Source organism: Phasianus colchicus, chromosome 1, assembly GCF_987193195.1.
Source record: "Phasianus colchicus chromosome 1, bPhaCol1.hap1.1, whole genome shotgun sequence".
NCBI classification, from domain to species: Eukaryota; Metazoa; Chordata; class Aves; order Galliformes; family Phasianidae; genus Phasianus; species Phasianus colchicus.
This window is the reverse complement of record NC_143436.1, coordinates 25598478-25716253: the sequence shown is the minus strand read 5'-3', so window position 1 is coordinate 25716253 and position 117776 is coordinate 25598478. Positions and strand designations below refer to the sequence as shown.

The following is a 117776-nucleotide window of genomic DNA, read 5'->3' as shown; positions in this document are numbered from 1 at the left end:
CCCTCAGGGGTCGGTCTTGGGACAGGTGCTCTTCAGCATCTTTATCAATAACATAGACAATGGCATTGAGTGCACCCTCAGCAAGTTGGTAGATGACACCAAGCTGAGCAGTGCTGTCAATACATTGGAAAGATGGTAAACCATCCAGAGGGACCTGGACAGGCTGGAGAAGTGGGCCCATGGAAACCTAATGAGGTTCAATAAGGCTAAGCACAGGGTGCTGCACTTGGGTCAGGGCAATCCCAGCTATTTATACAACCTGGGGGAAGATCTCCTTGAGAGCAGCCCTGCAGAGAAGGACTTGGGGGTCCTGGTGGACAAGAAGCCTGCAGTGTGCACTTGCAGCCCAGAAGGCCAACTGTGTTCAGGGCTGCATTAAAAACGGCGTGGCCAGCAGGGAGAGGGAGGTGATTGTCCCCCTCTACTCAACTCTTGTGAGGCCCCATCTGGAGTACTGCATCCAGCCCTGGTGCCCCCAAGATGTGTAGAGGAAGGATGTGGAGCTCTTGGAGTGGGTCCAGAGGAGGGCCACTAAGATGATCAGAGGGCTGGAGCACCTCTCCTATGAGGAAAGGTTGAGGGAACTGGGCTTGTTTAGCTTGGAGAAGAGGAGGTTCTGGGGAGACCTCATTGTGACCTTCCAGTACTTGAAGGGAGTTTATAAACAGAAGGGGGAATGGCTGTTTACAAAGCTGGATAGTGATAGGACAAGGGGAAATGGTTTTAAACTGAGACAGGGGAGGTTTAGGTTAGATATTAGGAGGAAGTTTTTCACTCAAAGAGTGGTGACACACTGGAACAGGTTGCCCAGGGCAGTTGTGGATGCCCCATCCCCGGAGGCATTCAAGGCCAGGCTGGATGTGGCTCTGGGCAGCCTGGCCTGGGGTTGGCAACCCTGCGCATAGAAGGGGGTTGAAACTAGATGATGATTGTGGTCCTTTTCAACCCAGCACATTCTGTGATTCTGTCATCTTCCTGTGATTTCCATGGCATTTCCACCTCTGTCATATGTTTGCTTTCTAGAGCTCACAGCCATTCTGCCTGGTAAACTACTATAGATCCAATATACACATTGTTAACAGTGACAGCAGTCAGGGAAGTGAGAGGGTATGGAGAGAAACATTCAAAATGCCACTTTACTGAGGAGGATGTTTTCTTTCTTTTAGGAGCAGCTAAGTGAGGGTGGACTTGGCCTTGGGCAGAATGTGTAAAATCAGTCCTCCTCCTGGCTTCTCCAGTAGCTGAGTCCATATGGAGACCCCTGCACAATTATGTCTTCACATCATATTTTCCAACATGATTCAGATTTGATCCAGACTCCTTTCAGATGGAAGCCAGGGAGATATTGTGTGCATCCTTACATGCCTGTTCCCAAAAAAATTCACACACCTCTTCAGAAATTCAATAGGAGCTTTGAAAGCAAACTGAGCTGCTGCAGCTTACACTGTGGTGTAAGCTCTCGGCTTATGCCCAGACAATATGTGCTGCTCAGTCAGACTTCAGAAAGTCCAAGCTGAAAATAAAAAGATCGACTATGGAAAGTGAATTTTCACCTACTTTAGCTACTTTTTGAGACTACCAAAAATGCACAGAACATGGATTCACTGCCCCACTGAGAACGAATGACATTTTCTACAGTTACCACCCCAGCTTACTTAATGAGCCCTGAAACCACTTAAAATGTGCGGGTGTGTGCATGCATGCATGTCCTGGAGGGCAGGGAGGCAGAGGGAACCAGAGACATCTTATCAGAAAACACAGTCTGTTTGGCACACACAATCTTATCTTATTATTCAGAACATTTAACATCACCTAACTCCAGATAAGAATCTCTTTCCTCCTCCACCACCCTCTCTTTGCTGAAACTTAATACGGAGAGACTAACACAGCACAAAACCATCTCACTGAACTTGGAGATGCAAGACGACAACTCATGACCTTTGCCATTGAGTGCCAGCCAAGTTACATATGTCTGGGAGTCTCAGGAGGCCAACATTTGTCACCACGCTGACAGTGAAATATGGCTGAGCCCATTGTTTCACAGAAGTGCAGCAGCAGCCTCAACCCTGGCTAGTGGCAACAAGGGGCGGCTTGCAGGCTGTCGCACAGTGTTCCCTGGGAGACCCTGATGTGCTGTGCAGTGCACCCAGGACAATTCTTTGGGCCTGGGAGAGGACACAGCCATCAGGATGATGGGAAAGCTCAGAACGTCTTTGGAGACCGGGACCTTCGTCATTGCCAGCCCTGAAAGGGTGAACAAATGTCATGCTTTGAGAAAGGCTATTACAGCTCAGAAGAAAAATGTCCTCCCTAAGCAAAGCAGTGTTTTTCTGCAATAGGCTGCTACTTGTGAATCCTGTGTTCTTCAAACTGGGGTTTGCTGACTCTCCTGTGCACATTTCATTTAGCCAAGGGAAAGAAACTCTGAATCAGACTGTTTACTTGGGTGTAGCTGCTCCTCCACTGTGATGGCCAAATTTGTCTTGTAGGCTTAGAAAAACAGCCAAAGGCCAAGCAGGCTGCCATATAGCTATTATTCATCATTTGGTGGCCACAACCGAATGGATACAACTGCAAGGACATTTTGCACTATGTGAAATAGGCATGCACAATGACCAAGTAGCAGGATGCTTAATCTGATTTCTGCTGTGTGGGAAAGCTCTGCCTCCAATAACTACCTTCACAACAAGGACTGAGTTTAACTGACTCCTGAATTAATATCCCTCAAACCATTTAAATTTGGGGATGCATTTTAAAGCAATCCTGCCTTTCCACATTTCTGCAGATGAGAATACCAGAACCACCTAGATTTTGGTAACACTCAACATTTGAGCACACATCTTTCACTTAAAGAGTAGGATTGCTCCATACCTGGTAGCAGAATGTTGTGGTCCTTGCCCATCATTGAGGACTGACAAGATAATTGAAAATGCTACAAAAACCATGCTGTGCTAAAGACTCTGGAATACACCATTAATGGGGATGCCTTATTAATTTTCATATTAAACACCTATCTGCAGCTATCTGTGATGACAGTGGTCCTTTTCTGTAAACTGAAGTAAAGCAGCAAGCCACATGCAACCAGATCAACATTCTGTTGCCAACAGTATTTTCCCAGACAATCTCTGCCCCTGCTACTCTGACAACTACATTGCTGGCTCACCTAAAGAAAGGCTCTGTTGCTTCTCCCCCATCTGAGTATACTTTCAATCACGGTGATCCACATGTTCTGCCTTCACTACCCTCCAAAAAAAAGAGAAGGAAATCTCTCTAAATTGTTCATGAGAAATGAGATGGGGTGATCCCAGCTCTTGTCATCACCAAGCTTTCCAGGCTTTCAGACATCAGACAGTACCATGAAGTTGTACTTTTCTTTCTTTTAGCAACCTAAACTGCCAGATTTATTTTGCTTCTGATTCTGTACTCAAAAATGTACCAGCAGATATTCAGTGATACAAGAATAAAAGCATTAATTCTAAGTGCAAATATTTGTATTTCTATTTCTAAGCACTGTAGTATTTGACTCTGCTAAAACTGAAGATCCAAGTGTTCATCCAAGGCTGTTGTAGTGCAGTATGAATACAAGCTTTCTTCTTTGTTTTCTCAGCAACCTTAACCATTCTCTTTCCAGAAGCAAAATTTCTTATATGATTTTCTGATCATAGATGCCTCTATGATTTCTGGCTCACTAAGGAGTATTGCTATGATAAATTCAGTAGGAACTCTCTTTTTATATGTAAAAGACTGACCATTCTTCTTTTTTGTGTTTAGCCATATGTCATTGTAGAGTAGAGAAACATGGCTGTTGTTTTCACAATCTTTTATTTTTTTTATCTTGGTCATCAGTCTTTTTTTAAAAAGACAACAAACAATTATTAATCATGCTGATTTTTTTTATTCGTGTTTTTATTTCTGAACTCTAAAAATAGCTCAGTGTATTAGTCCCCTTAAAAGAGGATTCCAATACTTTAACTGTAGAGTAGCAATCAGAAGAGTACAATAAATACTTCCCTATGCATATAGATGGGTACACCCAGTTCAATGTTCCATCTGACAGCAGAGGCCTACGAAAGGGACTAAAACAAAGTCAGTGTGCAGTAATGCCCCCACAGCCTCCAGCAATTTGAAGGTGCTTCAGTTTGTATATCATAGACCTTGGTGGGTTTTTCTTTGTTGGGTTCAGGAGGAAAAGTCATGCATAAGACTGGAAAATACACTGAGGAAATGAGACAAATATCAGAACTCTGCTAAAGTCAATAGATTTACATTTGAATAAAACTGGTAGGAGAAGAAAAGTAAAGGTGCATTTTAAAATAGACTATGAATAAGCAGAAGAATTCGTCTTGACTGAAAACAACAGGAATATGTCATGGTAATTTTTATCCATCTCTCAGCCAGTTCTTAGCTTCAGAGTGTAAACTCTTATTACTCTATGTGTTTCCTATGTAGTGTTGAGCAACTACACTATTCCATTTCATTTCACTTCGGTACATTCAGGACGTGTTCTTTGTAGGTAGAGATTAGAGCAGGAAATTCAAACCATCTCAAAGTAGGAAGTCAACTGGCTCCAGCCTACCCTACACAAGGAGATGCCTTAGTGGGGGTATCACACCCCTTACCAAGCAGGCTGGCCACTTCTGGAGGGTGGGTGTGATGGCCCTTATATCTCCACCCATTTGGTGCTGGATGTCCATGAGAAAGCAAGGAAGCAGTGAGTGCATATTGTGTGTAATGTTGTCTTGAATGTTCTGAGAAGTTCAGAGTGGCAGTCAAGAAGTCAGGGAACCAGGGATGAGACAACCTGGAAGGTAGCAATACAGGTTGGACCTGATGGTCAGATCTCTGCCAGCTCCCATGCCAGGTCCTCTCTGGAGAACCACCTGCAATCTGCTTCTTTCTGATGATATGTTTGACTACTGTCTTATCCTTTCTCTTGAGAATTATCCAAGCAAGCAGAGACATGCCAGAAAAAACAGAAGGTCTATGTAAAAACACAAAAATGTTTACTCTTGGGTGCAGCACTGAAATATCTACTATCACAGTATAAAATCAAATTGTGCTGTCCTCTTAAAACTCCTTTTATATGTATACGATCACATTAAAAATAATAATAATAATAATAATAATAATAATTCCTGAGAAAGGAGAATACACTAATTCTGAGTGTCTTGGTGATGTTAAAGCACAGGGCACATCTCCATTGTCCTCAGTGGAAGTGGTTCTAGACCCAAGGGATATTCCAAACTTATTTTAACTTAATTATGCTGAATACTGACAACAACAGAACTAAGAAGATGAGCTATACCAAGTCAAAATCTTTATGGTTCCTACTCATTTCAAAGTTCATAATGAAACTTATTACAAGAACAGCACTTCCTTATTGCTGAGAACACTAAGCAAAGAATTGTGTAAGCATGAAAAGGTTCAGTCCTGGGTATAACTATCTACCAGCTGCTGCTTTCCAAAACTATTTCAAGAGCCCAGTTCCCAGTGAGTGTGTCCATACCACAGAACCAGTCACACCTTGTACTTTCTCACATCTCCCTTGAGCACTTCCAGATGGGACACCCCTCTGCTCTAAGGCATAGTTCTGCCTGAGCACTGCAGGTCATCAGTGCAACAGTATTACAGAGAGTGTAATTATGTTCTTCAGAAAGAAAGAAAAAATCATACTTACAGTCACATTGCTTCAGGGAGTAAAATTTGAAACAACCCTTCCTTGTTTCAAAGCTATAAATAACTCAAATCTCTTACTTTTTTAATGCTATGAATGCTATAATGTGCTCCTCTCTCGCATTTCTCACAGTAACAAAAACAGTGCTTCAGTGAAGATAGGATAAACAACAGCAGACAAATCTTATCTGTGAGCATAGTTGCATCCTTACAGCTGAAAAGTAATCAGAACATTAGTTATACAAATAGCCAACAGAAAATAATTGCAGGATTTGATTATGTGCTTACATGACAACTCCTCTAGCCTTCATATTCAAACAAAACCAGATTGCATAAGCAATGATCCAGTGAAATTAATTCCATCAGAGAAACAAGTTATATGTTTATAGATTTGGAGATCAAAGCATAAAGATGATTTCAAGCAGAGGAACTCTGGCATGTAAGCACGATGAAAGTGCTACTTCTGGTCTCAAACAATGTCTTACAACATCCTTTGTGAACCTTTAAAGGAATACCTGTGTGCAGGCCTCGTTGAAACAACTTGGTGTTGTTTCAAAGAAAAAGGAAAAAAAAGTTCTTGTTAAACTGAGAAGACTTGCCTGTGGTAAACAAGCAAGATGTTGAAATCTTTTTCTAATCCACTTCCAAAATGATTTTAAACTCTGAGATTTCTCCAAAATACTGTTGTTTAAAGCCTAGTTATCTCCAACATAAAAAGAAAAAATGGTTCTCAAGCCCTGCAACAAACAAGTTATATGGTTGTCTAATCATAGAAGCCCTTACTGTTTCATCAGAAGCATTGCATTCTCTTAAAATAGTCACTTACAGTTTTAAGATTCAAATCTAATTTATTTCACTTGGTTTTCGCTTTCATTTTTGCCTGCAGGCTTGTATTTATTTTGTTAGTTTCTTTCTGTAATTTTATCCCATATAGTTTTTTTCTGGAATTTATGGTGTAAGCTTGCCTCCAAACAGACTTTTATAGCATCTTTCCAGGGCCAGAAGTAGGATGGCAGTTTCTTCAGTTTATGTGAAGCACTGCATTCACCAGCTACTTTCTGTCTAGCAGTGCTGGACACTGAGAGCAGATGTCTTGAGGCAAGGTCAGCTGTACAGAGCCCTCACAAAGCCCCAGCCTAAAGCATAGCCACACAGCTTCTGAGTATTCCAGTCCCTGCCTACTGGCTGGTAGGTAAGGCATGCCCCAGGGGAAGGTAAGGAAGGCAAAGAACTGGAGCTTTATGGGGATGCTTCTCACTGCACCTCACCTCATCCCGCCTCTGAACTTAGTGCACATGCCCAAACGTTCACACACCTTGCCTCTGGGAAGTAAGCTCTGATTCTGAAACATGCTGAGAGAAGGCTGAAGCTGCAGGACAGTAAGAGCCAAGCACTATGTTTAATATCTGCTCTCTGCGAATCGCTGCTGACTTACCATTTTAATTTACATCTTTCTTGCTTGGACCTTTTTTAAGACTGAGTTACGACTGTCCTCCCACTCCTGAATTGTGTAGATCAGCTCAGGAGCACAGTAAAGAGCTGACTCCAGATGTCTTGAGAAGAATAATGTGACTGGCAAGGTTGTCTCAGGTTTTCCCTTAGGCTTTTCTTTTGTGGAAGCAGCCCTGTCCCTTTAAAATAACATTGTTTTCTTTCTGAATATTATTCTATAATAGCACTCATGATGGAATTAAACTGGCAACATCTCTTTCTAAAATGTCAACAGTACAGCTGTCGTATGAGCTGCTGAGGGCACAAGGAAAGTGAAATCTAAAATGGACAGAGTGGGTGCTCTCAAGATGGATCCATTCATCTTTCGCTGACTACAGATAGGATTTCACTAGTTTACATTTCACACCAGGCTTTCACACTCTTAAAATTAGGTGAGGTGAATCTCATTTTCAGCAATTACAGCTGAAGCTGTAATGTTGAGCTTTATGTTTTGAATTCTGAGGTGATGAGCTCTATGAAAAACAGCTCATCAACAAAATTGGGGGTCTATGGCAGCTTAACAGCACTGGTGAGTGTCAACAGAAGGAAGACCCAAGCATTTGCTTTCTTGTGAGATCCTGTCTGTGACTGGTGATTTTGACCAGCTCTTTCTGTCTTTACTTCATGTTTTATAACAAGTGAACAAGTGTTCTCTGGACAACCTTGTTACTGTTCCCAATCTGACAAACACCAAGCACCAAATATCAAGAGTAATAACAGCAGCATTTTCAAAAACTTTGCAAAAATCTTTGCCAAAATACTCTGTGAACACACAGCAGAATAAACCAAACTCTTACCCAAATGATAGCTCTGCTATACACACAAACAAAAAGTTTTTTACCCTGCTGAGGTGGTACCGTGAGAGTAAATAAATTATCCCACTGCAGGCTACATTTAAACCCCTGTTTTCTTCACACTCGTATTTTGCAGTGAAGGTGCTGACTAATTCAAGAAAAGCTGGTAGTCTGCCAGTACTTTCCCATAATTTCCCTTGAGGGATAAACAGATTCTCCCCAAATTGACTGAGAAAGCACAGGGCAAGGAATTATGCAGCCAGATCCATGCAACAAATTGTAAAAACAATGAAGAAACAATTACGCACATGTGAGAGTGCAGTTCACACCCAGCATGCATTAATTTGTGTACTGAGACCTGAGAGACCAACTCTTTCTCTGAAACTGAAATAAAAACATCCTGTAAGGGTAACCTGTATGTCCTTGAAATCTGAAATATTGTATCATTGAGGAAAGCTTATTAGTTCTGAAAATACTTCTTGTCAAGGATTTCTGGGACTGTCACTAAAACATAGTAGAATGGCTTTGTAGAAGAGGTTTTGAATACAATGACAAGGATGATGTTCAAAAAAGAGTCTAAGTCAGCTGGGATTTACCAGCTTAGAGAAAGGACAACGAGGGCAAAATAGAAGCAGCACAAATAAGTGTAAATATATATATATATAAAAAATACGAAGAGAGTTGTTCATTATTTTTCAGAATGAAGGAATGAGAAAAGATCAAATGAAATAAAGAGGCAGAGGGATTGAAACAGGAAAATATGGGCTTTTTTCACGTAGATTCTAGTTAAATGGTAGAACTCATTGACAGAGGATACTTTGATGGCAAGAAGTGTCAAAAATACAGAGAGAGATAAGAAAAAGTCATGGAAAAAGCATCCATCAGGAACAAATGCCTGGGGAATCAACAGATGGCTCAGGAAGTCTGGGCAGGAAAACTAGGGAAAACATTCTTGCTTGTTTGCCTTGTCCGTATGCTTCTTCCCCAAACATATGCTCTGGATGATTGTCAGATTTTGACAGGTTTTCTGGATTTTTGTCCTGACCCATTACAGTCTTTTTTAACATACGTAATCAGTGTCTCTCTCTGGATCTCTCTTTCATTGCTCTGTTTATAAATACTTTCTGAGATTTTGCAGTGTAGCATTACCTTCAATGTGCATTTTTATCAAGGCTGTTTTTTTTTTTAATATTTCATACGTCCATTTTTCTCAAGTTATCTGTTGGGTCTTTGTCTCCACAAATTCACTGACTTTGTCATGTTGAGGACTCTGATCTATATTTCTTGATACAAGCTTTCAGATATAATGAGACTTCCTCTTCATGTGTGTTTTTTCTTAAACCTAATCAAAACAAAATGAATATTTTTTGTGAGCAAAATAGAAAAAAATATTTAGAGACATTCTTGCCAGTATTAAACAATCAAACTGCAGTAATGAGTAAGCATGTTATGAATACCAAGTAAGGCTACAGCAATGATTAAAATAAATAAACAGAAAACTCTTTTCAGCAATTTGAGGACCATATTTGATGCAATGAATTTTTTTAACTAGCCATCAGAAGTGTGAGCATGAGTAAGATGCAAGAGCTAAAAACAAAAACAATGAGCCAGTGTTCAGACTTACAGAAGAAGGAAGTATGAGCAACTTAAAAAGCAACAGAGAAGTGGTAAATAGGCAAAATAATAAATGCAAATAAATCACAGCTGCAGAGGGAATTACGGAAAGTTAAATGTTTGATGATGTGAAATCTAAGTAGTTTAATTCTATGTGTTAATTATTTCGAGTGCCTTTTGCAGCATGCTGAGTCTAGTGAAACAGTATGAATCACTGTCTAGTCTTAAATATGAACCACAATGGATTTTATGCCAGTGATGGAGTCTGTTTTCCCATTTTAGTACTAAACAAGTCTTAAGGAATTGTTTATTTAAGGGTTTTAAGGCCCTGTGCTTAGCTTCTGGTTCATCTTTGTGTAGATCAACAGTTCTCTTTTCACAAATGCCTCCATATCTCATTTTGGAACAGGCAAAAGGGCTATTTTTTCATTCCTCTATAGAGGTGAGCTGTCTTGATACAAATATTGATATCACTGTCTTGGTACAGCTGATTTCAGAATGGGCTCGTGCTTCACATTGCATCGCATCAGTGTTCTGTGAGAAGCACTCCTTCAAACACAGGCTCCTACAGGTACAGGATTTTGACATCCTGGTACGGTTCTCTGCAAACTCAAAACACAAGGAGGACACTGAAGTTGCTATAATATATTTTGTGGATTTTTCTTGTGCTATGGTTCATTAGTTAGTAACTGATGATGTGCGGATGAAATGGTTCAGATCCTTCAGGAAAAAGGATGTTGCTCTGGGTTTTTTTCCTTTTTCTCAATTCACTCACTCCAGTACAATAAGGAATTTCTTGGTCCGTGTTATTTGTACGTCAACAAACCAGAGCAGAAAAGATTTGAAAGATGCATATATCACAGACTTTCTTAGAGGTGAGTTATGGAATTCAGTTTAAATTACAACATACAACTACATGTGGACAAGTCCTTTAATCCTTGTATTAACAGCCTTCAATGAACTTCAGATTTATTCCCAAGCACAATTTACAAGGATCAGTACTTCTCAAGATAGCATTAGCTTTAGGGATGGTATAGTGGAACTGAGTGAGTAATGCATTTAGACTAATACTGCTTTTAAAGCACTACTAGCATGCTTTAAAGCAGAATGTGTTAAGAGCTTAACCTATGCAGGTGCTTACACAAATCATAGCAGGATTCCTATCGTTAGTTAAACTGAATGTCTTAGTTTACAAAAACTATATTTTTATATGCTATATATTCTGTGGGAAAGAAATGAGCTAATAGTTGACCACGACGTGCCATCCACATTTATGCCAATACCCAAATAATGACGGTATGATATGATGTAGATATTATCTCGGAATCCACCAGGTGGCAGTGTCATGGTTTTCTTCTTATCGTGTCCTGAAACATTCGTTTTCTTTTAAAATATCTAAATGTCACTGGGAAATTTATCACCCCAATTTTGATAAATCTGGAGAAGTTGGTGGGACATCTGCTTTATTTCCAAAAGCCAACAATGAGAAATGATTTTCTTAAGAAAAGGCAGAAGCCATTGTGTAAGGACGAGGAGTCTGTCTTCTTCTGAGGCATCTGTCGTGTTCCTGAGCACTCAGTGCTGGGTGCCTGCACAGACTTGTGCAGGATGCTGAGTTCAGGCGTGATCGTATTCTGACCAGAAATCAGAACATCACACCCTGAAAACAGGCAGTCCTCAAAACCCATTTTCATTTTCAGTTGTAACAGAAATATAAAAAAGGAATGGCAATTTCTCTCTATTTTTGTTTTATTTAGAACATCTTATCACTCCCTGGCTTTGTTGTTTAGCAAACCTACCAAATGGCAGGTCTATGTTAATTTATATCAGATTTCTCTAATAAAATGTGTCTTATTGGGAAAGTGACCATGAATATGCTCATGGAAACACTGCACTATATTTTTCAAAATGTTAAAAATGCAGAACAACTAATACCTAAAGAAAGACATAGCCTTGTCATCTTCTAGTCTTCCCAAGGCAATGCAACTTCCCTGTTGCAAATTAAGGAAAAGGTCATACAGAATTTAACAAGTGGTTTCACTTGAATCCCCTGACTCATATCACCTTTGCACTCATGCTGTGAGCAATTGCTTTCAGTGCTGGCTGTGTGCCAAGGCAAAGCAGGATGGCCCATGAAGCTTCCATCACATGGGAAAGGTTGATGCCATTGGGTAGGTCCCATTCATCAAGACCTGTCTTTTCTCCTAGGAGGATGGCTAACTAATGCAATCTTATTCAAGCACAATATATCAACTCCAAATTTTTGTACAACCAGCGTGAGCTTTCCTCCCTTATTCCAGCAAGCCCTGCAGCATCCACCAGGGATGTGAAGCCAGGAATACACAAATAGAGTTGTTTTCAGCAAATGCTGTGCTGCACTGCCGGCTGGCTCAACCATCAGCTCCTTTCCAAATGACAAGCTAATAAGCTCCAGTAATGGAGCTTAGTGACACTAAGGACATCCCCCTCCTGGAAAGTTTCTGATTGAAAAAATGGTGATCTGCTTCATATAAAGCAAATGTTAATCAGATGCTGGCACTGTTAGGATATAAACAGCAAAAAGAAACAGGATAGCTCAGGTGTCCATTTTGAAACTGTCTCCAACGCCACAGTGGCAGAAATAGATCAGTAGTCCAAAAGTATCTCATTAGCCCTGCCTTTAATGAAAACTTAATGAAGCTGTTAATTTTCACAGCTAGTATACAAATTTTGCTGCTCATTTATTCTGCAGAAGGAGAGAGGACTCTGTGGTGAGGGGTCTAATGTTACATTTCATAATGGGAAAAAGCAACAGAAGTTTTGAGACAAGAAATTCAGGAGAAAATTAGGAGCTGTGTAAGAGTTGGGGTTTTGTATTTTTATTTGTGGGTTTTGCCTGCTTTCTCTTTTGAAACAAGAATGATCTACTTCAAAATCTCTTGGACTAAACCACAAATAAAAAAAATTGCATAAGAATATTTCCACTGAGACTTGATCCAGATTAATTGGTTTGAAAGCTCCATCTCTTGCATTTACTAGGTGCTTCCTTCACGGTAGTCAGGCAAAAAAAAAAAAATGCAGGTTCTTCTTTTCTAACTACCAGTATTCAGCTGACAGATCCAGAGAAGAAGCAATTATGTCATGTATCTCATATGCAATATACAAAGAAAAAATTTTTTGTGTTTTGGATGAGCTGAATTACATTTCCCTCCGTGCTGCCATTAATTATAAAAGGACACCAGGCTGAGGATTCCAGCCTGGGCTTCTCCAAACACAGCTGAAGTGAAGTGAGCGGAGTCTTGCTCAGGTGTGGGGAGTAGAGCAAACCCAATCCTAGCACAGAGGCCACCCCCATGCAGGGGCAAGAGTCTGGAGACCTTCCTTTCCTTCCTAAAAAGGAGCAGCCTTTCCTTTTAATCTCCAGCTACACCTCCACCCTGGCCATTCCCCTGACATGTTTGTGTTGGGATTAGGCCTCTTCCCTGATTAATGCCGATAGGATGTGTGTGGTGAGACACTTTGCAGTCTTCTAAGATAAATAATGTTAACAGTTATTACATCATTACTGTCATTAAAGAGCACTAGCACATACCAGCAAAATGTTGGTAATATGTTTTAGCTCTGAGAAAAGCACCAATAACTAATTTGAGATGTGAAATTTCTACCTATCATTACACCTTCAGAAAATGGAAACACCCAACCTGTGGAGAATCTTTCTGGGGTGGCCTGGGTGCCTCCAGGTGTCCAGCTGAGCTCAAAAGCCAACTTGTCTGAGGTGACCAAGAGGACCTGGTGCATTTGGTGACCAGGTGACCAGATGATCCAAATAAATGACTTCTTCCCTGAATCGCAAGAAACACTTACAAACAGGCTATATGAGCAGCAAGCTATGCAAAAAAAAAAAGCTACTGACATACAGAGTAACAAGACAAAACAAAAGAATTGGCAAAAGGAAATGTTTTCAGAATTGGCTGTGTAACCAAATGTCCTAATTTCCAAGTTGCCCTTTTAGTAGTATTTTGACATCAGGCTTCCCTTCCTGACCCATTTAGGCAGCAAAAAGATGTTTTCTTTAGGACTGCTGGACCTTCAGAAAGAGAATTCTATGTAAGACCTACTTTCCTCTCCCTGCTTCTCTAGAGGTTGCCTACCTGTCTTGTTTTAGACAAAGAGGTGGTTTTCTCTGTTCTACAGTCCCTCCTTGGTAAAGTGAAGATAATAGTGCTTCTTATTTCAGAAGTAGGTTTTGGGGTAGATTAAGACAGCAGGATTTTGAGATGTTCTTCAGTGTATTAACATGGGAGACAGATATTGGTGAAAGAGCTTATGTAACAAAGAAGAAGAAAGAGTAAAATCTTGTCTCTTACTTGGGAGTCAAACTTTGGGAGCTAACGTGGGAGTCAATCAGAGCTGGATTTGTCCTGATGGTAATTGCAGCTTTTATGGGATCATTTAAATTGTCTGTCAAATGAAAATATTTCTGTATAATGAGCATGCTATTAAAAACATCCCTGGCAGACCGAGGGCAGACACAGCCACCATACCTATGAGGGGCTGGCACAGGCACATGGCTCCAAACAAGTTGTGTGGGACGGCTGTGCCCTGTGCCTGGGCCACTGCTATGGCCATGCCTGATCCTCCACAAGCATTTTTTGTTTGTGTTAGAGGTAAAACGAAGCCAAAAGAAGTGACCAAAATCAGAATCCTTGCTTATTTTTTCCTCAGAGTTTGCTTTGAGACCACCTGCTAGAAAGACTCCACATCATCGAGTAGAGGAAAGCAGAACACAAAGCTACCCTGATGGAGTAATCTCTTTCAGTTTGGCTTAGCATCACCTAGAAACTACTTATTTGATTTGAAAATGTTCCTAACCACAAAATGAAGCTTTAAACTCACCTGAGTGCTTGCCTTCTCTCTGGATGTCACACAGCACTGCTAGCAGCTCCCAGTGGAATACAACAGGGAAAGTTTTATCAGCAGTACAGGGACACTCTGATTTTGTGTCTATCTGTGAAGAAACATTCCCATCAGTGTAGATGTATTGTTATATGTGCAAGTATTTTCTGGCTACAGTAACATGGGTGTGCTCCTGCCTAATTTTAAATAATGGGATTTTAACGTTGACTTCATTCCCTGCAGTATTAAATTCATAATCAGCACATGAATATAATTACATTATGAAAGTTATTGAAAGGAATAATCTCATATCAAGATTCTTATGAGCTGGGCTCTATCCTAAACCAGCCTTATGAAATACAGCTCTTGGCAAATATCATATGCTTACATCATGACAGAATCAACAGTGTTATTCTAAAGCTCACTTAAAAAATGCAGATTCTTTAATGATAATGAACCAAATCTAGTCCTGACTTGCAATTGGCTTTGTCACAGAATACTTTTCTTTAACTTTAAAAAAAAAGTATTAAAGTAGGCATGTAAAATGTAACACCTTCGAAACCACATCTGGGAAATACCTCATATTTAATGACATTAAGTAAAAAGCATTTTTATAACTATGCTCTTCATGGCCAGGAGACATTTGGTACAATTTGATGGAGACGTATGCATAAAGAACCAGATTTTACAAATCAGTAAGTAATTCTGCATGTAAGACCCTAGGGATGGTAAAAAGATGATGATAAAGTGGATATAGCTCCCCAAAACAGAGCTCTCCAGGCAAATTCCTACTAAACTAAAGCAGTTGGAGGTTTTGCCAAAGATCTCCATTTTGGTCATTGTGGACAACTGAGATGCAGGCTCTCAGGACCTCAAATATTTATGGATAAGATTAATTTCATTCCTAAATGTTCTCTTACACTTCTTTTTCTTTTCACTTGAACGTTGAGCCAAGGAAACAAAAACCAATACAGCAACTATTTTTCCTGTATCCCCTGGAATTTTATGGAACTTTTATAAGGATAATTTCTGTTTTAAAAGTGTTTTCCTCTCTCTCCCATGCTGAAATAGCATAAAGAGCAAAAACCTTCCAGTTATTCTGATAATAAGCAAAGTGCTATAAGTGCAAGAAGTAAGTGTGAGGAAAACAAAATGATTTTTTTCTCAAACTTTTCTGGGTTTTACCCATCTGGGATACTTACAGCAGCATTACCTGAGGCAGCAGTATCCTGAGATGCTTTCAGATGGAGGAGATATCTGAAGGTGACGGTTCTCTTTAAACTTGCAGGAACTCATTGAAGGTTCTAGGTGTGCAAACAGTGCCCTGCGAAGCTGTGTGGTGAGCTGTGAGATTTGGCACAAGCACAGAAACCAGCCTGCAGATGCCCATGACACCATCAGACCCAGGTACAGCCTCACTTTAGGCGTATGTGAATCTCTAGTGAAGCTTACATCCTTCCTGAATTGGCTGAACGAGGCCAGCATCAGTTCACCCATGCTTACATGTTAGTACAGGCACAGCCTCCCCCTGCCCACCAGGTGCACACATTGCTGGAGGCAGGACTTGTCCCTCTGCTTTTAAACAGGCAGATTTTCTATTTCCAGCCTGGTCAATGATCTGTCTGCTGTGACCTTTGTAAACACAAACGGCAAAGCAAAGGGAAAAAAAAAATGCTGTGCTGCAGTCACAGCAGTCAGGGTGAAAGGAAGCTCATGGAAACTTTCTAGCAGTCAGTGCATAGAAAATCCTGCAATGCTGGAAATGCCGAAAGTAGTGATTTTACTACAAGTATTATGTAAGGAGTAAGGAGGGGTATTTATTAAAAATCTACTGAAAAGTATGTCCAGAAACAGTTATCAGACTCTTTTAGGACAACTGAATGTGTAATAACGCTGAAAATATGAATCTAATAGCAAATTCCTCACTGTGTAAACATCTTGCTTTTGACTATCATAGCGTTTGTTTCCAGTTAAATAAACAAATGAGCTACCAGAGTGATACATGTATGATATAGGTTTGGGATTTTTGCCTCTGTGCTTTGTAAGAAGCAGTTCACTTGCTAGAAAAATCTTGAAAAAGGCTTGAAAGCCTTCTCTCCTGCTGTTTGAGCTCCCCAAATGCACTGAGGGCTACTGCAGCTGAATCCATTTCAGGGATGTGAGCATAAAATGATAAAGGATACAGCTTTTCATCCATTAAATGATTTCTTGGTTTTGTACACTCAAAGATACTCATTCCAGGACTTAATGTGTTTCAACACAGCTTGGAAGGGAGGCACAGCCGAAGTGGGAGCGGGGCTGCAATCCACACCATCTCCTCCCAGCTCCCTGCTGCTTTCCAGAGGGCGAGGAGCCACCACGCTTTAAATGCATATAAATCTCGGTGCTGCGAGCCCACCCTCCTCCATGGTCCCTGACCCCATCCCTCTGCAAGCACTAGCACTCATGTTACTCATAGCAGATGCATGGAAGGAGCTGATCTGCCTGTAAAATAATCTTTGTTCTTTCAAGTGATTAATTTCTCCTGGATTCCTGAACTCTGTGTACCAGCTGCCCACATGCTCACCAAGCCCTGGGGCTGGCACAGAGGTGGGCAGACCCCTGGCCATGCAGTCTTCACATGCAGTGACCACAGTCATAGTTTCCTCTGTTCTCAGCTTAGCTGATGCCTGCACTGCTCAGGTTTGGAATTCACTCAGTTGTGGTGTTGAGTAGCAATGTTAAATCCAGAAGGATAAGCAAAGAGAATAAACATCACCACAAAAACAATTTTAAAAAAGTGTTTCCCTTTGCTCCATCAGTAAATGCAGAAAAGAAACCACAGGTGGAAATGTGTTCAGCTACGATCTTAATTTCAGCCTGGTGATTCCATACCAACCAGACCTGCCCAGGGTAGCTCAGTGACCAGAGATGAGGGTTTCCACCTGGGGACATCTGCAGCCCTCAACTGCAGGCTGAAATCCTCCTAGTGCCATTGTTGACCCTCTCACAGATAAACATGCAATGCTTATTAAGCTTTCATAATCCATGGGCTTAGTTAATAAATACCTAAATAATAAATAAATAAACATGAAGTGCAGTGATAATCAAATCTTTGGAAACTGTACTTCAAAGTGTCAGTTGTGACTACTTTATTTGTAGGTGTTGTTGTCCCGCTCTGAGCTGTGGTTGTGCTTCCCCCAGTGCCCAGCACACATGGAGGTTTTGAGCCCAGGAAGTACTGAAGCTAAGGATAGATTATATCAGAGTGACTTGAAGGGATGAAATAATTGGAGGAAAAGTTGCCTCAGGTGCACCTCCTCCCCAGAGCTGCCCCAGAGCTTCACCAGGCTGCCTTGAACTGAGCGAAGGGCTGCAGCTATGGCAGTCCCACATCACCCCACAGGTTGGCTACAGATCACTGCTCTGCAGGGCAGTTGGGATCAGTGCGGTCACCTAAGGCTCAGTTTTGCACCTTGAGGGGTGCTGCTGCAGGAGGCTGCCTGATACCCACCACTCAGCTTAGCTCTAGAGATCTTCTCCCATGTTCTTAAGCTTTAAATTGATTCATTCCCACTGTTGTGCTCCTGGTGAAATCATTTACCCATGAGCAAGCCCTGTTAAGTCAGAAGTCTCTGGAGTCTCACAATGACATTTGCATTTTATATTCGCTTCCAGAGGTGTGAGTGATGGCAGCAGAGGGCAAAGACTGAACATACTGATAGTGCTGTATAGATGTGGTGCCATATAGCACGATTTGGTTCTACATAAATGCATTTTTTAAATATATTATTGGTTTAAAAAGAGGGATAAGTCCAGATTCAGAGAGACAGTCAAATATCTTGTCCTTATTTAAATTAAATAAAAATTGAGTACCAAGATGAGTCTGGGTGTTATACTCCATCTTACCACCTGCACTTAAGATAACCAAATCTTAAGCTCTGAGTAAGATATTTGGTCACAATCAGACCTGCTGGACTGAATCTGTCCTCTTATTAAGTTCCTGGTGTACTACTGCTAATGCACTGAAGTATAAGTTGCACTGTTTTCTCCTTCCTCCTTGCGTCTGAGAGATCAGCTTAAGCATAGCCTTACAATTCATGCCTCTAACTGCACGTCCCTTTTGTTGGACAAGTTGTTGTATTCCTCAGCTCCCTATCTCTAATCACATGAGGGCTGCATGTGCCCAGACTCCCACGGGTGAGCTCTGGCTCTCAGCTGAACACATCATGTCGGCAGACGCTCCTTTACACTTTTGAATTGCTTTTTTCCAGTGCCATCACCTTTCTGAAATGTGCCACAAGTGCTATTTCTGCCAGCACTCTTAGTAGTGTGCAGATGACCAGTCCTTAGAGACAGGCATGAGGGAAAGTTGTGGTGAAAGCACAGTGGTGAACAGGGAGGTAGCAGAGTGGCTGCTTCACCAGAGCCTTGAAGGTGCCTCGAGCCTCCAAGAAACTACTCATGGTGCATACATATCACTGCAGGAATAGTAAAGGGAGGATTATCAGAGCCCTGCTGCAAGGTGGTTGTCTCATGCAGCTAACCTAAAATAACATGGCACAAGCATGGTCAGAGTGGAAAAATCTGTTTCTCCCTTGTACATGAGTGACAATTCATTAGCTGCATGTGAGTGACAAAAAATTCATTTAGTTGCAGAATAGCACTGGCTGTCCCACTGGCTGGTGTGTCAGTGCTGAGAGCAGAGGGGCTGTCCTTATGGGGTGGACACCAGGCTGAGAGCTGTTTCTTTACCCCATTCTTTCAAAAGCAAGACGAGGGATTCATCCAAATTTGGTGTAACAGTATGGATGCACACACTAATGACTTGATCAGGAATCAAAGCCCAGTGAGCAGTACTAAGCAGCCGTGCATTTCCCACCACGGGCTGACATTCTGCTTCTCAGCCTTCCTTCTCTGACTACTGTTGAGTATTAATGGAAGTAAAGGTCACCAAAGTATGGACAGGTTCCCAGTGCCTCCAAACAACGGGGTGGCATCACTCGGAACATTGCCTCACTGGTTACTTGTTAGTAATTTCAGCTCTCAGGGCACCGAAGAGACAGGCTTTGTTTTCTCTTGGTGGAGCTTTTCTGCGTTGCTAACTCACACTGGACAAGGAGACAGGAAGCACATCCCTCCTGAAGGCATTGCACCACTTTTATTGCCACGTGCTCTTTTTGCTATCTGTTGTCAGTAAAAGGTACTGCAGTGGAAGGATTTCATAAGTTAAACATGTAAAAGGTTACACACTGTCTCAATTACATGTTTGCCTTTGCAGAGAATTAGTTTATAGCTTCATTCCATGTCTTTATCACCACTGCCAAAAGCTCATAGGAAAAGGAGACAGACAAACTGCGAGTGCTGCTGCAGCAGATTGGCGGCAGGGTGGCTCGCTGCTGCTGAAAGCACTGTGCTGATGTACAGCTCTGTGCACACACACGTCGCACGGACAGCCTGGGCCTACAGCAAACACATGCAATGATTTATTTGATTTCCCTTTCAAAACGTTTTGAAGGAAGGGCTGACATTTTTCCCATGGTTAATCATGGAACTGGGCACCGCTTCGTGCAGTTCCTCTCACTTTACTCATCCAAAACATTCAACGGTCCAAACGGTGTGATTAAGGGAAGGAGAAACGGGGCCAAAAAAGGAAACACGAGGAGGGAAAATAGATGTCTCCAATAACTTCTATTAGAACATGAAGCCCTTTGCTAAAAATCTGCTTTAAATCAGGAGCTGCTCAAACCCATCAACCCGGGGAGACGGCTCTCGGGTGCAGGCCAGGCCACTGGCATCGCTCCATGCCTCAGTTTCTCTGTACCTGTGGGAGACACCTCGTGGGCCTGGAGGGAGAGCCCCAGCGCTGGGCTCGGAGCCTGGGGGATGACGTGAGGAGGCAGCTCGGTGCTGTGTGCCTGTGCGCAGCGAGGCCAATCACACCGAGAGGCAGCTCGACAGCCGCTCAGGCGTTGACGCCGCGACGCGGTCGGTGGGGGCTCAGTTCGTCTGCCGCCGTGCGGGGCCGGGACAGGAGCGCAGGTGCCTCGGCCTTCCTTCCCTCCCTCTCGTGTGGGATTTTGTCATCCCTCGGACGCAGTCCCCGTCCCTGCCGGGAGAGGAACGGGGAGCGCCATCCACACGTGCCGGAGCCCTCTCCCTCCTTCCCCCCGCCGACAGCCGCGCCGTGCGCCGCGGTGAGTCACCGGCAGGTCAGCTCCGCGCCTAGGGGCGGAGAGACCGAGGGGACCGCCGCCGTACCGCTGGGAGCCGCCACCAGCGCGCCGGAGGCGCCGGAGGGAAGAGCCGCCCCGCAGCTCAGGTGCCGGCTGGGAGACCCTCGCCCGCAGCACCGCACCGCAGCCCAGGTAGGGACGGCAGCACGGGGAGCGGGGCTGGAGAGGGGGCTCAGAGAGGAGCGAAGGAAGGGGGCAGTCCCGGGGCGCGTAGGTGTGTCGGGCTGCGCCCCGCCCCGCCCCACCCGGCCGGGCCGAGCGCCAGAACGGGGAGCGGGAGCGGTTGCCCGCCCGCCCGCCCGCCGTAGCGCTCGCCCCTCCGGCGGCGGTGCCGCTCCGCAGCGCTGCTCCGGCTGCCGCGGTAAGCACGGGGGGACCGGGAGTGGGGTGAGATGGGGGAGGACGGGAGCCCCGCCCGGGAACTCGGCGCCCGCTGCGCTCCCCGGGGTACGGAGCTCCGCGCCGGGCGGGGCAGGTGAGCGGGGCTGGGGCGGCTCGGCCGGTGCCCCTGGGGCGCGGGGTGTGACGGCAGCGCGGCCGGCGGGGCTCCGCGTGCGGCGAACGCGCCGGTGCGAGCCGCTGGGGATCCCCGAGTTGCGCGGTTGTACTTCGCGGTTCTTCGGCGTTTGCGGTCTTTCTCGCAGAGGAATTGCTTCGGCTTTATTTATTTATTTTGAAAAGCGGGATTTGCTGAAAACGGTCAATAACTCGAGGCGTACGATAGCGTTCTCCCCGCTGCTTCCGTGCCGGCATTGAATGAGATGGTCGCTGGCTTTAAAAGTGCCGCATGCACTCCTCTGGAGCTGCAAGTTGCACGCGTGCATCCTAAACCGGGGGACTGCTAACCGAGGAGCGGTGGTGTCGAACAAACCGCGTGTGTGTAACCTGCTGGAGGCTCCTCCGGCTGCGGCGCCTGCTCTTCCCAAAGAACCTGTGCACTGTGGTGCTTCACCCGCCTCATCCCGATAGCGCTTTCTGCGTTGTCCACCAGCGAGTTCTATCTTATTTTTTGAAACGCGAGCAGTTTGTGCTCGTAGCCGGGCATGGGAAAACGTCTCCCACGTCTCGCTAAGAGCCGGCTCGATGTTTACAGATCGCAGGCTGCGGAGCAAAAAGCTCTGCTTTTGGCAGGAGCTGCGTGTGGAAAACAAAGTAACTTGCAGAGTGACTGTATCGCTTGTTCTTTGTGTGCCCTGCTGCCTTCAGAGCTGCGTGCTTCCTTCTCTGCCTGTCTCCTAAAACAAACTGAATCACTGGGGGAAAGGAATACTTTGTAGAACACTCATCTCCCTATTTACAGCGTATAAAATCAGTGTCTTACCCTTTCTGTTGAGGAGGGAAGGGGGTTGTCTGTTATCCTGTGGGGCTCTTTTTCCTTTCCGTTTTTCCTTTCCCCAACGGATGAGCACCGTGCGGCAGCTCCTTACCTGTAAGTCAGGTTGCACGTGCTGGGCTGGAGGGAGGCTCCTGGGGCGGCTGGGGGGCAGCGGTGTTACCTGATGGATGGAGAGTGCTGATTCGGGATGGGCAGCCACAGCCCGAACTCAGCCGGGGCTCAGGGAGCAGCTCACAAACACAAAACTGAGCAGACAATGTCGTCCTGCTCGATGTGCCTTTCCCATGCTGATTTTCCTGTAGCTCTCTGGTACCTTAGCTGTTGGCCTGTAGGTTCCTCCCACTGACCCAATGCAATGAAGAGAGCAGCCCACCTTCTGTGATCCACAAGTGACTGCGCTGTACTTTCCAGCTCCGAGGGGAAATATGAAGCCTTGAACCTCCCAGAGCTGGCTTGCAGGACCCCAGTGAGCAGCTCACACGCTGGCTGTGTGCATAGCCACCATGGGCACCCATTGCTGGCCACACATGGGGCTGGGCTGGGGGAGAGTCCAAACCTCCCATGGCTGTTTATGCTCCGTGGTGCTGGTGTGTCCAGGCTTCATTCCCTGCAGACAGAAAACAAGGGGAGGGGCTGCATCTCCATGTATGCTTGTGCAATGTGTAGCAGAGGGGACATCCTGCTCGGGCTCTCCCTGCTCAGCAAAAGCACGCATCGTTTCTTGATTGGGAGAGCAGCACTGTCCTCTGAAACAACCTGGGCAGAAAGGTGATACCCAGAAGGGAACTACAAGGGAAGCGCGAGGAAGAGTGCTACTGTGTGATGCTTCAAACAAACCTTCCTGAGATTATGGTTTGCAACCACACCTTGGTGGCTGGTTCCTGTGAAACCTTTGTGCCCAGGCTTCCCACCCCCACCTCCCCACCTCTGCTTCTGAGCTGCACTCCCAGCAGCGGAGCCATCAACCTGTACATCTTGTCTGCTGTGGCCACAGCCCATGATTGCCTCCCACATGCAGGTTTGCAGCCCATTGTTAAGCCCAGACAACTCACCACTAGCGGTCACACCACAGCAGCTCCAGTGCAGCCCCATGTGGTGTGCTCTGCTTGTGAGCAGGACCATGGCACTGCAGGAGTACCACAAGTGGTGTTTCCCTGTGTGGTTTGCCTGACCCCAATGGAACCACCACACCAGGAAGGTTTCTGTTGTTCCCTCTTGTAAAATTGTGTTTTTCTTGGCAATGGTTTTAACGAATCTTTATCTCCTACATGCTGAGTGATGCCAGCATGTTACCAGAAGCCATTTTTAAATCAGTTTCCTTACCCAGGGGAAATGCAGTATAGACAGGGCCTTCAGGAAGCGAATAATTAGGTGACCTTTTCCCCCCCAGAATATCAGGTCTGTTTTATGTAGAGCTGTTTGAAGTCACACAAATTCTCATTATTCTCCAAATCTCTAACCTTGCCTTGTTTAAGGTACCTTTTAGGAAATCAAATCAGTGTTTCAATCTAATTTCTGAAGGCATTCAAACACGTGGTATGTGTGCTAACTTGTTTCCTCCAGCATTAAAAAAATCTAGCAAATTGCCAAGCTATTTGCCTTCAGGAAAGCTATGATGTTGTACAAGAAGATAAAGTACTTTGTCCTCCAATTTCAAACAGTAAAAAAACAAAGGGAAGGCAAAGTTATCAGACTACATTGGCCTAGTTCAGAACTCCTTTGAAGGAAACAGCACTACCAAGTAGATGGACACCTGGAAATGGAAGCTTTTTGATCTGTTTTGGAACTTTTTTAATTGTTCTGTAATCCCTTTCTATCACTGGATGGTGACCCCTGCCTCAATCAGACCTTCTTTGAATTGTCTGTGATTGAGGGCACTGAATATCAGAGTGGGAGATGGGAGCAGAGGGGAAGGCCGGGAGGGTTTGTAGCAGGGCTGATGTCTGTGGAAGCAGATAGTGAAGGCAGAGCCTGTGTGTGTGTGTGTAACATCAGGGCTTTTTATTTTTCAAGCAGGTGTCAGCAGTAAGAAATTTTCTCTAATGCTCTGGCATTTAATAAACTCAAAATACTTAAGCAGAATGCTTTTTTGTGCATCCCGCAGCTCTGTGCTACCCTTCTGCTTGTCCCAAGAAAATTAACACGGTGTTGCCCTTTTGTGTGGAAGCTGGTAGGAAGGGTCTTGTTGGAATACGTGATCAATTCAGTTGCAAATGGATGAGGAAGGAAAATTGCCTAATGCTTTTGGAAGATTTTCATTTTGCTCAAGTGTTCACACCATGGCCATTGCCATGGCATTTGAAAGCTATCCATTTTGTTGTGTGTGGTGCAGCTTTAACCTCTGTTTGAGGGGTCACATCAGCCTATCTTTTTTCCTGTAGTCACAGAGAAATAACAATCCCTATGTAAGTTGCTTTTCTTTACTGCAGCTCCTTCATTTTGACGTTTATCCAACCAAACAGTATTGAAATCTTTTTGACAGGCACTGGTATGATTTCTGAGAAGGATCAGTGACCTAGCTTGACAAATATAAAAAATCAGCAATGTAACTAAATAGGTGACTTTTATTGAAATTCATTCTTCATCATGGAGCTACTTTCTTTCAAAAACATTGAGAAATAGCAAGGGATTGTGGATTCAATTTGATTAAATCTACGGTTGTTACCATTTCCCTTCTGCAAATTGATTCCCCTCCACCTACCTCTCAGCCCGACATGCTTATTGATTAACAGCCCTGCCTTGGCTCAAAATGTGATGTCTGTGTGCTTGTACCTCCCATGCAAGTTGTGACAGGCTCCGAACCCTGTGAACTGACTATGCTCATGAGCTATTGGAATTGGAAGGTTACTTAGCAATTGTTCTACGCTATATGATGACACATCTTTGAACCCCATTGTATGAAGGAAAAATACCTTCTGACTGGAGAGAGATTTCCTGTTTATGTGTGTGTTTGCTGGAATTAAAGCTTCCCCTGTGTGTTGGCAGAGTATTTTTTGTAATCCAAAATGGTAACACGGCAAGTCACCTACGGAGTTTATTTTTTGGACAGGATACAGGTCTTTTATTTTACAAAATAGAGTTACGATGAAGCATAGGGGCCTCTCAGTTACAATTCAACAAACAGACTCGGTTAATTGAGGTTGCACGGTTATAAAGACAGATAGATTTAGGCAACAAGTAATTAACTTTTATTGACATTTTTATACAATGTAAATTGTTCGCTTCCCACGTGGGAAGTTTTTTTACTTCAGGCAGATGTTCTTACAGCATGAGGATATGATATTAGCCAAATATATGTTCTATGAAATGGTTAGAATCATAGCTTTGATTGTGACAAAAGGGAGTCCTTTAAGATTTTCTGGTATAGAGCAAAAAGTGACCCAGTTGCTGGTGTTCAAGCAAAGGCCAGTCTGCAGGAGGGCTGCATGCAGTACTTGAGTCTTCCAGCTGTGTGGACATGGAGCTGACCAGAAAACAAACCCTATGTGATGCTCCTGTCCCAAGTTCGTTGGCATTGCAGCAGGCCTCAACACCCTGCATGCCAAAGTCAGACCTCCTTGAGGGAGGAGAGCTGCTTCTACAAGACTCAAACCAGGCATTTTGCCTCTAACAGTAACAAGACTGGACCACCCTGAACTTCAGCAATAAAGTTATCATTATTTATTAAATAGTCTTTTAAGGTTTCTGGTTTGCTTCAACTGATGCTCATTTTAAACAACTGTCTGGGACTGGGAGAAACCTGGACTAATGTGCTGATTACGCTGAGTGTTCCTTAGGGCCAAGAGCTGTGTAGCCTCTTGTGTGGGATGTTCCGGGCCTAGCGGTGCTGCCCATGCCCTCACATGGCAGAACACCTTCCCTGGCAGAATTCCATCCCTTCCACCTCTGCCACAGGGCCTCAGACCCACAGAATGTGTAGGTCTCCAGCATCTGGATTTTTGGTGCTCCATTTCGGGTGATGCCCGTTGCATGGTTCTGTGAGCAAGGCCCCAAAGCTGTCAGTGTGTGCTGTGCTACTGACTTGTGGGTTCTGCGCTTTGCTGTGCATTGGGTGTGTTTGCACAGCATTTGAAAGCAGATTTCCTCTCCTTCAATGTAGAGGATTGAGGTATCTTTCACCATATGAAATTCCTTTAGCTAATATTTGTACAAATTGATAATTCCTGCAGGAATTATTCATTTCTATTTCCAGAAAATCTAGATTGGTATCTCTTCTGTGATGTCTAACTGAGCTGAGTTGAAAATACTTGCTAGCTACACTTAGAATTCCAAACTTATTTATTTCTCCTTTTCTTTAAGATGCATGTCCTTTTTCCTTTTTCTTGTAAATTTTTTTAAGCCTGTTTGAACTGTATGTTGAACTTTTCCTTTAGTTTATACTTTTTTCCACATTAAAAGCATTTTAACTAGCACGATTTCAACCTTACTATATATCTGTAGTACCCTGTGAATGCCTAGTTGCATACATGTTTTTTACTACTTTGTTGCTATACTTATTAAGAGATTAGGATTAGCTTCCCCCGCCACAAACGCACTTCTTGGATGATCTTATGGAGATAAAGTCAGCAAGCTTATGAGTGACTTCAGGCTTGGAGAAAATTCCCAAATCTGTGGGCTCTTCAGCAATACATGACAAGAAGACAACATGGTTTGCTCTCCGAAACTGAAGTAACTTCACAAGCTTCATCTTTTCTCTTCAGATACATGCTAGCATAACTAAGGCTTGGATTTCTACCTTTCAGATTCTTACACAGTTAAAATTGTATTAGGGAATTGTATATCCTTTCACTAGCAATCCCTATATCTGCAATAATTTTATTATATCATTTTCTTGTGTGTCTAGATGACATGTCTTCTCATCGAAAATACCAGTTTCTGTTAGCAACAGAAAAAAAGGGAGGCAGTTTTGCTGAAGAGAGTGAATGGTGTTGGTAGTTGAATTCATGTCAAAAGTAGATTAATTCCTCTTTCCTAATGTCATTGAAAATGTTAAATGAATTACTGAAGTTATATTCAGTTTTCCTGTTTACTTCTGGAAAATGGATACTAATTTTAAATATTGTATATTACTGTCTTTCAAAACGTTTGGTTAAAGTCTTTAGGTTTATTGCTTTTGTTCTTTAGATTGTAGACCAATATTTTTCTTGGAAAAAAAAATTATTCTTGTTAGTATACCATTCTTACAAATTCCCAAAGTTGCAGTAAAAAAAATAAAATAAATCACAATATTAATAAAGCTTTAAGAAGTAGGTAGAATGCAAATGGTATGGAACTCCAGTGAAGCAGTGAGCCAGTGCAGAGCTCACTGTGATTAAGCCCATCTGCATCAGAGAATATCATTCAAATTCCACCCTAAAAAATGTGCTCAGCACCCATTCAAATCAGTGGAAGATGCTGTTTGTTCGAGGCTGCAATTTAGCCCACAGCTGATAAAAATTTTTATCTTAACTGTTGTTTAACCCCTGTGATGAAGGGAAGCTTTGGCACACATGTTGCTGTTGCCTTCCTGTATGTGTTCAAGGACTGTGTTGCCTGATAAGAGTTTTATCCTTGTTTGTGTTTGTAGAGCTTCCAAATGATGAATCAGGTTGTTCCCCTCGGTTCTTACTTAAACTCAGGGTGTCGTAGAGGCCATGAAAGTACTGAGAACAGGTTAGAGGACCCACACTTGGTCTAGGACTTCACTTCTATGTGTTGCTTTGTTTTCACTGTTTCCTAGTATTTAGAGCTTATTAAGCATATGTGTTCAGATCTGAAATTGCCAAAAGTCTGGTTTTGCTGATATTGGAAACACTGCCCTTACAAATTCACCAGAGAACGTGGCACAGCAGCAACATTTCACAGGGCCCTTTTGCCTCCTCACAGGATTAAATAGTTCCTTGCCTGGGGACGTCCTCTTCTGTGACATTCTCCAGGTCCCGCCGTGTCTGCATCTTGGCTCATCAGACAGATTTCCACAATGGGAAAATCTCACTGAATCTACTCAACGTAGGAACCTTACTGCCAGTTTTTAAACCATCCTATAAAATTTAATACTGATTCTCTTCTAGCTTTAGGATTGCAAGGTGTTAAAACTCTATTACCCTTTATGTTCTTTTAAAACCCATAGAATCCAGCTACTCATTGATAAGATATTCCTTCGGATTTTGTCTGTATTGTCTTGATCTTGCGTATACAAGAGAGATGGATGGCAAGGCATATCTGTTTGCGAGAAGGGGATGTTTCCCTTCCTCTTCTGCTTAAGTTCAGAAGGACCAGCCCAACCATAGCTATTGTTTTCCTGGGTAACTCTGAAAGCCAGTGTGAGAGGAGGAGTTCTGAATGCAGAGCAGAGTAACAGAAGTTAGGAGAGCTGAAAGCCAGACAAAAGGTGTGTAAAGTGTGCTACTGCATGAAGTAAAACAAAATTAAAATTAAAAAAAAAAATCACAGGTGATGTTCTAATTGCAGAAAATGATTCCTGTTTTTCCTGAGGGCTAAAAAAAGGAGAACACTGTACATAGTCGTTATCAGTCAGAAGGACTGTTTGCCGTTTCCCTGGAGTTTTATTTCATTCCAAAAACACATTTACAAAAATAAGCACATGTTTGTTCTTCTAGATGTAAACTGCCATGATAAAATCAGCTTTCGGGTAGCTCGGAGATGTCTTTGCCGCTTCCTGAAAATTATTGCATGCTTTTTCATTTGTTTTCGCATTGAGAGGTTTTCATACAACATGCTTTGAAATAACTATTTAATGCAAATAATACCACATTTCTCTTATAAGCCAACCACAATCTGGGCCAAACTCTGCCTGCAGATAAGCATGTGTGGCTTATAAAGTTCCCCTGACTTTATTAGGAGTGCTTCTTGCTTATCTGAGAGTATTAGCCTAAAATCCCTTCGGGGCACACAAAAAAGGTAACAAACAGTGAATTGTTTTCACAGTACAAAAAGCCTTTCAGGAAGCAACACTGAGCAATACGAGATGGTAGAAAATAAGACAGCACCCGTTTCCCTGTCGGAGAGTTGGTGTATCTTCTATGGTCTTTGGAGGTGAATCTGAACATAGGTTATTTAATGAGACTTCCATTGCACGCTATTAATAGGTGTAAAAACCCACTGTTGGACTGGGCATTGTTTTTTGGGATTTTAAAGACACATGAAAAGATAATGCCCATGTCTATTAGCTAGTTCCTTGGAAATGCAGTGTAGGTCAATTCAGTATTTCTTCAAAGCGTAATGATTTTCTTCATTAACAATATATAAGATTTTTAAAGATCTACTCTTCTGCACCTATCACCCCTGTTAAGTTATGCCTTCTGCATCTCAGTGTTTATCCTGTGTCGTCTATCGCTCATTTTAAATGAGGTAATATTGAGATTCTGTCATGTCAACAGATCTTCTGCCTTTCAGGCTCCTTTAAGCACCCTGTTTTCTAGTCCTTACTCAGCTAAACCATTACAGGAATCGATGAGAATATTGTTTGCATAAAGACTATGTGGAATCCAGTCTTGGAGAAGGTGGCAGCTTCACAGTAAAGGAATGTAACATAGCCAGACAAACCTTAGGCCTGAAATGAGGCTTTTATGCAAAAATCCAGGTGCATAACAACTTAGATTTGCCCCACTACCAGCCCCAGCAGCTGTATCCTGTTCAAATTTCAACTGCTTGGGTGAGTAATTATTAATCATGAGTAGTCAGGTATTTACGTGGATCTAAATAAGCACTGTAAAGTAATTTGAATATTTTAACAGGAACAGGGATGTAAAAGTAAGTGCTTGTTACGGCAGTGGCCTTTGTTGAGTGCCTGAAGTATTGAACTTGGTGCAGCAACTGTTTAAACAAACCTCGTACTCAAGAGTGATTGCTGTATTATAAAGTCCAAAATTAAAAACATGCATTAACTGACACTTCCAATTTTACCACTGCCATTTTATTTTCCTTTTGGATAAGCAGATCAAGCTTAAAGTTATGGGAAAGATCCATGGAGGTTACTTTGGAATCTTAAATGGGATTTAGAGTGAGTTCAGGGCACAAGTCCAAGAAAGGCATCCAAAAACCTAATGCTGTGCAGCCACAAAGCTCTCAGGTGCTTAGATTAGCTGGTGTCTGCACTTGGTTCTGAATGTTCCCTGGATCTCACCTGAGCTTAAGCTTCACAGGAGCAATAACCATGTGGAGCAGTCAGATGCCCTGGGCAGGTTGCAGCTCTTGGCTGAGCTTGCATAAGGTCACAAGACAGGACTGGGTGCAGACAGGTCCTGCAGCTGGCAGCATCCAATCCCACACAGTGGTGACCCTTCTCCCCTCTTCATAGCCTGCTGGACTATGAAGCACAAGGACTGCTTTTAAACTGCATCCTCTACTAAGGAGGATTCACAGCCATATTTCCCACTGCCTACATCTTCAGGACAGGAGGAGAGGAGCAGCAATGGCTTCCCAGCCAGCACTTGGTACCAGCACTGCCTCTCATGGCAAAAGAACAGGAGAGGGAAGGCAGTGGGGGAAAGCCAGGGCCTGGTCAAGGTTTAGACCTTTGGCCAGCTTACTTGTGAGGAAATGAAGGTTGTGGCTTTAAGTCAGGCCACTTGTGGCAGGCACTGTCCTGCAGCACTATTGCCAGCTGTGTCCCAGGCCCTGTGCTGTTGTCAGTCTGCCACCAAGTCCTTCATGTTTAGGAGACATTCTGTAGGAATGAGCTCACTTATCCTTTTGTCTGCCTTGTGAGAAAAGTAAATACCTCCTGGAGATTGGAAATAGGCTCTTTGCTTATCTCGCAAGCTCCTGGACTCTGGCTTCAGCTTTCCAGAAGAGCCACTCTGGGGTCCAAGCAAGATGCCTGAGTGATTCCGAGACCTGTGAGCAGGCCCTGTGTAAATGAGAAGCCCTGGCAGCAGTGCCAGTGCATGTAAGCTCTTCAGCTGTCCCCAAGATGAGGAGAGGGAGAAGCACCAAGAAAATTCATTTAGTAAAAAAAAAAAAAAAAAAAAAAAAAAAAGCACCAAAAACAACAACAATGAAGAACCCCATTAGCTTGAAAAAAAATCAACCATCCCAGAAAACAATCTTCAAACCACTGAGCTTTTCAGCATCTTCTGAAGGTCAGCACGATATTTCAGAATGAAAGCTGGGGCAGAGAAACCCTCACTGAGGGAGATCGGCCAAAAAAGAAGCTGAGGCTGCTCCAGATCAGGCACTCTGCTGATTACAGCTGTGACACCATTGCCTCTAGTGAGAGCCAGGGTGTCAGATAGGCTGGTTCCAGGCCATTTGGGGATTTATGAATACCAATACAGTGAAGTCCTTGGAAGCAGATCATGAATCACAGGTTCACAGCAAGGCAGCAGTATAGCCAATGAGCCATCATTAACTCAGTTTCTAAACTGAGTGAAAGTAGGGCATCAGTTAAAGTGCATTGCAATAACATAATCTTGCAGTGACGAGAGCGAGGTCAGCATTAAAAAGAAAAGGTCATAACCTCCTAACCAAACACAGATGTGAAATGAACACTATCCTTGACATTGCTGTTTGATTATCAGAAAACCGCTATGAAACTAGGTAGACAATCAACTTATTAATGTGACCATCAGATAAAGGATGTATTCTGCTAGTAGTTCATTGTTTCCACTAGCTGTTTACAAACAGACAATTCAGCTTGGTTAGCACCACGTTTTTTTTTTACGTGGGGCAGAGTATGAAGCTAGTGTTAGACAGGGGCAGTTTGTGTTTGGAAGGGCTAGTTATCTCTGGTAAGTTAAATGATTGTGATTTAACTGTGGTGGGGGAGCCAGACTGGACATGGAAGGTGTGCATTCTGCTTTCTAGCACTACGCTAAATATAATACATGTGGGCAAACCACAGTATCAGCACAATAGGCTGCGCCAGGCCAGCTTGGCTCTATAGCTTCTCAAAAGCTTCAAGATGCAAGGGACGGGCTTGGGGGCAAACTGAAGCTCTCTGTGCAGTACTCCAGAAATCATGCCTTTTCCAGACGTCTGTTGCCTAAATAACCCAAGCCTCAGCAGAGGAGAGCTGAGTGACCCATTTCAGCCCTTGGGTGAGCTCTCTGAACCTCAGGGCTCAGCTCATCCTGAAGATGTGCTGATCTCACAGGGACCCACCACGAACTTTGACCACAACACCTTAGGTTGATGAGATACGTATCAAGTAGGGTGTCAGCAACCTATTGGAAATCCTTGACCCTGGGTATTTGTCACTAATTTGCCTTCTTGCCCTCGGAGACACATTGACAGAGGAGAGTGAAGCCATGGCACCCAGCAGCATGTTTTATGCATGCTGCAGAGCAGAAAAGCTGCTACCTGAACTATCCTGTCAGCTCTCTCTCTCTCTCTCCCCCCCCAAACACACACATACACAAAACCCATCAGAGCCAGCACAATTTCTTTTGCCTGCTGTAGTAGATATTCATATATTCATTCCTCACTGGAGGAATTCAAGGACCTGTTGGGGTTTTGCGGCTATTATTAGTATACTTTAATATTTACTATGATATTAAAAGGAAGCTTGATGACATGATGAACAAGTAAATATTTTGGTACAGATTTCATGTCCTATACTTTGTCATCCCTATCTAATGATGCAAAGAAATTTTACTATTATTTCTTTAAAGAAGATTAATGTTTGGCTATGGAGAGGTACTGTCTAAGGGACACATTAAAACCATTAGCACCAAATAACAATTAAACTGCAGGAAATGCACTGCATCAAGATCATTTATAATTGCTGCTGGAACATTTAGATCAAATCTGTATGCTGTCTTGGCTACTCATTGCTATCTGCCTTTTAATCTTTCTCTTTTTATGACCCATGCCATTCCTTTAATTATCAGTGTGGAGGGCTGTTAGTTTTTACTACAAAATAGGAAAGGCTTCCAAAATTTGTTCTGCATTTCAAAACATGAATTCAGGTAGATAGATGATAAAACCATAAAACAGAAAATCTAAGTAAGTGCTCAGAGAGTAGTCAGGGAATGGAGCTAAAAGTGCTTGCAGCCAGACTTGCCAACTTGGCTCTTTAAGAAAGGAGAAGCTACATTCCAAGAAAATTACACTGTCCCTATTCTTTGCAGACAGCCACAGAATGCTTAGACTCTTGCTAAAAAGTTGATCAACAGGATCAGCTCAGAAAACCTGCTTCCTCCTACTCTAAGGTGTTATGTTTTTATACTGACCAGTAAGGTACTTGCATCTTTAACTGAGGTTGCATGACACCCTCAATCAGCCAGGGCACATAAAATCATCTAGTTTCAATCCTCCTGGTATGTGTAGGGTTGCCAACCACTAGATCAGGCTGCCCAGAGCCACATCCAGCCTGGCCTTGAATGCTTTCAAGTTATACCTCAAGTTTCCCATTTAAGTATTATATGTTCAAATATTTCCTGAACTGCAGAATATCAGCATGGACATCTGTACTTCTTTCAGCTGGCTAAAGTCAGTAGAGCAGTTGTTCTGTTTATGCAGTAAAAATACACTGAGATGTGTTAGCTTGTCCAAATAAAAGAAAATTTGAGAGCGAAAGGCAAATATCTCCATATTCACTCAACTGAAACAGACAACAACCCTACTATGGGTTATCGGTTGTGACGTGTAAAATAACAAGTATTGCATGTTATCCTGCCCCCCTACAAATCTTCTTTTCTAGTTGGACTAAACATTTGGATTAAGATGTTCACACAAGGGTTATCAGACAACTAGTTGATGCAGATGCAGAGTTTAGGTTTGTGTTAGAACTGAATTTCTGTTACTGCTGATAACAGTGGTCAAGAGCCATAGTACCACCCCAGGTATTTTGTTAATGAAGATCTACATTTTTTGACTTGCATCGAGATGAACAGAGCAGATCAATAATGCTGTGTTGTGCAGGCTCTAATTTCTAATTTCCCACTATTGTCAAACAATACAGTTATTTCAAAGAAGTCCTTCCATCTGTATGCTTCCAGATGTGGAAAACAGTCCTTCTGAATGTAAAGATCCAAATCCATCTTGAAATATGTGTGAACAAGCAATGAAAGATCAATCTTATTCTAGCTATCTCTACCCTGATCTTCAATTGTTCTTTGTATATTTTGAACTTCTTTTTTAGTTCCTGTTAATTGTGAATTTGATTCCTCAGCCCTTAGAATGACTTCCTCACTTGGGAAATTTCACTGAATTACAGCAAATGCTTTACCTTTTAAAGTAGTCTTCCTGAACAAGGTGTAGCTCTTGATCTTCTCCACTCACTTGTAATGTATCAGTGAGTGTTTGCTGAGGTTCATTATGAAAGAACCTGTAGTGTCACTGTAGCTCGTCATATCAAAGGTGGTTAAATAAATCCAGTTGTGCTGCACAACCAAGACGTATGCTGGTGTTAGGATGTTAAGATCTGCTGTAAGTTTCAAAGAAAACGTTATACACTTTATTGTACTACAGGATACCTGCAGATAATTAATAATAAGTGAGTATAATAACATTTTCTCCATTGCAAAGGATACATTTGTTTTTTTTTTTCTGTTTTGATGCTAGTTAAAACTGTCAGAAAACAAAAATGCTTCTGTTGTAAGCTGCTGTGAAATATAATGGAATATTGGACCCAGTAATGGATCATGTATATAAGAGTATATTTTATGCAGTGAGACTTTGGATTTCTCCTTTCTATCTGAATACCATAAGAGCTTGCAGATCAGTTGAACATGCTAATGAAAGCAATTTATTCTGACACGCATCACCACACTGGAAAGGTTTATTTAATAGTAGGTCCTCCAGCAATTGCCTAGGCTGCGCCCTGCCCACCAGTTCTTCTCTCAAATCCATCCTACAAGCTTGCACACACTTCCTAGCATACCATGGAAACCTCCTGGTTTAATTATGAGTTAATTTGTGACATACATCACAGATATGAAGTACTATGACTCTTTGCAGTGGGGAGCTGAGTTAAATTAGTGTACGTATTACCCTGCAGAGTTACATTCTCATCTCAGTCAGAGTGAACAATTTAGATAAGGAAAATGGGGTGAAAACAGTACTTAGGACAAGGGAATACGGATTTGAATTCAAATAGTTAATCTGGGTTAAACTCAGGGATCAGTTGTATGTTTGATGCTGAGTTGCTCAAATTTCCTTGTTCTCTGTTACTTTAACTCATGGTAGATAATTCAGATTAACAATTCTAAATTAAGAACATTTTCAGTCTGTGGATGTAGGAAAGAGAAAATCAGCTTCAATCCTTTCTACAGTTGCAATTGGTTAATTGAAAAGTCTGTTGAAGACATGCCCACTGTGAACTTGCTCTGTTAAAGCTGGTGCTAGTGTTGTGATAGTGTTGTTTGCTATAACAGATTAAAATTGGATGGATGGAGCTGTTATAATTTCTCCCTCTTATTTGTCCTGTCCTTTCAAATGATGCTGCTGTATCCAAGGCAGGACATCTGATCCACGGGGAATCAGGTCCTGAACTGACACGGTTTTCAGTTTAGGACAGCAAAGCAAACTGAACTCTCAGGAACAGTAATCAGTATGGTTATCCTACATGTATCTGTCACCATAAGTCTGTCAGAGCCCATAGTAACAAGACATACTATTCTATCAGGGAAAAAAAATAAAAATATGCTACCAAATATTTCCTTAAAAGGAATGGGAAAAGGCTACTGTTCATTTTATGTTTGCTAACAGTAGGGTTTGTGAAGTAAGAATCAACATGTTTTTGCTGTACCTAACCTGAAATAACCTGAGGAGTCAGCGTATTCTTGTAAAAGCATGCCACTGTACACTGGATGTAGGATAGACGGGGACCTTTCCTTCTCTGTGATATGATAAGAAAAGAAGAGGTGCGCAAAGGAATCTGCCAAAGTCTTTCTTTCGTGTCTGTGTGCTGTCTTAACTTGTGCAGTTCTATGGAGTGCTTTATGATCAGATTTAATGGGACTTGTGTTGTTGAATTGAGGGTGGGAAGACGCATACAGCTCTGTTTTCTGGCTTCTTTGCACAGGATAGCTTGGAAGTCCAAGCCTGACTTGTTGGTGCACTGGCCAACACCAGCATGGAGAGACATGATGTTCAATGTTTACAAATTATCATCTAACCCCAAATGAGGGAAACTTGTAGAAAAGAGATTGCCATTGGGAAATTATTAATGGGGAACTCAGGACCAAGCCTGATGAGAATCATCACCCATAACACTTGAAGTTTCCAGGCACTCTAATATGACACATCATTACTAGCCGTGGTTGCAATAGTTGACCAAAATCTGTTTTCTCATCAGTTATACAAGTTAGTGCCTATTGAGAGATGGAAAAATGAGCACATCATGACACAGGCTTTGAAAATATCTCTTACAAAAGGCACAATCCATCCACAGCTATTGCTTGTTGATTGTTATCACAGGCCAAAGCTTCCAAGTCTTCTGTAGACACACATGGAAGTCACAGAAAGGTCATGAAAGAATGAACAGCATCCATCATTGAAATCAAGAAAAGAAACAAACAGATTACTTGTTTTTTTTTTGCAACTCACAGACAGCAAATAATTATTTGACCTGAATTCAGAAAGAAAAGTATATCTTTTAACATAAGTATTTTGGTTCAAATTCAGAAAAATGCTAAGTGCTGAAGTTCAGCTGACATTGCATTTGCGTATGCGCTTAGGAGAACTGGCACTGCTGGACATTTGAAATATGTGGTACTAAATTCTTCATTCTCCAGAGTTTTCCTGCTCTTTAGGATGTATTCAAGTGAAGTATGTTTGCAATTACCTGATTTGGAGGTTGCAAAAAGAACTCTATGCTGGAGGCAATGGTTCTGTAACAGAGAAAGACTCTGGGTCAAATTAGGATAAAAAGAAGCACTGAATGTCACAGGCCTGGACACAGTACTCCAGATAGGGTCTGCTGAGGGCGAAGTAGAGGGGGACAATCACATCCCTCACCCTGCTAACCACCCTTCTTTTGATGCAGTGTGGGATACATACAGAGCCTGGGATTCCCATGGGTGGGAATCTGCATATTCCTGTCTAGGAGGTTGATTTAAACACCTCAAAAACATACAGAGGAAGACATAACGATGGCGCTCAGATATGAAAGCAGAGATGACTTATTTATCACACATATTTTCCTTCCCTTTGTTGTGAAATGCAGTACCTATTCCTGGTACCTGCTGCATTACACTAAATCTGATCCTTGTTCTTGCCTCTAAACATTTGTCCACAGTTTGTCCTGTGTCTTCATTCCTGTAATGGTATTAAACCGTCCTCATTCTCATCTAACTCTTGTCCCACTTATTGTATTTCTTCCTCTTTCAGAGTTACCTCTGTCACTTGGGTTAAAACATGTTGATGTAAAAATTACATCTGCTTCTGTATTGTGTCAGAAAGAGAGCACTTTTGGAATTTTCAGCTTAATCTATCATTTGTCAGAACATGTTGACTTGTCAGAACTGAATGCAGGAATGTATGAGTTTTAGCACAGTTTCTCGGGGTGGAAGGGCTGGCCAAAAGGGGTAGACAGTTGGACTGGTTTCCCACTCCTCCCAGTTCAGCCCTGATAGTGCAGGGACGTGAACACAGTTGTTCTTGGATCACATGAGGCTTTTGGGTGTTTCACACAAACTTAGAAAGCTCTTGGTTTCATCCCAGTACAGAGCAGGAAAAAGTCTGTAACAGCAAGAAGTTTCATGGGATGAGAAAACAGTTTCCTGCCCTATAAAATATAAAGTCAGCACTATGTGTACTGTGGCTGTTCCCTAATTACAAATTCCTGTTCTTTTTAGTTATTATTACTTCGAAACTGTGTTTGGTTATTTTTCAGAATTGTTATCATTGATTAATATAAAAAAAAAAAGTTGTTGGAAAGAAAGACCTTCATTTCTCAATACCAAAAGTGTGAATTGTCTTTACCAGCTAGTACTTGCAAACAGCCTGTGTTTCTGATGTTTATCCCAGCTCTCGATTATGACTTTTATCAGATAACAGGGAGGAAGGACAAGTCCTTCTTTCCAAAACCTATTATTCTGTGTAGTTAATGAGGTAAGGCAGAGAAAGAATTCAGTAGATTCTGAAGTATAATGTCAGAAGGAATGCAGGAAAATTATCGATGTTTTAGTCAATCATATAAAAACACAGAATTTATATATAGCTGAAAGAGTTCTGTCTGAATGAAATTGTAATTCAATACAGCAATCCTGATTTCTACTATTAGTTTGTAATTTTCAAGGTCGTCTATATTGAATCCTTTAAGCATTTCTTTGTTAGTAACAATTGCTTAACTGTAGCCAAACTATAAGTATTTTCCCAAAGCATGTGATCATATTGCTGTTAGAATGCATAATTGTTTTCTCCATGATGGAGCTAAATTTGGCTTAACAACTGTGTCATGGCATTAACAGAAAATGTCTGGTGTGGCAGGGCATAGTGTGGACGCTGCACCAAAAACTCATAACCACAGCTCATTTAATTGATCTTCCAGGGGGGTGAAATATCACACTAGTCATCTGCCTTTGGTTTTCAAAGCCACATCAAACAATTGCGTGGAAAAATAAAAAAAGAAAAGTGCTAGGTTTTTTGATTTCATCAGTTAATGGCTCTAGGTCACTTGATATCCCTTTGTTTGCGATACAGTGATATGCCTGTATCTTCTAAAGGTTCACCAGAGTGACTTATTGCTGTGGTGCAAGGCCTAAAATAAAGCTTGCACATGCCAGGCACCACATGATGCATAAAATATTCTAACAATATATTACAAAACCTTGTCAACACTAGGGAAAATTACTATTCTAAGAAGTAGAGCTGGCTGAAAAGAACATTCTTCTTCCAAAATGGGCCCTCAGGAAAGATCTCGAGGGAGAGAGGAAAGGGGTTTTTCCTTTGTTCTTATGGAGAAATGTCTCTTCCATGGTTAATCAAAAATGCAACAGAATAAAAGAGAAGCCCAATCCCAGCTCAGATCTGTATATTATTTAATCTCTTCTATTTCTTATTTTTGAACAGCTGTGCTAAGAACCATTCCAGCCCCTTAGGGCACTTGCCAAGTATCTTATATCCACACACTAAAGTGCTATAACTGCTCTGTGTGCATTGTGAATGTCCTGGGCACATTTCCTTTCACCTACCCATGCACCATCTTGTTCTAAATCCTATCAGCCAGCTGTTTTAATGCCAACTGAGGAGTAGTCATCTCTCTTTTACTGTTGTATGATACACCAAAAGTTCCTGCAAAATCTAACATCGTAAAATCTTGCTGTAAGTTGTTCTGAAAGCAGTGAAATGAGTGCCCACAAAGAACAGTAATCACAGCAGTTCTTAGCACAAGGCTATTAAGGACACTAAGCAAGATTATGACACTTAAACTGAAATAGTTCAGCTAATATTCAGTCTAGAAACAGATTTCTTTGGCTGATAAACCCATGTTTTATTCTATGAAACATAACCACTCTTCTTTTTAAATGTATTTTGACAGATTAAACCTCTGACAATGAAGCCTGTTACTGCCTATCCTTCTGGGATTATCCTATTCCTGTTTGCATTGCTGCAAAGGAGTCATGGACAATGCAAAGAAGCAGCTAAAAAATCAGAGATGAACTTGAATGTAAAATATGATCTTCCTAACTTCATCACAGAGACGCCAATTCAAAATGTAGTTTTATACAAGCATCATGTTTATATTGGAGCAGTCAACAAGATTTATGTACTAAATGAGACTCTCCAAAACATTTCTGTCTACAAGACTGGGCCTATTTTGGAGAGTCCTGGCTGTGCACCATGTGAAGACTGCAAAGATAAAGCTAATTTATCTAACAGCGTATGGAAGGATAATGTCAACATGGCACTGCTCTTAGAAACCTATTACGATGATCAGCTCATCAGCTGTGGTAGCGTGTCTGGAGGTGTCTGTCACCGTCACATCATTCCCCCTGACAACCCTGCTGACATAGAAAGCGAGGTGCACTGCATGTATTCACCACAGGTAGACGGAGAGACAGAAAATTGTCCTGACTGTGTTGTAAGCACTTTAGGAACCAAAGTTTTGGTGACTGAAAAGGACAGGTTTGTCAACTTCTTTGTTGGGAACACTGTGACATCTGCATTTCAACCTCCCCATGTACTGCATTCAATATCAGTGAGAAGGTTGAAAGAAACACAGGATGGGTTTGAATTTCTTACAGATGAGTCTTATATAGATATCCTCCCTCAGTTCCGCGACTCGTATCCCATTAAGTATGTCCATGCCTTTGAGCATGACCACTTTGTCTATTTTCTGACTGTCCAGAGAGAATCTCTTGACTCCCAGACTTTTCACACCAGAATTATCCGCTTCTGCACTTTAGATTCAGAGATGCGTTCTTACATGGAAATGCCTCTTGAGTGTATTTTTACTGAAAAGCGGAGGAAGAGGTCCATTAGAAAGGAGGTATTCAACATTTTGCAAGCTGCATATGTAAGCAAGCCCGGTGCAGCTCTAGCCCATGAAATGGGCCTTGGATTGAATGACGATATTCTCTATGGCGTTTTTGCACAAAGCAAACCAGATTCCTCAGAACCAACAAACAGATCTGCTGTCTGTGCTGTCTCTGTGCGAACAATCAATGAGTTCTTCAACAAGATTGTTGACAAGCAGAACATGAAATGTCTTCAGCACTTTTATGGGAAGGATAGCAAATACTGCTTGAACAGGGTAAGTGACAAATAATTTTTTTACATTTCAGAACTCTTGGTCTCTCTTTGACTATGCCATCGTTAAATAGCTGCCCTCTCATCTTAGTCACAAAAAGTAAGACCCTTGGTAATTTCAGACTACCTTGCACTGCTGATGATTCATCCTTGTAAGAATGAGTTTCTGTAAACTGACTGAAAATCACTGAGGTCCTTATGGTGCTCAGTATTACTGGAACTGAGGGGAAAAAAAAAACAACAACAAGAACAAAAAAAGCCACTTCTTTATTCTTAAGTAATTGGTTATTCTGTGTTCTCAACAGTCCGTGCTGCAGATAAGTAGGATGTTTAGGGAATTATTTCTTTCACTGTCTTAAAGAAGTCTTCATTAACATTCATATCCATGTGCACTGAAAAGTCTCTGAAAATATCACTCATATTTTAGACTCTGTTAATGCTGAATCACTGCTCTCTTTAAAAAAAAATGAAAGTGCTGGTTTGGAACATGCCACAGAGAGCCAGATTGTAATACAATTACTCATGCTTAATACATAAACGGTCCCACTGAAATCAGTTTTCTTAATGAAAGAAGTATCTATTAAAAGTGTGTCTGAGTGAGGATGCCAGCAGTCTCAGAAGGGAAAAGTGGCTGCTCTGTGTTCAGGTGACTGCTGAGATACTGAGGTGAAGGAAGCAGGGGAATTATTTATTCCTTTCTGGTCAGTGTCTGTACCCGTGGCAGCACTTGGAAAGGAAATACAGAATCTGAAATAGGATACTTCTAAAATTTATTTTGAAACATAAAACATTCTCACTTTGAATTATGCAGCAGGGCCTTACATGTGCTCTCTGAGGAGCTTTCTTTTCGCAAATAAAAGGAAATTGGAGCTGCAAGGCAGCATGCTGCCCTCTGCCCCAGGGCAGGGCCAGAGGGGCCATGAGGAGGCTCAGCCCGCGATCCCAGCCACGGCAACAGCTCAGTCTGCCTTTGGGGAAGGCTTGGGCTGAGGAGGGGCACTGCAGGCCTCTGTTGCTCCAGTGAGACCAGCTCAGTATGCTGCCCAGCCCAGGCCATCCAGAGGCCTGACCCCATTAGGAGCTGGGAGCATCTGAAATGAGAGGATTGGGAGAGGGCATCTGTGTAGAAGGAGCTGTCACACAGATGCTGTGGCTTTTACCAGTAGTGGAAATGTGCTCAGAGGTGGGGTCCATTCCAGTCAGAGCATCACCAGCTCATCACAACAGCCTCTGCGTTTGGGACTGCCTGCTTATTGCTGTCCCCAGATCCCCACTGTCATTGCCAGTGGATGCTGATACTGCACCCGCAACCGATGTAGCATCTTATTCCCTTTTTGAGGAAAGGGGAGTCAGTTTTCAGGAACTAAAAGCAAGAGAGCAAACATTCAGTACAGTGACTTTCAATGCATTATTGCTGTTCTAATTTTTCAGGTCTTAATATCATTTTATTTTCATATTTCAACTCATTTTTCACAATGAACATTGTTCTTCTCTGAAAGTGCTTTTTTTCCTCTTATTTCCAGGGTATTTTATTTGTGAGTAACTGTCTTTATGGCCTTTAACTTATCTCATTCTGCTCTTGCCTATAGACCCATTTTATAAGGTGACTTACCATAGCAAAGTATGCCATTAAAATATTGACAGAATAATTTGCCACTTTTTACATGCTGGGAAGTACTTTCTTGTTACAAAAGCTTTTCCAGAGTCTGCTGCTGCTTTGCATATCAGAACTGAATGTCTTATACTGCAGACGGTTTATTATAGTGGCCTGATTTCAAGAAATGTCATCAGAACTCTGATTTCTGTTACATTAAATTGATAAAGGCAAAAATGTTGCTGTGATTTCCTGTGGTTCTTTTAAATGGCACAAAGACAGTCGGAATTTTTTGTCCTGATTGTTTGCTTAACACTGAGATATCAAGATTGTCAAGCTTTGCCATTTCATTTTCTATACTTTATTACAGAAGAATCACTAAAGCTCCAATAGAAAACATACTTTTTTCAGGTTTCATTTGGCCAGAAAAACAGGCAAGAATTTGCCAGGCATCCTTTATGCACCTGTTTTTCTGAGGTATGCAAAACAGATCTGAAATTCTGAAGAGCAAAGGAAGGGAAGGAACAGGCAGAAGAAGGAATGTTTGTGCTTGTCAGATCTGAACTCGTTGATTTTGCTGGAGATCAAAACAAAACAAAATCCCAAACCTTTCAGCTTGTCTTGTGTCCTTTTTTGTAGATTATTAAAACGCACTTTGTAAGTCACCTTCAACTTAAAAGAAAGCTTTTATAAACTATGGGAGTTTGTCACAGTTTATTTTGGCAAAATTAAAAACTTGCTTTTTGTAATGCTGCCAAGATGATCTTTCTTTTTAACGTTGACAAAATGAAACCACAGACCACTGAAGCAAGAAAAAGGCTCTGACCGCTATGAGAGTTAGTCATAGGACAGTGAAAACAGTCCAGCAGTGAATAAGAGTTACCACTATCTTCAAAATTAAAAAGAAAAAAAAAAAAGCCTTTAGCAGTGTTTGCAAGAGACTGCTATGCTATCTATGCTATTAGTTGCAGTCATTGATGTAGACCATTTCATGTTACCAAAAAATTCCCAGTAGAAAATTATACATAATTTGGTTGGACTTTGAGATAATCCATCTTTCTGAGAGGCAATCCCTCAGCACTGTTGAAACTAAGGGTGCTAAGGGATGCTAGGGCTGCAGAATAAATCAGAATAAAGCAACCAAAACACTCCCTTAACTCTATCTTCTCAGATTTTGATCTTTTAAAAAATGCCTTACACTAATCTCGATGTGCTTAATAAAATTTGTTAGCTTTTAGCCTTGTTTTCTAAATCAGCGTTATGATATGCCTGTCTTTCTGTTAGTTCTCCTGACAAATGCAACCTTTAGAAATTTTATAGATGTGAATCCATGTGTGACTCTAGAGACAGATTCGATATATGCTCAGGCTGTGGAAACTGATGAAGTGCAAGAAGCCCCTTTATAAACAGCAGAGGGACTAACTGGGACCAGAGAAGGAATTGCTCACCCATGGGAAAAGTCTCTGTCATAGCTCAGTGGGAGAGTGTAGTCAACCAACCACAAGACGTAAATCCAGGCTCAACTGTGCTTCACTTATTCCAGTGCTTGTGGAAAGCATTTTAAAATCAAAATGAAACATTTTCAATTGTGTTTAAGTGAAATACTTCAAAAGGTGAAGCCTGGACACTGAAGTCATGGTTAGGAAAAGTTAATCTGATGGTGAATCTGACTGATATCAGATGTACTTCAATGGAGCTGAGACTAGTCAACAGTTCCTGAGAATTTCCTTTAGTGAAGAGCTTTCTGTCACTTGGGTGACAGAAAGAAGAAAATTGAACTGGTTTCAAATTAAAGTAAAATGTGGAGTTGTAGTAAAGGAGTTTTCTTGCCAAAGTCAGTAGAAATATATCTGAGAAGTAGCTGCTGTAGAAAGTTTTCAATCACTGTTCAGGAATCCCCTCACCCACAGGGAGGAAACTGGATGTTGGCTTTTAGTCACTTTCAGCTATGGTATTGAGTGGAGGTGTACTTAGCTAAGGAGACAAATACTACTTGTTTCATCTGCAGATGTAGCCTGGTAGTCTCAACCTCTGTCATGAATTGAATGGGATTCTCCATGTGAGGAAAATGGTTTGAGTTTAGCCTTGGCAATCTCAACTACATACATCAACTGTCAGATCTCATGGGCTTTGTTTAGCTTTTCTGTGTCTGTTATTTACAAAACTATTGTGAGCCCCTTTCTCTGCTGCCCAGTTTCAATCCCTACTGAGTTCTGTGGAAAAGCATCTTTGAAAATGAAATCAACTCTAGAAGTTCCTTCTATAGGGACAGATGAGAGGCTAACATACTCCATTTACGTTCTGGGAAAAGAGAAACCACACATAGGCTTTTACTACATTTCCCACAAGTGTCCTAAAGCAAGACAGGCTGGTCGCCACTCCTGTCAAATGAAAGGCACAAAGAGATAAAAATCATATTGGAAGAACACGAAATGAAAACAGAAAATCACCAAAACAAGAGATAAAATTACAGTAAAATGAACACATGCCGATGCTTCTTTATTACTATTACATATCATGATAGATGGATAAAATTGGGTTATGCTTATATTGTAATGGAAGAAAATAATTGCTGCCTTCTATCAGGAAACCACAAAGGCACTTATTGATCTGTCATCCTTAGGATACGTCTAGGAATATTTAATAAAATAAACAGAGACAAATAACTCTTCTAAAGCCCTGTAACTCTAATATCCCACACCATTTGGCTTAAAAAAATATTAGCAGGCTTAAAAATAGCACCACGTCTCTCTGGTTAGGAAGGGTAGATGTGGCTTATTTGGATAATCTCATAGCATAGATAATAAGTTTTTTTGTATTGTGAGTAGAATGTGCCTAGTTCCCTCCCCTAAAAGTCAGGCACCAGGATCCATCTGATTGATTCAATCATTTATTCAAATGCTACATCAAATGGGACACAGAGCAATGCGTGGGCATGAAGCCTGCTCCTAGCCATACAGTTTCTGTGCTAGCTACTCTATGGGTTCTGACATCTCAAAAGGATAAATAAAGAGCAATTTGGTGATGGGCAATGCACAATGACACCCTTTAAAACAGGTTTAAATCATGCTAGTAAAATGATGGGCTGCATCCACATTCCTGTTCTGCATTCAATGCCTGTCTGCTGAAAGTCCAGAAAATAGCCCACCAGTGTCCCTTGAGACCTTCATGGCACCAAGTGCAAGGCAAGGTGTGCTTCCCATGCCAAGACCCTTCAACATTAGGTACAGTGCCATCTACCCACTCAGTCTTTCAAGGCATGTCTGGGGAGAGTGTGAACAGTCTGAACTGCATGAAAGAAGAAGCTAGGCACAGGTATGGCTATGGTTATCTCAGGCTGGGCCAGATTCATCAGAGGCATAAACCATTGAGGTGAGGGCTGTTTAGTCCTTGGGATTGCCCATGGACAATGACACAAGAAAGTTCCCAAGAAAAAGGCAAGGCAAGGAAAAAAGCATGTCAAGGACCTTCTTTGGAAAGTACCATGCTGCCCTGAGTAGTAAGTGTATGCAGACTCTTCCAAGCTCCAGCATATATGGGGCTTGGAGGCTGGCTGACCTGTTAACCTAAGTGTTGAAAAACTACAGTTTTTTTCATCTCCTGATCTCCTGTTAAGGACCTGTCTCTGGCTCCCAGTGCTGCTGCTTGGTATTTTATCATCTTCTTGTTGAAAGCTGGATTTCTCTGTGAAAAAGTGGTATCAGTTAACCTACCATTTTCTGCAAAGGGCACTGCTTTATCATCCAGAGTTACTAATAATGTTCCATTTCCAGAGTTTTTAATCAAATTCTTCCACCGAAGGCAGGGATCCCTGTTGGCTATTAGTGTGGGAGAGTGATAGTGCTGCATTTCTCTGGAATTTCACAGAAATCATTTCAAGCAGAAAATGTTTTTAATTTTTCACATTGATGTCTGGATATTCTGGTCATGTGTTTTTTATTCCTCAGAGTTTCTGAAACCCTTTAAACTCTAAAGACTAGAGTTGGGCATAGAATAATTTTCTGATCCTGTGTAACTCCGACAAAATGTGAAAATCTTTATGGTCCCAAAGGAAGAGGTTTCCAAAATTTAGACTAGCAGGCATGTGGCATTAAGTACACTCACTGGACATGTAGTATTCAGATCTAAGGCTATTTTCCTGAGTGCAAAGCAAATTCTAAAGTTCCTTTGCTCCGCTTTAAGTTCCTATCTAGTCTGCAGATGGATGGTTTGCAATGGGACACTGTCAGCCCTACTGAGAGATCTGGTAGTGTTTCTTTGTATACAAATCCACATTCCAGAGAAAAGGAAGCTGATTCTGCGATGCACCACATGCGTATCTACTAAGTCTGGGATTTAGCCCACCTGGCTTTGATAGTTAGCTGAGACATCTAAGTCAGGAATGAATTTCCCTCAGCTCCTGCTGCCAAATGATGAAGAAGCATATCCAGAGAGCATCCATCTCAGATACTACAGTATTGTAAGTGTCTAACAAGCTTTCAGCCTTCCATTTCTGCCCATCTATGAAAGATATTTTTTTATCCTGTCTGCATTTAGAACAAAAGCCCTGACAAGGCAGACATCTGCCTTTCAGCTCCCTCAGCACCACCCTTACCTCAGCAATTTCCCTGCTCACAGTTTGATCTGACTCAGGACCACGTATCACCATCTCCTTCACTATTGCTCACTAAAGCAACAGTAGGCAATTAGTATCCAGGAGACTGTTGTGTCACTTGGACTTTCTAGGTTAAGAACTCAGACAGTTTTCCATCAGAGTGGAATTACTCCTGATTTCCACAGACAGAAGTAAAATCTGTCAAATCCACTGCTAAATATATATATATATAAAAAAAAAAAAAAAAGTACTGGAAAGGAATAAAAACCATTGAACAAATGTTTCAGAAAGCAAGAGCAGGTCACAAAGAAATATTAGTTCTACTGGATATACAGTGAGTGAATATAATGAAATATTAGGGGAAGAATGATCCTGGGGGAAGTGGTAATGAGAGCTTCATTTTCTCAAGGCATATGCAACTCTTCTATTCACACTGACTAGAAATTAGGGCCAACTGTATGATTTTCTCCTACCTTCTGGACTTCTTTCTATCCCACACATCTCTTGTACCACTGTTTTGGCTGCAAGTGCAGTTGTTGAGCAATATTCTCTTGGAGTAAGAATCTCCACATAGCATTATTTTAGAATATCTGATCTATGTGAAATTCACAGCTTTTCTGCATCATCACAGGTTCCACATAAATAAAGATTTCTCTGAGAAAATGCACCTAATGTATAATCTAAACTGTTTATAGCAACAACTCTTATACCTTATTTATTCACTATCTGTAATTAGTCAACACCTCTCATTTGATAATCTGTATACTGAGTCAGATGTTAAATTAATATAAAGGAAACAAGCAAAATGCAAAGATTACTTAGGTCCATTTTATCTCCCGAATCAATAAGATTTACTTAGTGCTAATGCACTAACCAAATTATGAGAACTAATGCAGCACTGTTCAATGACAAAAGCAAATAACTCTTTGAATGATCTTGACAATAGAACATATAATCATCTTAATTTGTATTAACTAATTGCATTTAACATGGATGTCTTTTTACCTTATTACCTTAAGTGGAGCATCACTACTGTAACCTCCTTCCCCTTCTCATTTAACAGTGAAGTAGATCAAGGCAACAAGTACAGGAGTTACTGGGTTGATACTGTGTAAAATTTTACTTCAGTGGAGTTCTTTAAAGATTTCTCTTTTTCTGGAAGTCATTTGCACAATCCTTCCTTTCAGGAGTTCCAGATCAAGTCCTGGAAGCTCAAAGTGTAGCTAAAAGATCTTCCAGTAATTTACTCTAAATTTCTCCTTCTTTTGCAACAAATACTGTTTTGAAGGGTTATCTTCCTGTGTTACTGTGACCATGTCCAAGCAATAGTAATGCATAGTATTGGCCACAGCATAATTATGGTTGCTTAATGGTTTCTATCTTGCTTTTTCTTCAAGTCTCTTACTTTGCAGTTGAGAATTGAAATTTTATTCACAGAAAGGGAACATACTTCCCCTGTATTTTATTAAAAACAAAAAACAAAAACAAAAAAAACCCACTTGAATTGCATTCAAATACATGAGGAATAATACGAAGAAGAGGAAGGAAGAGGGAAACAATTCTTTGTTTAAAACAAAAAGAGGAAGAAGCTCTTTTTCCATGTAAAGCTATGTTTCAGTGCCCCAGCAGAAGTTCTTAGAAACAGAAGAACCTAGTCCCCTACCACAGATGTGTTCAGTTCTCAGGCAACACTGGACTGAGTTCTCAGCACCTACAGTCTCATGAAGTGACAAGAAACATGGTATCTCTTCTTCTGTAGGGTCTGTTTGGTGAGAAATGTGTGCCCACTAGTGAAACTGGCTCATGCAACTTTTTATTGTTTTTTTCCCCTCCTTATTATCACAAGAACAATTCTGCTTTGCAAAACTATGTTTTAAAATTCACATCACTTTTTGTATGACGTGTTTTAAAATACATTTTTGTGATGTGAACTCTGAATGATTTTTGTTCTTCTTCCCAAGAACATAGATATTAGGTAGCTGCTTGATAGAACAGTGCTTGAAGAAGATGAGCATATATATCTAGTATGCTACCTACTACCTATCATTGCCTCATTAATGTGGACATTAGATGTCTTTCCGGGCTGTGCGAGCTGCAGGTGGGCTGTGCACAGCAGACTGTTCCAGTATGGTTTCCATTGGGTCCCTACTGCAAATAAAAGCTGACTTATCCATTTGGAATACTTCTTTCCAAGGACATACTGAGCCCATTGATATAAATACGTGCAATAGTTCAATATGAAAGACCAAAGCTCATTACTGATAATATCTAACAAAGGAAATGAGAGAATATGATCTTGGTAATCTTAGTGCCAATGAGGAATGTCACTGTATATTCAGTCTGCTTTTAAAGAGTACATACAACTAGCATGGCTATATGGACGTCCCTGTTTAGATACACATAGCTGCTTCTTGGAAATGCAGCAGCAAGTTTTGGGATTTCACACTGCTGTTGTGATGATCCAGCAGGTGACAATACTGACTATAGAACTGCGGTCGATTTTGCTGGCTAAAGCTGAAGTGCTGCATCCAAAGAACTTCTGTTTCTCATATTCCTGTATTCTGAATGGCTTCACTGTACTGCACGGAAATTTGTTCACAAGAGATTCTTTTCTGTTCAGTTACTTATGAAAAATAAATGTCCATAATTTTTCCTTGTATGATCATTGATTATGCTCATAATCAAAGAATTGAGACAGTTGTGTTAAGTGAGAAAAACAAATTAGAATTGCTAGTAGTGAAATTTAGTCAATTTCACAAATTTTTGTTCTTGCAAATAGCAGAGGAAAAAATACTCCTGCATGGGATCAGCATAGAAAGCAACATATATACATCTAATTTTCTTCCTTGTGCTTTAATCCATCTGACCAACTACCTGGAAAAGGAGAGGGGAGATTGTCCCTTTGCCAAGGGAACTGACAGAAAAAGGCACAGAGTGAACAGGGTTGTCCTGGTTATTTTTCTCCTACCTCGTTTTGTCAAGGAGTTATAAGAACAAGGATCTTGATAGTCTTCCCTGAGTTCAAAATTGAAGAGACAGGTATCTGACAGTTGGGAAGATTTATGAGGTTTATGAAATCCAAGAAGTAATTCCTTTCAAAGATAACACATTAGACAGGCCAGGTTCATAATGTACCTCACATTTTTTTAATTTGGGGGATGGAAAAGAGATGGTACAAGTTCCAAACCTAGTCTTCTAGTAGACCTCTAGCATGATGCTGATCAAGTCACTCGTCCTTTTCAGACAATATCTTGGCTTCAGCAATGTTAATGGAGCCAGAATTTTACTTCTTGTCTTTCATGTGGAAGGATAGAGTGATCAAATGCGTTTCTCACCTGGAGAGAGATACTATACGCTACCCAGAAAATGTGGATGCATTGCAAAACAGCAAAACTTTGTTGGCTAGAAAACGTGAGAAAATTGAGAGAGGAAAATCTGAAGAGGTTCTTTTGTCTTCTTCTCAGTTACTGTTGCTGTTCACCTTGTTATGCATGTAAGTTCTTCACAATTATGTATTTGTATATAAGAGAATACACTCCTGAAAACTGCAGTTTGCTCATCTTGATTCGCTGACCTTCACAGCAGAAGAGATAAGAAACTATTCTGGTGATTTCCTAAATGTCTTCATATGCTGTACTTTAAACTGGCTTGGGAATCAATTTGCTATGTAGAATCATCCATTCATTTTCTTTACAGCAGTTATTCATTGAATACGGATTTTGCCATTTGTGTATATCAGGCTCCAGCTCATCTGGCAGTAGCTCCTTTCTCCATGGTCCATGTTAGACCATAGAAATGCTCAACAGAGAAATTCTGTAGGCACTTCTGAGTGCCCATTTCTCTTCCCAGAGACTCTCATGACCTATAGCATGAAACTAAAGCTGATATTAGTAATTTGATTCTTGAGAGCCAATAAGTGAAAAGTCATATAAACTAACCACTAGGAAACAAGACTCCCACCTATTTCCAAAGTACTTGAATTCTCCATCATAAATGTAGTATTTTACACTAGTAAATCTCGTTACTTTCAGTCCATTTCTCCAATTTGTCAAATTAAATTTAAATTTTAATGATGTCCTCCAAATTGCTTGCAAGACATTATGAGATGTTCTGCAGTGATTAAGTCATTAATTTCTAGTTTATTCAAGCCATTAAGCATCAGATCAAGACATAATAACACTGTCTAATTGAGAACTGCACTTAAATAAGAAGAGAGGTTTTGGCCAGCTCTAGAAAGACCAGCCTGAAGAAATGCTTACTGAACTGTTTCTCCAAATAACACTACTGCAAATGTCAGAAAAGCTCACCAAAAAATTCCTGGTTAAACCTTCTGAGACTTTTTGTCACTGAGTCTATCTTTTTAGACTAGATACAAGGCACTGACACTGACTTTCTTTAATAGTTTTAAGATTTTCTTCATGTTTTGCACTTTGTTTCACAAGTGCAGCTGTGTCCGAAATATTATTTTTAATTCTGATAATGCTGTAAATCATCAGTTAACTGCCAAGCAGCAACTGATTTTGATAGCACAGCTCAAAGATTTCTGGAGACTTCTTCAATGTGTTTGTCTTCCCTGCACTGAGACCAAGATAAATCCTGAAACATCAAAACTTCTCCTGTGAACAAGTAAGATAGTGTACGTTATGTCCTGCCCTTCTGGATGTGGAAAAAGACAGAACTTGCCTGCACCTTGTTGCATTCCAGAGGCTCACCTGGAGTAGCTTCACAAAGCCCTCGCTATGAATCGTGCAATTGGCACTTCTCAAAACACAGGAGAGGCAGTATAGCCCAACCCAAGCACTTACCCGTGCTCTAATCGTCCATTCCAATATTTGTGTGATTTGTCACTGGAACTTGGCATAACATCCCGAGTGCATCATCTGACATCAGTTATTTTTCCACATTGACAGCCAAGAGGATACTTATGTGTACACTGAGAAAAAAAGAGGGGGAGAGAGAGATTCAATTTTCAAAGAGTTAATTTAAAGCAGCTTCTTTGCTGAAGTTTTCTGTGTTATCAATTTTTCTATAATTTTCATCTCTCTATTTCTACTCAAGGATCAAAGCATTTATATTTTCTGAACAGCTAATCTTACATTGTTGTTGGTCCATGGAGCGCTGGGTTTTGTAAGAGAGCCATATGTGGAACAGTCTGAAGGTTCTTGGGCAGATACCCAAAATTACAACATCTCTGAGGAAGGCTGAAATGACTTTGCGGCTGAACTGACTTCAGGGAGGCTAGGAAAGGTGTCAAGGCAAGTAGGATAATCTAGCCACTTGTTAAAATGAGCTTGAACAGAGTTTCACAAGGAGCATCACGATGTTCCAATCATGTTGAGATGAGCAAAAAGGAGAAAGTGCGTTCTTAACAGAAACATTGTCCTCAAGTTGTTTTTTGCTCATGGAAGGAAAGGAATTAAAGCAAAGAGCAGAGGTCCCAAGGTGGGGGAGGGTAAACTCAGAAACCTGCATTATTTCAAAAAGCATGAAAAGTGCACATCTTTCTGCACTTGAACTACTCATACTCATTGTATGAGTAATTTTTGCACAGATGTTTCAGAAATATTTTTCAACTGGATAGGATATGAGTGCAAAAGAACAAAGCCTTTAGCTTGTTTGGTGGCCAAAACAAAGAAAAGTTAAATTTGTCTATTGTTGATGATTTAACCATGTCAAATACTGGGTTAAAAATATGTATTCACTGAATGTTCAGCGTGCTTAAATGCAAAGTATTAGCTGACTTCCTAACGCTGATAGTTAATATCAAAACATATAGAGAAAACACTCTAGCATGTGGATAATCAAACTGAAGTGATTGCTGTATCAAATCTAATCTGGATGCCCTCTTTCTGTATCATTAGATTGTGTGTAGAGATTTCAGTTGCGCTTGTTTGGTCTTATGCAGGGTTTTACATAAATGATAGAGAGATGGCAGGACACCTGCAGGAAAGCTGACTCTATTGCTGAAAGCAACCTCCAGGAATCACAGGAAACTTCATTTGCCACTGCTATTGCTGGACACAGTTCAGAAATACAACAATTTCACAGCAAAGGACTGAATCATTACATCAAACTGTTTGCTAGTAGCATTTTTAATGCATTGCTTTTTTTTTTCCCCAGAATTCATCAGTGTTTAACCCACAAGAAATTCTGGGTTAATGGTGTTCTTTTTCATAATACTTTGATTATGAACAGTAGAAGGAAAATCATCCAAGAAAATTCAAAAATAAAATTTTACTCCTACTTGTTTTTAAAGTATAAGATCCAAATCTATTTAGTTTAGTGGAAAGACTGTGCCTTCAAAAGGCTTAATTCAAGCTTTTAAAAGGATTTTAAAAACGTGTTTGTAACTACAAATCAATACAAAATCAGGAAAAACCTAGCTCTGAATTGATTTTGACAGAGGGAATCATCATAAGATCCTTTATAATCTTCCTACATGTTTATTCATAAAGTATGCTACAGTGGGAAGACACTAGATGACTTCCAAATTTAAACTGGTTAGAGATCCTTTAGGGGGTTCCCAGTTATTATTTGTACAAATTCACCAAAACAGATGATATAGTATCAATAGTAATGGAATTTTCAGTTAATAGATTACTATTGAATTATCAGAACAGCAGGTTATTCTTCTCTAGAGATTCCTTAAAGTGTACTTCTCAAGAATTTTTCAAATGAAAGTTAAAAGCATGTATTCTCTGTTGCCAAACCAAAAAAGAAAATCCCACAAATACAGCAACTATTACAGTTCACTCAAGACATACAGAGATTGGACAAAATAATGCATAAGCAATAGATGATCAATATAACAGCTTAAGTAATTATAAAAATCTGGCTTCAACCTTAGTTTCATTAAAATACACAATCAAAAACACATTTTTCCTGCTTTATCTCCTTGTTCTTTCTCCATCTTTTTCTTTTCTGCCTTGTTACTGAAACAAATGTGGGGAAATATAGAACAGAAAAAGAAAAATGTTGGAAAATCTTATTTTAATGCAGAAAAAAAGTGGGGAAAAAAAGCAAAGTTTTTTAGAGAATCATATTCTAGGAAACAGTGTTTTAGAAACAAGTGTTACTGGTCAAGCTCTGCAATCAAAGAGTTCTGAGAGCCTTGTTGAAAAAGCATTATGGAATTCACTAAGAGAAAGGATACTTTGATACGTGTCCTTATACACACATCATCTGGTTAAATAAAGACCCTATGGTCTTCTTCCTAACAGACAGAAGAAAAAGTTAAAAGAAACATTCCCATAATGTTAAGAAATCATTGCCTTCCTCAAGGAACACCATAACTGATGAAGCAATTAAGTTTGAAACGTTTTAAAATACTTTTGGTCAAATGCATTTGTGCTAAATGACTTCACTCTGACAAAGATCTATTCTTACTCATAAAGACAAGTACTCATCTGTGCTTCATTTTCTAACAGGCTTTTTCAAGAAATGCTTCATACTGCAGAGCACAAGATGATGAATACCGCCTAGAAGTTACGACTCCTTTGCAGAGGGTTGACTTGTTCATGGGCCAGTTCAACAACATCCTGTTAACTTCGATATCTGTCTTCACCAAAGGGAACCTTACCATTGCCAATCTGGGAACTTCAGAGGGACGCTTCATGCAGGTAAATATTACCTTCGCACTAAAAAAACGCTGTGGAGTTTTGCAGAACAGGGAAAAGTGAGGACCAGTATTATCCAGTTTAACAGGGTGTTAGAAAATTCAAATTGTGGAGCAAAATAGAGCCTCTGGAACATAAACAAAGCATCTAATGGTGCATTCAGCATTTTAAATGTTCACGTGGGATTTGTGGTTTGGAGGAATGGTTCTGGATCGAATTCCAGCACAGTCTCCAATTAGTCCATCTGGTTGAGTTCAGAGATCTGTTTTGGGCCATACAAGCTAGATTTCTTTCAAAGGAAAATAAACTGCACTTTCTGTCCTACATACATACCAAATATGCTTCAACCCCAACTGGGGGTAAAAAGGTCTAAAAGAACGACTGGTTCTTCAAACTGTTTCAGACATGTGCTTCATATGGTCATTTGATCTAGAAGATGAGATTAAACCTAACTTAAAGTAAAATGCTCAGACAGCTTATTGTGCAGAAACAGCATTAGTTGTTTCTAGATACTGATCCACTTTTATGGCACCAAATTACTTGCTATTGTACCCATATGAGATTATGACTCACAGTTGAAGAATTGAGATTAACTTCTTCCCCTACACGCTTAGAAGTATCTCTGATTGCATCTGAGATTTTACAAGACATTTTCTTCACACTGTTCTTTTGGACAGAATTTCTTCCTGCCCTAAAAGATGTTTTCCATAATAAGTGGTAAATTATGCTCCTGAAGTCTGTCTCCCTCCACTGAGTGCATAACTGATCTAGGTAGGCAGACTAGTCTGCATGCCTTCTTTGTAGGTGAATAATGAAGTAAGTCTAACCCGTAGGGCCAAAAGTCTTTTTGAAGTTTGTCAGTCACACATAAGAGGAAAAAATACTTTGAAAGCTATGAGGACTGCCTCTATCTACCCATCTCACTTCAAGCATTGTTAGCCTGCAATGACCACCTTGGAGAACATGTCTTCTAGAGCTGCCAGAGGGTCCAGCCTGGGTGTGTATGTCTGGATCCCTCTTGTATCCAAGTGCCTGCATCCTTTTCACTTGGACAGTGTTATCTGTCCTGAACTGTTGGCAGTCTGAATATACTTATTCCATGGGCTGATGAGTCATCAAAAATAGGAGTGTTATCCATCAATTGTTAAATTACACTGAATAAGAAGGCCATCATGAGCTGCTGTGCCCTTCCAGCTTTCTCATTCTGACAGTCTTCCATCAGAAAGCACTTGGGCACTGCATCTTCTTATAACAATCTTTGTAGGGTGTAAGTCATCAGATAGTCTAAATAACATGCTTTCTCTTTCTTCTCTCCCTTCCCCTCATTCTCTGTCCTTATAAGGACACCCAGTAATACACCCAGTAGGCAGGTGTGCATGCTGTCTCCAGTATTTATTAACCCACAATTTGCACCTATTTTGGTCAAAGGAAAGCCAATACCCCAACTACTGCCTTCTGGATGCAGAACCTATCCCTTACTGCAAAGTCTGTTGTGCTCCTGCAAAGCAGGAGGTCAAAGTAATTTTCCACGAAGGATAGGTGGAAAACAGGAGAAAATCAGAGCAAATTACATTTCTCCTTTCCCTCTAACAGATACGAATTTAACAAAATGTTCAGTGACAACCCTGCCAGTTTTGCCTGAACTTCCTTTGACAGCCTCGTTATCTGTAAGCTGCAGGAAGTCTTAAGGCAGGAAAGGCAAATGCTAAGAGCTACATGCTAAGCACAGGAGCAACCTACGCTCTGCTCTTAAACATAGATACTGCTTCACACAGCGAACATGAGCAATTTGTTTAACCTTTCCAAAGCCATTTCCCTATCTAAAAAATACAGTTGGTAACAATCACTATCTTACTCACTGCATTTGTTTTTGGCTGTCACAAAGCTTTTAGGGAGCTTTGGTGGAAAGCACAAGCCAGCATTATTTTTATCTGCAAGATTCCTTAAATTATTCATTCAAGTTCTGAACCACACATTTCATTCAGACGTTCACCCAATTCGTGGAACAGTTAACATATTTCCAGGATACATTTCCCATTCCATGTTCAGCTACCGATCAAAAGAAAGGCTATTGTGTAAACTGCATATTGCCATTAGAGAAATATTCTCATCATTGAACTGGATTGGCTTGAGTTACAGAGGAAAGTTATCATTGGTGTTATGCTGTAATAAGAAGGAGCTCTTCCTATGAGAGTTTGGCGTGATCACCAGGATAATAAGCATACTAACTAGCTTTAATGACACCATCTCCAAATAAAATCCTTAGTGTTTTTTAATTCTTTTAAATGCTCTTGAAAGGAATAGTAGGTCACTAGGATGCAGAAGATGTGTCTTTTTGCAGAATATAACGTTCACTTCCATTAAGTCTTTCATTTTTTTAACACTTATAGTTATCTAGGAAGTGCTAGGAAGTACATGTTCATCAGCAAATGCCCAACAAAAGCAGATTTCCAGTGTTTCTATGGAAATATAGCTATTAAATGCAATTAGATGGAAATCATTAAATACTGAGATATTAAATTAACACTACTGAAGTAAAATGGATTTAAAAAGTCAGGATAATCTAACAGTAATTTAATTCATCAAAACAATATCCCCAGTCACTTCCCCATACTTTTTAGCAAAGAAATTTAACTGTTCATTTTTTTGTTTGAACGTTCACAAAACTTCTGTAATGTGTTGCAAGGAATCCTCTGTTGTTTCCCTTATTGCACACATACCTTTTGCACAGTGCATCATTTGCACTGACATTTTTAGGTCTTCCTATTTTCTCATACAATCTACTTGTAACTTGCAGCTAATCAGAGTTGACCACACCTGGTCAGAGCGAGATTCGCTTTCAGAGAAAATGAGTTGCATGGTTCTGTCTATCAGGGAACCTGTTTTATAACAGGTTGTATTGTATTAATATCTATATAACATGTTTACATAGAAATTATCTAAAAGAAAAAGAAAAAATATATATTCAAATATGGATTTCTTCTAATGAATGCAGTTCATCTTGTATTTAGATCCTCTTTGAAGTACTAAATTTCAGGTCTATGTTTAGACAATTTAGATTGTGGCATAATTTCAGCACTAGGAGTTATCCATGAAATGAATAGTTGCACAGTACCTCTGTCTCTGGCAACTGCATCCATAGGTGCAGAAGCAAACTACTGATACTCAACTCAAGAAAAAATTCTTTCATATTCACCTGCTTACACTTGATCAGTAGTCAACCATTTGATCCTCCTTTTTCTTTCTTTGATTTTTCTTTCTCTTTCTAACTTCTTTTGCACTTCTACCCATTACTTTTTGCCTTTCTACCAATGCCTTATCTCTGAGCCTGTTTTCATTTCCTTTTTTTTTTTTCTCTGTTTACCATATACTTGCATCTCTGCAAAAGTCAGGAGAAGGTTTAATAAATAGTTTCTGAGAACAGTTTTTCCTTCTGTAGATGATGGCTAGCTGATTCTAGATTTCTGTTGTATTTAGAGCCAGATCACGTTGAATCTTTACAAGCAATTCCACTGAAGGTTATGGCTGTGCTAATGATCCAGCATTTTTCAGAGAATAGCCTGTATTTTGCTACTTTACAAAAAGCATCAGAGGAACCAAAAATAATGAGATTGCAAAAGCAGCTATGCTTTACTCAATCAGCAAATAGTCACCTGTTATTTTCTGCTTGTGCTTTTATTTAGATTAAAAAGAATTATGCTCTTTAACATCTCTGGAAAGCACTAATACACTAATATTGGAAGGAAATGCAGCTTCCTTTACTAAATGTATATTTTTTTCAGCCAAAATCTAAAACTAATCTAGATGGTCCAAACTCAAAGATTCATGAGCTCTTTTAAGGAAGATAATTGGGGCCGGAAGGTGAATTGCAAAGCTCTCCCGGAGCATAATTGCATCCCACTGACATACTGAGCATGTTTTGGCTGCATCAGAAAAGTTAAAGTTTTATTTGGCCATGAATAGATTGGAGTTTGTAGTTTACTAAATATTGTAGAGTCTCTGTTACAACACAGAGCAGTAATAATTTTTCTAAGACAGCTGACACGCATGAGACGGACAAGAAAAATGGTTTTACTTCCTTCCTAAGCTGGAGCCTGACAACAAGCTTTTTTTCTCCCTCCTTTTTTTTCTGTTGAGAAGTTGCAGCTGTTTCGACCTTTCTTATTGTGCTTGTTTTCAGAGTGTGACTGGGAACAGAGGCTGAAAGTACAGCTGTTGGGTGCAAAGTGAATCAGGTATTTCACAGTGGTTATTTGATTAGAAAACAGCACACAGTCTCACTACCGTAGCTGTGGAATCAGATTTACAGCTGATGTAAACCAGTCTTACTCCCCTTGAGTTAGAGAAATTACACTGAGGATACTTTCATAACTGGAAAAGACTCGTTTATTACCAGTCAGCATTTCAGGGAAATTATAGTTTGTCACAAATAAATAAGGAAATAAAATCTATGCTTATAGTTTTGGTCAGCTCCAAGGTGAAGCTTTTTTTTTTTTATCCTGAAATGTTATATTACTTTAGAGAGTGAGTTTTGAGTAATGAAGGAAAGAGCAAAGTTCTTCGGGAAGGGGAAGTCTCTCTGATAGCTCTGGGAGAGTGGGATATGGGAAAGTTTTAAAAGATCCTGAAAAGTTCACATTCAGTTTGGCCTTAACAATGAACAAGAGGCTAATACCTCTGATGAATGCAGAAGCTGGTTTTCAGCATAACACTGTTTGGAAGCAGAGCACTGCATACACTCCAGACACCTGAAGCTGACATCACTGAGGTCGAACTCAAACAAATGTACTGTTTGTTGGTTCCCTGCTTCAGGAAAAAGGATGGAAAAGTCTTCACACAGCTTTACAACTACTATGACTAACAACTCTCTTTAAAAGCAATTTTGATAGTAGTGTCAGACCACTTAGGGACCTCCTAGCTCTAGGAGTTAAACTCGGTGCAGAGTGGGGTAGCACTGGGCTATGCACCGGTGTCCTTTCATCTCTATGGGACAGTGGGGTGTCAATCCTGTTATTCCTGGAGGTAATAGCATCTTCCCCTGGGTTTACACGCACCCTGAGATGCAGTCAGTCCCTCATTGGCTGCAATCCTTTGCAGTCTGGCTGGTTATGAGCCAGGGCTAGCTGAGAAGCCAAGAGTTGGCAAGGCATGGTCACACACTGTCACGTCTGAGCAGCTTCAGGACTGAATATAACTTGGGGCATGAGAAGCAAAACTTGCTAGCATAGATAGTCCTTGTTTGCATGGAGAACATCTGCTCACCCTTCTCAGGGCCTCTCTGCACTTGTTTGACTCAAGACAATAACAAATAGGAAGCTTTTTTTTCTAGAGACCTATTACATCTCAGTATTTTTAGCCAGATTTTTCAGCTAAGAAAGGAAGTATGGGGTTTGAATGAAGATTTCAGGACATACAGGGGAGATGTATGAGGAAAGTAAAAGGACAGACCAATATTTCTCCCAGTAGTCTCCTATGTCTGGTACTCAGTGGCCCAGAGATTTCCTGAGCTGGAAATTGCACCCGTGGCTGGTGTTTAATTGTCCTTAATAGTCTTTTAATAGTCCATAAAGGAATTCTTTTCCATTAATTCTGCTTATTGGTTTTTGAATTTATATGTTGCTTTGCCCTCCACAGTATCCTGTGACAATGACATTATGCTTTGAATGATGAAGAGATTCCTTTGGGATTTCCTTCATCTGCTGCCTTATCTTTTCATTTGGTGCACCCCATTCTGTCTGATGAAGAACAGGGACTCAGTTCAAGCAGATCAATGGTTTGGGAAATTTTCATGTGCAGAGCAGAAGTCTCTTGGCTTTCATATCCGAGTGCAGAACACTTGACAGTCACATTCATTTCCCGGGAATACTTATGATTAGAAACAAAGACCACCACCAAACTATAACACACACATCTCATTTCCCTGAAAAGAGAAAAATCAGTATGTGTCATAGCTGCTTTCATAGATTACATGCCAAGCAACACAATGCATGTTACAGAAATGAGTACAGAAAAATTAATTACATCTGCTTTTTATTTGGAACTGCACTCAGCGCTTGGAAAATAGCATCCCAGAATTCAGCAAGAGAACCAGGCATTCAGCATTGCTCTCCTCTTGTAAACAGCAAAATGGCAAAGCCTCACTGCTTCAGGAACTGAGGCTCAAAGCCACAGTGCCTATTAGCAAAATGGTTGGATACAGAACAAGGGATTACAGAGCTTTGCATCTTTCAGCACAGTTATTCAACTCATCTATACCACGGCACAATGGAAGCCGTTTTCACCTTTGAGCTGGTCAAACTTCTTTTGACCTAATTCCCTTCCTCCTAGATAAATATTATTATAATAAAACCCACTAGTGCAAATGGCAAGCCTTGTTGGAAGCAAGTACAAGGAGGTCACAGATAAATGAGCATGAACTTTAAATCGGGCAAAGCCAGGAGGAAGAAAGAGAGATGGGATACAGGCAGCCATTGCAAAAGCTGTCCTACTCAGTGCCCACTCCTGTTCTGCCTTTGTGAACCAGAAATTCACCTGGCTTTTCAATACTAGCAGTCTGGAGTGTTCAAGCTAAATGCAAAATATGTGTGCATGCATTTATAAGAATATGAATTGTTGCAAACCTTCCCATTTTGTCATTTTTTCAACCAGCATAAATCTGTGGCAAAATCTATGTCGGTGATGCTTTCATCCCTATACTTCTATTTAACAGCTTTCTGTTGTAAAGAGAGTATCTTGATGATCCCAGAAAAAATACAAAATAGTGCATGATGCAAAATCTGTACAGTCAAATTAACATCAACTCCTGCTGACAAATATTTTCAGTATTCTGTTTGAATAGAGAATCTTGCACCCTTCAGAGATGATCCATTATACTCTCCATGGATTAAGATGATATACAGCGTTTAGAGAGCTACATATGTGCCCTTCAGAAGGTTTTGCCACATATCCTGAGGCATTTGAGGCATTATAGTGAAGTTAACCCTGAGCCTATTTCTGCTGGGTAATGGCCTCCACCTGCCAGACATCTAGGGAAAAAATAACAATATGATACTTAGATGTGATTCCTTTAAGAAGGTTTCTCATTTTTGCAGAAGATATTTCACCATACACACAGTAACATTTGTAATTCAATCCTGCTGACCAGCACAACTGAGCATCAGAATTATTATTTTTCAAAGCCATTGCACACAGTTTTTCAATTCAAATTATTAAAGTCTTCATTTGCCAAATTATCCATAAATTAACCTAGAGTCTTCTGACTTAACATTAATGCTCACGGTAATAAAATAATGTTTAAATGAATTACTTTGATGTTCATGGACATAAGTGATCACCGGCTTCCAGTATAAAGTATATATTAAATAATATATTAGTTAATTAATTAATTAACCATTGGCCCTTATCATTGTGGAACTACTTAGAGCTACATGCAAAGATTAACTTTTTTGTGTTTCTCTTAAAGAGAGAGGCATAGGTATTGTTTTTGCTTTAAGAAGGATGTCTAGGGTTGTGTGCTGCTTGGGATGATTTTTAGTATCAGAACAGACAGATGGGTTCAAACTATGGGTCCATGTAGGCCAGTGCTCTATCTCCAGCCATGGTGACAAAGGAACACCTAGGGGGCAGGGCATCATGTGTAACACCTTCTGCTTCAAGCTTCCATCTATGTTTGGTTCTAAAGTTCTGAGTATTTTCTGAGCTGAAAAATTGGGTTTTGTCTGTTTAGCTCTTTCATGTACAAGTAGAATTTCCTCTTAAGTGCACACTCTTATTTTTGCCTTTTGATGGAATTCAGTTCCTCGATTGGAAGAGATTAAATGGTCAATCCCTATCCACTATCTCCTTGCCACTCAGGATCCTGTATGTCTTTTTCATATCCCAAACACTAAGTGAGTGCTTCCATATTTAATCTGCTCAGTGACTGCTTATTTCAGCCTTTTGATTACCTTTGTTACTTTTCTCTGAACCTTTTCCCATTTTAAAGTATTCTTTTTGTTATGAGATAACCAGAACTGCACAGAGAGTTCAAGGATTGGACCAATTGTGAATTCATATGAAATAAAGATCTTGCCTGATTTATTCTCTAATCTTTTTCTAATAATGTCTAAGTTTTGGGGTTTTTTGACTTCTATTGAGCAGAGAGATGATATTTTCCAGGAACTATCTATCATGTATCACTTTAAATTTATCTTCTTTGTTCTGTTTCACCTGCCATTTTATTGCCTTGACACGCTGTCTTGTAAAATCCTCCTGCCATCCTTCATAGTCTGTCCTCATCCTTATCACCTTGAAGGCTTTTGGATCCTCAGCAAACTTTGTTGGTGGACTGTTTACGCACTTCTCAAACTCATTTATGCATACATTAAACAGCACAGACTCTTGCACAACACCCCTGGTGACTTCTGACTATTGCAGGAACTGACCATTTATATCTAGCATCTGTTTGTTCTCTTCTTGTCAATTATTTATCTGCACAAGTCTTCCTTCTCTCTTAACTGCTTGAGTGCAGGTATATAGGTGTATTTCATTTCTTGTATGCTATGAAGAAATGCTTGGTATCTCATTAAAATGTTAGAAAATAAAAATGAAAAAAGGATGGATGGATGGATGGATGGATGGATGGAAGGAAGGAAGGAAGGAAGGAAGGAAGGAACCAAATGGACAGCACTTGGGCAATCAGCTTTAAAGACTTTGCAAAGAGAAATCCTTGTGTAGTACTGAACAGTTTTCATTGTAGAAGTATCCCTTAAGTGGTAGTGCAGCCACATTAAAACAAGGCCAAATAGTACATATACCAGCCCAGTCCCAAGGAATAAAAATCAGATGTATCTGAGAATAACACTGGAGTCCTAAGTAGCTTCTTCATCCTATTGAAACTGTCTTAAAATTGCCTCTCTCTTCAGGATTATGTTGGATAAGAGTAAGATAGAATTTCAAGGACTGGGTTGATGCGTGCAAAAGTGGCACAGTTATATAGAACAGAAAGAGCTTTTCTGCATCATGAGTCTGTTACTGCAAAACTATAGGCTGGCAAACAGGAAAACAGCAAACTTCTATTCCACAGTCCCAAATGAATTAGGAAGTGTAATTTGAGCTCCTTGTGTGTCGTGAGGTCAAAGTCTACTCACTTGGGCTCTGTGCAGGTGATTTGATTATCAGCCCCAGCACAACAAATATTTGATGTTTAATGTACCAAATAATTTTCCAAGATTGTAGAGATAAGGGATCTAAATTTACATGTATCGTTATGAAGTTGCAGCACAGATGTCTTTAAAGGGTTAACACTGTGGCTCAATCAGAAAGAATGCTTGGCAATAAGAGGAAGCCTGGATTAATGATAGAAAAGAATTCTTAGCATTTTATAGCAGTGGGTATTCGAGATGAGACATGGCTAATGATCAACTAAAAAGGTATTTGCAGCTGTGGTGCTACCTCTCCCCATAATGCCAACATTAATCAAGCTTTTCCATGCAGCTTTGCAGTCTGTTCTATTTTTCATTGTCCTGAATATAAAAACAGAGCTTATGCCCTAATATACTGAGTCAGAGACCATACTTCTGTGTCACTGAAAATGATCAGACCGTATCGATTTCTAAAAGCTGTACTTTCTGTACTGTGAAACAAAACTATAGCAAATTCTTCAACAATGCCAGTTTCATTTTAAGGGCAAAAAAAGCTTATTGTAACTGCAAACTGTAAGTACCTCTGGGATGTGAAGCTTTTATCACCACGAATTAACTGCTCATATATTTTATTTAAGTTTTGAATTACAACAAAACGTCAGCTGTAATTACAGCACATCTAAGTCGAGTTTTGGAGTCAGCCATCTTGTTGAAAGACTTTGGCAATGGGAAATGCCAGTGAAATCGTGTAAGTCAATGTCCTGGCTGTTCTGATGCTGCCTTGAGAGTCAGGAGAAAAGCATCATTATAGGAAAAATGAAACGTTTGACATACATTTTCAGAATAGCTTCGATATTGTTAAATAATGAACTCCATTGAATCTCAGCTTCTCAACAAATGCTGATTATCTAAATTCCTTAAGTAAACTGCACGTGATGCAGATTTTGAAATATGAACATGATCTTCCCTTATGTAAACAATCCTCTGCCTTTGTTGTCTGTTGCTATCACACTGGGTGCACATCCTTCTGGACTGCAGACCCAAGCCTATAAAGTCTTGCTATCAAATATCCATCCCAATCTGCAGATGCTTTATGCCTGTGCTTAACAACCATGACTCATCCCATTAAAGTCAACAAAGTTACAGTAGTAAGTCAAGCGTGTGTTTGTAGGAATAGGCCCAAATTCTCAGAAGTATGTAGGTAACTTAAGATCAAGAGAGATGACTAGTGGGGGAATTTCATACTGGTGTGACTAATCTCCTTAAGATCTCCTGAAATTGAGAGAGAGGGCCCTTAGAAAAGAGCTTCAGGACAACTAAATTAGGCTTCTGTTTTGGAACATCTTCTAGAGAAGCCTCCAGTACTCCCTGCTGTTTAAAAGGTACTGGAGATTGTTCTGGACACCCACCTCATACAGAAATTAGCAGGAGCTAGAACTTGAGGTTCCAGTCTCATCTTGCCAAGGGCCTTCTGCAGCAACAACCACCTCAGCGCTCTGGGAATCAAGCTCCGTCTGCCAAGCCGCTCTCCATCATATTGGGAAAGTTGTGGCTGTCAGGTGAGGTCCCGGATGACTGGACAAGGGGTCATGTCACTCCCATTTACAAGAAAGGAAGCAAGGAGAACCCAGGGAACTACAGGCTGGTGAGTCTCACCTCTGTACCTGGGAAAGTCATGAAACAGATCCTCTTAGACTACATGCTTGATCACATGAGGAATGAGTGTGTGATCCAAGACAGCCAGCACGGCTTCACCAGGGGAAGGTCATGCTTGACCAATCTGGTGGCCTCTTATGATGGAGTGACGGCATCGGTGGAAAAGGGAAAGGCGACCAATGTCATTTACCGGGACTTGAGCAAGGCCTTTGACATGGTCCCCCACCACATCCTTATCTCCAAATTGGAGGGATGTGGATTTGATGGGTGGACCACTCGATGGATAAGAAACTGGTTGAAAGGCCGCAGACAGAGGGTGGTCATCAATGGCTCCATGTGCAGGTGGAGGCCGGTAATGAGCAGCGTCCCCCAGGGGTCTGTCTTGGGACCAGTGCTCTTCAACATCTTTATCAATGACATCAACGACGGAATCGAGTGCACCCTCAGCAAGTTTGCTGACGACATCAAGCTGAGTGGTGCGGTTGACATGGTTGAAGGAAGGGATGCCATTCAGAGGCACCTCAACAGACTTGAAAGGTGGGCCCAGGTGAACTTAATGAGGTTCAACACAGCAAAGTGCCAAATTTTGCACCTGGGCCAGAGGAATCCCAGGCATTTATACAGACTGGAAGGAGCGGTCCTTGAGAGCAGCCCTGCGGAGAATGACTGAGGGTCCTGATAGATGAAAAGCTTAACATGAGCCAGCAGTGTTCTCTTGCAGCTTGAAAAGCAAATGGTATCCTGGGCTCCATCAGAAGAGGGGTGGCCAGCAGGGACAGGGAGGTGATTGCTCCCCTCTACTCTGCCCTTTTGAGGCCCCATCTGGAGTACTGTGTTGTCCAGGTCTGGAGCCCCCAGTACAAGAAAGACAGAGAGTTTTGGAGAGGGTCCAGAGAAGGGCCACAATGATGATGAGGGGACTGACGCACCTTCCCCTATAAATATAGGCTGAGGGAGCTGGGCCTGGAGAAAAGAAGGCTGCGGGGTGACCTCATTGCAGCATTTCAGTACTTAAAGGGAGCTTATAAACAGGAGGGGAGTCAACTCTTTGAAAGGGTAGATAACTGCAGGACGAGGGGAAATGGTTCTAAGTTGAGGGAGGAGAGATTTATGTTGGATGTCAGGGGGAAGTTCTTTACAGAGAGAGTGGTGAGGTGCTGGAACAGGCTGCCCAAAGAGGCTGAGAATGCTCTGTCCCTAAAGATGTTCAAGGCCAGGTTGGATAAGGCCCTGGGCAGCCTGGTCTAGATTAAATGTGGAGGTTGGTGGCCCTGCCTTTGGCAGGGGGGTTGGAGATTCATGATCCTTCAGGTCCCTTCCAACCCTGGCCATTCTGTGACTCTGTGATTCTGTGATTCTGCTTGTGTCTTCATAGCACCGCTTATGACCACCACAACATGTTCCTGCCATAGGTTTGCACTCCAACAGCACCAAGGCCAGATAGTAATGACACACGCTGTGGTTTATTTTTCAAGCTGAAGGACAAAGGTGAAAATAAATGAAAATACATTTGATCTTCAATGGCCTGAAGTCTCCTTTAACTAGACATTGTAGCTACAGTTCTTTTTCTTCTTAAATGTACTCTTTAATCTACAAGACTAACTAAGTGACCCATCTTCATTTTTTATGGTTGATTTTTAAATACTTGAAATTAGAGGAATTGAAAGCATGCAGTGACTTCTTCATATTTTAATAAACACGATGCATTTTGAGGATCCCTCAACAACCATGATTTTGCTGTGTTAAATAAAGTGGATTTTATAGAGGCTTAATCAGATCATGATGAAACATTATGCAAAACATTATGCAATGTAATGCAAAGTAATTAATGCAAACAGAAAAGTGGCAGCGATGTGAGAAAGCCAAGCAGGGTGCATTTGTGTCACATGTTGCCTGCTGATTTTCTGAATTTCTGTCTTTCTTAGATAGTGGTTTCTCGCTCCGAGCCCACAGCTCCACACGTCAGCTTTCAGCTGGACTCCCACCCCGTCTCTCCCCAGGTTGTTGTCGAGCAGTCGGCAGCAGCAGATGGCTATACTCTGGTAGTGACTGGAAAAAAGGTGGGTGGTTCATAATCTCATCATTCCGCATCCCATGTAAACCTGCACCCAGAGCAGTGATTTTTGGTAAGGGCAACTATTTACACTGTGGCTTTATATCCTGCATCCTCCCAACCTTCCTATTCCCTTGGGAACACAGAAAGAGCAAGTTTCCTCCAAGACTTTGTTTTCCCTCCTTAGCAAACCAACAGACTAAGATTGGGAAATATTTAACTAATGTAAGAACTGTGATATAAACCAACAAAAGTCAGGAGATGCAAATCTCAGGCTGAACGTCTGTCCTTAATTCAAGTGCTTGCAAAGAAAACTACGCAATGGCTTAAGAAAAGAATGCATGCAGAATTTCCCGACTGTTGTTCATTTGTGTCATAACATTATAACTTTGAAGAGAGGTGTGTGTGCAGGTGGGTGTGTTTAAAATCGGAGATGCTGCTCATGGTCAGGTTTGAGGAATATTTTCACAGGCAGATTACAAGGGGTTAACAAAACATGAAGAGTTGTCATAAATATGCTATTGTCATTAGTAGGATATGCATTGTAGAGTGAGCTTAAAACATCGTTGCATTAGCAGATAATATTACAGATAATCCTAAATCCTAATCGTAGGCAATAATTTGATGACTCCTTGAGTTCTATAAGAATTTAAAGAAATAAATCAGCCATTACTAAAGATGGTTATTAATCATTTACTAGAAACGTATTAGATATTTATAAAAGTCATTTTCAATGAGAATGTACCTAAGAAAGGTACTGAAGTATAAAGTATACTTATCTAACAATGCAAATATTTGCTAATATTAATATTTTGAGCACAGATAACATATATTTAGAACTACTGTTATCATACCTATTGTGATATTTTGAAATATAACATCATTTTCCATTTATGTTTTAGATATAGGGTAAGTTTTCTGATAATAGGTGTTAAATACTGTATTTGGCCATTGTGTGACCAGTGTGTCACGGCTGCCAATGTAGCCTCACCAGAGCCAAAACAGCTACTATGACTGCTTTTGCAAATATATGAACTAAGACATACTGAGACACACTGCTTTTTCCAAGAATTGCTACAGAACTGGGAGGAGCACACTGCTGTTTCCATCAGCAAAAAAAATGCTATCTTGCTGTAAACACCAGATGCTGATAGTAACTGTATATAACATTAAGATGCCTTTAGGGTTTCTCCCAAGTGAATTTAAAATCATGTCAGTTAAATTACTTATAAGATCCTATAATTATCGAGCTAAAGAGAAGTCGAACCACAACTTGCACAGCTGAAATCTGAGTAGCACCACAACACAGCGCATAAATTGAGACTCCTTGCCAGCAAGCGTACACATTTGAAGGCTCTGTATGCCATCTCTTTCCATCAACAGATAACCAAGGTGCCACTGAACGGGCCAGGCTGCCACCACTTCCAGTCCTGCAGCCAGTGCCTGCTGGCGCCTGCCTTCATGCGCTGCGGCTGGTGTGGCCAGCGGTGCCTGAGGGCTTCCGAGTGCAGCGGAGGGACCTGGACCCAGGAGACCTGCTTGCCAAGAGTTTATGAGGTAAAACCACCTGCTCCTGGTGTTTACATACCACAGATAGTGCACAGGGGCTGCTGGCCAGCCCACAGGAAGGGCAGCCTGCCCACCTTTGCTCCTTCAGAGCCCGTCATACCCAACAATGCCCACGTCATGATCATTTGCCATCACTGCTTTAACGCTGCCTTACAAGCCTGAAGGATTGGATGAGCCTTTAGGGTAGGTATAGGAGGAGGTACGCCCAGATGCTCAGTTGGTGAATTTGAGAAGCAAATGAGAGAAGTTTCCTTGCTCGTTACAGCAGCTGGGTCCTAGGAGAGGGGATGGCCGGAGGCTGCTTTCCATGGGCTGGGGCCTATGAGGAGCATGGGGACAAGGCAGATGAGCATAGCTCCACTGTTTGTCCCTGTTTCCATTTAGCCATGGTCAGTCTGAGATTTGCATGGGGTGACTGAACGTTTGACAGAGCTATTTTTAGTGAGGCCTGGCACAACTGTGAAGGCTGAGGTTTTAGGAGCAAGCTGAGGGAGGAGCAAGCATAAAGCTCTCCAGTAGCACTTGCACCCACTTTCTTTTAACACATTTAAACTGTACTTTGCAGCTAAAAAGTACATTTTCCTCTGAATATACAGCTTATAAATGGAGATGAAGCTTTGACACTCGAAACTCCCAGAGGGAAAGGGAGCAAATATTTTCCTCTTTCAACCAGACAGATAATTTCATGGACAACATTTTAAAGAGGCAAAACTACTGTAAAACTTTATATTTGCTAGTAGTCTGGAAACACATTCATACAGATAGGATTTTTTCACATTTCAGGTGTAAAATTTAAAGCTAAACCAGGAGAAAACTCAGTGATCAGACAGTGAGGCATCCTATGAATCAAACCCAAAATGGATGGAGAGATGTGTGCATGTGTGCACACCTGTAAGTGAGTTTGTCTTGCCTTCTACCTTTGGATAAAGGAGATGTAAAAAACTGCTAACTCCAAAGGTGAATCATTTACTTTCACTTTATACAAGATCACAGCCATCTCAGAAAAGCTGTGGAAGATGATCAAATAGTCCTTTCTGGCCATCACTTTTAAGAGACTATGAGTCACCAGTGCAAAGATATACACTGAGAATTAGTCCTGGCCTATTTTTATATACTTCCTCAGGACTAAACCATCTTTCTTAGCTTGTTTTGGCTTTCCTAGAGCTCAAGCACAAGTAGTGACCCTCAACATTTTTTCTCAGCAAAATTTTTCAGCTTTTGCAGTGTATTTCCATGCATCCAAAAAGACTTCTAAGGCTTGGAATTGTTTTGTTTCTGAATTTCAAAGGTGCTGAGCTACAACAATCCTCTCTGATTTCAACCAACATGTGTTCAGCAACTTTAAGAAGCAAGTGTCCATGCACAGATGCTTAGACCAAGAAGTATATCCCCAAAGCCACCTCTGGGGTCCCCCTGAAGCTGCTGGGAGGATTCATTTGGTGGAGTGTGCCTTAGATGTGGGCAGCAGGCAGGCATGGTGCCAGCCACATGCTCCCCTTCCCCATGCACTGCTCTCAGCCCTACCTGCTCAGCACAAGCCCAGCCTGCCCCTGTAATGGATATGGATCTGTTACACTGTTAGATCTTGAAGGCAATCTTGAATTACACTGGTGCTAACACTGGTGGAAGTTTCTTCTAGAAGGTCTGTAAGGAAAAAAAAATACAGCTGAGTACTCAAATCCCTTTGGATTGCTAGCTGTTAAGACAGATTTCATGCTCTGCTGGACCATGACATTTAACATTATTACTGAAAAAAATGTAAAACAGATTATTCATCATCTTCTGATCTGTATTTAAACCCATATGCATAAAATATGAGAAACAAGCTTGTTTTGTTCCTAACAAACAGAGGATGACCTGCTTTGCATAGTATTTGAAATTCAGTCCTACCTCTCAAATATTTTGCAGATTTCTGTGAGGCAGATTGCTTAGGATATGTCACATGAGCGCTTTAACCTGAGGGGAGCACAGAAGGTCTGATCCAAAGAATGTTAGATGAGTCTTCAAATAAGTTTTCTCTCATTATTGCACAGAGCAATGTGCAGTGGAAAGAGAAAGAAAGAAAGAAAACAAAAGATAAAAAAAAAAAAGATGAGAATTTCATCTCAGGAAAAATGGCGGAGAGGAAGCACGAGATTCTGCCATTGGAGTCCTGCTGACATGTTGGCCCTCTGCCCTGCTCTAAGCATTTTTCTTTGGAGCCAGTGGGCTCTGCCCCACAGTAGCACAGTATTCCACAGATGTCCCTCCACCAACCGCCCTGCCTGCAACCAGAGCATGATTTGTCAGCCTGAGTGACAGCACTAGCAGAGCTCTTGGGGACTTGAAAGATTCTCACTTGGGATAACTCCATAACGAACCAAATTATAGGCATCTGCGTGCAGAGTTCAGGTCACTCTGAGAGGTGAAGTGTGTAAAAGGAAAAATAAACTGGTCTCCCTTTGGATTCTTTGTTGTGGCTAAAAGCCTGGGATGGTGTGTTGTTGTTTTGAAAGTGAGTCATTTCAGTTAGCTTTTGTTGCAGAAGTATCAAGAATATCAGACCTTCTGCTGCCTGCTTAGATTGGAGGTTTCACTCGAAACTTCAGATGTGGTCTCTGCATGTTCTTCATTCTTAATTAAAATGAATGGGCTGTTGAACCTTTAATAAATAGCTATTTTAGCTAATAGTGTATAAAGTACGTGAGTGGATATTAGAAGAATGGCTGTTAACACAAGCAAAAGAAAAACAGAATCTTTTACATTTTTGGGAAAGCTTTCTGCCCCACAGCCCAAAGCCAGGGAGCGGCAGGGACATGCAGAACTGCAGCCTCATAGCAGGACGTATTGTAGGCTCTCAGAGGGTTTCCAGGCTACAGAGAATTGCCAACAATTTTCAAGTCCTGAATTTCTTAGCATTTTTTTGCACTTTGTTTATTTTCTGTTGCTACCTGCATAATGTAAGCACACACAGGATGCCTATGAGTGCCTCAGTCCAGTAGGTTCTCTGCTCACTCCTGTCTTCTCTCCCGAGAAAAGATCTGGGAAACCACATTTGACTTTCATTGGCTTCATCATAAAGGCCATCTGAAATAAAGGAATGAGTGTAAACCTTGTAGAGAAATTTTTGTAAAGCTTAAGTAAAAAAGTGTAAGTTTTGGTGTGTTTATTTGCGATCTACTTTGAAGTGTCACCTCTTACAGAACGTAGTAAATACTTTCATTTGTACTCAGTCAAGGCACATGGGCTGCTATCACACTTTTGGCTAATTTCTCTCAAAACCAGCTAAGTGCCTTAGATTTTGATTCTGTATGGCTTCGTGAAGCTTGATTTTAATGCCCTTTATTGCTAACTTAATGGGTTATGGGCAACAAGGCTTGTGAAGGGCTTGGAGAATATGCCCTACGAGGAGAGACTGAAGAATCTGAGGCTGTTTAGTTTGGGGAGAAGGAGGCTGAGGGGAGACCTTATTGCTCTCTTCCAATATCTGAAAGGTGCTTACAGAGATTGGGGTTGCTCTCTTCTCACTGGTGACAGGTGACAGGATGAGGGGAAATGGCCTCAAGTTGTGCCAGGGTGAGTTTAGGTTGGATATCAGGAAACACTTCTTTACAGAAAGGGTTATTAAGCACTGGAATAGGCTCCCCAAGGAGGTGTTTGAGTCACCATCCCTGGATGTCATTAAAAACCATTTGGATGTGGTGCTCAGGGACATGATTAGTGGAGGGTTGTTAGAGTTACGATAGTATGGTTAAGTTGTGGTTGGACTCCATGATCTTTAAGGTCTTTTCCAACCTGAGGAATCCTATGATTCTATGATTAATTTCAGATTCTTCAAATGCCAGAAGTCTGTGCACTACTGTGGAAAACATCTTGTACCCCCACAGAGCAATTTCAGTTCTTGCTAGGGTTTTGTTACTCATAAAAATAGATAGTGTGCTGAGATACTGAGTGGAAAACTATGATCTGAAGTCAGTCCAGATTTTGAAGGAAATTTTTTTTAAAAAGGAAGGGAAACTGAATCTTGGGAATGGCACAGGCTCCACAGGGTGCAGTACTGCTCTCCACATTAAACTGCAGCATTGGGCAATGGAAGGCTGTGAGAGCATATCTGCTTTTTATGGGATTTGTGCAGAAGCACTGTTCCTGCACAGGTTCCCTCTTCTGTGCTTGCTGAGAGCTGATCCAAAGCTCATTAAAGCAGGAAGGATTCCTCCTGACTTCAGTGCATTTTTGATCAGACTCTTTGTCTGCTTTCTAATGGTGGCAATAAATTTCCCCATATAGAATATATGGTATAATTCTTTTGAAGTATTCTTCAGCTTCCTTTCTATCTACAGTAGTTCATTTATGATAGTCCTGAAGAAAGTTGAAAAGAAATGTGTGTCTTACTGGATTTCCAGATGAAATAATAGCCAAGTATCTCTCAAACGCTTGCCTTTCAGCTTGAAAATGAAGTCGAGTCCTTTGAAAGGCACAGCTGTATTGCATTTTAGGGGCAAAACTACTCTTACTAAAGCATTAAGTTTAAGACATTCAGGCAGTACAACCACAAGTATAAATTCAATCCTCCATGCTCTGTTGTTTGCCCAGCAGCACTGGTAGTTTTGCACAATTTTGCAGTATTGTTAAAAGTCCCCATAAACCCTAAACCAATGTCTCTTTTATATTTGTTGCTGGCAGTACTGACCAGCACTTTTACTGAGTTCTGCAAGACTTCTATAGTGTTTCTACCTTTTTCCCACCATTGTTATATTTTACAGGACAATTTACAATATACAGAAGGGGGAAAAAAAAAAAAAAAAAGCATTTCCTTTGTAGATTGTCTCTGTGTTTCTGAGAGGTAGTTTATTTTTAACTCGGAATTAGAGGTGACCAAATGTAAAAGACTGAAGGAAAGAATAGCAGAAGTCACATTAACTTTATCACAGCCAATCCAATTTCGGATCTAGGTGTCTTTGAAGCTACTTCACTATGAACCTGACTTTCATCAAGCTGACAAAAAATGGTCATTTGGGGGCTCTTTTGTGTTCAGCATTCAGCTTCTAACAAAATAAGTACATTGTATGTTTAACATGCCAGAAATAAGATGTGAAAGACAAGAACGACGGGATTTAAAAGACTATTACAATGCACAGCTTGTTCAGTGCCCCTAAACACTATCCTTCAAAGCTTTCTAGTATAGGTTTTGTTATTTATTGCTACTGTCAGAGAAAGCTCATAATGTGACGAATGAAAGGTGAAGAGCAATTAAGATGAATGGTAGGACATAAACCGCCAGAAGAAATGCTTTCCTAAAATTATTCCTTTGCACATTCTTTGACTCCGTTTGAAGTTCAAGAAAACCTGATGCAAGTAACAAAATATTTTTTAACAGATTCTCCCAAGCAGTGCTCCTTTAGAAGGCGGGACAAAACTGACACTGTGTGGATGGGACTTTGGATTCAGCAAAAATAATAGATTTGAATTAAGAAATACAGTAGTCCGTATCGGAGGACAAATCTGTGCTCTGGAAACAAAATCTAGCAACAAAAACAAGTAAGAAACCTAAAATACAAAATTTCCTTTGTAAAGATGTTCTTTATGTGGAATGGATTTATTAATGGTACAAACATTTGGTCTATAAATATTATCCTTCCATTAAGATTTTCAAACAGAAGATTTTGGTGTTAAACAATCCCCCATTTTGACAAGTTCCCCAGGAAAACTGGGCTCCAGAGAGCCCATAAAGCTGGTTAATGCCAACAGCTCTTGCAACAGCTTTTTCTGGTTTGCCTACAAAATGCTGTTCTGCATGCATGGGAGCTGGCACAAAATGAAACTGGGTTTGAAAACGTGGCAGGTTCCTTTAGCCAAGGTCCTTCAGGGCTCAGCTATGTCACCTTCATCTTCCTCATCTGTGAGGCTGCTGGAGAGGAATGTGAGAAGAGGAAGGTATTTGGTCATCAAGCTGCTCATGGCCCTCTGCGGTACTTCTGCTCCTCTTCAAAAATACATATTTGAGACAGTGGGATAATGGCTTAAATTCAAGGCAGAGGATATTCTGGTTGTTATCCTGAAGAAATAATAAGTTCAATGAATATCTTCTCTCAGATCAGAGCCTGTGATTACCAGCACAGCAATGTGCAGAGCATGACACGGCTTCCCTACCTGCATTTGTAGTAGCAGAGGTCAGCCTCCAGCAGTCTTGAGCTTGCGCCTTTCTGCTGCTCTGAGCAGTCTTAATGCGAGCTAAATGATTTAAAGAGAATGGCTCATATATGAGACTTGGAGAATGTAATGTAGTTAATGGATCATCATACCACAGAGTTCAAGTTTAATTTTTGGCAATATTTAAATTTAAACAATAAATATATATAGGATGTAGTTTTCCTAATGCTGTTGTCTGCCAAAATTTGACACAAGGAAAATTCCAAAAACCAAATTAACCAATTGAATGGGAGGTATTTGTTTTCTCCAGTGTGCTTTTTTTTCAGAAATATATTTGATTTATTAAAATTATTTTCTCTGTCTACATATAAACACCATGGCATTTATAATTATTATTGAAGAAGACCACAGCACTTCCTGCTGGTTTTTTTCTGAAATATACCTGACACGCATAGATTGATGACTAGTTCTGTATGGGTTCAGCATTGTTATGAAGTAGTCGTGGCTTTATTTTAATATGAAATGGTCAAGCTAGGAAAATAAATGTAATCCAGTTTTTTTCTTTGCTTTCCAAAGGCTGGAATGCACAACTCCTGCTGCAAAAAATGCAAGTTTTAATATATCCAGTAGTGTTTCTGTTGGACATGGAAAAACATTATTCAATACATTTTCATATGTGGTAAGCACTATGATTAGAATTTTAATGTCTAATTAGTTTCAATGTGAACTGGAAGAAGACTTTTCATGAGTTCAATCTGGTATGATAATTCTATATTATTGTTTATTATTACTTCGTAGAAGTGCTAATAAATGTATTAAGATTATTATTTTTGAAAATACAGAAACATAACTTAACAGTCCTCTTTTCTTATTTTTACTCCTGTCAGAATCCTATAATAACAAGTATCTCCCCCACCTATGGCCCCAAATCTGGAGGAACATTGCTAACAATAGCTGGCAAATACCTAAACAGTGGAAAATCCAGAAGGATTTTTGTTGGTGAGAAACCATGCAGCTTGAAAAGGTAATGTATTTAAAAAAAAAAAAAAAAAAAAAGCCTTTAATATCATGGAGTTAAAAAAAAATTAAAACAACCACACTACTCTCCATCTCATATATCGGGGAACAGAGAATGCAGTAAGCATTCATTTCTGGATTAGTCCTGAGTGTAAGGTGTCTAGAAGCTTCCTAGAAACGACTTCAGAAGTCTCTTTGTGTGATGCATCACAGCATTATTTCAGCACTCTTCCTGATATGGATAAAATAGTTTTAAGGATTAAGCCAGAATTTCTTCATGGCTCTTTACTGGATCCAGTAGGAACTCAGCCAAGAACATTTGACATGTGGAAGTGTTTTGAATCTTATCTGAATGTCAGTGTTATTAAAATAATAAGTACAGATTCTCTGTAATAGGCAACCAAGCATTCTGAATTCAGTAGCCATTCAGCAACAGTGTAAACCTTGTTTGGTCCTCTTTTGGGTAGAGCAGGTTGGCTCCCATTGGTGTGAACAGAATTGTCACCTCCACTACCAAGGGCAGAATCAGGCCAACTGTGTTCCAGGAACAAGGTGATCTACAATTTGTATACATTTTAGGTCTCTCCTAAAGATTTTGAAAAGTTATAGTGATGAAAAATCATACTTGCAGAGGATGCAAAGAAGGAATAATCTATTAGTTAATGTCAGACTTGAAGTGAAGAGAGCTGAATTTTATTTGTTGCTGGTAAATGATTTGTGTTTTTGGTCAAAACAGTTAAGTCTCCTGACCAAATCAACAAAGGGATTTAGGTATTCAAGTTCAATATTTAATCTTCAGCTGCTACTTAATACTTCAGGGTAGGCTTTATTGATATCATCTCAGCTGGTCAGCTATTGGACAAACACATGGAACATTTGGGAATAATTCATTTAATCCATTTGAGATGCCTATTGTGGGGGTGAGATGACTGCCCCCTCAGAGGCAGATCTATGCCTTAGTAAGTGGCACCACTAGGCTTTGAACCTTACTTCAGGCTTATCCAGTAGACACTTTCAGCACCTTTCTTCTTACAAGCAAAGTCGTATAGATTCATATATGAAGGTCTTAGCCAGTTTTTCAGGTTAGATATTTCTCAACCCAAAGTGTGATGTTCCCTCTTGGGAGTAATGCCCGATTCTGAGTATAGCTAGATCAAGGGTGAATTTTTTTTGTATGGTTTTTTTTTCCTTTAAAAGATGGTAAACATTTCTAGACTTTTATGAATGAATCACTAACACCTTACAGCATACTGCAAACATTACCTTCCTGGAAAGCTTTACAAGTAGTAGAAAATGCCTGTTCTGTCTGATTTGTAAACATCCTTTGAGAACGGCCTCACTTGGAGGGCAACTGAATGTGGTTTGGCCCAAATCATTGAAACCATCTGCTAGAATTTTATTTTGCTTTTCCAATCAATTTTTACCCTTGCCTCTATTGTGCCCTTGTGGTCACAATTCACGTGCTTCAACCTTCAGGATCCTTCACCTCACCCAATGATCTCAGCACAGGAGGAAGACTTCCAGGGCCAAGTATGAGAGAAAGAGGGAAAGGTGAATATCTCCAAGACTGCTGCTGTGCCGGGTTTGGCCAGCTCTTAGTGAATTTTCACCCACTTCTCCTTTCTCCTTGCCCTCTCCTGCCTATGCCTTGTTAGTACATGGAGCCAATAGATTCCCCCAGTGCAGAACACCTCTGAAAAGATAGTGCATATCCTGCCACCCCTTTTTTTTTTTTTTTTAGTTTTTCAACACAGGCCAAGTCCTGTGCATTAGAAAGAGAAATATGTTATTGCCTGTTTACAGCCGAACAATCATTCTCCTTGAACTTGGTGTCATTTTCCAGGCTGGAAGCTGCCTTTGCACAGGGCAACATGTGCATTAACAGGGCTGTCACTGGCACTGAGGAAATGCTTTTCACCAGACAAGGTGCATGGCAATCAAATTAAGGTGAATCTGGAGCCTAAGAAGTGTTGTTGCTCTTTCTACGTTGTGCTGTGTTTATTTTCTGCAACATGAACCTTCTTTTGTGATTATCAATAACATCTCTTTTTCACACATGGATCTTTAGGTGGGGTTGGGGCTTACTAAAGGATAAGATTTTGAACAGACTATGTGTTTTATAACACTAACAAGCAAGCCCTTGTCTGTGCTTCCAGCACATCGGAAAGCACTGTGGAGTGCTACACTCCAGCACAAGGAATCCCACAGGAATACCGCGTGAGGGTGGGAATCGACGGAGCTATCAGAGATGCAAAAGGTTATTTCACCTACAGAGAAGATCCCGTTGTTTTAAAAATTCATCCAGCCAAATCTTTTCTTAGGTGAGTAAAAGTTTCTCATAGAAATAAGAGAAGAAATGAATGAAAGAAGCGTAGCTGTGCCATGCAGCAATCTATCAAAAGAAATTGCATTTTTATCTCTATCTGCCATGCCAATTGCTTCTATTATGGTGCAGTTGCAGAGGGCAGATCATTTCCTTTCAGAGGTGAAGGAGAAGGGGGAAGGGCACCTCTGTTCTTTGTGTGATTTAACTCCTAACTGCTGCTGAGTGTACCTGTGATGTCCTGCTGAGATACCTACTGTACAGCTAAGTGGGTTTCCCATGCTGTGTCTGGACATTACACTGATTAGTGAGGGAAATCATTTAATGTGACAAGTCAGCAGTACTCAAGAGAGCAAATGGATTTTAAAATCGTCTAAATCCAGCAAATCATAAATATTATGAATATATATGTATGGTAGTATGTGTGTATTTTTACGTGACGTATTTATTGTATCAGTAGCTCTAATCCAAGCCATCTGCCTTTGCCAAAAAAATGTCAGCAGTAAAAAGACACCTTTTTCAGCACCACTGAAAGCAGCAAGTAAGTTAGAAAACATTAAATTTGCTCTCCTTTAAAATTCACACATTTGTTTTATATCCTGGCACACCACAATATTTAAAATTAATTTTCTTTTCTTGTATATGGTTAGTTGTTATAACAAGTGTAAAATTTGTTTCCCAGAAAAATAATCTTGCTGCTCAGAGCTATGTATTTGCATTCACCCCGTATATCCCTAATTCTGGTTTTATGTTGTCATTTAGTTTAAAACATAATTTGTAATTAAGGTTATCATAGCAGATGCATCATTATCCTACTTACATTTTTTTTTCTTCTTCTTCTTCTTTTTTTTCATTTTCCCTAGTGGTGGAAGTACAATTACAGCTCAGGGAATCAACTTGAATTCAGTGTGCTTTCCTCGGATGGTGATTACTGTACCTAAACTGGGAATGAACTTCTCTGTGGTGAGTCTGTCTTGAAGAAGGCAATCTGCTATCTTGCCTTGTACATGTGGTGAATGGCACAGAATTTTCAGTCAAAACACTTTGACTTTTGCCATAAAACTTCAGAGCTTTCACCAATGCTTTCTTCAAAGAGTTTTTCAGTGGAAAAAATAGCTTTACATAGGCAAACTGGAAATTAGAGGAGGAGGAGAATAATAATTTTCAAGAAAACTGTTGCAAAGAGATTAGGCCTTCACAGTGTCCAATAACAAGGTTTTTATATCACAATTTAGCAGTGCAAATTCAATGACTAAGCACAGAACAACAAAATACACGTATGCCAGATTTACCAGGCATGTCAAGTTGAAATGTGGTAAGTAGGGAATATATTTCAATGGTGACTGTGAATATAAGAGGAAAATGAAAAAAATATCAAAGAAAGAGGAAAAGTACGTATGTAAAATCAAGAGTAGGTGTTGTTTTAAAAAACAGCTGATTTCCGAATTACCTGTTTGGTAAGTTAGGAAACATTTACCCCAAGTTGAGTAATTCAGTATTAAGAAAAGTTTGGGCATTGGAAACCTCTTCATGAACATGAATTCAAGTTTCTTTTGTTACCTGAATTGATAATGCACAGTATCTTAATCTAAATATGATCACCAGGTATGGTCATGTGATTGACTTCAATTTTTATAAGGCAAGATGACATTTATTAGCTACTTGGACTGGAACTGTTTCCTGTAACCTTTTGCCTACACATTTGTCTTACATCTCTGACATTTTCTCATCTTCTGTGGTCTGTTTAGCCTAATTGAAGTTAAATTAACCTACGCACATTATAACATGCTACACTACTGCTCAAATTCTTAGCTTGTTTCTAATGAACATCATATGCTATTTCCTGTATTGAATTCTAGTATGTTGGCAAATTTTCAGTCTTTTATATTTTTAAGATTATAATATTCTTCATGATCCTGATTTGCATAATATTTTGAGTGTTGGGACCTGAATTTCAGCTGGATGTAATCATGGCTTATAATTTAGTGGGTACAGATTTAAATCTGGAAATCAGTGCCCCTGCAATTTAACAGTGTTCAGTGATATATCAAAAATGCACTTCACACAAGTTGGGAGATAAAATATTTTTATGAAATCAACCAACGTCAGAATTTCTTGAATTCTCAGCACTGTGGGCACAATTATTTCTAAGTGCAAAAGATTTGCTGAAATCAGTTATTTAGATTTTGCTTTGGGTAGATGTGAGCTTGCTTTCTTTTTCATTCTCTTACTTTCTCTATTCCCCTGGGAGAATATGCAAAATTCCCCCTCATCAGGGACAGATTCTGCATACCTTGCTTATCAGATTTCCAGTCAGTAAGCACAGAGAATATTTGGAACTTGCTGGAGTTCGCAATCTGACTTAGAGTGAGAATTTTAACAATGCATGATGTAAAAATATAAGATCATGTTCTTCAAAATCCATGAAGAGAATGTGTTTGATGTGTTTAGAGACTTTCTCAGGATTCGTACAGCTTTACAAAGATCTGAAGTAAGGAAGTAAATCCATTCTCCAACAGTGACTGGCAACTCCAGGCAACCAATATTTTCCTCTTTTCCCCAGATACTGAGGAGCAAACAATTCTTTGAGCAGTGATTTCTTCCTGTGCTGCCTTCTAACCTGCTATTTTAAAAAAGGCACCAGCATGGACAGTCACAATTAATCTCCTGTATTCTTCTTCTTTCATACCTTGCAGTGTGCATTATATTTGTCAACAAACAAGAAGAGTTAAGTCTGAGCCTCCTTGTCCATGAGGGTATCTGTCCTCTACCACTGTCAATATCTTTATGTAGCTCTAGGAATATGAACCAATGAAAAAGCAGCTGTGCATGAAGTCACATCCCCCTGCATGGAGGGCTGGGCTATAACATCAATCAGATTATAATCAAGACTGTATAATGCTTTGACGCCGCCCAAGTAATGTATGTTGTTCCATTGCAATTAAAGGCCTCTGTAAGTCCATGGCTTCCCTTTGTGGCAACTCAGCTCTGCTTACCATTTGTTCTGCCACCAATCTCTACCTCAAGTTTTTTTCTCCAGGATGGATATTTGTTCTCAGGAAGAAGGGGGACACTTAGAAGGAACAAAAAAAGGTTACACCATGTAAGTGAGGAAATTGCTTGCAAAGGATACCTATGGCTGCAACCTGTTTCATCCTGTGTGGGAGATTCTGGGCCCTATGCATGAGCAATATGCCAAAAACAAACTTTCATCCACTCATTACAGAAATAAATAATGATGAAGAACTCTTTCCAGTAGTGATCCAGAGCAATACAGTGGACAGCTATCATATTAACAAAGAAGAAATAAGTTGTAGTCCTGAATAGAGCTAGCCCAGAAAGACAGTGCAGTGTAAACCAACATAATCAAGTTCTGCAGCTCAGGCCTTGTATCTTTTTGCTTCCTTAGCTTGGGAGAGGAGAATGAACTGAGTCATTTTTTAATTGTCCTTTAAGCCCTTTTTCTTTTCGGTTTTCTCATCAGCCTCCAGGAAGCTGCTTTTGTCAGCATTCAGAAACTCTGGCTCTTGGGAAAACTGAAGGCAGCACTGAAACACATCCCAGAGCATCAAAGGAAAGTGCAGCTGGGAGGTACCACAAAGACCTCGCCTGGCCCGTTCCTTTGCAGCAGCAGCAAACATACCCAGACCACTGCCTGACAGATATTTGTCTAGGCTGTTATTAAAGCTCCTTGAAAAGGAAATTTCACAATCTCATTTAAAGAAGCTTTGGAGAGAGCTGCTCTACCTGCTTACCTAGTGGTTTGGAAGTAATTCCTTCTAACAATTAACCCGAATCCCAGCTGCTAATTAGTTTAACCCTCAGTGGACACAAGCAACAGATTACCAGCCCCTCCTGCTAATTTTACTTATTTGCACTATGTTATGATTCAGCCTTTCTCTTTGTCATTTGAAACAAACCAAACCAAACTCTGACCTTACATGATAAATGTAAGAGCATAGAGCTCTGTTCCCTCTTTCTTCCATCTCCCAGATGCTCTCTCATTTGCTTAAAACTGGTGATGCCTGACTTAAAAGAGCTCTCTCCTTTTCCTGTCATCTATCTGTCCCCAAGCCATTAATTCATTCTGCCAAGCTTAATTGGGGCCTGGAGCGCCGATGTAGTCAGGGTGTGAGTGGAGGGTCACTTCAGCAAGCAGTAGGAGCTGTTGGGAGTGCTCAGCATCACAAAACCTCAGGAGACAGAATCAGCTTGTGCTTCTTGAGGTGTCTGCTTCTTTCCAGATGAGCAATAGAGCTGGTAATTTCTATGGAAAAGCACCCCATAAGAATTGCAGTGTCACTGAAACTGAAAAGCTCTGGGAGCAGATGCCAGCTTTCTGTAGAAGAAACATGGAAGTTGCACACGTTTGCAGTTTAATTTCTCTTCTGTAACGTAAAAATAAGTTGCTTCAATTTTATAATTTTCTTTTCATATTTATTTAAATGTCATTGAAATTATTCAATACTGTGTTCATATTAATTGTGTTTATATTACATTCCACTAACACTGTCAATATGTCTTGCCTTCTTCAAATTCATCATTTCAACGAGTGAAAAAAATGTTCTAGCTATTGAACCATATGTTTCAGTATTTGCAACATGTTTCTCTTTAATTCTGTTTCATGAGTTCTTTTGATTATTTGTTCTTATTAAGTGCAAAAAATGAATTTGAGGAGTGCTGCATAAATTCTTCTTCCCAAGAGCTCTAGACGGTCCATAAGCATACACCAACTCTCTTACTTCTGCTCACACATTCAGTTCCTCTGTGAGATGCACAAAGAGGATAGCAACTCATTCCTTCCTTTCACTTTGCATTGTTTCTGAGTAAAAGCAGGGCATGGTGTGGGATGGTGTTTGATCAGGAGCCTGTCTACAAATAAGTACCTTGTGACACCTATAAGTCCTGCTAGACGATTCTCCTGCACTCAAAGGTCTTGAGGCCAATATTTTCTCTTTGAAAGGCTGTAATAGTAAGTTCTCAATAGTGAGTTGTCATTTGGGGATCCTTTGGAAGAAGAATTAAATCACATTTTAAAATCTTTATTCATAATAATAATCAGACTCCCTAGAATTCACCCACAAGGGTCGATCATAGATTTATTTAATGATAATAGAAGAAATTCTCTGAGAACTCTGGATGGTGAGTGTGTGATTACTGAAGTTATTCCTGAGTTTGTATCCAGAACCACATGGGGTCAGATCTAGCTATGTTCACTCTGTGGAACAATGCTGCTGCAGAAGCTCAGCAAAGATCTTCCCTCATGAAGGGGAACCATGGCCTTTCTTTCTATGCTGTGTCTGCATCTCATGTACATTTCTCACAAAGAAAGAAATTCAGTGGTGGGTATTAGAGGAGATCCCACGCTGCAAACTCATTGGGTCCCTGGTATTGTTATCACTTACATTAATCATCCTGAGCCCAAGGACTCCCAGTCAGTATCAGTCATACTGTGTGAAGAGCTGGCTCTCAGATACAGGAGCAAGAGGGTTTACTCCACTTTCTGGCCCAATAATTTGATAAACTGAAAGCATCATCTCCAGTGTTTTCATCTAAGAGACAACTGGAATTAAAATGTTGCCAAACCATTAGAACCAACTGAAATGACAGCAAAAGCACACAAGCTGCCTGAAAATCTTTAAGATACTCTGCTTGAGTGGCACTGCTGCATTTCTCACCTACACATAAAAGCCTTTTGAATGGGCTTTCCTCAAGTTGGACCTGAATTCTCATTTCTCTCCAAGAAATCATTCTTGGTTGAGACAGGTGGAGAGTCTCCTGGTCTGTCTTTAACGTCATTCATCTTTCATTTCTCACTGGAACTCCAAAGTTTAGACTTCTTATGAAAGGACAAATTGGTGTTTTTCTCCCTTCTGACTGCTACAGATCCTGTAATACAAATCCAACTGCCCCTCTCTTATCTGGGTCGGCTGCTAAGAGACCTTTGGAGCTCCAAGATCCTCCCTCATACTTTTCCTGTAGTTGTGTCAGATGAAAAAAATTGAATTGGGCATTGAAGTTCAGATTCTGTAGGTCAAGTTTGAATTAATTGCCTCAAGGGTCATATTTTACAAATGAAGCAAGAATACATACCTTTAAGTGATGAGTCATATGCATTGTGCAATGGATTATTATTCCCTATGGGGAATAGTATTTATTTATGCTTGTGAAATGCTTCATAATTTTTACATCTTTTCTTCCTTATTGTCTTCAGATGTAGATTATAGGAAGAACACAGGTTTGGCTTTTAAAGTGAATGTACTCTAGAGCCTAATTAAATAAAAGTTAAAGGTGCTGGGTGATGGGCAGTATCTTAATTGAGTAGGCAATAGATTGAATTTGTTTTTTTCTTATAGATCCTCAATCCAATATTTCTTGAAAACTAAACCATCATATTCTTCAATTGCTAAAACCAATTTCAAGGTAAAAATGTCATGTCAAATCATGTACCAATAAGGGCATTGCAAATAAGATTTTTCTTGACCTTACCAATCAGTCACATTGCATCCCTTCCAAAGAGTATTATTAGATTTTTATCATTCTCTGAAAGCATCCTCTTCAGAGACCAGCCTGATAAAGTAAAGTATCTGATTCTAATAGATAGCCACAAACAAAGTTATGAATACCACTGCTATTCATTTAACAGACATCAGTGGTCTACAGTAGATAAAAAGTCTAATGAATTTACATTAATCAAATAAATATAATGATTACTTAGGACATAATTGGTTTTATGATTATATATATATTTTAGTAATCTCTTTCTAGAATTGACAGAATATGATATATAACTTTACGAATATTCATATATCATGGAAAAATCTGACTCAGTCATGCATTATATTAACGATGCATCTGATTATTACAATACTGATTCAAATGAATTTCTACATCCATGTGATATAATAAAGCACGAGCTGTGGTAAATGGTCTGTAGCAAGGCATTCAAAAGAGAAAGAACAAAAATTCTCTGATACTGTAAGAAAACAAAGGGAAATTCTGCCTTGATTTGTGTCCTGCAGATCACCTTTTTGTTATGGGGGGGTGCACAACTATTCCTGAATTAGGAATCTGTGTGAGCTGTTAGTTGCATGGGTGCAAGTTCCCCTGGCTTTACTGAGAGCTACTCTGAGTTATTAACTGAGCATAAAACTCACAGCTCACAGATATATAAACCTTGTGATAGAGCTCCAAATGTCTAATGCTCAATTTCAGAACCTTAAACATGTTTTTCTGGGCAGACTTAAGATTTCATAATATTATGCAAAGAAAGAGAATTGCTATGGTGATAAAAAAAAAAAAAAGGACTGATTTGCAGTTATCTAATTTAATCTTACTTTTCAAGTTAATATGAGTACATAATTGATATAGCTTGAAACGTTATGTCACTGATTGGAAACAAAGCAAAATTACATTGCATTAATTTAGCATATTAGAGAAAAATGTAAACCAATTTCACAGCTTCTTCAGACAGCATTTTATAATGAGAACCAATTTAATTTGCAAAACAAAACAGAAAGTATATATATATTGGTCCTTCCTCGATGCACAAAGGTATTCAACAGCACTGTTGCTTTTACAGAAAAATATCATGTAGATCAAATGTAAGATTTATGATGACTAGTATACAAGTCCCATTGTTACTGGGCCACATGTCAGCCACTCTGTTTAAAATAAAGAGCAGTGTAACGTCTGCTTTCGAAACAGGGAGCTACTTATACAAGGCTTACACAAAAGTACTGTGGAGCTGAAGCAACTCTGTGCCAGAAGTCCTTCAACCGTATCCACTGCAGGAGGCATGAAGGGGAGGCACAGCAAAGGGAGAATACAACACAGTCACAAAAGAGCCTCTTTGCAATGTGTGTGATGCTGCCCAGCACCCACCACACTTCCCATCAATGCTTGTAGATGTGCTGTTGACAATATAATCAAATTAGTTATCTAGAACACCCTAAAGAGAGAAAAGTTGATCCTTAGAGAGTGCTGCTCATCTATTTGAAGTTATTGTATCTAGTTACATCTATTACTATTATATTATAATATTATAATTATAAAGTTATATCTATTAAAGTCTAAAACAGACCAGATTAACCCCTCCTCTGCTGACTATCAAGGGAATTCAGAGAACTAACTGCAGTCTGGGTGTCTGGATGCAGGCTGGATGAATCCCACCTGCAAGGATTCACATTATCCCTGTAAACTGACCAGACTCAGCTTCAGATCAGGCTCCCTTTCTTTCAACGAGTCCTTTTAGGAAAAACATTGATCCATCTCATCTGTCTCAAGAAACCTGTGTCAAGGTGCTGCTGGATGGATGGAAGCACCCTGGCCAGAATCTTACTCTGATTTACCGCTCCAGGGTATGGTACATTCCCTAGGAGCAAGAGTTTCATCTTCCCCTGAGAAGCATTGCTTGGTCCAGAGTACACCATTAGTGGGAATAAGGACAGAATGAAGGGAAAGTGGTGCTTCACATGTGTTGTCAGGCAACTTTCACAATGCACTGAGAGGCAAACCTTCATCCCCACTTATCCAGGGATATACAGCATGAAGCACATCCTTCTGTTAGCACTTCCCAGAAGGACTTACTTGTGTTATACCTAAGCACCAAATGCCACGATTCTGGGGTCCTACACCTACTGTTGTAGAAAGAAGATATGTTTTGCTGAACTTTCATAAGCCAATTCCCACAGTAGTTTTGACTTTGAAGCACTTTCTCAGAGAGTCCCTAACAATTTTCTGGAAAAAACACAGCTCAGCTACACCATGAATAAACATGGTGTACTTTTATTTTCTACTGTTATAGTCAGACACGTTTGCCTTATTTTTAACTTCTCCTCTGGCCTCTTGCTATCGCTTTGGTAGTATAAAGGGCAGAGAAATCCATGTTGTGTTTGCTCTGACGTAGGCTGGATATTGGAGTTATGGCTGCTTTGTGTCCCCATACAGGCCAGTGAAAGGGTTGCCTGCTGATGGTCTTTGGCATTGGAAATCATTTTCCACTAATTATCTTCAAAATATTTACTTTAAAAGTGCTGTGAACAATCAGGCCAGGAAGCTTGTTTACTTGAACATTTCCTCAACGAGAGTGCAAACACCACTGAGTTTTTACACCCTTCTCCCCACTCCAAACAAACGCTGAGTAGCCTGAGCAGGATTTTGCTTTGGTTAAAGAAGAACAAGACTTCTGGTGTTTATTTTTTCAATATACGTGTATTGTTAAACAACAGCTATGTTCATCAGTTACTTCCTATGCACATACTTACTCCAATTCTTTCTTTCTTCCCTATAGGCATGTAACCACCGCTCCAGTTCAGAGATAATCTGCTGTACAACTCCTTCCCTAAAAGCCTTCAATCTTCAACCACCCTTTGTAACCAAAGTATTCTTTATTTTTGATGGTGTCAGCTCTCTGTACTTTGATTTTGATTATGTAAATAATCCTGTATTTAAACATTTTGAAAAGCCAGTGTTCATCTCAAGGAGCAACCCAAACGTTCTGGAAATTAAGGTAAGAAATGCTGAAATAAGTTTTTAAATTATTCATTTTTCAATGGAACTACTCATAGCTGCACTGAAAGTTGTGAAGTGCACATCAGCGCTGTACTGCAGCACAGACCTGTTGATAAATTAGAGGAAGCCCCAAGGAAAGAAAGGCAGAGGGGAATGGAGCACAGTGTTTTTGGTAGTGCTTTCTCCCAAACATCACATTGTCACAACTTAAAAGATAAAGAGGTGAAACCAAAGGCATTCTGAGGTGGTTGCTGACATCAGGTGGGGAGGGAGAGGGGCTTTCCTCAAGCTCTGAGCTGTGAGTGAGACAACTGTAGCAGAATCTGACTGCTACAGGCTGCGTCACCAGTCTAGGATTAAACATGGCCAGCAGCCCAGAACTTGAAGTGTGTGGTCTGTGTGTGTCCCAGCTCTTACTGTCATACAGTTTTGTGTTCTTTCTCATGGATGATGTGGAGTTACCTCTAAGAATGTCCTAGCAGTTTTGGCTTTCTAAAGCAGAGGGAAATTCTGGTCTATGCACAGTCACTGAAGATCGGCCACCAATGTAGTCTAAATATTTATGGATCCATGAAAAATGCAAAGTTAATACTGAGTGCTAGCTAAAAGAGCACTGAAAATAGCCTAGTGGGCACTCAGAACCATCTCTCAGGAATTTGGGGCCCTCACAGGCACACTCTTCTTTGTACAAGAGTAATGCAGAGAATGTTAAATTAATTTGGGAATCTGATTTCCTGAAATTTAGTACTTTTCTGATTTAGTGTGTCAAAAAGAAACAGGATAAAAATACAGGGAATTCTAACTTACAATGAATGTGTATGAAAATTTATTGTGTACGTTTCATTTCCACAGAATATTTATAATTTATATGGCACAATGAAACTTGTAGAGAAGAGCATCTCCCTTAATGGTGTCCCTGCTCCATCGCTCTTTAAGCCAAAACTTTTTCCCTATACAGCCATGAAATCTGGGAGCCCTGAGGTTTCTGACTTCAAGATGGTCCAATGAGCCAACTTTTAACTGCAGAAAAGCAGAAGGGCTTACCTCAGAGATTGGCTGTCGCTTGTCACGCTGGGTCCCAGTCAAACTCTCTGATGTGATGCGACACCACAAAGTTGTGGTGGGCAGATTCCAAAGAATAATTAGTCTAGGTTTTTTTGTTATTTTGTTGTTTCTGGTCAACCAATGTTTGCCTGTTCATAGAGACATACTAAAAAGAGTGCTGATGTGCAGATTAGCAGAGAGCTGGGAATACATAGCTTCTGTATGGCTCAGTGCCTCTGTGCAGTGACAGCAGCAGTTTCCAGTTGTTTCCAGGTCACACATATCAACCAATTGGAAAGAAAGAAGACTAATTTAAGAAGAAACATTGAATAAATTAGATTGGAAGGAACCTCTGGAGGTCTTCATAGTCTAACTCCCTTGATCAAAAAGCAGTGCTAAGTTTAAAATTAGGTCAGGTTGCTTATGGCTTTGTCCAGATGAGTTTTGAAATTCTTTAAGGATGGAGATTTTACAGTTCGGAAAAAAAAAAAAAAATCCAGCTCCCCTAACCTCACTTTGTGCATCCTGTGCTGAATTCAGCCCCTTTTCTATATCAGCAGCCCTCTGTACTTCCCTGAATTTGTCATTATTTCTCTTTTATTCTGCGGCCCAACATTCAACACAATTATTCAGGTGTGGCCTTGCAAGTGCAGAGCAAGGATAACGATCACTTCCTTCCATCTCAAGTATATGCTGTTACTAAAGTATGTGATGAGCTGTTCTTTTGTCCAGGTTGTTGATGAATATTTTAAACACTATTGGTCCCAGCATCAGCCTTAGATTAGACTTGTAATCTTTGAGTTGATGGTACATTCATTTTCTTTACCCAGTCTATACTCCACTCATCCAGCCTGTATCAAGTGAATTTGTTTTCAATACTAGGAGAGACTGTGTTGCAAACCTTGCTGAAAGCAAGGTAAACATTTTCAAATGCTCTCATTTCATCTGCAGAACCAGTCATTTCCTCATAGGAGACAATTGGGCCACTTAGGCAAAATCTGCTCTTGGGAAGTCTGTTCTGGCTATTTCCAATTGCCTTCCTGTCCTTCATCTACCTGGAAAAGCTTCCCAGTTAACTTATTTCATAATCATTCCAGGAACTTAGGTTAAAAATCAGGTGTTTTTGTTTTTGTTTTTTTTAAAACTCTCTTCTTTTGCTCTTGGATCTTTTACTTTCCCTTAAGGAAAACTCTCTGGTGCTATTTATTGACAGGAAGATGCCACTGAGATGAGGAAGGCTGGCTGAGAACTGTTCCACTGACAACTGCCCAAACTAACAATTTTGTAGTATTGATGTCACCTTTAGTCAAGGCACACAAGGCAAATGTCTACCTAAGCCTAATGCCCTGATTATTTCTTGGCAACCAACTGAAGAATGACATTGGTGAAAGTTGGTTTCCGCAACAAAGCATGAACAAGCCCCAATTTAGCATCCTCTAAATAGAATTAGTTATAGTGGGATGCTTCTATCAAAACAGTGAGGCAGCTTTCAGAAATTATATTACGGAGCCAAAAGATCATTACAAGCCATATTGCCAACACTTTTCCCTCATCCCATACCCACATACAAAAATACACACATACAAGTTTACATGCCTCATGGTCATATTTTGTGCGGTAATTAAGCAAGCTCAGCATGAAATTAAATGGCAGCTTGCTTCAGTGAACAGGCTGTTCTACCAAACCAAAGTTCTTTTATCTATTTCTTAATTAGTTTCAGAGAGAAGGAGGGATCTTTTATCACAAGTTTTTCAATCAGACTAACCTACTGTGACATATTAGCTTCCATCAAATGACGGTGGGTCCTGATTAAAAGGTACTATTTGGTTTCTCCTGATGACCAAAAAACATTTTTGTAAGAAAATGTTACATGCAAGAAAACATTAAGTCTTTTGTCTAAAATACAGTCAGGGCACTATGCACCATAAATGCCAGCCTTTCTTGTCTTCAGTGCCAGCCCTTTTGTCTTCCACACTACCACATCTCTTAAGGACCCACATCATCACTGTCTTCTTTTGCCAAGTATGTGACTCTTTGAAGTCTCTCAGTGCCCGCCATGCCCCGGTCAGAGCGGTCAGAGCAAAGCGGCTTGAGGCACTTCACTGCTTCAACACCACAGAGATGTTACTTTAGAAGTGCTCCCATCTCCTGCCAATACATGAAGCTCACAGAGTAGGAAAAACTTGCTGTCAGGGAAGAGTGAAGAACAGAATCTGCTAAAGACTCTGCTCATGGCCTCCAACAAGAGCTACTGAGCTGGACCAGGAAGGAACTGATAGCTTTTCAGAGGACTAGCTCCTTCACTCAGTCCACTTTGTGCAGTTGGGAACTTTGACCAAAGTCATGTCAAGAAAGCAGCATGTCTGTAGATACTGCAAGCAATAACACACTGCAAAGACAGGGTAACCCCTATATCAGTAAGTATCATTCAGCAGCCCACATCTGCCAAGGAGAAATGAGCCCTAACTCTGCAGGGGACATCGCTTTGGGGGCTCTTGAGAATGTTCTTCAACAGCCTCTTGATGCAGGAATGACTTCTGAAGTGCTGCAGCAGACCGAGGTTTTGGGACTGTGTGCCAGGGCTGCAGCAGCAATTCCACAGCTTGCCTATGCCCAAGTCTGGAGCAATAGTGCAAGCAGGACAGGCACTGGTGAAGAAGGGGCCTGGCTTTACTCCTGTGTCAGTTCTTTTCTTTTGCTTCTTCTGGCCATTGCCTGAGCTGCGCACAACCTGCAGAGGCCTGGCCTGGTCAGGAGTTGCGCTGATGCGCTAAGCCAGTGCCAGGTCTCTGCACAGTTCCATAAGATGCCTAGGCCTACATGAATAGCATGTACTTATAAATTTTTCACCAGAGAAATAAGCAGCACAAATTTCATGTTTCACATCACATTTGAGATCTTGGATGTTCTCTGCCACACCTGTCTTCACTGTAACTGATTAAGGACCACACTGGGAAATATCAGTATGATTATTTCCTTTGGCTAAGCATCAATTTTGATGGAGGAAATTTTCTAAGATCTGGTGCAGAAAGAAAAGAGAGACACTCATCCACATTCTCCATGACAATACATTTGTCCTGAACATGAAGACCCAAGTTCAGGTCTTTTGAGGTAAATGATTCAAAGGAAAATATTTGAACTTGAATGGCTCACAGTCTGCAATAAGTTTCCAGACTAATAAGCACTAAACCACCAGTCAATGCCTGGCCCACTGAATATTCAACACCAAACAGAATGGCTCCAAGTAGGTAGAAAAAAAAAATAGCAAAATGGACTTTTTTTGGCCAGCAATTAAAAAGCACTCACCTGGGGTATGGCTTTACCAGTCAGAATAGGTCATTAAACTGGCTATCCTTTATTGTTATTACAATTTCTCCAGGGGTCAGCCTCTTTCTGCAGCAGACCTAAAAAAAAAAAACATTTTCCAAAGTAACATTTATTTTGCTCTTCAGAATGGGATTCTTATTTTCTTTTCAGTAGACAAGGCCTCCCAGCAGTGTCAGGCATGATTCTTTCCTCCAGTCTCGTGAAAAAACTCCCAGTCCAGCCCACATCAATAGACTGTATTACTGTTACTCCCCGTCTACCCTTCTCCCCTTTTACTCCCTCATAATATGCTGGTTCTTTCATCTTATCTTAGGCTGGACTGTAAATGGGTCAGGGCAGCACTCTAGCTTCCTAAATACCAATGTAGTCCTAAGCACAAAAGATCCTGACCTTGGTCTTCGGACACCACTATCACAATACCAGAAGGAATAAATAATATTTCATCCAAGTCTGGGATGTGAAGGCAGGTTTTCTGTGTAGGGAGTGCACTTTTCATGCTGACATCTTTAACAGGGTTTGTTCCTCTCTGGTTTGAGGAATGTCATTTTAACAGATTTGTGCATTTTTTACTATTATAATTCAGTCACTCCTTTTTGAGGACTTTACTCCCTCGGCCATAATCACTTGCAAAACAAAATATTTGAGATGCCTTTAGTTTGTGCATAATATAATGTTCATTTTGTATAAACAACAGGATCACATAATACTTTCTTTCTTGTGAAAATTATACAAAAATCTAAACAAGACCAGCAGAAATTATTCCTCAAACACTTGCATTTTAAGAAGTCTTTATGGGCTGTGTGAGTGGTGGTGACGGGAGATTTTATCCTTAAACATTATTATCCCCCCTTCGCTGGCCTGTCTGTCAAGCTCCCATTTATATGAATAAATCTGATATACACATATTGACAATGTAAACTTGTATTAGTCTGTTTTATTTTACAATTGTTGGTTGGGTTTTTTTTTCATTAAAAACATTTTCTGAGGTAATAAAAGCCCTTCTCCCTAATTTTTATGAGGATGTTATGTAATATTGAATTGATTTTTTCTTTTTCCTTTTTTTTTTTTCCCAAAGGGAAATTATATTGATTCAGAAGCTGTTAAAGGAGAGGTGCTAAAAGTTGGAAATAAAAGCTGTGAAAACCTTCTCTTGCAGTCAGAAACGATTTTGTGCACAGTTCCAAGCGATCTCCTGAAATCCAACAGTGAGCTAAATATAGAGGTGAGGCAGCTACAATGCACATGATATTAATGTCAGCTAATTATCAATCCCAGTGACACTATTGAATTTACAAACCTCAGATATAAGCCCAATCCTCTGTTTTCAGAGATATCTCCATCTCAGTCGCTGTTTGTTTGGGATCGAAATTCAAATAATATCAACTATTTTAAAAGAAATATTATCATTATAATTGCCATTACCAGTTTGTACAGAGACTTTTGGAGCCTTGGGCACAAAGTAGAACGTAAACTAAGAACCACAGAAATAAAATGCTAGTTCTTAATCCAAAGACAAGTGGTGCCATGTGGGAAAGAACAAGAAATTGTAATGGAGTGGGTTTTCTTAGAAGCTCATAAGTCTTTTTTTTAAAAAAAAAAACAAAAAAACCCAACAACCTGACAACAACAAACTGTGATACAGACGATAGGATTGGATCATTTCTGAAATATTTTTTCCTCTTTTATACATATATAGTTTCATTAGTTTTGTGAGTTGCAGACACTGAGACCAAATGTTTGAGTTTCATCTTTGTTGTAAATGTGCTCTCGCTCAAGGCATTCTCAATTCTACCACAGATTTAAATTGTAGACCCATTGATTCATAGAACAGAACAAAAATCTTTCAACATTTCTGTATTTTTAAAAATATAAATATGTAAAATCACAGGGGAGGGGGGAATTTCATTTTAACAAATTAAATTTGCTGAGCATGGACTCCAATTCACTGAAAACAATGGAAACATTAACGGTCATCTAAGTTTGACCAGGATCAAAGTCTGTGTAAGCTCTTTGGAGCGGGGACCATCATTTTCTTCTGTGCTTTTATGGCACTCATCTCAGTGAGACTCTGTCCTCTGAAAGATATTTTTATTTGTTACTACAGTCTAAGTAAATAGTAATTATTAATTTTAATACACTAAATGTTAATTTATTTTAACATATATTTGCTTTGAAAAGTAAGAAATCAATATCTTGGGCATATCAGACAAATTGTAGAATGAGGTGCAGCTTCTTTCTGACAGATCTGCTTCTCAGATTTTAAATGCCTATTTTCATACAGTATTTGCTCATATTTTACATTCTGTACCTATTTGTATTTTTACATACTCAATCTTATTCAATCTGTTCTACTACGTGACCGTAGGTCATAACCTCTAAGCAGCACATATGTGTGACACGTATTCCATATGTAGAAAAGGGTACAACACAAAGGGGTTAAATAAGGTTTCTGCTTGTTTACTGGCAAGGAGCCTCAGAAATTGAAGTCTGCCCAGCGAACAAGAAAATTTGCTCTTTTGACGGGCAAATCCATCATTACAGTACCCAGAGGAATGAATTCCACAGGAGGAGGAGAAAAGATGGCCAAATGCATTCCAACTGACTGAGCTAGTGCTGTGTGATCTGAAACAGTTTTTCCCTGTTAGCTGCTCGGTGTTTTGTTCAGTTGTTGATTTGGGGGGTTGTTGTTTTGTTTTGTTTTGTTTCTTTAAACTGTCGACAAGCTAGAAGCTGGCAAGGGACAGCCTCACGTGACCTTGGGAACTAAAGTGCAGGCATGCTTTCAACAGAAAGACAGTTTGATGTTACAGAGTGGCTATGCCAAAAGGACACATATCAAAGACATTTGGGCTTCTTTTTTTATAAGTGTGCATCTCAGCTCACGTATCCGTAGGCCTATATATTTGAGTGAATATATGAATTTGGTATTTTTAATCTGATAACAACATAACCCTGTTATGCAGTGTGTGTGTGTGTGTGTGTGTGTGTGTGTGTGTGAGAGAGAGAGAGAGTGCTGTGTGCGTGGTGTGGCACACACTTAGCTGTGTCCCCACCAGAGCTCCTGAAAGCAAGTAAGGCATCATAAACACACAGATCTCATTTCACAACACCAATAAAATCACTTCTTCGCTGCCAGTGTCTTATCTCAGTAGAGCATCATAAAATCGAGATGTATTTCATATGGGATATATCAGTTTATATTCAGTACTAATAATCTATTTCTTACATGTCTTTTGAAATCGTCACACTACTTTTTTTTTATTTGTTTTTGTTTGTTGTTTTTTTTTCCAGTGGAAGCAAGAAGTTTTGTCAACAGTTATTGGGAAAGTGCTGATCCGGCAAGATCAGAATTTCACAGGACTGATTGCTGGAGTTGTTTCAACATCTGTTTTAATTTTTATCTTTTTGGTATTTTTTCTCTGGAGAAGGAAGAAGAAACAGATTAAAGGTCTATCATAGTAAACTCCAATCAATCATTCAGTTGTTATACATTAGATTTAAAAAAAAAAACAAACATTAATTTATGCTCTGATTAAGTGCTGTGCAGTGCTCCTCTGTAACCTGTTAGCTGAAATTTCACAATCTAGTTCAATGTTTAGATGCATTTCAACCCTTGGCTGTTGCCTGAGCTGGGTGAAGGGCCACGCTGTGCCTGAAGGAGGAAATTCTGAGCTATTAGGGAAACACGGTAACTTCTTTTTCCCATTCACCCGTACAAGATGGGCAAGTAGATGGTGCACCTGGAACCACATGTACTTCAGCTTCATCCAGTGTCCTTGTAAGTCTCCACACTGAGCCCAGGTTGTGCAAGACAGAGCGCTGAAGTGTCCCGTTCACTCAAATCAGGACCTAGGTGAAAGTTTGCCTTCTTTCCGGCCTCTGTGCCTGACTTCCCTTCCAGTGGAAACTGCTGCAGTATGCAAGCGGGAAGGAGAAGGGAGCTGCTATACAACCAGATCTTGTCCTGATGTGGTATCACAGTCCATTAATGAAGCTGTCCCAGTGGCTTCAGATCTCCCTCGAATCTTTCAGTATGGCCAAGAATGAGACATTAACACATTACATCATCAATTCTTGTCCTGTTCAAATAGCTGAAGTTCAGGTCCTGCCTATATTTGCCTCAGACACAACTGACCTTTTTCCTAGCAGAGAGGAACATCTAAAATTAAACAAATAACTAAATTAATGATAACATTCAGTAAACGAGGGTATTACAATATTTCTTTCTCCTTCCCATTCAGATCTGGGAAGTGACCTGGTGCGCTATGATGGCAGAGTGCACACTCCTCACCTGGACAGGCTGGTGAGTGCAAGGAGTGTCAGTCCAACAACAGAAATGGTCTCCAGTGAATCTGTAGATTACAGGTCAACATTCCTAGAAGGTATGTCTCTACTATGAATCTGTACTGATGATACCATTTTATGCATCTTGCTTTTTCTCTGCCTTCAGATTGCAGCTATTTGGGCTGTTTGACCATGGGATGGGGTATGGGATTATCATTTGCTCACAGGTTCACTATTTGAACTGAGCTTCTCAGGTGCTTCCCAAAATTAAGGTGAAAAGAATTTTTACTTTTACTCCATTTCGTTTTCAGGAATTTAATAAACTACTATTAGTAGAAGCTCACTGTAAGTATGTTCCACAATTAATTAGGAGCTAATAGATACAATGATTTTGTATTATCATGATGTTTGCCAGACTATGATCAAATCTAGTCTAAAAGCATGATTTTAAGGATGGCAAGTGGTTTTAGTTTCAGCGTGTATCAATGGCTTTATACAGTCATTATAAAGCAGATCTGTCAGCTCAAATGGAAAATGAAACTTTTGTAAACTGGTATTCTTTGGTCTGTTATAAAATGGCAATTCTATCACCTAGAAATTGTTCAGTTTAAAACTTAAAGGGCTGTGTAGATTGTCACAGTTCAAGTGGAGATCCGTGTGTGCTCGGGTGCCAGGCTCAGAAAACACAGTGTTCCCTGGCAAGTCTAGGAGCAAAAGGGAAGATTAATCTTGTGCTAAATGTGTTTCTGTACCATGTAGCACCATTTTAGACTGGACGTTCTTCAGAAGAGAACTCTACTGCTCTTACCAAACCACTTCAGAGTGAACACGTCCTTTAAGAAATGTGGAGTCCATGTCCTCTGATTGCCATTAAACAGATTTAACTATTAGGATCTACTATATTAAGATATTTGAGATATCACAGATTTTTGTTAGGAGCTGGGCCAGTTTCCAGCTTCCTTTCTGATTTTATACTTGCTGCTGACAGCTGGCACAGGAAGCTTCTTGACTGAAAGATTCCTGAAGGAAAGGAAAGTCTGTGCCAGTGTTAGAAGAGAAGGTGATACAAGAGACAAGACTGTGCAAAGATCCTTAGTAGAATGTAAATCTGCAGTGATCCCGGGGCCACTGTGCACTGACAAAGCACCACAGAGAATGTCCCAGAGCAGATTTGTTCACTGAATGTTGCCATAAGGGCATTCACTTCATTTACCATAAAAGAATAAAATGACAAGAATATTTTAAGACAAGCACACTTACATGCAGGAGCTATAAAAATTAATTCACAACCATAGCTAATTTTACCGTGGCTATTAAATAGATACTTGCTTTTGGTGACATAACTGGGGCTTGTAAATGGAAGAGTTTTTGGTTTTGCTTCTAGGTAGAGCAATGGTAAGCTTTTCTCATTACCTAGTGTGGTAACAACACTATGTGAAAAACCTCCCAGCTTTTATACATAAATATATAAACCATGTCCGTGCAATAAAATAGCTAATAATTTCTGTTGTTAAATTTATTCCGTTCTTTTCTTTTTGACCTTGTGCTAAATTCTGTTCACAGATTCCACTGGAATCATTCCAAACTGAAATTAGTGTAAATTAAACTTATTTCCTTGATTCCTTACATAGAATGCCAGGAAAAATCCTTTAAACAAAAGCAATTTAACATACTTGGACACAATGTTGACAAAAATAATTTTCTCAAATAAATACTTTTTGCTTGACTGAAACATTTCAATTTCTGCTATTTTAAATCAGCTGGCTCATGTTATTTTCATGAGTAGCACCAACTGTATTATCTTCAGGAGCTACAGGATATGAATCACCTCTAGGCATTTCCCTGGTTGAATATTTACCAATGGATAAATATAGCTAGTCACAAGCAGTTTGGAAACCTGTGTGAAAAGTAGAGTTACCTACCAAATTAAAATATGACACTAGGTTTCATGTTTTCAATTGTTCACTACTTCCTTCTCCCCTATCTCTATCATTTTTTCCATTTTACTCCTATTACTCACAGTTTACTAGAAACTGCACTTGGCAGTAGTGACGAGATCTTGTTCTGTCCCTTTATAAAAGTGGAAAGTTTGTCCATTTGCTTTCATAAAAGTAGAGCTGAGACAAGCGTAAGTTTCTAGTGACATGGTTTCCCTGGAGTCTGGCAGATTAGCAGTGCTTATTTTCATTTTCCTATGTGAGAAAATCTTTTGATAAAGCAAGCTGCTTTCATATCGTAAAATCAAACTCTTGCTTATCAATGAAACAAAACCTTTCGTTTTCTAGGGAAAAGCCTGAAAATACTATAATAGTTTATGTTCTTCTTGCAGATCAGTTCCCAAGCATGTCTCAGAATGGATCGTGCAGACCTGCCCAATATCCTCACTCTGATCTCTCCCCAATTCTATCCAGTGGGGACTCAGATTTAGCCAGTCCTCTTCTTCAAACTAACGTCCACATCGATATCAGTGCCTTAAATCCTGACCTGGTCAAAGAAGTCCAGCATGTTGTTATTGGTGCTGATAGCCTGATTGTACATTTCAGCGAAGTAATAGGACGAGGTGGGTACTGTGACTGCAAACTGTTGTTCTTTTTGCACATTCAGTCATCATAAACCATTGTGAATTAGGTATGTATATGGGGGTTTTTCAAGCTTTTTCCTCTTTCGGCACAGCATCCCGTACACCAAATCAAGAGGACAACCAAGGGGGTTCTCATTTTCAAGTCATATGAAGGGTTATGTGCTAGATGAGTTGGAGAAGACCACAGAAAGGGAAAGTAGCCTGACATTTAATGAGATTCCTTTGAACACAAGAGACTTGCTGATACCCCTCAGCTGCCTCACTTTTGCCTTCTTCCAGGCCACCAAAAAGCTTAGTCTGATCAACAAGGCCGCAGAAAGGGAGTGAAGCTACAGCAGAATACTGTACAAGCCAAAGGCATGTGCCTAACTGGCAGGAGGTGCCAAGGAGGAGGCATCAGTGAGACTTAAACTCCTAGTGTGAGAGATGTGTGGATTGCTACATGGCACTGAAATGCCCTCAGTCACTAAGTGCACTCAGTACTTGGATGTGTACACCTACATGTTCTCCACAAGTTTCCCCCAGCTTTGAAGAGCTCACTGTTTCCTTTTACTGAAGTCTCTCTCTTCCTCTCTGTTCCTTGCTCAACCCAATAGCAAGTTGAATAAGTCTCCCATTTTTTCTGTTTTTTTCCCCATAATCCTTATTTCTCCACATCTTCTTGAACGAGTTCTCTCTCACATTCATAGCCCAAGTCAGTATTTCTGTTAATGACATTTATTAAAATCTATGCTGTTGAGTACCTATGAATAGACCAAGTGGAAACTGGATTTTCAGTACTTCTACAGATCACGCTCAAGAGATCTGTTTTTGAGTACCAGAATCCTGATTAAAAAGCTATAAGTGATATTCCTAATGTCCTCTCTGCAGGAAAATAGCCACAAATCAAACATACCATCAGTGTGTTTCCCTTCCATGTATTACACTTCATCATCCCCAAAGCAAGGGTGGGCCTTTTGCTTTTCTTTCTTGTTTCAGAGAAGGCCAAGTAATTTCCCATTTTTGAATGCTGAAGAATATCAGGAATGACACCAACATAATTAACCTGTTTTAATTTTCACCTCCATAACTAGAAACAGGCCAAACCCAAAAATGTTTCAGACACACCCAATCCAAGCTTTAGGATTTGTGCCCAGGCTCCAAACAAGCTGTGGTCTGATGGGATTTGAGTTGTTTTTATAAAACAAACTTTATATTAATTTTACCCCAAGCCAAAGTCAAAGCCAGCTGGGCTCCAACCAGCACTTATGGCTGGAACCTAGTAAAAACAATCTTGTTCTGTCTGAAGAACTTGCACAAAAAACAAAAACAAAAACAAAAAAACCACCACTTATTTCATTTTTTGACTGCAAATATTAGTGTCTTAAAAGTGCCCATTAAACAGTACATCCGTGAAGGAAAGTCACCATTATATGTACATAATTTGATCTGGATTATTTAATGGATGTGCCTGAAGCTTGAAGTTCTCTATGCTTCCCAAACAGGTCAAGTTAACTTCTCACAGTAGGTCTTTCCATTCTGCAGACTATTCAATTTTCTTGACAGAAAAACACAGGTTCAGAAGGATTTATGTATCCTAGCCAGCTTATTTCACTGCTTAGTCTGTCAGCAAGAAGGCAAACTGTGCTCATCATTTTTAGTGATATTCTGCACTAGAAACGAGACCACAGCAGAAACAATAGACTGCCTCCTAGCAGTATGGTTAACCTGTGGAGTGGCTCCCAAACCTTTCATGGCCAACACACCACTTTGAACACTCAACATTTTCCATGAAATAACAAGATAAGGAAGTTTATAAGCCCGCAGTGCCTCTTTATTCAAATTGCCATTAAAGATACAGCACAGCGCAGGTTAAAGCACTTAACATGCGTGTACAGAACCTTGGGAACAACTGATGCAGTGGTTGAATCAGCTCCTTCTAACTGCTGCTGCCTTGCGCCTTCCAGTGCCCCCATTCAACATATATCCAGTGGGACAGTATGGTGGGAATGGGCTGATGTATTTTTTTGTGTGCATGGTCATTAACAAAAATATGAAACAGCTGTGGTGCCATCCTTGTCATTATTTATATACTTTATCTAGGACAAGAAATATCAATTATGTTGCAAATAGTTTTCACTTATGTAATGATGGCTTTATGTAATGACTGTTTTATGTGTTAGTTCCAGTTAATATTACAAGTGTTGGGAATTGGACAGAAGTAAAGTGTAATCACTTTCTTAAAGTTTAATTGCTACCCAATGGAAAATAACAGAAGACTGATTTTACTAAAGCTAATCTTGCTCATTTTCTACACAGGACATTTTGGGTGTGTGTACCATGGAACACTGCTGGATAATGATGGCAGGAAAATTCACTGTGCTGTGAAGTCACTGAATAGTGAGTTACATGTTTGAGAGTGAGACATTACCATAATTCCAAAGACAACTATGGTGAACTGATCAATTACAGTGGGTACTTTTACAAATAAAAATTCTCAGTTGCAGCTGGATTAAATTTATCCGTAGGGCAGATCCAGTGACTTTAGATTACAATTAGGCATTGCTATATATTTATTCATCAAATGAAATGTCCAGGTTTTTCCTCTACAAAGAATAGGATAGAGAAAAATGAGGGAAGTATAGTGTCATTTTTTATTCTACTGACTCCTTGAGATTTGCTTTTGGAAGTTAAATTGATAAGCAGCAGGCAAAGATGCTGGAAAATCTAGAAGAGACTATAATAAAATTTATTAAAAGCTTTACTGAAGTGTTGTTATTCAATTCATACTAAGCAAAGGAGAAACGCATTTAAAATTAATTTAAAAATTTGAATTAAAAACAGTACATTTGGTCACTGTAAAAAAACTATGCACATACCATAGCTGCAATGTGGGAGGTGAGGAGCATATTTGTAGCTTCTCATTATCAGTTTCATTTGTGCGATGACACTACAGAAATGAACTGTAGTTGGTTTCCTTTTTAATTATTACATTTTACTGCTGAATTTCTTAGGAATTACAGACCTGGAAGAAGTAGCTCAGTTTCTGAAAGAAGGAATAATCATGAAAGATTTCACGCATCCCAACGTTCTGTCACTTCTGGGAATCTGTTTACCCAATGAAGGATCCCCCTTAGTGGTCCTTCCATACATGAAACATGGAGACCTTCGAAACTTCATTAGGAATGAGACTCATGTAAGTACACAGTGATGTCAACGAAACAGTAATACAAGTCTAGCCACACCCAGACCCAACACTACAGGTTGATAATTACATTAGGTATGTAACTTGCTGCTGTTACATTACACCTTAACTTTTGGCACTTGCCTATGCTGGCAGCGAGCCCAACCACAGCGCTGCCACTCCTTCCCTTCCCCCTCAAATTCCTTTCTACAGCGTTTCCCAGAAATTATCAGCAATAAGTATTTCTCATTTCCCATCCATAAGCCTCTTCATAAACAAATGTCTTTATGAGATTCAAGTAAAGGGGCCCAACCATCTGCTGGGTTAAATTTGCGTGTCTCCATTGACTTCAGTACAGCTGTGTCAGTTGTTACCATATGCTCTTCCAACTTCTAGGTAAGGGATCTTCACAGCCAGCTAGAGAATGTCACGGTCCTGACATCAATTTTTTTTTTTCTGCTTATCTTAAGAGAGTAAAACAACAATTGTTATACAAACTGTGAGTACTCTCTTATCAGAGATTTTCATAATTTTTATTGAAATTCTACAGTTTTCTCACACAGGCCTCACTGGCCCACATTACCAGGTCTTGCCTCTAGTAATCCAAGCCCACTTCATACTGTAGTATTCACCAATTTCACAGTGCTTGGGCAATAGAAAGTGATTTCTGAGCCAATGAGACTTTGCTCTTGATTCCTAGTAGCCGGGAATTTAAAAAATTAAAAATAAAAAAATAAAAATAAAAAAATTTAAAGAAGGCATTTAGGAGAATTATTGCAGGAGTTAAGCTTTATAAGGTAGGTACTTCTTCTCTTTTGAACTTATTTCATTCTATGAGCACCAGGAATCTTGTCTGTGAGAAGCTCTATGTGTCTTCCTGAAATGAACAGAATAATAACCACAGCTGAATAGGATTGTTGAACAGAAGAAAATGGTATGGAACAATGCCAACACAGTAATCTGTTGGACTTTACTATTTCATAACAAGTTGTGCTGTTGGATAAAAGAATAACAGGTTTATTTTTATATTTATTTCCATACGTAACTTTTTTTTCTGTAGGGTCTCAACAGGGTGTTGTAGACCAGCAGTTTGCAGGAAATATTTCCCCGAAGGCTGCTAAGGTCTCATCCATCTTTTCCTTAGCATCACACTGATGGTAGCTTGCAGTTATTTGCCCCAGATAAGCTTCTCCTTTTTTGGACATTTCCAGCTGACAGGCTCCAACTTCACAGTTAGTATTTTCTACTGAGTTGCATGTTATTACTCTAAGTTCACAAATGTGAACTGATACACATATGTGAATTTTGTGTATCAGCTGTACTATTGAGGTTTCAGCACGTTGTTCCACTTCCCAACCCAGGTCATGCTACTTATGATGCAAACTCCACTCTTCAGAGTCTGTCAGTCCTTTTCATCTCCTAAAGTGTGTTTCCTCAGTGGATGCAAGAACCTGACCTAAACTTAGGCCATTTTATTGTAAGCACCAACTTACCTCGCTCATTCTGGTGGCAAGATATCTGAATCAAAAACTGAAAGTCACAGCAAAAAAAAAAAACAAAAAAACAGTCTACTATTCAGGTTTCTGCATTGATTGCATTACAAACATTTATATTTTACAGAATCCAACAGTTAAAGATTTAATTGGATTTGGTCTTCAGGTTGCAAAAGGGATGAAATACCTTGCAAGCAAAAAGTTTGTCCACAGAGATTTGGCAGCAAGAAACTGTATGTAAGTACAAGCATCTATTTCTAGCCACATTATCACACTCTTTCGTGTAAGGCAGATAGATGAGGTAAATAGAAGTTTCCAGGATTCTCCTTTTTTAGTCAGATTAGATTTTTTTCACCGTTCTGCAATTATACTGATGTTTGTCTTGCATACTGCTGAGCTACTCAGCTTGCTAAAGACTCACTCGTTACACATAAGCTTTTTGAGTGTGGGAAATAAGGAAAGTTGAGGTGAAAGTGAAGTCTCTCAAAATCATTGGTGAGAGAATTTAAAAGGCATCACCTAAGGGAAGTTATACTGCTGTTGTCTCAACTTGCTGTGCTTCCACCCAAACTCTTCAGAAGCAGCACGTCTCTGCTGCCACACCTAGCAGTAGGGAATTTTGTGAGAAAAACAGGAGCACAGAAACAACAGTGAGACTTCTTGACAGTAATTTTTCATTATATGAGTATGAGCTTAATTTGGCTCAATTGTGTACACTAATTTACATTTAAAATTGAGTATGCAAAGAATCTTACTAGTCACTGCATAGCCAGGCAGTTCAGTTCACACAAAGTCTAACTGATACAGTAATTGCCAATAGTATTTTGCTGATTCATCACCTGTGTTGTGAACTAATGAGATACAGCATTAAATATTAGAATGTTGTATTTTTTTAATAGGTGGTAATTTGGAGTTCTGGCTGCGAAAAGGTTTTTTACCTACGATATCAAATTTCTTGTGCTTTTCAAAGTCTACATGCTTGTGCAGTTGAATGGCCTCTGGAAAAGAGCATTTTCTTCCAGCTGCTGTTTAAGTATCAACCAATGTGATTTTCAGCTTTTCTAAGAACAAAGGAATGATGTTACTGGATAAAAGTCTTGGTTCATATAATCCAAGTCCAAAGTATAGCAACGGGACACTTTCCTCTGAACTACTGTGTTTTTCTTATGGGAGGAGGAAACAACTATCAGGGTATCTCATATTGCCAACTGAATTGCTGCTTTTGTACTTTTTATATGGCTCAGCACTTCAGAGCCTGGAGAGCTGCTACCACATGAGAGGAAGTTATAAGGTTGAAGACCCACATTCCTCAGCAGACATGGGCAATTCAGCATTCATAAACAAAGCTCCTTCTACACTGGTGAAGCCCATCAGAAAGGAAGTCAGGATGCAAATACATTCCCTACAAATACTTGACTGTTCTGGAAGAGATGCAGGAAACAGCTATGGCATAGCTACCCTCCTGCTAACCCATCAAACTTGCCTTTTACTCTCTTCATTGATATTAGCTTAGTTATTACACCAGTAAATACAGCAGATTGTTCTGTGCCATTCAGAGAAACCTCAGCAGACTAGAGAACTGGCCAGACAGAAATCTCATAAAGTTCAAGAGAGAGAAATGCTACATGAAAAAGCTGAGACAGCTGGCATTGTTTAGCCTGCAGAAGAGAAGGCTCAAATGGTGATGGGGGTCATCCATACACATAAATATCTGACATGATTAAGAAGTTGGTGTCAGATTCTTCCAAGTGGTGCCCAGTGACAGGCCAAGAGGCAAAAGGCCCAAACTAAATACATGATATTCCATTTAAACATAAGGAAGACTTTTTTTTTTTTTCTATAAAAGTGGTTGTAGACGTGCACAGATTGCCTAGAAAGATTTTGGAGTCTCCATCATTGGAGTTATTCAGAACTCAACTGGACATGGTCTTTGGCTAACTGCATCAGCTGACCCTGCTTTGAGCATGGAGATTGGACTAGATGATCCTCAGGAGTGCCATTCATCCTCACCCATTCTGTGATTGTAAAGAAACCCCCAAATAGGCACTTGCTGTAGCTAGGCCTACACATATAATGAAGGATAGGATTAAGCATGCCAACCCCCCTGCTCTATCTGTTCTTTATCAATAACACTGCTTATCAGGACATACTCCAAACTTAGGAAGACCAAAGACAGGGAGATCTGGTGAAATGACTGAGTTGCAACTCCAACAGAATTCTGCTCATGCCACCATTCTTCACCAGTACCCATCTCATTACAGTCACACATTCTTAGTGACAGGATTGCATTATTAGATATGAGTAGTCACTGAGATAATGATAGGTCCTTCCTTATCCAAACTGAGAGTGAATAAGAAAGGTGATATTTTGATTTGGAAATAAAAATGAGAGGTTTCTAAGGTTACAGAAGAAGAAATAGCTGCGGAAGAAATGACGTAACAGCCAGCCAGGATATATAGGCTATTAGCAAAGTTTTTTTCTACTAACTAATTGTTTTAAGAGAACTGTAATTTGAGTTCTATTATAAAAATAATATTAGTAATTTCCTGAGTTCATTCACTGTTGTTAAATGGGTATCAAGTTTTGTTTCACTGTAATATTTGTTAATAGTTCCAAGATAAAATACTGCCTTCCAGACTCGCAGTCTCAAAAATGCAAGTCACTCATTATAATCAACCATCATTGTAAATGCTGTCTGCTCAGATGAAGATAACACTTTTTGTCATTTCTTCAGGTTGGATGAAAAATTCACTGTCAAGGTGGCTGATTTTGGTCTTGCTAGAGATGTCTATGATAAAGAGTACTACAGTGTGCACAATAAAACAGGAGCTAAACTGCCAGTGAAATGGATGGCTTTAGAAAGTTTACAAACTCAGAAGTTCACAACAAAGTCAGATGTGGTAAAGTACAAATAAATTTGTGTCACTTATTAATTTCTCTCCTGTCACTTTCTAGCATTTAATGAACGGACTGACTTCAAACCAAAACTTGTATTTGAATTTAACTTTAGTTCATGTAACAGTAGGAGACTTTTTATATCCAGAAAAGACAGTTGTCCCAGGCACAAAGCAGCAAGACATGACCTGACTGTCTGTTACTACTCAGTAAAAAATTAGGATTCGGGAAAGAATTAGGAATTTAATTCCACTTCAGGGTATACTAAGGAGCCAAGTTGGAGCTGATCCCTGCTATAAGAGGGACTCTAGAAAGCTTGACCAAGCAGCTTAACTTTGATACTCATAAAACACAATGGGTCACAAAAATACTTTATTTGCTCTATAAATGCTTACTGTCTGCCTACAGCAATCTCAAGTACTACCTGTCCATTTACAAAGAACAAATTATAGGGTGAAGTCATTAGTTGGCTGGATCACCTTGTATTTTAGCTCTCATTTCAATCCAGATCCAAATTAGCCTGTAATGCATAGAATTTTCACCACTCTCTCTTCAGTACATATTTACACAAAGTCAGTCAGATCATCAGATCATGCAAATTGGCAGCACTCCATTAACCTCAAAGGATGTCTGCCAGTTTTTACCAGCTAAGTAGCAAGCCTATAAGCTTTTATTTTCTTTCATTTATTTACTTGAGTTTGTCTGGCTCTAACTTAAGTGGCTCCTCAAGTCCTTACAGCATTTATTAGCCCACTTAAAATGAAGCTGAATGCAGTAAAATAATAACTTTTCAAAGGGAAAACTAATGCATTTGAATGCTTATATCAGTCAAACCATGTTCTAAAACTGGAATGTAAAGCTCTCCAACCCTATCACTTGTTATTTATTTCTTTGTTTTCTTAGTGGTCCTTTGGTGTGTTGCTATGGGAACTTATGACAAGAGGGGCACCACCTTATCCTGACGTAAATTCTTTCGATATAACTGTTTACTTATTACAAGGAAGAAGGCTGCTACAACCTGAATACTGCCCTGACCCACTGTGAGTAAATAGTTTGCAAAACCTTCTGCAACTGCTGATATTGCAGTGACTTCTGATATTACAGTATTTGAGACTGTGGGGCAGAAGAGGTGTTGTTTTTTTTCCTTTTTTTATAATTTCATAATGGAACACTTCTTTTATTTGGATGGCAGGTATGAAGTCATGCTGAAATGTTGGCACCCAAAACCTGAGATGCGTCCAGCATTTTCTGAACTTGTTTCAAAAATATCAACGATCTTCTCCACTTTTATTGGGGAACACTATGTTCATGTCAATGCTACTTACGTCAACGTGAAGTGTGTTGCTCCCTATCCTTCTCTTCTATCAACACAAGACAATACAGACATGGATGTAGACACATGACGAGTATGTCTGAAATAGAGGAGAATCCATTCTTAGTTGTATGAACAAAAACTGAAACATTTTGTCCACTAGTTTTTACTGTTCGATCTTTGTGAGAACACTGTTGCACATGTTTATGTTGTTGCCCAAGTTGCACTAGTACAAGGACATGATATCATCTTTTTTTTAAGGCTATGGGATTCTGTAAACAATCACAGTATTTGGACAACTGCATCATTTTACTAAATAGAGATACTGTGTTCTATCAACCAGAGCTACTTCTCACTAGTTCTCATTCATGTGTGCTGAGACCCAAGAACAAAGATTCATCATCAATGCCATGAAGGAGAACGTAGAATACCAATCAGAAGAGCTGGAAGGACTACTATTGTTGCATGTTCTTTAGGATAATGAGCAGTGCAGAATGGTTTTTACATAAAAGGTGAATACAAACCATGAAATGTACAAGAGTTTAAAAATATATTTTCCTGTTGCACAGTCCAAACTTTGGATTTTTGCACTATGTCAACAAGGTTTCTCAGAAGATAGGCAGCCAATAGCGCCAGCTTCAAGGTAAAGGTCAACAGCAGAAGACAACATCACAGTAAAATAAGTGCACAGTAAAATAAGTAAGTCAGCCTTGCCAGGCCTCTGGTGTAGTCAGACGGTACATAAAATGAACAGAAAAGCATCTAGCTTAAAGAATTCTTAGTGTTAACTCTATTCCAACATTTGATAAATTTGCAGATATCTCACTGAAAAAAAAAGCATAGCTTCCAACATTTTCAGTAAAGAAGTAACTGCTCTCAGAGATGGAAAACTAGAAGGCACCCATATTAAATGCCAGGCTAATCCCTGGGAGACAGCAACATGGGCTGCGTTATTCTGCAGAGGAAGAGGAGACAGGCAGGCAGGCTGGCAAATATACAGAGCTGCTGTCTGATGAGTCACAGCGAGCAGCTGAAGGTGTGCCACCTATCCTTGGGTGGAGCTGCTGCCAAAGGTAAGTAAAGAGCAGAGGTGTTGCAGCCAGCCCTGACCTAAGAGAATGCCATAGCAAAAATGTTAATCACTTTTTCACAGCAGCCCTAAGAAGCTCAGAAGACTGATCAAAAGAAGAAACAACACCTTTATGGCCCCTTATCTTTTCTTGGATCACACGACCCAGTGAATTATGATACCTATTTTTATTTCTAAATTATGCCCAGAAAAAGAAATGAAAAGAGAGAATGAATAAACTTTCATTCATTAGAGAGAAGTACTATAGCTTTAGGGCAAGCATCACATGTCATTTCTGTTCCTGTGGAATTCTGTGCATACTACTGTATAGCTTGTTTAGAATAGATTAGAACTGGGTTTGTTGGTGTAAACACATAAAGTATTCTATTTTTATATTAAAAAAAAAAAGTTTATTTTTAATGACATTTACAAAGTTTGGTTAGGCCACAAAATACTGCACTGTGAACATTTCAGAAAACGTATGTCAGCGTACATGATTCATAAATAGTAGCAACCTTAAAAAGAATACTGTGTAAATACTAGAAAGGAAAAGAACTGACTGCAAGCACACTCCACCCTACCCTAAGTGTAATATCTCCATTGCTGCAAGCCAGCCATCTTAAGATCTTCAAAGAGAGGTAGTGTGGTAAGGAACTGATATAAGAGAGATAATGTTGTTCTTGGGAGACGGCGTTATAAATGAAAGATTTATAATGAGGGCAGAGTGTGTAGGCAAACTATGAGCAGATAATATTGTACTGTGTTTCATCACCATTTTCATTTCAGAAACAAACTTTAATGTCTGCTGAGAGCAATACTAATTGTAGATTGCTCAAGGACAAAAGGCTTTGCTGCAGGCAGAAAAATCATCTCTATGGTTTTAAAACAGCTAAGGAAATTTAGATTTGGAGAAGATACTCCAAACTTGTACATACCTGCTTGAGGAACGCTGCAATGTGAAACAGATGACATTTTTACTATTTATGAACTTTTGCTCAATAAAGTTAATGTTGTGTCTGGGACACCTGTAAGAATATGTGACTCTGGTAAAATTTGATGTTAGTAAGTTCATATATCGACAAAAGAGCTGAATGGTACTTATGTTTATAGTTGTTGTTATGACCTAATAAACATGTTACTAAAATGAACTATTGTAATACTTTCTGCCCTGAGTGCTGTTATTACTGTTAACATTAGACTGCTAAGCTGGTACAATTCTGCATGTTTTTCCTGACTGAGCTGGAAGAGCAACCAATGGAACTGCATGAAAGAGAGCAAAGGAGAGGAAAACTCGGAAACATAAAAACATGGAGAGTGTTCCAACAGATCAAGCACACAGTTCATCACTGCAGTACTACATGCTTCAAAGAAAAGTGTGAACATTCTGTAGCAAACAATTTTGGCACAGTCTGTTTGGTTGGAAAGTCTATTCTCTATTCACAAGCCGCACCCAAATTACCCCTGAGCCACAAGAAACTTCAAGCAAAAAGTGCATCTGACCCCATCATGGCCAAGAGGATCGTGCTCCTCCATCACACCTCGTACCAAGCACCTCATTTCTATGAGGTGCTGCATATCTGTGATGCCTGAAGAGAGAAGGCACCCCAGTTCCCATAGGCCCTAGTTCTTTTGGAGGAACAGGAGTCAGCCTCACTCTTCTCCTCTGTGTTTTCTAGTGGGCAAATTAGACATTTCTCACTGAACTCATTGGTTTGCTTCTGTGAACCGAGTTCTGAGTGGGTACCCAACAAACACTGCAATGTTCAATGTCCTGTGCTACTCATGAACATGGCAACACTGAAAGCTGCTTCCTCCCACCACTTACCCGGCTGGCATTTTATACTGAATTTACTTAGAAATATTCTAATGCACAAAGTCAGACTGGTTGAAAACAGCATTTATATGCTCTTATAATTTCAAAGGATTGAGGAAATCCTTTTTTTTTTTTTTTTTTTTTGCTTCCCAAACTTATTTACTTCTTAACAGAAAATGTATTTGTTTGGTTTTACCTTAAAATGTTGAAATATTTTTGGGGAAAAGACATCAAAAATAGCAGCTCTTCTTTGTGTCACAAGCACAATGCAACTAAACGATCTGATATTTTTATTCTATTTATTTACATCTAATTTATTTGCCAACACATTTCCAAAGTTTCCCTGAAAAGTCAGTAAAACATCCCCAAGTTTTTACTGCAGCCTGTTATTAATACCAGGGTCTTCAGTGTAAAACAGAAAAATGATGATCTGAACTTAAATACCAGATTTGTAACACATTCCTCCGATTAATTCTCGTGACTGTAAGGGATGTCATGTACTGCATTTGTGGAAGAGTCAACAGAATCACAAGCCTCCCATGCTCAGTTTCTCATCCCAGTAACTTTGTTTATAGCAGGTACACCCTGCTTCAGATCCTCAGCTGACTTAAACCGGCAGCAGTCCCCTGACATCAATGTTAACAGTGGATGGCCCGTGGTCAAAGAATTACGTAAGAGATACCCTAAGCAAAAGCCAAGAGATGAAAAAGAAGAGAGGGTATACTCACCACACAGAAAATACGCTGTTGATTTCACCCGAAAGTTTCAATGCATTATTAAGTCAACAGTTTTAAACAATTCAATGTATTGAAGGGAGTTTTTAATACATCTGACCGTATTAAAAGTTTCTTAAAAAAATAGTACACTGTATAACTGGGTTTTTAAGGTTTTGCATATTACTAACTTTTTGTATCTAGTGTTAAATTCAGTCATGAAGAGCAGACTTAAATGCCTTTTGTAAACAGACGAAGAGAAAAGGTGCATTACAGTCTTTGTTACAGAAGCAGTATGGGTGAGCAATGGTAAAGTGGCATGCAAATAGTCATAAGCCTTGAAATTAACCTCTCCTTTCAGAAATGCCATCTCTGGCATTAAGCTACAACATTATATCTCAGGCAGAGATAGAAGCTGATAAATGAAATACAAATCCTAATGAGTTTTTTACTCATTAAACCAAACTTCTCTTCCTAAGACATTCCAATTTCCATTATTTTAACAAATAGGTCATGAACTAAGTATTCCGAGCATCGAAGAAAGACACAGGAAATTTTCAGGTTTTGCCAGATCTGCTAATAAAAACATTTACAAGAAATCCTGATCTCATAAGCAGCAGGGAGAGCTCAGAGCAACTTGATGGATGCAGCTGACACCAGCACGACTGTGAACTGCATCTGGCCCAGGAGTTGTGCTCTGGGACATTCACAGGGAGTTTGCCTTTTGAAATCCCCCTTCACCTGCTAACACTGACAGTGCAGCCACCCCTAACAAGCATGTCAAAAGGCTGTTCTTCCAACTGAGGTCAGGCATTGTTGCCATTCCATGACCTCCTGAGGGACAAGATGGCCCAGAGAGACTCTCCCAGCTGAGAGGCCATCAGGGCAGGGCAGCAGTGAGGCTCCGACATGCAGACCAGGCTGGGCTTTAAGTTTTTCAGTTGTTAGTTTATTTGAGAGTAGATGGAGGATGAGAGACACATTCTATTTTTTTTCCTCCTCCTGTCACTTCAGCTCCTCCTTCTCAGCTCTGAATTTAACACAGGGAAGCAGGTTGGCCTCCTGTCTCAGCAGCCTCACAGGATCCAGCAAAGGAGCAGGGATGTACATAGGAATTAAAGCAAATATAGCCAGAAACTGTATGTTGGACCTTATATGATTTTGGTTATATAATCCAAGCTAGAATACCAAAGAAGAGTGATTTATTTAATCTAGTTTTGCTGTGTTTTTTTCCACTTGGTGGTAAGTGCTGCGCTACAACCTGGTGCCACCTCACAGTCATTTTGACCATTCCACAGAAAAGTTTTCCTTGCTTAGGCCTCTATGTATGTAGAGGGTCTATATGTAGAGGCCCTATGGGTCTCTACAAATACTATATATTAATATTTGCCAAACTTCCAATTACCAAGCACGCACTGAGCTCCTCTCCAATTTAAATGACAACCCAATATCCTCTTTTTGAATATAAAAAGTGTCATTGCCAAAAACTTTAGGGTGCATGACCAAACATGGACACCTCAGCTGCTACGAGTCTGCAGCTCTCTGTGGCTGCTGGCATACTTTGTGAGTTTGACAAATCTGAAAATAAACACTAAAAGTACAGTTTGAAATTCAGTTAGCAAGGAGGAAAGGACTTCAGACATGGGTGCTGCGCTCTATCTTCTGTAAGGCTCAAGAAAAAGGCAAAGGTAATTTAAGAGAGCTGAGCTGTGGCCCGGTGAAATTCATGGATATGCTGTGAAACTTGAGGCAAACACACACAGTGATGTGAAAACAAGCACACCTGAGTCAGCAAGCAGGACGCAGCAAGGAATGAGTCACAGCCAGCCCCAGTCACATGCTGATGGTTTTCTCAAATGTACAAGAGGTTACTGCTGGACAGCCAGCTTCAGAAGTTACAAACACTATGTAACTTTTGCACTTTATGGAGCAGTGTAATGAACCCAATAGCTCCTGTTCTGGAAACTTACCTATTGAACTCGGCTTTTGTATTAAATTGCTGGCCAAGCAGTGCACCATAGCTGCCACCTGGCCACAACAGCTTCAACAGGACTAGGAGCACTTCCCTTTAAGTTCAACAGATCAGCAACTGTATGAATGCTCCAGCCCTGCCTGTGTCCTCTATACACCTCTGCAGCACTGACCTGTTGTAGCTATAGCCAGAACCTTTGGACATCAGCTCTGAATCAGACAGAAAGAGGGTAAGGGTTTGTCAGGCCCACGCAGACCCCAGTAGCACTTAATCACGCTGGTGAAATGAAAACAACTCACCTCACTGCAAGTGTAAGCCTTGGCTGCTGAATGGAATGCAAATAAATAAAGGGGATCTATATCAGCGCTACTCCTGCTTCTTTCTGTGAAGATTAAGTTTACTCAAAAATATCCTGGAAAACTAACAGTATGTCTGCAACATACACAATTCTAAACTGTATTTGCTGGGTATCCTGATATTAACTTACAGCAGCAGGGTTTTTCTAAGATCATTAAAAAATTATTGAGTGAATTATTTTGAAGTATGTTTAAGTCAATGTCATAAATCTAAGAGAATGAATATATTCAAAATAAATCTGTCAGCTTACTTGGATAAACGAAGGGAAATCCCTTCTGTTAGCTGTTCCAGGAGTCTTGAAATAGGTTTTGTTTCTTCTTAAAATTGAAGTGGTTTGGAAAGAGTCCAGGCAAACTCATTTGGGGTTATCTGTCAGAAACTACAGAGTCCTCTGCAGTACTTGAGGGATTTTTCATGCACCAGAACTGATCTACCAAGTATTTCATCTTCTTCCTTGTCTTCCATTCTTCATAATCATAGAGTCATAGAATGTGCTGGGTTGAAAAGGACCACAATGATCATCTAGTTTCAACCCCTCTGCTATACGCAGGGTCTATATGCACAGATCCAGCCACCAGACCAGGCTGCCCAGAGCCACATCCAGCCTGGCCTTGAATGCCTCCATGGATGGGGCATCCACAACCTCCTTGGGCAACCTGTTCCAGTGTGTCTGAGTGAAAATCTTCCTCTGAATGTCTAACTTAAACTTCCCCTGTTTCAGTTTAAAACCATTTCCCCTTGTCCTATCACTACCCACCTTTGTAAACAGCCATTCATTCCCCCTCCTGTCTAATATCAGAAGGCATCACAGTGTGAAGGTTCTTTGTGCAAATATCCATCCAATATTATGGTCTGTAGACAATCCTGAATAGGAAGACAACATCTGAATTGTGGTGATCAATACAAACAAATCCTTACCTGTGGGCTGAACAAACTGATATCAACACAGCACTCCTCCCATGCACTCTCTTCTAGAAGTCTCTGTAGTACTCACCATCATTACCTTAAAATTTATGTAGTCTTACATTTTAGTGCGTAAAACGTGGAATGGTGTTAGAATAGTAACTTCATTGCGGGGAAATTGGTGGCCATGAAGGTTAACAGCCCATGCTGAAAGCCACTAAAAAATGTCCTTCCTTAATGTAATGCTTGTTTTACACTGTGTTTTTCATACTGTGCTTATGCACCACTCTGCCAAGCAGATATTATAAAAGAGACCCACTCGTTCACAAAGTACAACATACATGAACTATACAATGGTATCTGTCAGACAGGATTCAGACCGTCATGTCCTCATTTTAGTGAAAACTAAAGAAGTCTCTACCACCTGAATGAGAACACAGGAACTTTGTTCAACATCCATACATTCAGTTACAACCAGTAACTGATTGTTATGAGATCAGAGAATTGTAATGCTCAATCTACTCAATGATATTTTCTACAGAAGTTTAAAATCACTCTTCCCCACCCCCTTACTTAGTTATACACTACCCCTAATAGCCGGGTCAGATTTTATGAGCAGCATTTCTGAAAGCTGGAAGAGCCTTCTCTGGAAAGAAGCCACCTGCTTTGAGCGCTCAGCTCCCTTAAGATCTGAAACGCTTCCCAGTGTTTTTCACTTCCCAGATGTATTACAATTCCCAACTATTTAAGCATTAAGTGATAGAAGAGTCTCATGGGAACTTCTATTTAGTGGTAAAGCATGGCTGAGATGTAGACTGTGTCAGTCAGATACGGAGAACACTGCTGCTTTGCTTTATCTCTGGTTTGCGATGCCACTGTTATATTTTTCATGTACATGAAAGGTATCCAAAACTTTTGATGTTTTCGTTGTTGAGTGAGTTTTCTTTAGATATGGGTGGAATACATAATGCATCCTCTCACAGATCAAAGCTACACTAGAGAATATGATGTCCCTCACTCTACAATAATTTATATTTCAAGACAAGGGGAAACTGAAAAAAAGCAGCTTAAAGAGGCAAATTCATCCTACTGCTGTGATCAGCTGAGATAACGTCAGTGCATTGTTCAACGTAGAGCTATTGTCCAGTAACAGGCACAAAAGCAAACAACTCAAAAATCAATCACTTTGGGAAGGACTGCTTCAGGAAATTAACACCAAAATCACCCATGATTAAGAAACACTGTAACACTGGGAGAATTTCCTAATAGAAACGTCATCATAAACGCCTCCTTCTTCCCTCCCTTTTCTGATAGTTCTTATTGAACACTGCTTTGTTTAAACAGCTAGCGGTAATTTTCTCCCACTATGATGAGGCCTAATGCCAGGAAAGCTGACCAGAGAATGAGCAGAAAGGACCGATTTAGGAGGTAGGAGCTTCCCTTTGTAACCACACTTGTAAGCATAATAAATACTACTACCTAGTTTGGAAATTGGATTCTTTTCATCAGTGCATTTCAGAGCACTCCAACAGACATGTAGGGCTGGAGGAAATGTCAGGTAATCACTTGGCCCACCCTGCGTCACTCAGACCAGATGAATGCACATAAGCTGCTTTAGCAAATGTTTGTCCAGCATGTTTTCTTAAAAAATAACTACCCAAGCTACAAGGATTTCAAGACCTCATTGTTTGTGTAGCACTAATGTTCTCCTGGACAGCTTTTCCAGATCTCCCCTGCTGCAGCATAAGGGTTAGGGTCAGGATGCCAGCTTCTGTTTTGCCTAACTCTGTCTACAGAGCAAACAAAACTGTCACATTTGCAAAGAACTTTTAACAAAATATATCCCATATTAATCTTTTCTAAGGTAAAAGGTTTTCAACTCTTACTTATATGCTGTATTTTCTGAACAAGTTAGCTTTTTTCTTGCTAAGGTTCTCCCAGTTTATCCACATTTCTTAAGTGTGGTGCCAAGGATGAACTCAGTACTCTCCATAGTTCTCACTGCCTCATAGAATGATGAGGTCAGCAGCTCTGGTGCTCATGGCTTAAGAAAACCACCAGTGATATAGCACAAGTTGTCTGGAAAATCAAGGTACTACAGAACATGACTTGTTTAGAAGTTTGTCCACACATACATACAGATCAAAAACAATTGCAATAGGTGTTAGCAGGGCAAATTAATCATTTCTTTGAGGATCTTTCAGGTTATACAAGTTAGATGGGTCTGTAATTCTCTGAGTCCTCTATTTTCTCTTATTAAATATACATCCTACACTTATCTTGGGACAGCATGCCTTCACCGACTCATTCTTTTGTGCTCATCTCAGTTGAACCATAGCAGGCAGGAAAACTGCCTCACTGGGAGGACAGCTTTCACCAAGGAGAGAGATGGCAAAGCCAAGAAGTAGGACTCAGTTGCATCCCCAGTCCATATGTGCATATGCATTCTGTTATTACACACTTGTTTGTATTTTAATTAACTTCGAATAGCTTGCGTAACTCAGCCAGCCAGTTGCAGAGAACCAGAGATCTCTGGCTTTTAAACAGTGCTGCAAATCACAGAATTTCTTCAGCACTCTTTTGTGAGATGGGTCTGACGGAGCCCAGGCCAGGGGCAAGGAGCACAGGAGAACCAGGAATACAAAAGAGACACTGACTGTGCTGTAATAGGAAGTCAGAATATTTTGAAAGATGGAATCATCAGCCTTTGGCAGCAGGTGTGCTGGGATTCACTGTTTGCAAGGTTACACAGACAACATTGCCAATCTCTCCCACACATCAATCCTGACGTGGGGGAAAACATCCATGGGCCCCAGCAGGGGACTCTCTGACATGTGCCATTTGCACTGCCAGAGGCATCAGCTGTGATGGTGCTCAGCAGGTGAGGGATGCAGAAGCAGCCCTCTCGAAATCACAAAAGTGGATCTTTTCTCTTTGGTGCCTGCACTGAGATAAAGAGTCATACAGCAACAAAAACTCATGCACACGCACACTGAACATCAGCTCCCTCTACTGTAAGTAGATCAT

At 40.2% G+C, this 117776-nt stretch overlaps 1 protein-coding gene across 2 annotated transcripts; it reads left to right on the top strand.

Annotated features, from left to right (window-relative positions):
- Nucleotides 1-19302: 19302 nt before the first annotated feature.
- On the top strand, nucleotides 19303-110376 carry MET (MET proto-oncogene, receptor tyrosine kinase). 2 transcript variants are annotated; one of them, XM_090137308.1, is made up of 21 exons: nucleotides 19303-20794; nucleotides 39427-40641; nucleotides 54253-54444; nucleotides 67145-67279; nucleotides 68656-68829; nucleotides 74198-74358; nucleotides 75547-75649; nucleotides 75858-75994; nucleotides 78144-78308; nucleotides 79174-79273; nucleotides 87603-87821; nucleotides 93270-93416; nucleotides 95486-95642; nucleotides 96436-96576; nucleotides 98808-99038; nucleotides 101358-101438; nucleotides 102053-102234; nucleotides 103843-103952; nucleotides 106450-106615; nucleotides 107514-107650; nucleotides 107803-110376. In XM_090137308.1, the coding sequence occupies exons 1-21, from the start codon at nucleotides 20231-20233 to the stop codon at nucleotides 108011-108013; spliced, it is 4728 nt and encodes a 1575-aa protein (XP_089993434.1). In that variant the 5' UTR covers nucleotides 19303-20230; the 3' UTR covers nucleotides 108014-110376. The 2 variants fall into 2 exon arrangements, with proteins under 2 accessions (XP_089993434.1, XP_031471322.2); XM_031615462.2 differs by lacking the exon at nucleotides 19303-20794 and adding an exon at nucleotides 20942-21023.
- Nucleotides 110377-117776: the final 7400 nt, after the last annotated feature.

Bases quoted from the DNA above. Each gene is read 5' to 3' on its own strand.
- MET (XM_090137308.1), top strand. From the start codon at position 20,231: ATGCCTCAGTTTCTCTGTACCTGTGGGAGACACCTCGTGGGCCTGGAG. The intron at 95,643-96,435 runs GTCTATCATAGT...CTTCCCATTCAG, and splicing joins GAAGAAGAAACAGATTAAAG to ATCTGGGAAGTGACCTGGTG. The intron at 102,235-103,842 runs GTAAGTACACAG...TATATTTTACAG, and splicing joins TCATTAGGAATGAGACTCAT to AATCCAACAGTTAAAGATTT.